Source organism: Hyperolius riggenbachi, chromosome 4 (assembly GCF_040937935.1).
Source record: "Hyperolius riggenbachi isolate aHypRig1 chromosome 4, aHypRig1.pri, whole genome shotgun sequence".
Lineage (NCBI taxonomy): Eukaryota > Metazoa > Chordata > Amphibia > Anura > Hyperoliidae > Hyperolius > Hyperolius riggenbachi.
This window is the reverse complement of record NC_090649.1, coordinates 85,023,164-85,167,342: the sequence shown is the minus strand read 5'-3', so window position 1 is coordinate 85,167,342 and position 144,179 is coordinate 85,023,164. Positions and strand designations below refer to the sequence as shown.

Here is a 144,179-nt window from a genome sequence, read left to right as displayed (position 1 = left end):
CCTGAACATGAAGGAGGAGTAGTTACCTGCGAAAGAGGAGGCGGAATGGGGAACAACACATGATAAAGGGAAACTGATTCCCAAGAGAGAGGCTACAGTACATGGAGGAGGGGGCTGCACGTGGAATGGGAGGGGCACTGCTGCATAGGAAAGGGGTGCCACAACATACCGTGGCCTTGCCTGAAATCCGGCCATGGGTGGGAGGCGTGGCCATTTTACCTCCCTCATATTGGGGACTATGGAGAGGGGTGTGTTTCTCCTCTCTAGTGAAGCATTGGTTCTAGGCCAGCAGCACGAAGCAGGAGCGCCGCTATAGCAGAATTGCTATAGTGCGCGTAGCATGTAAGGGTAATTTAGTAATTACTTCTCCCTCCGAGTTGCTACGACTCGGAGGGGAAATAGTATTTAATGTCTCCAGGAATTTGAGAGCCAGGAGGGTGTGTGTTAGCTCATACTAGATGTGCATCTTTTATAGTTGATGTCAGGTTGATGATGTCATCCCCCAGTGACTGGACAGGTAGAGGGCTGACTTCTTCAGCTTCCCCAAAGAGGTCCCCATTCAATCTGCTCCTTGTCTTCCCCATCCTCTCTTTCCTTCTGCCTTCCTAAGTATAATTGGCTGCTCTAGAGAGTTGTGATGCATCCTAAAGTGCCCATAGTGTGAAGGCCTCATACGCATCAGTCACAGTCCATCCTATAGAGTCTGGCTTTGTTTGATAAACAATCCCCTAGTTTGTTTTCATGGCTGCCCCAAGGTGTTTGCAAACGTTTTCTGCAGCACCATAACTCAAAAACATATGCTTTCATTGTTACTTCTTGACTATCCAAATTTCACAGCTGTGGAAGGAACGTCAATAGAAAGAACAAGGCTTCGATGAGTCTAACCTTTGTCTTCTTACAGACGTCGTTAGATTTCCATAGTTACATAGTTACATAGTTATTTTGGTTGAAAAAAGACATACGTCCATCGAGTTCAACCAGTATAAAGTACAACACCAGCCTGCTCCCTCACATATCCCTGTTGATCCAGAGGAAGGCGAAAAAACCCTTACAAGGCATGGTCCAATTAGCCCCTAAAGGGAAAAATTCCTTCCCGACTCCAGATGGCAATCAGATAAAATCCCTGGATCAACATCATTAGGCATTACCTAGTAATTGTAGCCATGGATGTCTTTCAACGCAAGGAAAGCATCTAAGCCCCCTTTAAATGCAGGTATAGAGTTTGCCATAACGACTTCCTGTGGCAATGCATTCCACATCTTAATCACTCTTACTGTAAAGAACCCTTTCCTAAATAAATGGCTAAAACGTTTTTCCTCCATGCGCAGATCATGTCCTCTAGTCCTTTGAGAAGGCCTAGGGACAAAAAGCTCATCCGCCAAGGTATTATATTGCCCTCTGATGTATTTATACATGTTAATTAGATCCCCTCTAAGGCGTCTTTTCTCTAGACTAAATAAACCCAGTTTATCTAACCTTTCTTGATAAGTGAGACCTTCCATCCCACGCATCAATTTTGTTGCTCGTCTCTGCACCTGCTCTAAAACTGCAATATCTTTTTTGTAATGTGGTGCCCAGAACTGAATTCCATATTCCAGATGTGGCCTTACTAGAGAGTTAAACAGGGGCAATATTATGCTAGCATCTCGAGTTTTTATTTCCCTTTTAATGCATCCCAAAATTTTGTTAGCTTTAGCTGCAGCTGCTTGGCATTGAGTACGATTATTTAACTTGTTGTCAATGAGTACTCCTAAGTCCTTCTCCAAGTTTGATGTCCCCAACTGTATCCCATTTATTTTGTATGGTGCTAGACCATTAGTACGTCCAAAATGCATGACCTTACATTTGTCAACATTGAATTTCATCTGCCATGTATGTGCCCATATAGCCATCCTATCCAGATCCTGTTGCAATATGACACTATCTTCCTGAGAGTTAATGATTCTGCACAATTTTGTATCATCTGCAAAAATAGCAACATTGCTCACTACTGCATCTACTAGGTCATTAATAAATAAATTGAAGAGCACTGGACCCAGAGCAGACCCCTGTGGGACCCCACTGCTAACAGTCTCCCATTTTGAGTATGATCCATTGACCACAACTCTTTGTTTTCTGTCCATTAGCCAGTTCCCTATCCATGAACACAGACTCTTCCCCAGTCCTTGCATCCTCAACTTTTGCACCAGACTTTTGTGGGGAACAGTGTCGAAGGCCTTTGCAAAGTCCAAGTATATCACATCTACAGCATTCCCAATATCCATATTAGCATTCACTACCTCATAAAAGCTGAGCATGTTAGTCAAACAGGACCATAACTTATCTGAAGCTTCCATGGCAGATCTGTCAAGGTTTAGCCTCCATCATATTTCTTGACTGCTGCCTCCTCTATTATTAATTATTAATGACTGAACCCAAAAGGCAAAAACTGTCTACCTCTTCAACGTCCTCATCTCCCGTGCTAACAGTGGAAGTTCTCCCCTGTTGTCATGGTCTTGGTTTTCTTTATATTCTGTTTCTTGACTGTGTTCTTTAATTTTTAGTATCCGGGTTTGCAAATCCTTTTTATTTTCTTCAACTAAAGTGCCTTATTGCCTGAGATTATTGATTGTTCTGTTCCTCTGTTGCTAAAAAATACATTTAACTTCTTCCTATCCTCCATCACAGATTACCTGTTTTGTGTATAGAGTAAACAAGTAGGACGGTGGCACACAATGCTGGCTTACACCTTTACCTGAAGCCACCATATCCTGCCCTGACTATAGATTCCTGTCCTGTTTCTCATACAGACAATTAGACATTTCGAGATTTCCATTTGCCTTAAGACATTCCAAAGTTTGGTATGACTTATTCAATCAACGGCATTATTGAAACGCCAATATAAGGGGGAGAGGAAGGCTGCTATATTTAATTATTTTTAAACAATACCAGTTGACCATCAGTTCTGCTGATCTCTTTGACTGCAGTAGTGGCTGAATCACACACCATGCAGCAAATCCAGTTAGACTTCAGTCAGCAGACTAGATCTGCATGTTTGTTCAGGGTCCATGGCTATCGGTATTAGAAGCAGAGGATCGACAGGACAGCCAGGAAATCTGTATTGTTGGAAAGGAAATAAGTATGGCAGCCTCAATATCACTCTCACTTTAGGTGCCCTTTAAACCTGACCTTCAAAGTTTATACTGATGGAGCAGGGTGGTCTGTACACACAGATAGGCACCCAGTATAACAAGTTAGAACTCTTTACTGAAGATAACATGCATAGATAAATCATACACCACCATCAGGTAATGCAGCTTACTTAGAACAGAGAGGAACACAGAAAGAATGCAAGAAATCGCAATAACATAGAGATCATTGCAGCATTTTACAGACAGTGACATCTTGTGGTTGTTTCACTGCACTGCAGTTTGAGTAATAACGTTGCTAAATCCAACATATGCATCAAAACTAGATAAAGGGCTATTATTCAATCTCATGTGTATGTATGAATGTGCAAAACTTGAACAAATTTGCTGTTTAGTGATTAATCTGCATTTCTGCTGCAAGTAAAATTAGATTTGAAAAAGAAAATATCAGGATAAAAGCTCTATTCCGATCAGCTTAAACTCTAAATGCCATTTGTAGACATTATTTTCTTTGGTTAAGTATTGTGCAGCATCTGTGTTTAAAAGTCAAAGGGATTACCCATAAATTCATTTTTTATTTTTCACTTAGATGGCTTTCTAAAAGGCACAAGATTGGCCCTCTACACAAATACATACATAGAAGAAGAGGAGGATGTCACAGATGCCAGGACAAATGACAGCTGTGACATAAAAGACATGTATTCCAAAGCTTCTAGAATTCCTAAAAGAATATTTACAACCTCCAAAGCCCGACCTGTCATCATGACAAATTATACTCTCCGCACAGCTCCAGACAGCGGCGTGAAAAATGATTAGCTGCTGTGACAAAAACTCAGAAACATTCTGAAAGTTACTTTTTTCGAGAAAACAGTTTAAAACGAAATCTATGTCATTTGATTTCTTTCATCTCAGCAAGTTCCAAAGGGGCGACTCCTTCGACAAAAAGTACATATAGCAAATCCCATAACATCATAAGCAATTTTACTGTTTATTGTTTTGTTTTTCAATTTAATGTTACTAAAATGACCTGTACCTTTTAAGCCTGGTACACACCATCAATTTTGATTGGCCAATAAGTGTCCAATTTCACCTCCATGCACTACGTGGGCCAACAGATTTTGAATACTATGGACAGATTGTGTAAGCTCTTATACTACATGGAGCAGCTCAGTGTAGACAGGCTGCCTGTAGGGACACTATAGGCCTTTTATCTTCGTTCCTTGACCTCTAGCTTGGGTGACATCAGCCTGTCTCCCAACCTCTTTCTCATTTGGGTGTCTCCAGCGCAAACTAGTTCAGAAATAGCACAATGATGACGTTGCTAAGAGCAGCGGTGGAGACGCCCAGTATATTGAATCTAGCCAGGGGCGTAGCTAGAAATGACTGGGCCCCATAGCAAAACATTTTTATGGGGAAATTTCCCCACAAAATGCAACCAGATTGTCGGCAGATTTCCCGAATCCCCACAAAATGCAACCAGATTGTTGGCAGATTTCCCTACAAAATGCAACCAGCATGGGTGCCTCGATATGACTTGCCTCTCCTATCAAATTGTATGCTTGTAGCTAGATTCTATATACTAGGTGCCTCCACCCTTGTTGTTTCGTGTAGTCTGAACCTCCGAAGGAAGTTTTAGGTTATAGTTTGGTTACAAAACTGTAGACCCCCCGAGGAGAGCGACCTTCCAGTTTATGTGCAAAGAGACTTGGAGAACAGAGCTGGGGCATTTATATTCCCACAGGCTTATACAGTGGTTGCAAGAATTTGCAACTCACCTTTTGTTAGTATATTTTACATCACCACTACGTAACCAAATTTACAAACAATACTTCACCATTGGACTTCTGGCCTCTCTTTTATCTGGCCTCTCTCTAGGGCTACACAGAGCCACAGGAAAAATCTACACTGACAAGAATGGCAGGCAGAGATGGTTCTAGCCCACGGGCGTCCACACGTCGGGCAAATTGGGGCATCTGCCCTGCCCTGGACGCCCGCTGCTCCTCCCTGGTCGCCGCTACCCCCCCCCCAGCCGCCAATCCCGTCCCCGCTGCCAGCGTCAGACCTCCATCAGCCAGCGACCAATAGTGCGGGCGCTAGGACCTAGCACACCGCACCGATATGTGGAAGTGACATATGGTGTGTCCGTGCGCCCGCTCTAACTGGTCGGGTCGCTGGCTGAAACTGAGGTCTGATGCTGGGCTGCTGGGAGGTGAGTGAGGGGCACCTGTCAGTACCTAAGCTGGGGGTCCCTGTCACTTCTTAACCTGGGGGTCCCTGTCACTTCCTAACCTGGGGGTCCCTGTCACTACCTGACCTGGTGGTCCCTGTCACTTCCTAACCTGGGGGTCCCTGTCACTACCTAACTGGGGGTCCCTGTCACTACCTAACTGGGGGTCCCTGTCACTACCTAACTGGACTTGGGGTCCCTGTCACTACCTAACCTGGGGGGCGCCTTCACTACCTAACTGGGGTCCCTGTCACTTTCTAACCTGGGGGTGCCTGTCACTACCTATCCTGGGGGCTCCTGTCACTAAATACACTGGGGGGCACGTGTCACTACCGGAACTGGGGGGCTCCTGTCACTACCTGAGCTGGGGGCTCCTGTCACTACTTGAGCTGGGGGCTCCTGTAACTACTTGAGCTGGATGTTCCTGTCACTACCTGAGCTGAGGGGCTCCTGTCACTACCTGAGCTGGGGGCTCCTGTCACTACCTGAACTGGGGGGCTCCTGTCACTACCTAAACTGGGGGGCTCCTGGCACTACCTAAACTAGGGGGCACCTGTCACTACCTAAACTATCCAGGCCAGCCAGCCCAGCATCACCACCAGCCAACAAGCCAAGAATCACTGTCAAAAAGGCCACAGCATCACCACCAGCCAGACCAGCATTTACTTCAATCAGCCAAGCACAGCCCAGCATCGCTGCCAGCCAGGTCACAGCATCACCGTCAGCCAACCCAGCCACAGCATCACAGCCAGCCAGCCCGGCTACAGCATCACCGCCAGCTCAGCCACAGCATCACCGCAAGGCCTTTCAGCCCACACATCATCCCCAATCCAGCCAAAAACAGTATTGCCAGGCCAGCCAGGCACAGCAACCAGTAGAGGAGAATTGAGAAGCCAGGTGAGAGGTGTCTACCAGATTAAGGGGGCAATCTGCCTATTTATGTGAAATGCTGTCTATTTATGTGCCTCATGAATTTGTCTTGTTGGGGGCCTCATGATTGCTGAATTTGTCTTGTTGAGGCATGGGCATCCGCACATAGAGCCGGGGGGTGCCGCTGCCTCCCCCTGGCCGCCCGTTGCCCCCCCCGGCCGCCACTCACCCCCCCTGTAGCCGCCGCTCATCCCCTCCTGGCCGCCGCATCAGACCTCGATCAGGCGGCGACCAATAGTGCGGGCGCTAGGACCTAGCACACCACACTGATATGCGGAAGTGACATCACTTCCGCATATAGAGCGGGTGCATCCGGCTCCCGCACTTACTGGTCATGTCGCCGCTGCATCGAGGTCTGAAGTTGCTGCAAGGTGAGGGGGGAAGAGCGGTGGCTAGAGAGAGAGAGGTAGGGGGCACCTGTCACTCACTGCCTAAATGGGGGTCCGTCACTCACTGCCTAAAGGGGTCCCTGTCACTCGCTGCCTAAAGGGGTCCCTGTCACTCACTGCCTAAAGGGGTCCCTGTCACTCGCTGCCTAAAGGGGTCCCTGTCACTCACTGCCTAAAGGGGTCCCTGTCACTCACTGCCTAAAGGGGTCCCTGTCACTCACTGCCTAAAGTGGTCCCTGTCACTCACTACCTAACCTGGGGGGTCCCTGTCACTTCCTAACCTAGGGGTCCCCTGTCACTTCCTAACCTAGGGGTCCCCTGTCACTTCCTAATCTGGGGGTCCCCTGTCACTACCTTACTGGGGGTCCCTGTCACTACTTTACTGGGGGCGGTCCTTGTCACTTCCTAACCTGGGGGTTCCTGGTGCTACCTAAACTAGGGGGCAGCATTTACTTCAACCAGCCAAGCACAGCCCAGCATCACCGCCAGCCAGGTCACAGCATCACCGCCAGCCAACCCAGCCACGGCATCACCACCAGCCAGCCCGGCCACAGCATCACCGCCAGCCAGCCTGGCCACAGCATCACCGCAAGGCCTTTCAGCCCGCACGTCATCCCCAATCCAGCCAAAAACAGTATTGCCAGGCACAGCAGCCAGTAGAGGAGAATTGAGAAGCCAGGTGAGAGGTGTCTACCATATTAAGGGGGCATTCTGCCTATTTATGTGAAATGCTGTCTATTTATGTGTCTCATGACTGCTGAATTTGTCTTGTTGGGGGCCTCATGATTGCTGAATTCGTCTTGTTGAAGGCCTCATGATTTTTCAGGGGGCCTCAAAATTGCTGAATGTCTTGTTGGGAGCCTAATGATTTGTTGGGGGCCTCATGATTGCTGAATTTGTGTTGTTGGGGGCATTATGATTTCTGAATTTGTCTTGTTGGGGGCCTCAAGATTGCTGAATGTGTCTTGTTGGGAGCCTGATGATTTGTTGGGGGCCTCATGATTGCTAAATTTGTCTAGTTGGGGGCCTAATGATTGCTGAATTTGTCTTGTTGGGGGCCTCTGGGAAAAGCTGAATCATCATCCTATGAGACAATAGCATTAAACCTACTTTTTAACTTTTTAAAACGGAAAATAAAACTGGGAGGTTCTAAAAAAAGAATACATTTTTCAGGAGTAGGATGAATGAAATTGTTTATCTTCACAGTTTATTTTCAACTTGGATTTTCCATAATGTTCATGTATGAGTTAAAACGTTTGTAGGAAGTTTAAATTGCTGTTGCCACTTTGCGATAGATAAAGTGACTTTTGGGTTGCAGTGTGGGCACTCGGCCTCCAAAAGGTTCGCCACCACTGTCCTAATCTAATGTCCCACATTGCTAAGTTCATGAAAATTTGTCACCACCCATGACCACACCCACATTCTGGTCCATGGCCGCACCCATTTTTTGGCGCAGCGCGCTACATGCGCCGCACAACATAACCCTCAGGTTTTTTCGGCGCGCACATCTTCTCAAAAATTTGCGTCTTATTGGGGGCCTTCTTCCCCGCCTTTTTTGCCCCCCCCCCCCCCCCGGAAAATTTTCTGCGGACGCCCATGTGTTGAGGGCTTCATGATTGCTGAATGTGTCTTGATGGGGGCCTCATGATTGCTGAATTTGTCTTGTTGGGGGTCACATGATTGCTAACTGCGAGACTATGGGAAAAGCTGAATCATCATCATATGAGACAATAACATTAAACCTACTTTTTTAGCTTTTTAAAACAGAAAATAAAACTGGGAGGTTCTAAAAAAAATAAATACATTTTTCAGGAGTAGGATGGATGAAATTGTTTATCTTCACAGTTTATTTTCAAATTGGATTTTCCATAATGTTCATGTATGAGTTAAAACATTTGTATTTAGGTTAAATTGCTGTTGCCACTTTGCGATAGATAAGTGACTTTTGGGTTGCAGTTTGGGTACTCGGCCGCCAAAAGGTTCGCCACCACTGTCCTAATCTAATGTCCCACATTGCTAAGTTCATGTAAATTTGTCTCCACCCATGAACACACCCACATTGTGGTCCATGGCCACACCCATTTATTGGCACAACTTAACCCTCATATTTTTTGGTGCGCGTAAGCAACACCTCGCCACCGCACCACTTCTTCCCCGCCTTTTTGCCCCCCCCCCCCCTGGAAAATGTTCTGCGGACGCCCATGTTCTAGCCCACTACTGAATTCAACGACCCCTTCAAAAGTCTTAAAGTGAAGACTCTTCCGGGAAGACCATTTTATGAATTTAAAGAGGACTTTAAGCAAGGATTGAACTTTATACTAATCAGTAGCTAACACCCCTGTCCCACAGGGCCGGATTTCTGGCAAGGCCACATAGGCCATGGCCTAGGGCACCAGAAGTTTAGGGGCGGCTCAGTGAGGGTCAGGAAAGCTGTTCTATGCAGTCATCCCTATCTACAAGAACAGCTTTAACATTTGTACTCTCCTCCTGTACTTGTGCCATCCCTGCAAGACCTGTAAGCTCTATCCTGCAGGTATACATCAGCCTAACTCTCATGGTGACACAATGGTTCCATCATTAATGAGATGGCAAGCATAACATAACATTTCAAAACATAACTTCTAATCTATACACGTATTACTAAAATAGCTATTGTCTGTGACACCAATGATGGAAAGTAAGGAGAATTCTCATTGGGGCACACAGAGATAACAACCATACAGATGGTATAGTTGGCCTTGGGCGGTAAAAAGTACAAATCCGGCCCTGCTGTCCCATAATAAATCTTTTCCTTTTCTAGAATAGATCATCAGGGGGGTCTGTATGGCTGATATTGTGCTAAAACCCCTCTCACAGGGTGATGTTATGATTGACCATGGTCCTGATAATTTGCTGTCTATGAACCTCGTTGCATTGTGGGAAATAAGGCTTTTTCCAACAGCCAAACAAGCCATATTTTCCTCTGTGCATAGAACTCTCAGTAACGAAAAAATGCGTACAGATCACCTGGCAGAACTAAACATGTCACCACCAGTGATACATTTCAGAATGTAAATGAGGGAGAGGAAATATTTTACAATGGGCAAACACTGACTAAATAATCTACTGTATAAATGAATATTGTAAAAAAAATAAGCTATTTTATCCAGTAAGTTATTTTAACTGCAGTTCCTCTTTAATAGTTTGGCTTGCAACTTATAAAGCTTAGACTGGCTGAGCAGCAGAAGTTGTAAGGGCTTAATACTATGTAATGTATGCAAAGCAAGAAATTCCCCTTCTTTATGACCTCAAAATCAGCTGTAAGATAAAAGCAATTTATTTTAAACATCACATAAAAAGCACTATGAAATCGTTACGAGCAAGTGTGCTTTATGATGACTCTCGAATAGTTATTGATCAATATTAGATATACCACGTTGGTGCCAGGACCATAATCGTGCTGAATTTAGTTATAGCTAGAATATTCTGGCATGTGCCAGCTCCTTCCTGGCATGAGAATGAAGTTCACTCTGGCCTCCTTAAAACAGAAAGTAATTACATTGCTTTCCATTGTGTGACGTAATGTATTGCGAGCCAAGAAAATGCTTCCAGATAAGTTGGTTTATAGCAAGCCTATATGTTTAAAAGTAATCCTGAAGGTCCGCACACCCAATCTTGCAGAATAAAGCTTTGTTTATTCAAGTATCGTGACAACAGTCCATCCAAAGTAAACCAACGACCGTTTCGGGACCACAGCGGTTTCCCTTTGTCAAGGGGGACCTGCTTTGGCCCCGAAACGGTCATTGGTTTTCCGTGAACGGACTGTTGTCACAATATGTGAATAAATAAAGCTTTATTCTGCAAGATTGAGTCTTCCGACCTTCTGGATTAGTTGGATTACTAATTACAGTGGCTTGCAAAAGTATTCGGCCCCCTTGAAGTTTTCCACCTTTTGTCATATTACTGCCACAAACATGAATCAATTTTATTGAAATTTCACATGAAAGACCAATACAAAGTGGTGTACACGTGAGAAGTGGAATGAAAATCATACATGATTCCAAACATTTTTTTTACAAATAAATAACTGCAAAGTGGGGTATGCGTAATTATTTAGCCCCCTTTGGTCTGAGTGCAGTCAGTTGCCCGTAGACATTGCCTGATGAGTGCTAATGACTAAATATAGTGCACCTGTGTGTAATCTAATGTCAGTACAAATACAGCTGCTCTGTGACGACCTCAGAGGCTGTCTATGAGAATATTGGGAGCAACAACACCATGAAGTTCAAAGAACACACCAGACAGGTCAGGGATAAAGTTATTGAGAAATTTAAAGCAGGCTTAGGCTACAAAAAGATTTCCAAAGCCTTGAATATCCCACGGAGCACTGTTCAAGCGATCATTCAGAAATGGAAGGAGTATGGCACAACTGGAAACCTACCAAGACAAGGCCGTCCACCTAAACTTACAGGCCGAACAAGAAGAGCGCTTATCAGAAATGCAGTCAAGAGGCCCATGGTGGTGACTCTGGACAAGCTGCAGAGATCTACAGCTCAGGTGGGGGAATCTGTCCATAGGACAACTATTAGTCGTGCACTGCACAAAGTTGGCCTTTATGGAAGAGTGACAAGAAGAAAGCCATTGTTAACAGAAAAGCATAAGAAGTCCCGTTTGCAGTTTGCCACAAGCCATGTGGGGGACACAGCAAACAAGGCGCTCTGGTCAGATGAGACCAAAATGTAACTTTTTGGCCAGAATGCAAAACGCTATGTGTGGCGGAAAACTAACACTGCACATCTCTGAATACACCATCCCCACTGTCAAATATGGTGGTGGCAGCATCATGCTCTGGGGGTGCATCTCTTCAGCAGGGACAGGGAAGCTGGTCAGAGTTGATGGGAAGATGGATGGAGCCAAATACAGGGCAAATTTGGAAGAAAACCTCTTGGAGACTGCAAAAGACTTGAGACTGGGGCGGAGGTTCACCTTCCAGCAGGACAATGACCCTAAACATAAAGCCAGGGCAACAATGGAATGGTTTAAAACAAAACATATATATGTGTTAGAATGGCCCAGTCAAAGTCCAGATCTAAATCCAATCGAGAATCTGTGGCAATATCTGAAAACTGCTGTTCACAAACGCTGTCCATCTAATCTGACTGAGCTGGAGCTGTTTTGCAAAGAAGAATGGGCAAGGATTTCAGTCTCTAGATGTGCAAAGCTGGTAGAGACATACCCTAAAAGACTGGCAGCTGTAATTGCAGCAAAAGGTGGTTCTACAAAGTATTGACTCAGGGGGCCGAATAATTACGCACATCCCACTTTGCAGTTATTTATTTGTAAAAAAAATGTTTGGAATCCTGTATGATTTTCGTTCCACTTCTCACGTGTACTCCACTTTGTATTGGTCTTTCATGTGGAATTCCAATAAAATTGATTCATGTTTGTGGCAGTAATGTGACAAAATGTGGAAAACTTCAAGGGGGCCGAATACTTTTGCAAGCCACTGTATATGGTCCAGTACCTCGCAAATGGTATGAGACTCTAACTTTGCTATATGTTTTAAGGGTACCATATGTGAAATATAGGGATGCTCATTCGGATTCCACGGAAATGCAATTTCCGAAATTCCGATCGGAAATTGCATTTCCGCATCGGAATGCGGAAATCGGTAATGCAAGTGTGTTAGGCGGATTTCCGCCGGAAATCGCGGAGATTTCCACCGGAAATCGCGGAAATTCTGCCCGACTTTAACATCGATTTTCTCAAAAACTATAAGGTCTTTTTGAAAACTTTTTTTGCATCTTATTCAGAAGATTCAGTTTAATAAACCCTGAAAATTTGGTGTTTCTAGGACTTAAGGGGGATTTGCTATTAACTGCTAAAGTCGGCGGATTTTTACTGTAATGTAAAATGCAGAAAATCCGCATCTGCCTATTTTCTGCATTTTACATTACAGTAAAAATCCGCCGACTTTAACGGTTAATAGCAAAGCCCCCGTAAGTCCTAGAAACACCAAATTTTCAGCGTTTATTAAGCAGAATCTTCTGAACAAGATGCAAAAAAAAGTTTTCAAAAAGACCTTATAGTTTTTGAGAAAATCGATGTTAAAGTTGGACGGAATTTCCGCGATTTCCGGCGGAAATTCCGCATTGGAATGCGGAAATTGGTAGCGGAAAGCGGAATCGGTATTTGGCAATGGCGGAATGCGGATTTACCGCGGAATCGGAAATTGGCATTTCCGACCATCCCTAGTGAAATATAGCATGATGATTTACATCACATTTGTAATAATGTCTCGCACACAATAAAGGACCAACACCAAATTTTCAGGGTATGTTAAGCAGAAGAGTGGGAACAAGAGGAAAAAAAATCTTTCAAAAATACCTTGTAGTTTTTGACAAAAACTCAATGTTAAATTCGTCAGAAATTTCTGCGATTTCCGCAAAAATCCGCCTACCGCACTTGTATTACCAATTTCCGAATTCCGATGCGGAAATGCAATTTCCGATCGGAAATGAATCCAAACGAGCATCCCTAGTTCCATGTAAAAGAGTAAGGCCAATATTTCAAAGCCACATAGGATCCCTTTATCAAGTGAATGTTTGCTCGGAGGCAAAAATCTGTCTGCCGCTGTACAAAAGTTCCTGTAGAGGAAGTGGGAGTCTAGCTCCTCTAGACACTCGCAGAGAGCGATGTGTATTCATCTGGGATTAGCAGCGCGTGCGTGGCAGGGCAGGGCCGGCACAAGCGCAGTACGACCCACTGGTCGCAGAGAACAGGGCTGCTGCCAGGAGATCTAGCAGGCTTTAGACTGCGATGAGGGAGCGATCTGCGCGGAGGGGGCTGGAGGAAGCCCCAGGTATGTATAAAACTTTTCTATTCGCTCATCTCAGGTTCCCTTTAAGTACTCCATACAGGAGTTGTATCAATGTAAATGGCAAACAACCACATTAAAATGTTTTGAAAAGAAAACACTGTGAATCTTTTTTATAAACATCATCACTGTTTTATCTATTTTCATAAAAAATACAAATCTATTACATATACACAGATTAATGTGTCAGTTTGAATAAGGGAAAAATAGTACAATCAAAGTGGAAAATTATAATACAAATTATATTACAGCATAAAATAAATGGACTCGGTTGGGAGAAACACAAACCATGAGCTGTTTGCTGAAGCATTTTTGTCAGACCAGGACCATCAGTAGAGAAAACTTATACTTTGCTGAGGAGTTGTATTTCGAATGGTTTATGTTGTAGACATTGTAGTTATTACTCTGATGTTATGGAAAATTAAACCATCGAAAATCAATGTTTTCTGGCCTGATTTTCTGCAGAAAAGATGTTACTATATTAGGGCCTGTGTACTTGGCTATTTCAGCTGTGCTTCAGATATAATTTGCATTCCAGTGTGTTTTTTTCAAAACTCTGCCTGTGCTTTTCTGCGGTGATTAGAGATTTAGTTACAATGGACAACACAGGAGTAGTACAAACACAATACAAATGTAATGTGTTCTCATTTCACTTTTGCAATGAACTTATTCCAGTTTCCTTGTGTATTAACCTTGGAGTTAAAAATCCAGGGATAAGCCCACCTTCGCCACGTTTTGCCTAAAACAGTGTTTCTCAACAGTATTATACTATGTACCCCTTATATAAAAGGATACCTCTAACCATCAGGTGGGGAAAACATTAGAGATTTAATAACGTTATTACCTTAAACTGCAATATAGTAAAAACAACCACAAGATGTCACTGTGTGTAAAATGCGATTATGAGCTTTGTGGGATTGTTATTTCCTGTATTCTCTGTGTTCCTCTCTGTTCTAAGTAAGCTGCATTTCCTGATGGTGGTGTATATTATATCTCTGCATGCTTTTCTTCAGTAAAGAGTTCTAATTTGTTATACTGGGTATCTACCTGTGTGTACAGACCACTCTGCTCCATCAAAAGTTACATACTCACCTAAGAACAGGGAAGGCTCTGGATACCTTAGCAGGGGTCCCCGACCCCCGGTCCGCGGCCCACTCATTGGTGGTCCGTGGGCTGTGTTGTGCCAGTCCGTGGGTCTCTTCTCTCTCACTCTTTTTTTTTTCCTTCTAGCAGATCAGCATGCAGCAGAGTGTCAGCAGGTGGCGCTGTTCTCATTACAGCGTTGCGTTCTCTCTGAACGGCTGGATGCTGAAAAACTCTGCCACATGCTGCTCTACTGAAAGAAGATAGAAGATGCCCGACTCCTGGTGGTAAAGTTAACTGGGGGCACATCTAGCTACCTAACCTGGGAGGGGCTACAGATCACTGGGGACACATTTAGCTAACTGGGAAGGGAGGGCTACATAACACTGAGGGTACATCTAGCTATCTAACCTTGGGGAGGGGCTACATAACACTGAGTGCACATCTAGCTATCTAACCCCAGGGAGTGGCCACATAACACTGGGGGTACATCTAGCTATCTAACCTCGGGGAGGGGCCACATAACACTGAGGGTACATCTAGCTATCTAACCTCGGGGAGGGGCTTCATAACACTGGCGGTACATCTAGCTATCTAACCTCGGGGAGGGGCCACATAACACTGAGGGTACATCTAGCTATCTAACCTCGGGGAGGGGCTACATAACACTGGATGCACATCTAGCTATCTAACCTCAGGGAGTGGCCACATAACACTGGGGGTACATCTAGCTATCTAACCTCGGGGAGGGGCCACATAACACTGAGGGTACATCTAGCTATCTAACCTCGGGGAGGGGCTTCATAACACTGGGGGTACATCTAGCTATCTAACCTCGGGGAGGGGCCACATAACACTGAGGGTACATCTAGCTATCTAACCTCGGGGACGGGCTTCATAACACTGAGGGTACATCTAGCTATCTAACCTCGGGGGGGGACTACATCACACTGGAGGCACATCTAGCTATCTAACTTAGGGGAGGGGATACATAACACTGAGGGTACATCTAGCTATCTAACCTCGGGGAGGGGCTTCATAACACTGGGGTTACATCTAGCTATCTAACCTCGGGGAGGGGCCACATAACACTGAGGGTACATCTAGCTATCTAACCTCGGGGAGGGGCTTCATAACACTGGGGGTACATCAAGCTAGCTAACCTCGGGGAGGGACTACATCACACTGGAGGCACATCTAGCTATCTAACTTCGGGGAGGGGCTACATAACACTGGAGGCACATAAGATATCTAACCTCAGGGAGGGGCCACATAACACTGGGGGTACATCTTGCTATCTAAAGTGGGGAAGGGGCTACATAACAGTGGGGGCACATCTAGCTATCTAACTTCGGGGAGGGGCTACATAACACTGGGGGCACATCTAGCTATCTAACCTCCGGAAGGGGCTACATAACACTGGGGGTACATCTTGCTATATAAAGTGGGGAATGGGCTACATAACACTGGGGGTCCATTTCACTATATATACTTGGGAGGGGGCCACATAAAGCTGGTGGTACATCTTGCTATCGAAAGTGGGGAAAGGGCTACCTAATACTGGGAGAACATCTGTGCATGAGTGTGGTTGTTTTGAGGCCCAATGGTTCTCCATACGTCCGCACCAGGCCTGTTCCCTGCCCAATCCAATTTGCTGGAACACCCTGTTGCCGCAGTAGCCAACACCCCCCCCCCGGCCCCCGATGAGGTGATTGGACTGGAAAGCAGTCCCCGGACCAGAAAAGGTTGGCTATCTAAAGAGGGTACATCTCTACATATTTATAGGAGCGCACACCTCACTATCTAAATGGGGGAAGGGGAGGCACATCTGGCAATCTATAGGGGGGCACATCTGGCTATCTATAGGGCGGCACATCTGGCTATTTATAGGGGTGCATACCTGGCTCTCTAAAGGGGGGCACATTTGGCTATTTATAGGGGGACACATCTCACTATCTAAATGGGGGAAAGGGGGCATATCTGGCTATCTATAGGGGGCACACCTGGCTCTCTAAAGGGGGGCACATTTGGCTATTTGAAGAGTGGCACATCTGGCTATTTGAACAGGGGAAGGCGGCACATTTGGCTATCTAAACAGCATTTGTACATTTGACTTCACCCATGACCACATCTATATTCTGATGTGTGGCCATTCACATGTTGTCCAGGTGGTGTGGGCACAAAAACAGTCTTTGTTCCCGGGCGGTAAAAACCCTAGCTACACCTCTGTACGAGTACAGCCACCACGCCTGCACAGTAGCACGGAGCTGCTTATGGAAGCATGTGATTGCAGAGGAGCATGGTAGCAATTAGAAATCCGACAAGCAACAACTGGTGGGGGCCAAAGTCTTCCTTCTTAGGTAAGTATCTGGATTTTAACCTTAGGTTTGCCTCGGGTACATTTCAACTTCCTAACGACCACGTCAAGTCAATGGGCCTTAATGCGGCGACAGCCCCAGGAATGCCTAACGCCAATTGGCATGAAGTCCTTGGGCGGGGCTTTGTAGTAGATTGCGCGTGCCGATGCATGCGCATCTCTGCTTGAATGACGGAGCTCTGTTCCGTCAATAGTGATCTAAGGCATCACTGTACTGGGGACAAGCGTGTGAAACAGCTGTCCTCTCTGGAGGCACAAGAGCTTATGCCTATGACAGCCGATCACTGTGATTGGCTGGCGGGGGAAGGGAGGGAGGGTAATAAAAATAAAAAAAAAATGACAACATTTAATAAAAAAATTAAACATAAATATTAAAAAAATAAATAAACAAACATCCCAGCAGCATCACAGCCCACCAACAGAAGGCTCTGTTGGTGGGCAGAAAGGAGGGGGATTAGCTTCCCGTCCTGATCTGCGGCTAGTCGACCCTGGATGTCACATGCGGCTTCTAGGGCCAGCCGAAACGACACGTTAAAACGGGATAGCGTAATCTACGGTAATCGCTGGTAACCGCAAGATACTAAACGTTCCCATTCACTTGAATGGGAGCGTTTAGCCAACAAGTCCCGAGTGCTTGGTAGTAAACGCTTGCCAAGTCCCGAACGCTTGGCAGTAAACGCCACCAAATGTCCATGTGAACCAGCCCTCTGCCTGATTTGCCCGTCCTTCACTATAGAAAGTGCATTGTCTCAACATAAGAGCTATTGGCCAATCAGAGAGGAACAGAGGCGTGGGAGGAGAAAACAGGAGGGAAAGAGGCTTCAGCCAATCAGGCTGCATTAGTTAAGTCTGAGGGGAACTAGAAAAGCAAAAAAGGTCAACCCAACATGCTCTACAACTTCCATTTTGTGTACCAAATTTTGTGTGTACCAAATAAGAGTCAGGTAAACTGGGGAATGATCATTTATCAACAAGAAAAGTAATAGTGATTTTAACTTTTGGATTGCCTGGTTAGCATCCTTATTACTTGTTTACCAGATAAAATTAAAGAATTGATTTTTGATTTTATGCCCAACAGTTACACTTTAAAGCTGCAGTGGTCTAAATTGTAAAAAAATAATCTGGTCACTAGGAGGGGTGTAAGCCTATGGTCCTCAAGTGGTTAAAGGATATCTGAGGTGAATAATTCATTCTAGCTTTACTCACCAGGGGCTTCTCCCAGCCCCTAGAAGTCATTTGTATCCTGGGTTACGCTAGCAGCCTCTGAAGGATCACAAACCCCTGATGGGTTAGTGTGTTCTCTGCATGCGCAGGCATGCACCTACACACAGCCCACGCATTTTGTTGATGTGGGCGTGTTTGCGCTCATGCGCAGAAGACGCTACCAATTGGGGGTTGGCAATCCTTCAGAGGCTGCCAGGAGAAGACTGGAGCTGCGGTGAGGGACACAAATGACTTCTAGAGGCTGGAAGAAGCCCCAGGTAAATAAAGCTAGATTTAATTCTCCACTTCGGATATCCTTTAAGATTATAATTATAGATTAGAAGATATAGCTTTACAGATAAACTGTGAATCAGGGAGTCCTGTGAAGTACCCTGCATTTCATTTCCTTCACTGTTGTGGAAATAATTTCAGCTAACCTCAATATGCCACAGTAAACAGCTATTTCACATAAAATGGAACAGAAGAGCATTTGATTCTCTTTTCTTTCTTTTTTTTATTATGTAGCGCAGGTAGCGATGACAGTAATTCTTCATGACTGCAAATTGCCTCTTTTTAGTAACATTTTCTAACACAGCAGCCTAGTAGAATTACTGCCAGATATATGCTGCATAATGATATTCATTGCTCAATGGTACAACATGTTCATCTTCCCGTGCAATGAAAGAACATTAACTGCCTCTATAACCTTCCTGTCTTGTAAGAAAACGAAGAAAGAAAAAACCCTGAAGAGGATAAGAAAGGGGGGAAAAAAGTATTTAATAAAATATTTACAGTTACAGAATTTTACTAAGCAGCAGGGATCATCAATGAGATGCAAATAATTTTGAACTGATGCAGTTTGAACATAAACCAATCAAATCCTGCTGGGGTAAAATTCGATTGCTCCATTTTTAAACTGCATAAATTTGCATATAAAATACAAATACCATATTTCTGCATCAACTCAAAATTATTTGCATGTCATTAAAGAGAGCCCGAGGTGGGCTCAAAAAATGAAAAAAAAGTAGGCTGCTTGATCCGTGGGGCTGAGCGGATCAGGTAGCCGCAAAAAATGCCGCTCCCCGCTGCTCTTGTGGGCCGCAATGGCCCACTTTCACTTTCATGACCTTTGGGTCACGACTCATGACGCTGCAAGGAGAGACTATGTGGCTCTCATTCAGCGTGCAGGGAGATGGGGGAGCAGCAGGAGGTGCGGCCAAGGAGAGGAACGCCCCTGGCGGGTGTTTTGAACAGGGAATTCCTCACCCTGTGTTTACCTAATTTCGGGGGGCTATAGTGCGGCGGTGGAGGGCAGATAGCGGTGGTGTGGGGACACAGAGGCATGTTTTCTGCCTCATGACATGCCTCTGTGTCTCCACACGGCCCCCCCATGTGTCCTATCTGCCCCCCATCTCCCCACCTCGGGTTCTCTTTAACTGCTTACCGACCGCTCCACGCCAATCGGCGTGAACGCTGCGGCAGTTCCAATACTGCTCAATGCCAATTGGCGTGAAGCAGGGCCGGAGTTGTACTCTTTACTGCCCAAGGCCACTGTCACCATCCCCCCTTCAGTATCGGTAGCCAGATGACCCCTCCCCCTTTCCCTCTAGTATAGGTAGCCTGATGTCCACACCCCCCCCCCCCTTAAGTATAGGTAGCTAGATGACTCCCTTAATCCCTCCCTTGTCCACTCCCACCTTTTAGTATAGTTAGCCAGCTTGCCTCCACACTGCAGTAGCCATCAGTGTCACCTCTCCACTCCTCTCCAGCGCAGAAGCTTCCTCTTCCCCTCCCCCTCCATAAGCCGCTGCTGTACATCTGTCCCTCCAACCAGCATCTCCCACTTGTGACATTTTACCAGCGTGTCAGACGGGAAGAGGAAGCTTCAACATTGGAGACGAGCGGAGATGTGGGTGACTGGTGGCTGCTATTCCACATCCTCCGCTTGTAACTCTGCAATGCTGCCCAAGGCCATAGCTGCTGGCCACAATGCCAACGTGCAGAGAGAGCAGGGTGGCCGCTGCACGGGCAGCTGGCAGCAGGGTGCTGTCGTCAGGCGCTCGCCTGATCTCCCTGCACTGCAGAATTTGCAAGCTTGCAAATGCTGCACTAGTTTAGCTTGCTAATTTGGTGTCCTTGCTTCTGTGGTGCCCTAGGCCATGGCCTAGGTGGCCTTGCCCTAAATCCAGCCCTGGCGTGAAGTCCTGGGGCAGGATTTTGCAGGAGATTGCGCTCTGATGTGCGTGCATCTCCATTTGAATGCTCCACTCCATCCTCAGTCTCCCAGCGGCGATCGCTGGAGACTGTTAGACGGCAAAACCGCAGTCGATTTACACTGTACAGCGCTGCAATCTATGGCAGCGCTTACTGGGAGGCACGAGAGCGATCGTCTCTCATAGGCTGATGTCTATGACAGCCAATCATGGTAATTGGCTGGTGGGGGGAGGGAGGGCTTGTTATAAAATAAAAAAAAATAGTGACATTTATTTAAAAAAAATATAATAATAAAAATAAAGAAGCAGGGCTGCAGGGATCAGAGCCCACCAACAAAAAACTCTGTTGGTGGGCAGAAAAGGGGGAAGAATCACTTGTGTGCTGAGTTGTACGGCCCTGCAGCGAGCCCTTAAAGCTGCAGTGGCCTAAATTGTAAAAAATAGCGTGGTCACTAGGGGGGTGTAAGCCTACGATCCTCAAGTGGTTAACCATCCCTACTAAGCAGTTGTACCTAAAAAAAATTTATATGATCCTGTTACAGTTTAATAAGTTCAACCCCTGTATCTTGTATACAGGTTAGATTGTTTTCGGCCAAGGTGGGCATTTGGAGCCACCTCTGCCGGGAATCTAGTGTGTGTACAGCTGTCCCAAGCCTCCCTGCTGCATCGGTGAGAGATGCAGACAAATTATCTCATCCAAGTGCTGGCACTATTGTTCCCCCTTCTTACCTCTCCTGCTTTGTCATCCGCAGCTTGCTGTCCCTCCTTCCCATATAAGTGAATACATATGCACATGCCAATTTTCAGCTTATTGTTTATAAAAAATTGAACTTCATCCCAAGCAATAGCCTATACCCCCTTCCCCACAGGAAATTGTTACCTTTTCTCTAAGGCTACTTTCCCACCAAGACGTTGCGTTTTAGGGGACGTTAAGGTCGCATAACGTGCCCCTAACGCAACACGTGGTGGTGTTGAAGTTGGACGTCAGATTGAGCCGCGTCATGCGGCTCTCAAAGCAGCCCCTGCAGGATAGTGATGGGAAGTCCGGATCTTTATAAGGATTCGGATCATTCGAATCAGATCATTGAAAAGATCCGGATCTTTGAACCGAATCATTTGAATCATTTTACTAGGGAAGCAGACTGGGTGAAATGACTAGCAGGGCAGGACTTTCCCTGCACTGTACATTCTGTATGTTCCTGTTTTTTCCAGACAGACATCCACTGTGAACCGAATCTTTCATTGTGATGATCCGGATGATTCGACTCACAAAAAAGATCCGGATCAAATAAACGATTCGTTCATGATCCGGACAACACTACGACTCCCACCACGAGTCACCACAGTGCAGTGAATATAAATTAGCCATGTGGCTAGTCACTGAGCATGTGCAAGCAGTCTAACGCAGCTCTACAGGGGTATAACATACAGCATCCTGCACTTTCATTTAACGTGCAGTGTTATACCCTAACGCAACGTGTGCACTGTGAACAGCACAATTGATTTTACAGTGCTGTGAGTTAGGCTGCGTTACTGGCTGCTGTAACGTGGGACTTTAACGTCCCACTGTGAAACCAGCCTAATAGTTCATCAGAGACATCTGTGTGGCTGATGTTAAGGTGAAACCCCTCCCACAGTGTGATGTCAGGGCCATGGCCATGACAGTTTCCTGTCCATGAACCTTGTTACATTGTGGGAGGTAATGGCTGTTGCCAACTACTGAGCTGTATCTCCCTTTGTGTATATATACCTTTTAGCCTATCACATTGTTAGAGGGTGTTTTTTTTTCATGCCTGTAAACAGTAAAGATGATGACCTACAGGCTCATGGTGGATCAAACAACATGATCAAATTGCTTGGTGAGAATCAATCATTTCTTGAACTATATTCTATTTTTAACTTCTTACTTTGCAATGTCTTGATTTATTTTTTTTTCCCTTCTACTATCTTTCAGTAACATTCCCCTTTAACGGACCACGATTGTGAAAATCATAAAATTTAAAACAAATGTAAACGCATACGAATAAGAAGTCTGTAAAATGAGCCATAAAATACTTTTCTCTTATGGTGCTGTTTGGGCCCGTTTCCACTTGTGCGGTGGGAATCGCCGCGGAAAAAATTTGCGTGCGGATGCGAATTTCGCATGCGGTTGTATTTCGATTTCGCATGGATGACTATGTATGCGAATTTAACCATGGCAGTGCCTGTGTGCTTTCCCGTTGTTTCTATGCAAAATCGTATGAGAATTTGCATGAAAATTCACATACCAAAACCGCATGTGAATTTTCTATTAAATACATTGTATGCGAATCGCATAGCGGTATGCGGTATGCGAATTCTGATGGCTCTGCCTGCACAGAAAAACGCTCAGAAATCCTGACAAGTTTAAACTGTCCCATTCACTTGTTTTGTCTATGCAAATCTGCATGCAGGAAACGCGTGCAGATTCGCTCTAGTGGAAACGGGCCCTTATAGTAGGTAGTAAAAATCAGACAAAACCAACAGGTTCTGGACTAACCCATCTTTTCATGGGGGGGGGTCAGGGTTCTCTTCATCTTCACAAGCATTTAGTGAATTACAGCTGCTTTGTCCAACTGCCAACAAGTGTGCAGCGAGCAAGAAGGCTACCAGCATCATTGTGTAAATACTTTTCAGGGAGCATCTTCAGTCGACCTAAGCCCGTTTAAAAACGGGCTCTAGGTCTGTCACTGTCGCATTTCGACATGCAATGCATGCACGCTCGCCAAGCGCCCGCCGCGTGCGCACACACCCTGAATATGTTCTGCAGCTGAACAGGAAAGGCTAGTTCCCAGGATGCAATGGGAGCAGTAAATAATGTGACAATAAATTCCTAGTTCATGAGAATGGCCCGTGTTGCCTAAAAAAACAAAAACCATGTTAGCTACTTTTAGTCATTTCATCATCTTCCAATTTTAGAATAATATCTTGCTTTTTAATTAGGTGAGTTTTTCTCTCACTGTCTTTCTCTTGAATATGTGCCACAGGCTTTTAAGGAAAGGAAATGGCTTTATTGGCAGCCATACAGTAAGAAAATCCCTTGCAAAAGACTGCCTTCTAAAAAAGAAAAAAAAAGATTGGCCTCAGCATTTTGTCAGTCGTAACTCAGCAGAACGCTTGTGAGCCGTTTTCTTCAATCTCCGCCAAATCTCTTCATCAATCATAAAATGTATCAAATGATAAGCCTTCAAACAGAGGAGAAGTGAAAGTGTTGTCATCCTGAACGGCTTTTATTAATGGCGACGCCGGGATGCAGCGCGGCCTTGAAGGTGTTCTGGACGGTGTAAGTGCGAATTTATAGCGCAAAAAGCCTCCGAATTGTAATTAAAACAAGTAAATTGTCTGTTGCGGAATGACGGAACCTATTCTGTGGCGCTCCTTCTCCTTGCGCTCATGTTGTTGTTGTTATTATTATGATAATTATCACACTCATTCTTCATTACAACCTTCATGACTGAGAGTTTTTCATAACTTGGGGATGAGAACTAATGTTACTGTCATTGTAAATGTAATTTTGAAGCAATTACATCAACTCCTCCTAATTACTTTTGAACTGCTTAGCCTACTAATGCAGAAACCACACAGCTCATTTTGCGCGCGTGCTCACATGCATGCTTCTGGGTCACAGAGAGGATGAAGATAGAAGGACACAGGGAAGCAGGAAATTCTAATAATGGACGATTTGGGCCCCCCATAGGCACTATTGCAAATATCGACTATTAGGTGCCCAAAGCAGAAATTTGGGGACAAGATAATTATAGTTTTCGAAAATAACAACATTATAATTTTTGAGAATTGTTATCATTTGGAAAATTAGAACGTTATAGTTTTTGATATTTTTAATGTTTGTATTTACAAATTATTCCTTTTTCAAAATTATTGTTTTGAAATGTATCATTTTTGAATTATGAGGATAGGAAACGGGGTTTTTAAAAGACAACTGAAGTGAGAAGAATATGGAGGCTGCCATATTTACTGTATTTCTTTTTAAACAATACCAGTTGCCTGGCAGCCCGGGCTGATCTATTTGGCTGCAGTGGTGTCGGGATTACACCAGAAATAAGCATGCAGCTAATTTTGTCAGATCTGACAATAATGTCAGAAACACCTGATCTGCTGCATGCTTGTTCAGGGTCTATGGCAGAAAGTATTAGAGGCAGAGGATCAGCAGGTGAGCCAGACAACTGGTATTGCTTAAAAGGAAATAAATATGGCAGTCTCAATATCCCTCTTGCTAGTTGCTACAGTTGTCCTTTAAGGATAGGCATCAGGAAGGAGGGATTTAGGGTTAAGCATCAAGAAGGGAGGTTTTAGGATTAGGCGTCAAGAAAAGGGGTTTTAGGGTTAGGCATCAGAAAGGGTGGTTTGCAGGGCTGTGGAGTCGGAGTCGTGGAGTCGGAGTCGTGGAGTCGGGCAATTTTGGGTGCCTGGAGTCGGAGTCGGAGTCGGGAAAAAATGCACCGACTCCGACTCCTAATGAATTTGTAACTGTAATTAAAATAGAAAATATGATAAAATGTTCTATTTCTCAGATAATAGTCATTAAAAATAATGTATATATACAGTATATATACAGTAATAGCCGTGCTTAGTCCACAAAAATGAAATAAACCAATCAAAATTAGTTACTTGTGCTGCTTCAATAAAGCAGTCCCCGTATTTTTAAGGTCAGATATACATATCTGATTGTGACTGTATATATGATGTGTACACAGGAATCTCTTATATATACTAAATAACATCTATGCTGTAAGAATAAAGCCTGATGTGTAGCTGTGTCACTAATAGAGATGGTCAACGAGATGGAAATAATTCTGCATTGATGCTGATTTATGCAAATGTATGCACTCCCTTTGCTGATGAAATCAAATAATTTGATATGTTGTTAAAATTTAGTTTGGTGACTACAAATTAAAGGGTACCTGAGACGGATGAAAAGTAAAGTTTTATACATACCTGGGGCTTCCTTCAGCCCCCTTCAGGCTAATCAGTCCCTCGCTGTCCTCCACCACCCGGATCTTCTGCTATGAGTCCTGGTAATTCAGCCAGTCAGCGCAGTCCGGCCGCATGCCGCTCCCACAGCCAGAACATTCTGCACCTGCGCAATAGTGCTGCACAGGTGAACTATGCTCCTGGCGGCGGAGTGTGTGCATGCGCACTACGCCCGACTGGCTCAAGTACCTGGACTCATAGCAGAAGATCGGAGTGGTGGAGGAGGACAACGAGGGACTGATTATCCTGAAGGCGGCTGGAGGAAGCCCCAGGTATGTATAAAACTTTAATTTCATCTGTCTCAGGTTTACTTTGTTACACAGTAGTACTCTACATATGCACTCCCCACAGAGCTGTAGGGAATCCACTGAGAATGATGTGCACATTGAACACAGAGGTGTTGTCTGTTTACAATCTTCTCATTCCCCTGCAGAGTACCTGTACATCACTCTTACATGTACCCACACTTACATTGCCTAGGGCCTGATAGATGTTCTTTGTTCTGGTTTGTACCTTTTACAAGTACTCTTACCAAGGACTAGTTTTAGTCTAAAGGGAATAAATATAGTAGTCTACATATCCTTCTCACTATAGTTGTCTTGTAAAATTCCTAAGCGTTGGCAGTTAAGAGACGAATTTCATGTTACATACTTTTAATCAACAAAATTGTAATATGCAAATTAGAGGAGTCGGAGTCGAGGAGTCAGAGTCGGAGTCGGTGGAATCCTCAACTGAGGAGTCGGAGTCGGTGGATTTTTGGACCGACTCCACAGCCCTGGTGGTTTGTGGGTTACACATAAGGAAGAGGGGTTTTAGGGTTAAGCATCAAGAAGGGTTGTTTTAGGGTTAGGCATCAGGAAGGGGAGTTTTAGGTTTAGGCATTAGGAAGGGTGGTTTTAGGGTTGGGCGTCAGGAAGAGGGGTTGTAGGGTTAGGCATCAGGAAGGGTGGTTTGTGGGTTAGACATAAGGAAGAGGGGTTTTAGGGTTAGGCGTCAGGAAGGGTGGTTTGTGAGTTAGACATAAGGAAGAGGGGTTGCATCAAGAAGGGAGGTTTTAGAGTTAGAGGTCAGGAAGGGGGGTTTAGGGTTAGGCATTAGGAAGGGTGGTTTGTGGGTTAGACATAAGGAAGAGGGGTTTTAGGGTTAAGCATCAAGAAGGGAGGTTTTAGAGTTAAGAGGTCAGGAAGGGGGATTTAGGGTTAGACATTAGGAAGGGTGGTTTGTGGGTTAGACAAAAGGAAGAGGGGTTTTAGGGTTAAGCATCAAGAAGGGAGGTTTTAGAGTTAGAGGTCAGCAAGGGGGGGGGGTTAGGGTTAGGCCTTAGGAAGGGTGGTTTTAGGGTTAGGCGTCAAGAAGGGAGGTTTGTGGGTTAGGTGTCAGAAAGGGAGGTTTTAGGGTTAGGCCTCTGAGGCAGAAGGGTTCTGTGTGAGAGTAGAGTTAGTTTAAGTTGTGGTAAAATAATGTTAATAAATACCAATATTTTATCATGATAATTTACACTATTTACACTTTTTCAAGCATGTGAACACGTACCTGAAAGTTTTTTTTTCTGATTTTCCTCATCATAATAACCTAGGTTTATGCTATACTGTACTCTCATAATTAATAGAGGACAATTAAAATCATATATGTAAATAAAATCACAGGAAATGTTAATACTTACCCCCTCAACACAAATATTGTCTGCAATGTGTTTTCCAGGCACACTGGAAAAAAAGATAATCATACAGAATATTTATAAAAAAAATACTTCTGGGTATATTGATTGGAAAGTTGGAACAAATGCTGAATTCAATTAAAATTCTAAAAACTGCCAGCAGAGAAGTCTCTGGCTGAAGGAGAAGAATAAATCATCAGTGTATACGGGGTTTTGATTTCACAATGTCCTACTTTTAAGCCTTTTACCATTGTCATCAATCGCTTTAATTAATTAGAGGAAAACACGCGCCACTGAACGGAAATGGGGCAAAATCTAGACCTAACCAGGATTTCCTACAGTACAAGACCAACCTGCTGCAGTTTCACACTGCCCTTTCTCATGCGAAGCAGAAATACTTTACCAAGCTCATCGGAGCACAAGCTTCCAACCCCCGGCGTCTTTTTGCCACTTTCAACTCCCTGCTTAAACCCACCCCCCCACCCTCCATTTCCTCCCTCTCTGCCACAGATTTAGCCACCCACCTCACCAACAAAATTGTCTCCATCTGCCAGGAAATATCCAATCTCCAATCTTCACCTCCCACCCCCTCCCAACCAGCTCCTCCTCCACCCTATCCTCCCCTCACATCCTTCACTCCTACTACCACCGAGGAAGTCAACCACCTACTGCAGACTTCCCAAACCACTACTTCCCCCCTTGACCCCATCCCTTCTGATTTACTCCAGCCTCACTTCACGGAATTGGCCCCAGTCCTCACTACCCTGTTCAACGTCTCCCTATCCACAGGCACCTTTCCCTCAGACTTCAAGAAGGCCACTGTAGTACCCCTGCTCAAGAAACCCTCCCTCGACCCCTCGCTACCCTCCAACTACCGTCCTATCTCCCTCCTCCCCTTTGCCTCAAAACTCCTTAAGCGTCTGGTTCACAAACGCCTGAGCCAGTACCTCAATGCCAACTCACTGCTAGACCCACTGCAATCTGGATTTTGGCCTGCCCACTCAACCGAAACTGCTCTCACCAAAGTGGTCAACGACCTTGCCTTAGCTAAAGCTGAAGGTAAATACTCCATTCTCCTCCTCCTTGACCTTTCAGCAGCTTTTGACACAGTAGATCATCCCCTACTCCTCCAGTCCCTCCTGTTCTTGGGCATTCACGATCTCGCCCTGTCCTGGCTTTCATCCTACCTCTCCAGCCGATCCTTCACGGCCGCCTTCAATGAGTCCTCATCCACCCCCAACCATCTCTTGGTCAGAGTCCCCCAAGGTTCGGTCCTTGGCCCCCTACTGTTCACCCTATACACATCCTCCATTGGCAAGGTTATCTCCTCCATGGGTTTTAACTATCATCTGTATGCAAATGACACCCAGATCTACCTCCACACCCCTGACATATCCACCACTACCATGGACAAAGTCTCCTCCTGCCTATCAGCCATCTCCTCCTGGATGTCCGCTAGGTTCCTGAAACTAAATCTAGACAAATGGAATTTATGATCTTCCCACCCCGGCCATCCACGAACCTCCCAGATGTGCATGTCACTGTTAACCACACTACCATTCGCCCTACCTCTCAAACCCGCTGTCTGGGTGTCACCCTGGACTCCCTCTCCTTCACTTCCCACATCCAAAACCTCACAAAGTCCTGCAACTTCCACCTTCGTAACATCTGTAAGATTCGCTCTTTCCTGACCTCTGCCACCACCAAACTCCTCATTCATGCCCTCATAATTTTCCGCCTTGACTACTGCAATGCCCTGCTGTCTGGTCTCCCTATGACCCGAACAGCCACACTGCAGTCCATCATGAATTATCCACTGCTCCCATCGCTCCACCACGGCAGATCCCTTCCTTGAATCCCTCCACTGGCTTCCTAAGTTCCTATCCATGTCCAGAATCAGATTTAAGATACTGTGTCTGACTTACAAATCTGTCCACAAAACCTGTCCAACCTACATTTCCGATCTTACTCAGAGGTACACACCTAGCCGCTCACTCCGCTCTTCCAATGAACTTCACCTAAACGCCCCCCACATCGCCCAGTCCCATGCACGCCTCCAGGACTTCTCAAGAGCTGCTCCAACACTATGGAACTCCCTACCTCCACCCATTAGGGCAGCCCCTCCTTCAACATCTTCAAGAAAGCCCTCAAAACTCACCTTTTCACTCTGGCCTACTACCCCTCACAAGTGCTCTAAACCCACAGCTGAACTCTGGTCCCCTACCGTTCGTGTCCTTACCTCTCCCTCTAGATTGTAAGCCTTTGGGCAGGGTCTTCCTCCTTTTGTGTCCTACCTGATCATGCACCTCCATTACTGTGAACCTATGCTATGCATCTGAGTGAACCTAACTTGCCTAATCTCCATGCTCCCCTCCAGTGACTGACTAAGCATTACCTTGTGCTCATACTGTGCTGTGTGATCTGGTTTTCTTGTATTCCTGTATTGTCATATTGCTGTTTGTCACCCCTAAATATTGTCTGTAACCTAAATTAATGTCCAGCGCTGCGTAATATGTTGGCGCTTTATAAATACAATAAATAAATAAATAATTAATGTCTAAGGTGGCAATTAACCACTTCAGGACCAAATGAATTTTTTACATGTCAGCACTGCTCCCATTCATTCGCCAATAACTTTATTACTACTAATGACACCTAAATGATTTCTATATATAGTTTCTTTTTCAGGACAAATTAGGCTTTTAGTGTGTGATAATTTTGCTTAGTAATTACTAAATTTTCAATGCATTTCAAAGGGAAAAGTAGAGAAAAAAACTGAAAAACACACTATTTCTCCATTTACATCCATTACAGCTTTACAATAAACAGTGCTAACAATAAGTTAAAATGCACTAATTGTATTTGCGTATTAATCCTGTTATAAGAACATTTGTTTCCGTGTGACTCATACCGGCTGCACGCCCTTTGGCTTCTACCGTGTGCCGCAGCACAGGTGTGTTTTGGGGTGAAGATTTTCTGTCTGCATGATGCAAATGCAGGGCTGCATGCCCCTCTTAAAATAAGGTTACTGAGTTCCGAGTTGTTGCAATTTCCTACAGTGTACCCAACATTTAGATTATGTTCTTAGCATAATGTATGGTGACAATATTGTATTTGAAAAAAAAGGTGTCTTTTTTCTGTTTTTCGTTTTTGTGTTCTCATTGTACACTATTGATGATTATAAGACCTTATTTAAAAATATAATAGTAATATACCCTCATGGCATACACTTTTAAAAAGCAAAGTTTCTAAGGTAACAATATACGTTGTTTCTTTGATATTCTGTCACTTTGTTTTCATTTTACAAGTCTTTTATTTTGGTACAGCATATGCAAAAATGTAATTGCCTTTGATTCAGTTTGCGACTAAAATGAATACACAAGACATGGGCCTCAACCCTAAAACTTTCTCTACTCTATTCTACTACTTATCTTGGTTAAATGTTACTATAGTACATACTGTATGTCTCTTGTAGTTTTGCTAAAACTTTCCCAAATTTAGAAAATGACTTTTTTATGTTGGATGGAGTTTGTCAGTGCCTATTTTTTAGGTGATGTGTGTCCAAGCTTTAAGACACACCAAAATGTATTCTACAACTCGTCTCGGTTATAAATGATACCATATGTGCCTCATTTAGCAACAAACTGATGGTGCACTCTCCACAAATACACTGGACGTTTATAAACGTCCAGTTGTCATTAAGTGGTTAACCCTCCTGGCGGTACGCAGTTTCGGTGGCTGCGTCCGCGGGAGGGATTTTTTAAATAAAACTTGTTGCAATACTTGCAGCTAGCACTAGGCTAGCTACCTGTGTCCCCCAAGTCCCCTGCACCTCTCTAATCCCCCCGATCGCCGCCGCTTATATTTACCCAGCCGTGATCCCTCGAGAGCCGCAGCCTCCGCAATCAGCTTTAGTTGTCGCTATGGCGATGATCGAACATGACGTCATCGACATCATGATGTCATGCACAGTCCCGATCCTCCCCATAGTGAAGCCTGGAGCTGATTGGGAGGCTGTGGCATTGCAGGAACCCCTGGGTGGTACGTATTACGGCGGCGATCAACCCAAATAACTATGTAACTATGTAACAACACAACATAGACATATGACTATGGTAGGGATTCGATTGTGAGCCCCCCTAATGCTGGGTACACACGATACGTTTTTCCGCTCGATTTTCCACCCAATCGTTTTTCTGCTCAATTCTGTGCTCGATTCTGCGCTCGATTCTCTTATCTTCCGCTTGTTTTTCTTATCTTTTTCCATTAACTTCTTTGAGAAATCGAGCTCAGAATCGATGGGAAGGAATATGGGACATGTCAGGAATTATCTATCCTACCCATCTGTCAAGCAGAAAAACATCTCGTGTGTACACAACATAAGAGACAGTAAGTGACCAGTCAATATACTCTGTACAGTGCTGCGGAAAATGTCGGTGATATAGAAATACTAATAATACTTCCTCTGAACACCACAACAATCACGTTTTCAGCTTCTCATGGAACCATTCTTTCAACCTTTGTATTTTATGTATAGTTCAATTAAATTATATGCAGTGTTAACACATAATTTACCATGTACCCCCGCTCTTCCTATTACTAGCCTGCTGCATGCAAATGAATAATCCCAAGCATTCCGGTACACAGAACAAGAGTGTTTCAGAATTTTATATCAATACTAATTAATCCCACTGGGTGGTGGTTTACACACAGGGATAGGGCCTCCTTTGCATCTCAGATTATCTGATCTTGCTGCCTCATTAATATTATTGAAAATGATCATCCTTTATTATATTGTTAACTATTTCTACATATTTGTGTGGGGATAATTTAAGAACTACAATTAATTGATTGTACAATCAATTTAGCTGTTCCACCTTAGTCTGCACTTTCTGAAGACCATCGGTTGTGGTTGAGGATGTTCATGCATTTATGAATAGTTATGATCTTTTGGAAATAAATGAATGGAAGTTTTATTGATCAACTTGGATGTGCCCAGTTGGGGCGAATTTCCCAAAAGGAATTTTGTCCCCCCCCCCCCCCCCCAAAAAAAAAAAAAGCACTGCAATGCTGGATTCCTGTTCTCATTTGGTCACATAAAGATTTGATTGTACAGCAATTCAATAAAAACTATCATTTGAAGCAGGAAGTAGTGTAATATTCTAGTGTAATATTTCCCTGCTCCATTGCTACGTCTGCTTACTCTCCCGACCTGGTGGGTATGGGGGCTGAGCCTTTGACTGTCAACGCATGGGGGGAGGGTACTAAAGTCCCAAGGAAATCTTGCTTGTGGGCCCCAAGTCTTCTGGTTATGCATCTGGACCACAAGGACCATAAGGAGGAGAAAATGAAACCACTGTCAACATAGATTTGGTCAAAACACAGACACCAATAGATTTACACATAAAGCAAAAGGTTCATTTAAAGTTATATTTATATGTAATATGAAGATCGTATTATACAGTTAATCTAATGCCTTTAACAGAGTATCAGGACGTGCATGAAAAAGGGGCACCAGGAAAAATAGGGCATGGGTTTTGTTAATAAAAATATTGTTTATATCGATTTCATTATTACAAATATTGTAAATGTCAAACGATATTGCTTGTTTTTAAAGTGTAGATGGTGCATATTATCGCAATAATATTGTGGGATGAAAATTGTTAATAATGATAATGAAACAGAAAATCTTACCCATATTTTACTACAGCTTAACCTAAGCCTACTCTCAAACAGAACCCTCCACTACCGATGCCTAACTCTAACCCCCCGGTGGTGCCTAACCCTAAGACCTTCTCTGGGGTGCCTAACTTTGAGCCCCCCCCCGGTGGTGCCTAACCCTAAGACCCCCAGTGGTGCCTAACCCCCTGGTGGTGCCTAACCCTAAGACCTTCCTTGGTGGTGCCTAACTTTGAGCCCCCCCCCGGTGGTGCCTAACCCTAAGACCCCCAGTGGTGCCTAACCCTAACCCCCTGGTGGTGCTTAACCCTAATACCTTCCCTGGTGGAGCCTAACTTTGAGAGCCCCCCCCCCCCCCCCAGTGGTGCCTAACCCTAAGGCCCTCCATGGCGATGCCTAATCACTCTTCCTGATGCTTAACCCTTCCCCCCTGCACAAACGCTCTTACAAATGTAAAATGTGTACATACAAACCATAAAATATTTGATAATATAAAATGTGTACATATAACTGAAATATTACAAAAACTATAACGCTGAAAGTTTTAAAGTAACATATTTAAAAAACTTTAATTCTAATGTTGAAAACAATATTTATCGGGTGCCCAAATTTCTGCGCCATGTTAAGGTTATTTGCATTAGCGACTATGGGGTACCCAAATCGTTCATTAGTCACAAGCGCTACCGTAGCTGCAGTGGCGTAGCTATGGAGCTTAGGACCCCAGTGCGAGTTTTACATTGCCCCCCCCCCCAAGCACTCTATACGTAACAATTGATATGGCACAACAAAACCTGCCAAGGTCATCTACTGTATTAGAGGTGCAAGAAGGGGATAGGGAACAGTTTGTTAATGATTACTACTATTCAAAGCATTTATAGAAGTGATTATTACCACCACAGGACCAATAAACAGCTTATACTTTGGTTTAAGAAGGGCCCCATGGGGCGCCTCTAGCCCAAGGGCCCCGATGTGATGCCTACCTCTGCAACCCCTATTGCTATGCCACTGCGTAGCTGGGGTACAAATAGTTAAATAAATAAAATAAAGCATTTTTGTCCTTGACATCACATAACACCATGCAATCCAGTGACTTGGGTTTCAGTGCTTTGCTCATTGTTTCTTGTCTTCATTTCCTGTTTTACAACCAGGCATGCAATTTGCTACAGAGCGGCAGAGGGTGGGTAACAAGGGATTTAGGAGGGCTAGAAACAGGTAGACGGAACAATGGAAAGCAGAAATCCAGCACTTCAGTTGCTGTAGGGAAAAGAAGGATAATTACTTGTTCCTGAATAGTAATTAGTACTGCACTGAATCACCCGGAATTGCCTTTATTGAAACAGACAGGGAGTGAAAATGGAACCCAGCAGTTTAAAGAGAACCTGTCAAGGAGATGATGATTGGTTAATTGGATGGGAAATGGTTTGGTATAGTGCGGAGATGTTAAAAATAAATGGAAATGTAGCTGTTCCAATGAATTCCATCACAATGCTGCAGGCTCTGATACTTATAAATTTAGAGTGAAATTGTGCAGGGCAGAGCCATCGCTTACACTATCCACTGAAGATCAGCCAATATCATTTATGCAATGATGTAGCTACCAGAGCGTCTATCATATTGTTTCATGTGGCAAATGTGTGGTTGGAACACCTGTTTTTATTATTATTGTGTATTTATATAGCACTAAGTTCTTCTACAATGCTTTACATACTACATAGTCATGTCACTGACTGTCTTCAAAGGAGCTCACAACCTAATCCCTATCCCAGTCATAGTCTAGAACCCCTCACATTTTTGGTTGTGGTGTGTGTGTGTGGGGGGAGGTGTCTCAATTAACCATTAACTTACCAATAGGTTTTTGGAAAACCAGCAAACCTGCACATGCATTGCACATGCACGACAGAGCACGACTAAACAAGTTTACCGGGATGACCAGCAGAGGATTAGGGCAGCCCAGGGAGATGAAGAGGGAGCCCAAGGCCTGAAGGTGGCTGGAGGAAGATCCAGGTAAGTATAAATACTTTGCTTTTATTTGTCTCAAGTACACTTTAAGCATATTTTTGACACTGACCCAGGCTTGCTGTAAACACAAAGTTTGATTGGCTGCTCTCAGCAACTGTTGTACTTTGGCTATATAGCTTCTTTGCATTGACCTTTAATAAATCTGATTCTTGTTCCTAAATTATTCAATTATTCACGTGTGAAATCTAGTTGGACCAACAAACAGCCTATTAACAACATCATTCTTTATGGAGTTATTTGCTTTTCCGAGATTACCTTGGTGCTAGATTATGTGATCTGAATTAATTTAAATGCAAACAGTGTTTAGCACTTTTCAAAAGACACATCATAAAACAAGCGTGCTTTCCATTGGCATGTTTATACTATTCTAATGTGTGCAACCTGCAGGGGATTCTCTCATCTCTAGCAGTATGCTCTTCATGTCTAGCCATGGTAAACATGCGTGTGCATTATGTGAGGCAGGGGTCTCAAACTCAATTTACCCGGGGGCCGCAGGAGGCAAAGTCAGGATGAGGCTGGGCCGCATAAGGGAGTTCACATGTCCCCGCCGCAAAACGAGGGCTGCAGAGCCCCCAAATCGCCCCGGGGGGCAATCCGCCGGCATTTCCTGGAAGGGGCAGAGCTTTCAGCTTCAGCTCTGCCCCTCCTGAAGTCAATTGCGGCGGATCGCCGCCTCTGCCCGCCCACTCTAAACATAAAAAAAAAAATTGGGAAAATAGGAAAAAATGCCAGGAATCTTCATACAGCCATATTACGGCTGTATAGCGATCCCTGGCCAAAGCGCTGCGGCTGCGTATGGACCCCCTGGAAACCCCGTCAGGAAATGTATTGCTCTTTCTTTTGATACATGTAAAATTACACTACCGTTAGGCTTGCTACTAAAAGTGACATTTACCGCATTTAAAAGTATACTATTTTCCTTTGAAACTTTAAAATCGATTTTCTCAAAAACTATAAGGTCTTTTTGAAAAATTGTTTTTTCCTCTTATTCCTAATGATCTCCTTAACATATCCTGCAAATTTAGGGTTTCTAGCATTTAAGGTGGATTTGCTATTAACCATTAAAGTCGGCGGGTTTTTAAATGTGTATTTTTTTCCTTTGCAACTTTAAAATCAATTTTCTCAAAAACTATAAGGCCGATTTGAAAAAATTTTTTTTCCTCTTGTAGCCACTGGGGGCCCCTACAAGCTCTGGGGCCCTGGGGCCACAAAATATTGTATCGCGGGCCGCAAATGGCCCGCGGGCCGCGAGTTTGAGACCCCTGATGTGAGGAGTATGGGCAAGCGCTGCAGGTCTGACAGACGCAAAGTCAACAGGAAGACCATTGACCTCTGACCTCTGTGTATGGCCAATATGCGGAAGAAGCAGGGAACCTACTGATGTGCAGCGATATTGCCGGTCCCCCGCTGTTCTCTACTAAGTGCACAATGAGAGGCCTGGTGGGAAAAGGCCATTCTGACAATTCATTATGGCGGAGATTAGCCACACTCTAGAGAAAAACCCTGTGGTGATAACATGATATCAGACATGAAAAATGCATGATATCTCTTTATAGGATGCAAAATTCATAATGGGAACTGTATCCATTACAATGTGCTAGAATTATAAAAAAAAAAAAAAAAAGAAAGAAAGAAATAAAAAAGATATGTCATACAATGATTCTGTGGAATAAAATATCTTGGCTGTTTTGGCTGTTCCTATTCAGTAAGGCAGTTCTTCTCTGGTCATCTCTTCTCACTCCTGCTTACAAGACTTTTCCCGATCCTCTCCCCTCCTCTGGTACACCCTCCCTCAACACATCAGCCACTCACCCACACTTACCCTTTTTAGGTGCAATCTGAAAGCTCACCTCTTCAGGCAAGCATTCTCTCCTACCTAGGATACTCCGGCCACTGAGCACAATTTCTACCATCTCATACACAGCTTCCCTTTGCTTACTGTCCTATCCCTTAAACCTTTAGATTGTTATGCCAGGTACACACTATACAATTTTCTGACAGATTTACTGTCAGATTGATTAATTCCAACATGTCCGATCTGACTTCCGATTGATTTTTCGGACTTTTTTTAATAGAAGTGAATAGAAAGTTGATCAAAAATCAGATCAGACATGTTCGAAATAATTGATCTGACAGTAAATCTGTCAGAAAATGGCATCTCATGTTCCTAGCATAAGGCCTTTTGGTCAGGGCTCTCTTCCCCTCTTGTCTCACAATGCTGTGCAATGTGTGTGCATTCCTCCCACCCCTGTGTAAAAATCTGTAGTTGATTTGTTCACTGCATCAGTGGAAATCCACCATTGTCTTGTATTAACAGTTGAATTGTTTATTTTGTATCGTTATACCCTGTATGCTGCTGTACAGAGCCATGGAACATGCTGCCTGGCACTATAAAAATTAATAAAACTAATATTAATAAAAAATAAGGAATCATTGCGCAAGCAAGACTCTCTAACACGGCAGGATGGCCTTTTGAGCACATCCTATTGGCTGCAGCTCTCAAGTGCTTTGACTCAGACAAGAGAAAAACACTATATAAAAATTGCTGTAAAGCCCTGTAGAATGTACAACAACTTCTAAATAATGATGATCATGAGGAACCAATTTTTAGTAAAATGTTGTTATTACGAATATACTGTACGTAATTACAATCTTGAAATTGAAAATTAATTAATTTAGTGTAATCCATTCATAATTTCACATTACGAACATGACCTTAACTATTTTTTTTTTTTTTGCGTTAATTGCAAACCAGAGAAAAGTGGAAATAAGTCAAAAGAAAAATCTCAAAAAGACCTTGGAGTTTTTGAGAACTCAATTTTAAAAGAAAAGGAATTTAGAAAAAGTATTTTTTTTTAAATTGTTCCCACAGAATAAGTGCATAAACATAATTATGATTATGCACAAATGTAATTATGAATTTGCCTGAAATTTCGCTTTACAATTTCACATTGTAAGTGCGAATTTCAATGTAAAATAACGATTATGCGAAATTTGAGCTCAACACTACTTCTGACTGAGTCCCAAGGAATGAAGTCCAGGGGCAGACTGACAACTCATGGGACCCCCGGGCAATAGATTATGGGGCCCCGTACACCCGCAAGCCACACCCGGTTGTGTGGCAGAGGCGTAGGTGCCTCCAATATAGGTAGCCAGTACAGTTGCCCCCAGTATAGGTTAGATAGGTAGGTGCCCCCAGTATAGGTTAGATAGGTAGGTGCCTGCAGTAAAGGTTACATAGGTAGGTGCCCGCAGTAAAGGTTAGATAGGTAGGTGCCCCTAGTATAGGTTAAATAGGTAGGTGCCCCCAGTATAGGTTAGATAGGTAGGTGCTCCCAGTATAGGCTAGATAGGTAGGTGTCTCCAGTATAAGTTAGATAGGTAGGTATTAACAGTATTGGTTAGATAGGAAGGTTCCTCCAGTATAGGTTAGATAGGTAGGTGCCCGCAGTATAGGTTAGATAGGTAGGTGCCCGCAGCGGCGAGGGGAGCAGGCATAGTAATTACAACTCACCTTCCACTGTCGATCCGCTGCAACCACTATCTTCTTCCTCTCCCAGCGTCTGTCGCATTGGTAACAGCGCCCCCTGTGATGACATGCGGTCACGTCATCACAGGGAGGTGCTGTTACCAATGAGAATGCAATGGACGCCTGGGAGAGAGGAAGGAGATAGAGGCTGCGGGGGATTTGCGGGGGAAGGTGAGTTGTAACTACTAAGCTCGCTCCCCCCACCTCTGCGCCCCCCCCCCCCCCGCCTCTCAATTGCACCATGGGCCCGCTACTGACCACGGGCCCTCGGCCCATCCCCAAGTGTCCTAATGGTCAGTCCACCCTGCCTTCACCCCTATTGAATTATTACCATAATATTTCATAACCAAGGTTGGCTTGGAGATGCCGAGACAAGAATTGATCAGATGTAAAAGAAAGGAAAAACACAATCGAGAGCCCCCAGTAGTGTATTATTGATGATAAAGGAATGCCAAGGTAGCAGTAAATAGAAATACAGTATACTCACAAGTATGGGTTACCGGGTTCAGGCAACCACTTAAAGCACTTATGGGGATATTAGGTCTGTCTCCACTCAGGCTAAAAAGTCATTCATTGTAGAAGGAAAGAAGGGGTGTTCACCCATCCACCAGTTGGATAACAATAATTGCAATGGAAACAGAGGCGCCAGCAGAGTAAAAATTGATCATAGGTAAAAACAGATAAAAGTTGGGGGGCAAGGGTGGACTTACCTCCTCAAAACCAAACACAACCACTATGTATGGTTTAAACGAGATTTAATTCGTACTCCAGAACTAATGCAACGCATTTCGCGGGTCTCTAGCCCACTTCCTCAGACATTAATACAGATAGGAGTAACTCAGAAGTTGTGTAGCCAAGTACAGCAGAGGCGCTGTACTTGGCTACATAACTTCTGAGTTACTCCTATCTGTATTATTGCCTGAGGAAGCGGGCGAGAGACCCGCAAAACATGTTGATTTTGTTCTGGAGTATGAATTACGGTAAATCTTATTTAAACCATACATAGTGGTTGTGTTTGGTTTTGGGGAGGTAAGTCCACCCTTGCCCCCCAACTTTTATCTGTTTTTACCTATGATCAATTTTTACTCTGCTGGCACCTCTGTTACCATTGCAAAAATTGATCAGATGTATGGCTGGTTTAAAACGGGACAAATATGAAATGTACCTTGACAAGTTCCAAGTCCAGGCCCCTTCTGCATTGGCTCCGCCCTGTCTGCCAGAGCTGCTCACTCCCCCCACACTCCTGCTGAGTTAAGGTGCATACACACGTTCAACTTGTTGGATGACTAGTTGGGTGGAAAGTCAGGATGTTTACAATCCTTTAGCTTGCTTACTCTGCATTGATCTAACTTCTTTTCTTACTGGCACCTAGGTTGGAAGGTGCAAACTCTTTTAAAGGGACTCCGAGCTCAGAAAAAAAAGGAAAGGTGTACTCACCAGGGGCTTTTTCCAGCCCAGTGCTGGTCGGGAGGTCCCACGCCGGCGTCCTGGCTCCTCTTCTTCACCCCGCTCCGGAATGGCTGACAGGCCGCAGCCCGGGCGACACTCTCCCGAGTGTCGGGCTGCTCCTTCCGCATATGACGCGGATTACGTCACACGCCGGCCGCCTCGCGTCATCACGGCGGCTGGCGTGAAAGTACTGCGCATGCGCGAACAAAGCGCGCATGCGCAGTACTTTCACGCCAGCCGCCGTGATGACTCGAGGCGTCCGGCGTGTGACGTAATCCGCGTCATATGCGGAAGGAGCAGCCCGACACTCGGGAGAGTGTCGCCCGGGCTGCGGCCTGTCAGCCATTCCGGAGCGGGGTGAAGAAGAGGAGCCAGGACGCCGGCGTGGGACCTCCCGACCAGCACTGGGCTGGAAAAAGCCCCTGGTGAGTACAACTTTCCTTTTTTTTCTGAGCTCGGAGTCCCTTTAAGAAGACTGTTAGGAATCAGATGGCTTCTGAAGTGAAGATAACTATGATGATAAAAATGAATGCCCTTTAAATATTGACTAGATGACGTCAAAAGTCAATAAGAGACATGGTTCAGCCCTGTCAGCTGGTGTCTCCCCAGCCTCTGTCTCAGGGGGGCAAACACATGTTACTGGCCACAGGGAGGAGAGGGGTCAGAGATGCTTTATGCCTGTCCATACAGGGTGGGAAGGTTGGGTTAGGGGGCCCCATGGAAATTGGTAGACAACCTGCAAAAAGGAAATCCTATACAATCAGGCATAAAGCTGGACGTGTGTATGCACTTTCACTATGCTGGTTGCCGTGCCTGCTCCAGTCACTGTGTTAGATTGCCGTCACGCAAATACTCACGTGTCCTCCAGTTCCACTGCTGCTGAATCCTCCGCTCGATCCCCGGAAACAGATCAGTGCCGGGTAGAAGCATGGGGAAGCCTCTGCAACAGGAAGGATTCTCATTGGTTCATGGTGGACCAATGAAGATTCTCCCTATGGGTAGCCCTATGCTCCTGTTGGCCTTTGATCTGTGAGCCTCATGACCAAGTGGGGGAGCAGCTTAATGGCCACTGTGGGTTTTCTCATAGGCTTTAATCACATGCGTGCATCTGTCCGTTTAAAAATAAATGCTGTAAATTTGGATTCTGCATTCTGTTTGCTTCAGCACGGAAAATGAATATGTTTTGTTTTGTTTTTTTAGCCAGTGAAAGTGGATCCTATGTTTAACACTAGGATCCGCTTTCTGTGCTGAGTGGAACTTTCAAAAACTTTCCCAACGGGTACATTTTTGCAACCAGAGGGAACCGAGCCTAACAGGTAAGCTCTGATGATTATACAGATGGCTACAGACAATATTGTTTAGTTTATGCCCCATTTGAGTGTTGCCTTTTCTCTCACTAACAGAATCCACCAAGGAAAGCAAAGTATTTTGTTTAGATAAATGTTTAAACGGGCCTAACGCAAGTGTCCATAATGAAGGCTTTCTCTCTGAATGTCCTCCGAGGGGAAGCCAGCAGCTTGGCTCTGTTATATAAGATGTTTCCTTCTCCATATTCTCTTTATACTTTTAAAAACTGTAACACGCACTACTTGGCAGGAGAACAAGAAACCCTTATACAATATTGAAGGGTTTAATCAAATTCTCTTGCAAGCCGCTTAACATTCCTCTTTGACAAGCGATGTACCTGTTTCTCGCAACATGCAGCATTTGCATTTCGCAGATTCCTATATTGTCTTCATTGCGCCCAAGTTAAGAGAAAGGGCTAATCCTTTTTTCATGAAGATGATTTCATTAATCTTCAAATAATTTCACCTTTCATGTAAGGCAGAGAAAGGGAGCCTTCGGTTGTAGCTTTTATCTTTTATTCAGGGCCTGGCGGCGGCATTAAGTAGGTGAGCCCCTTTACACCGTTTCTAGCATGGTTCTGAGAGCTTTTATGAAATTAAATGGAGATAACTGTAATTTCCCTGTAGAAAAATCTCTGACAAATTACACAGCGAGTGGCTTTCCTTCTGAAATAATTCCAGTTGCAATTTTACATTGTTCTATGGCTTAAAGTGAACCCGAGGTGAAAATAAACCGATGAAATAAACTATTTTATTTATTCTCCTACACCTAAAAATGACTTTTTTTAGATAACCCATGTTTTTTTTTTTTACTGTGGCTGAATAGTGTACTGGTTAAGGGCTCTGCCTCTTACACTGGAGACCTTAGTCCAAATCTCAGCTCTTCCTGTTCAGTAAACCAGGCACCTATTTAGTAGGAGTTTTTGGGCAAGATTTTCTAAAACTGCTACTGCCCTACTGCCTACAAAGTGCCTCCTAGTGGCTGCAGCTCTGGTGCTTTGAGTCTGCCAGAAGAAAAAGCATGATATAAATGTTCCTTGTCTTGTGTGTGTATATATATATATATATATATATACATATATATATATATATATATATATATATATATATATATACACGCAAGACAAGGGGGTAATATTCGACTCATCTCTCTCTTATATTCCTCATGTTCACTCGTTAACCATCTCCTGCCATCTCCAAATTAAAAAACATATCTCGCATCCGACCTTTTCTCACTCAAGACACAACTAAGATGTTAATACATGCTCTTATAATATCTCGTCTGCACTACTGCAACATACTACTTTGTGGACTACCTTCTAACAGACTGGCCCCGCTCCAGTCGGTACTGAACTCAGCTGCTCCTCTCATTCATCTTTCTTCTCGATCTTCCTCTGCTGACCCTCTCTGTCAAGCTCTTCACTGGCTGCCAATTAACCAGAGGATCCAGTTCAAACTCCTAACCCTAACTTACAAAGCTCTCCACAATCTCTCCCCCGGTACATATCTTCACTAATTTCCAGATACAAACCCAATCACAATCTCAAATCTTCACATGATCTTGTGTTGTCCTCCTCTAGAATTACCTCCTCACATTCATGTTTACAAGATTTTGCACGGGCTTCACCCCTCCTCTGGAATGCCCTCCCACAGCACATCCGTCACTCGCCAACCTTTGTTACCTTTAAACGCTCTCTAAAAACTAATTTGTTCCGACAAGCATAAGCGCTACCTTAGGCCCTTTGTCCTAAGACCAAATTGCACTCCTACTAGGTATCCTAAAACACACTGCCTCTGTATATTTGTTGTATACTACCCCTCCTCTTGCCCTCCCCCCCCCCCCCATTCCCTTTAGGAAGCTTGCAAGAGCAGGGCTCTCTCCCCCTTTTGTGTCTTGGAAATCATTATACATTTTATTTATCATGTTACTTTTATCACCGTCATTACCAATTCTGTATTTTGTATTCTGTATTTTGTATCATTTTGTATTTTGTCACTAATTATGTATACTGAATATTGGTGTAAACTATTGTCTGTATTATTATGTACCCCATGTTTGTTTCTTACTTTGTACAGTGCCACGGAATATGTTGGCACTTTGTAAATCAATAATAATAAACAATAATAAGAACTGACTGCACGTGTGTAAGGAAAGTGTTTGATCAGACCTGCGATGCTGCAGTCCGCGCTGATTGTTCCCCTTCCGTGTCTGCACGCACCGCTCCTGCGCATAGCTCCAGCAACAAAGACACGCATGCGCAAGCGTCCACACATACTTTTGTCCACAGTAACAGCGCGCATCAGTCATATGCGCTCAGGCGCAGAAAGCGTTAATGGTCAGCTGACACTGTTTACCTGGTGTGATGTCAGCTGATCTCTTAGTCAGCTAACATCTAGGTAGGCTTGCTGTGTGACTGGCTGAGTGATGTGTGTGGCGGGCCACTGATTGGTTGACTGGTGCATTTAAGACTGCTCAGGTTACTTGCTCCTTGCCCTTGATATCTCTAGCTTGCTGGTTGCTGGGTGCTCTGTAAACCTGCTGTTTATTGTATTGGATTATCTGGATTATGACCTCTGCTTGTTACTGGGCCTCCCTTGTCTGCTGCCTGAACCGACCTCTTGCCTGGATTATCGTTACGACTATTTGCTGCCTGGTTTGACCTCGGATACGTTCTTGACCTCTCTTCTGCCTAGCCCTCCTGTACTGTGATATCTCTGATTATCTGTGTATGACCCTGGACTTTTGCTGGACTTTGCTTACTCTGAATCCCTGTTTGGCCTGGAAGTTTATTTGCTCACCTGCATTCAGCTTCAATACCTTGCACACTAAAGGCCTGGGTGTAACCAAAGTCGGGTAGGTGTTGTCTCTTCACCTCCCGTTCAAACGGGGATGCACCACATAGGGTGAAGCGTGTGGAGTTAGATTGGGGCATTGGAGCTGATTCGTCAGTGGATATTCCTACAGGCCTGACAACAACGCGTCTGAAGATGTCTTCAGTTCAACGCATAGCCTTTGACTTTGGTAGAAGTTGGCAGCATGTTCCTCTAGTTACTTCATAACATACAGACGTCTTTATATTCCCGCTTTGGGCAAATGTTTTGCTAGACCTATAAAAGCATTCAGTGCAGTGCTTGTTTTTAATCTGTTTAGAGAGGCGTCTGGAGTAGTCCGAAGGCCCTTCGAGAGAAATACAAAAACACAGCGACCACTGGAGCCCTTATAGAGTAGTAATTCACTGCACAAGGTATGTGTTTTGGTCAAAGAAAAGTACTCACAAGTGTGGGATTCAAGACCAGCAACCACAGTGTCAGGCACTTGAGAAATGGATGGGAATCACTCTGTTGAGGTTTCCAAGGGACTCAAGCAAAATATCCCCCCAAAAAGGAACTTGGGTAGTGGGAGATATAAACTGGTAAGGAGAAGGCACTACAAGAAGAAAATTAATGGTTTTAGCCTTTAAAAGATAAGATAAAAGGGCTTACCTGAATACGTAAGCCACTACTATAAGGTAAATAGGTTCTTCCACCTAAAACAACACGTTTCGTGGGTCTGAGCCAGCTTCCTTAGGTTAAATACAGTGTCTCAGAAGGAAAAGGTCTGTCACTAGAAACATTTGACAGGTGCTCCTAGCGATGTTCCTTTTCCTTCTGAGACACTGTAGTTAACCAGATGAAGCGGACTCAGACCTATGAAACACATTTTTTTAGGCATTTCATAAAATAACATATTTACCTTACATTGGTGGTTTATTTATTCAGGTAAGTGCTTTTTTCTTATCTTTTAACAACTAAAAACATTTAATTTTCTTCTTCTGGCACCTCTTCCATCCAAGTTTATTTTTTTAAGCGGTGCATAAGCTACCTGATTAGCTGAAAGTCTGGTCAGGATGTCCATTTGTTTTATACAAAAAAGGGAAAACCAGGGAGCCAGACCGGGTACACTCTCTGTATATATTTGAGAAAAGAGTTCTAAATATAGATTAGTATGCATTAAAGATCTGTGCTTGGTTACACTCTAGAATTCTGTCCACTTTTATGGTCCTGAGTTGAGGCGAGGTGAGGATGGGACAGGAGGGAAAATCAATGTCTCCAGAGATGGTACAAGCAGCGTTGTAACTATAAAGTAGCAGATTGCTTCTCTGATTGGCCCAATACTTCCTAGTCTCATGACTGGCCTAAAAATGTGCAGTCTTGGTAATGCGGTATTCTGCGTAATTCCGATTTCCACCATCGAAAGCCGATTTCCAATCTGAAACTCGGAAATTGAAATTCAGAAGCTCATAGCTAATGACCACAAAATATGTATGTTTACTCAATGCACCTTCTACTCGACTCCTACTTCCTGGCTGAGCGACAAGGGACAGGAGGTAGAAACATGCAAGATTTTCTTCATGGCAGCAGCAGACATAATTATAGTCAGGGGTGCTCGGATACCCCTTTTCAAAATCCGAATTGATCCAGGTCCGGATCCCCAGATATCCAGATCCAGATCGGATATCCGGATCCGAACTTTTGAATATCCGAATAGAATCGGATATCCGACCCCAGTATCCGGGATATCCGGGCAAATTCGGATATCCGGATAGAAAAACGAAAGTGGCCTTTAAATTGCTTCAAAATGTTTTTTAGGGTAAATGAGGCATGTAGCATCATTATTTTTTAAAGGGAAACACTAATTGATGATGTGGGGACTTAAAATCCCCCCCCCCCCAAAAAAAAATGGCTGTCAATTAACATCAGGCCTAGGTTCCAGACAGCGGTCGTGCAGCCCACATTGTGTCCAAAGTCCAACTGCACAAATGGGACATGGCAGTTTTCAGCCCAGACACCTCCAAAAAATTACGAAGCAATTGTGTTTTGGGTTAAATATAGGTGGTATCAGCACAGCAGCAGTGGCCTGTGGCACCCTGGTGGTGGGAGCAGCAAAGACAGCAGGAGCAGGGCAATGCAGCAGCAGCAGGTGTAACGTCTGCCAGGAGCATGCCGGACATGGCACTTGGCAGTGGCACATGGCATGTGGCATGTGGCACTTTGCACGTGGCACTTTACATGTGGCACTTTGCACGTTGCATTTTGCACGTCCCACGTGACACGTGCCAAGTGCAACGTGCCACCTGCCACGTGCAAAGTGCCAGGTGCAAAGTGCCAAGTGCAAAGTGCCACGTGCCAAGTGCCACGTTACAAGGGCCACATGCCAAGTGCCGAGTGACAGTCAGACAGCAGAGGAGAAGACACTATCTGTCACACTGGCACTGCTCAGCAGCACAGCAGTTCTGTAGTAAGCAAACACAGTAGTACTACTACTCTAACAACTACTAGCACTGACTGCAGTACTACAGTACTAACTACACAATAACACAGTAATCCTATTCCCAAATCCCTAACCTAACCTATACTGCAGCTAGCTAAGGCTAATAGCTGGCCAACAGGCAGCAGCTGGCCTGGTCTGTGCGCAGCACACACACAGACACATAGCAGCTGCAGCAGCCCTGCAGCACACACTCTGACTGTCACTCACTGAATGAAATCAAGCTAGCTGCTACCTAATTAACAATATAACAATAGTGTAGTGATAGTGAAGGGGTTAATCACTGAACAGCTTTAGGTTTATCATTGTATACCTGAGTTTCAGAAACCAAATTTCATCTGTAGTTAAATCTTCCTTCTTTCATCTGAAGAACATTGCAAAGATTAAACATCTGATTCCCCCAGAGGATCTTCAAACCCTAGTCCACGCCTTCATCACATCACGGCTGGACTACTGCAATGCCCTTTATGCTGGCCTCCCCAAAAAAGACTTGCGTCGCCTGCAATTAGTGCAGAATGCTGCTGCCAGATTGCTAACAAACCAGCCTCGCCACTGTCACATTACACCGATCCTTCGCTCACTGCACTGGCTACCAGTAGAATGGAGAATACTCTTCAAGATTGGACTGCTGACATTCAAATCCCTGCACAATCTGGGCCCTGGATACATGAAGGACTTGCTGAAGCTGCACCACACCTCTCACAACCTCAGATCAGCAAGTTCTATAAACTTGGTCACTTCCAGAGTGCACCTCAAAAAATCTGGAGACAAAGCCTTCTGTCATGCTGCCCCTACTCTTTGGAACTCCCTACCACACCCAGTAAAGACAGCACCATCCCTGGAGCTATTCAAATCCAGACTGAAAAGCCACCTGTTTAGCCTGGCATTTCCAGATTTATAAAATTCTTCCCCTGTACCACGATGGTCGGAGCCATGCTTATGCGCTTTGAGTCCCACGGGAGAAAAGCGCTTTACAAATGTTATTTGTTGTTGTTGTTGTTGTTGTATACCTCACTTGCTAGGCCAGCAGCACTGGAGCATGTCTCTCAGTGAGCATTCATAAGCAAGGACGATATTTCTCTTCATGGCAGCCCTCCGTATTATACAGGGGGGCCTGGCCAGGTTTCCTTTCTGTGATTGGGTGCCAGGGTTTAGGCTGGGAGCCCTCTGATTGGCTCAATGAGGTCAGGTGGGGCTGGCCAGGGTTCCCTTCTGTGATTGGTTGCTAGGGCGTCTACTAGGAGCCCTCTGATTGGCTCAATGATGTCATCTGCTTAGTTACAGTATTCGGATCCGGATATCCGCGGATATCCGGGTATGCGACCAAATATGCGCGGATTGCTATCTGGATTTGCACAGAAATCTGAAATCCGAATCGGATAGCTGAATAAAGGTCGGATATCCGGGTTACCCGGATATCCGGAATCCGGATGAGCACCACTGATTATAGTGAGATAGTAAAGAGGAGGGTGTTATTAACCAGTCCTTTGTGCCTGGTAATTAGCACAAGCACTCGGTGCCACGTTGAAACCTTATTACTGTTGTTGGGAGGTCCAATGCCGTATCTACTTCTAATCATTGTTGACTAATAGGAAGGATAATCGGAGCCTCAGATGTCCAGTGAATAACACACCAGAAACACCTTCTGTTCCTAACCTCTGGTGAAGCATTAAGAATCATTACTCGGAGTCGGAGCAAATCATTTCCCTCTTTCTTTGAACATCATGCCTAATATGAATTCGGCACGGTGTGGGAAATCATAAATATGCTCCATGGGGGTTCTGGCAATGAGCAACATTAAAGACATCCATCTCTGACTTCATTTCTTACAATTTGCTGGTGAAACAAATAAACTGTATCCAACCAACCAAATTCAAAATATCTGTGCAGTCACATCAGAGCAGGACATCCACCAGGCAACCTAGGCAGGTGTGTGTGGCCTAGTGGGTGTCAAGGGGCCCACCTGCCACCTTCTCTGACCTCTCTCCATTTCAGCTTACCAAAAGGACCACAAAGGGGGGCCCTAAATCTACTACCTTGCCCAGGGCCCCATCACATCTTAATCCATCTCTTAAAGAGACACTGAAGCAACAAAAAAAAATTATGATATAATGAATTGGTTGTGTAGTACGGATGATTACTAGAACATTGGTAGCTTTTTTTTTTTTTTTTTTTTTTTTTATAACATTGCATCATTCTCTAATATTTGCAGTTTACACACTACTCAGCATTCTAAATGTTTTTACAGAACAGGCAGTGAACTTTTGACCTGTCCTGAACTGTTCTCTGCAGAAGAAAAACACAATACAGCTGAGATAACCAATCAGAAGAAGGCGCTCTCTGTGACTTTCAAAGTCGTGGAGCTATTTGCATAGATAAGAACTGGAGTCCCTTAACTCTTCCTGTACTGGAAACAAATAATATTAGACTTATGCCTCTGCTCCTAATGCTTTATTTCTTAGCTGTACTACACAACCAATTCATTATATCATAATTTTTTTTTCATCGCTTTAGTGTCTCTTTAATCACATCCTTCACACCACAGCTTGCTTACACTACTGTCTATGAGCGAATGCCATTACAGTTATCGTGATTTTTAAAAGTGGAACTAAACACTTTAAGTATTGATATAGCAAAGACAATCTCCTATTGTTATATAGAGTGCATTAAACAATTCATGTCACTAACTGTCCCTCAGAGTGGCTTGGGTGTAGTAGTGGATATAGCACCCTTGCCTTACAGTACTAGGGCACCCCTGTTCAAACCTGGGTTTCTACACTACATCTCCTTGTGTGAGTTTTCTCTGGGCATTCTGGTTTCCTCCCAATCACATAAGTTTATAGGGTTCCACAAAATTGACTTTAGTCTACAATAGGGAATAAAACTGGGCTATAGAAATAGATTGTGAGCTCCTCTGAGGAACAGTTAGTGACATGACCATGTACTCTGTAATGGTAGGACAATAGACTATGACTATGGTAAGAATTAAGGTGCGTACACACGCCGGACTGCAGGCAATGACGAGTCCGTCGTCACCTCCCGCTGGGTGGGTGTTCCAGCGACAGCGTCTGGCGTGTGTACAGTCTGTCTGCAGACTGATACAGCGGATCGCTAAGAAACAGCCGTATCAGTCTGCCGACAGACTGTACACACGCCGGACGGTCTGCTGAAAACACGCCCAGCAGGAGGTGATGACGGACGCGTCGTTTCCTGCAGTCCAGCGTGTGTACGGACCTTTAGAGTGTGAGCTCCTCTGAGGACAGTCAGTGACATGACTATGTATTCTGTAAAGTGCTGGAGAAGATGTCAGTGCTTAATAATAATAATATGGTAGGACATTACACTATGACTATGGTAGGATTAGATAGTGAGCACCTCTGAGGACAGTCAGTGACATGACTATGTATTCTGTAAAGTGCTGCAGAAGATGTCAGTGCTTAATAATAATGATAATAATAATAATAATAATAATAATATGGTAGGACATTAGACTATGACAGGATTAGATTGTGAGCTCCTCTGAGGACAGTCAGTAACATGACTACCGGTATGTACTCTGTAATGTGCTGCAGAAGATGTCAGTGCTTAATAATAATAATATGGTAGGACATTAGACTATGACTATGGTAGGATTAGATAGTGAGCACCTCTGAGGACAGTCAGTGACATGACTATGTATTCTGTAAAGTGCTACAGAAGATGTCAGTGCTTAATAATAATGATAATAATAATAATAATATGGTAGGACATTAGACTATGACTATGGTAGGATTAGATAGTGAGCACCTCTGAGGACAGTCAGTGACATGACTATGTATTCTGTAAAGTGCTGGAGAAGATGTCAGTGCTTAATAATAATAATATGGTAGGACATTACACTATGACTATGGTAGGATTAGATAGTGAGCACCTCTGAGGACAGTCAGTGACATGACTATGTATTCTGTAAAGTGCTGCAGAAGATGTCAGTGCTTAATAATAATGATAATAATAATAATAATAATATGGTAGGACATTAGACTATGACAGGATTAGATTGTGAGCTCCTCTGAGGACAGTCAGTAACATGACTATGTACTCTGTAATGTGCTGCAGAAGATGTCAGTGCTTAATAATAATAATATGGTAGGACATTAGACTATGACTATGGTAGGATTAGATAGTGAGCACCTCTGAGGACAGTCAGTGACATGACTATGTATTCTGTAAAGTGCTACAGAAGATGTCAGTGCTTAATAATAATGATAATAATAATAATAATATGGTAGGACATTAGACTATGACTATGGTAGGATTAGATAGTGAGCACCTCTGTGGACAGTCAGTGACATGACTATGTATTCTGTAAAGTGCTGCAGAAGATGTCAGTGCTTAATAATAATAATAATAATAATATGGTAGGACATTAGACTATGACTATGGTAGGATTAGATATTGAGCACCTCTGAGGACAGTCAGTGACATGACTATGTATGTGTATAAAGTGCTGCAGAAGATGTCAGTGCTGTATAAATACATAATATTAATAATATGGTAGTACATTAGCCTATGGCTAGGTAGGATTAGATTGTAAGCTCGTCTGAGGAACAGTTAGTGACATGACTATGTACACTGTAAAGTGCTTAGGAAGAAGTTTGTGCTACATAAATACACAATATAAATAATACTATCCCTACCGTAGTCAGTTTTGGGCTGTAGAAAATGGACTAACCAATGTTTTAGCAGTTGTGGATGAAAACCAGAGAGCGCAGAGGCAATTCACAGTGACACTGGGAAGGCCATGCAGCCTTGCAGATAGTGTTGGTGTTTCCAAATTTGGCATATCGAATTCAGAACACCCTGAATACTGCCAAATACCACTCTGCAGCACCATTTCAGTAGCTAACAAGCCAACAGGGTCAGGAGAAGTTCACTTACTTGCTCTTCACAGCATGTTCCATGTGACTGACTATTTCCTTCTTCAGGCTTTGTGCTGTGAAGTGCAAGTAAGCAGGGCCAGATTTAAGCAAAGGCACCACAGGAGCAAGGGCACCAAAGCAGCAGGCTAAACTGGTGCAGCATTTGCAAGCTTGCAAATGCTGCATTGCAGGGAGTGAGTGAGCGCCTGACCACGGTACTCTGCTGCTAGCCGCCTGTGCAGCAGCCACCTTGCTCTCTGTGCACGCTTTCATTGTGGCCGGTGGCTATGGACTTGGCCAGCATTGGAGTCAGAAAGGAAAAGGAAGCTTCTGCACTGGGGACGAGTGGAGAAATGAGTGACACTGATGGCTGCTGCGGTGTGAAGGCGAGCTGGCTACCTATACTGAAAGGGGGGTGGGAAAAGGAGGGATTAAGGGAGTCATCTGGCTACCTATACTAGAGGGAAGGCAGAGGGGTCATCTGGCTACCTGTACTGGAGGGGGGGGGGGGGTATCAGGCTAACTATACTAGAGGGAAAGGGGGAGGGGTCATCTGGCTACCTATACTAAAGAGGGGAGGGGGCATCAGGCTACCTATACTAGAGGGAAGGGGGAGGGGTCATCTGGCTACCTATACTGGAGGGGGGAGGGTCATCAGGCTATCTATATTAGAGGGAAGGGGGAAAGGGTTATTTGGCTACTTATACTGGAGGGAAGGGGGGAGTGGTTATCTCGCTGCCTACACTGAAGGGGGGCAGCTAGTGACAGTGGCCTTGGGCGGTAAAGAGTACAAATCTGGCCCTGCAAGTAAGTGATCTCCCCCTGACCCTGTCCGCTTGTCCGGTAGTGAAATGGTGCTGCGGAGTGGTGTTCTGAAGTATTTGGATATTCCAAATTCAATATGCTGAATTTGAAAACCAACATTACTTGCAAATAGTGGCCTGTGGCCAGGAACTGAACCTGGGCCTCTAAGAGGGTTACTATCTAATGTCATATATAGGCATAAGGCCTGAAGAGCAAACAGTTGCTCTCTAAATTATTTATGAGATCAGAACAGAGCAATGAACATGCTATTTTAACAAATAATCAGAAATATATATCTGCATAAGTGCATAAGTGTATGATTATCTCAGAAGCAGACACAGGCCGATATACATTTTTTCAACTTTATTGATGATCAATTGTTGTGAACAGACGACTTACATTCTTGTGAACACACCCTCATAATAAGGAACTGGGACACTCAGTTTTAAAGTAAATCAATCACTTCACAAACAGGAACAAGAAATGGAAGAGGCAAATGACCTGGTATGTTACAGCGCTTGGCAGTAGCTTTGCTTGTACGTTATGGTGCTTGGAAGGTACCTTCAATGTTCTTAATATGAATGTAGCTGCACTTGGGACTTCCCTAAATCATGCAATGCTCTTTGCATAAAAAGGCTTTAACACATTACAAAGTTACAGCTAGGCCTGACTTTCTATAGAAGCTGTGACTCTGCACTAATAAGCTGGACCTGTGCGGAAAAAAAAAAACCTTATGGAAGGCACTAATTCTATAAAACACCAGTTGACTAGATGCCATTGTAACTTTCGGTCTTTAGCAATTTCTGAGTCACTCTTCTGCAGCAAGTATGACGTATGTTTAGGCAGAGATAAGTATAGTGGAGTCAGAACACCTGATCTGCATACTTATTCTGTGTCACTGACTCCGAAAGTAGTAAAACAGACCTTAAAGGGACACTGTAGGGGGGGTCGGGGGAAAATGAGCTAAACTTACCCGGGGCTTCTAACGGTCCCCCGCAGACATCCTGTGTTGGTGCAGCCACTCGCCGATGCTCCGGCCCCGCCTCCAGTTCACTTCTGGAATTTCTGACTTTAAAGTCAGAAAACCACTGCGTCTGCACGCCAGTGTCCTCGCTCCCGCTGATGTCACCAGGAGTGTACTGCACAGACACAGACCATACTGGGCCTGCGCTGTGCGCTCTTGATGACATCAGCGGGATCGAGGACACGGCAACGCAGGCGCAGTGGTTTTCAGACTATAAAGTCTGAAATTCCAGAAGTGAACCGGAGGCGGGGCCAGAGCATTGGGGAGTGGCTGCGCCAACACAGGATGTCTGCGGGGGACCGTTAGAAGCCCCGGGTAAGTTCAACTCATTTTCCCCTGACCCCCCTACAGTATCCCTTTAACTAATAAGCTAAATAGGAGACAGAGTTATGAGCAGCCTCACTTACTACCTGTCTTTGCCAGTATCCTGAATGGGTCCCCAGTTATACTTGGCACACCTGCAATGGGAGCACTTCAGCATTCTAGCACTTCAAAGCTCCACCCCCTCGGTAGAGAGGCTGGTGGTCAATGTGACGGAGGTGCGGCCTGGAAGAGCAGGAACATTTGAGAACCCGCTGAGCACAATGTGTCATATTGTTTTAAAGTTCCACTTGCTTTCTCCACCTGGTAAAGTGACTACTGGGTCACATTGTTCTCTTTAGAGCTTGGACTCAAGCTTGGAAAGATAATCAGCATATAAAGAAAAACCCTCAATTTTGTTGGTGGTCTGACACAGGAGCGAGTGGATGCCAACGGGGAAGTGCTGGATCCTGTGGTGAGGCTGTCTGAATATCCAGATGTCAGGAAACCCAGATGCTGGAGACTAGGGGCGAGTGTCTGTAAAGCTGAGGGCTCTAAAGCACAGGAGAGGTGAGCAGTGGGCTCCAGAGATGAAGAGGTTAAAAAGATGGGAGAGGAACATCGGACTGCATCAGAGGGAGAGAGGGCAGAGCAACACACGGGGACATCTGCGGGTGGGGGGGGGGTTGTGCCTCTCCCTCATAAGGCACCTGTAGGCATGAGCCTACAGTGCCTTATGGGGAATCCAGTCCTGCAAGGGCTGAATTTATATACAGTACATAAGTATATGTGCATAGATCCTGCCCGGGGTATGAGATATAATGATAACATGCTACATGCAATTCCTGTATGACAAAGGGCCCAGAAGTAACATTTTTTGTGAACTGGTGGCTGGTCTGAAGGCAGGCCTAGCACTGTACAGCAGTGATGGGTGGTGGAGCAGCTAAATTATACAGTGTTGTATGCATACCTTAGGGTGAGGGTGGCTGATGTCTAGTGATTATTCCCCTGAGGTTCCAAAAATACTTTATATTGTACCTGAAGTGAGGAATCTCACTTCAGGTTAGATACTTACCTATGTAGAGGGAAGGCTGTGAATACCATAGAGCCTTCCCGGTCCTTGGGTCCTCCACTCATTTCACCAATGTCTCCCACTAAAGTTATTCAATATGATAGGTCGAATACCTCTTCAGCAGTCCTCCTGCAGCTTTCAGAAGTATTCACATCTCCGAGTACTTCCAAAGATGAGTGCATCTCTACTGCCCAGTACAGATGCGCTCATCTTCGGAAGCACTCAGGGACACGAATACTTCCAAAAGCTGCCGAAGAGTATTGAAGACACAGCCAGTCGCGTAACTTCAACAGTGGATGGCTCAGCCTTCCCTCTACATAGTTAAGTATCTTACCCAAAGTGGGTTTCCTCATTTCAGGTTTGCTTGAAGACAGAGTAGATATTCAGATCAGAAGGAATTCCCATTTCAGTTCGATTTACTTTAAATCCTGTGATCCAGAGCGATAACTAAGACAGGGTTATCCATAGTGCATATTAACAGAGTTGTTACTACAGGTCCCATATGAAGAAGTGCAGAGAAGAGCATATGGTCAAATATCCATTTCCATATATCAAATTCTCCACAAGCACTGTTTGTTCAGTGATGTCACCTCCTAACAGAAGTTCTTCTTGCAGGTTAGTTTGCGTGGCAACAAATGAAGCCATTACATGGCGGTGCTGCTAGAAACCCACTATCTCCAAAGCTTAGACTGCAACACAGGAACTTGTCTGGTACGGGTCACAGGTCAGCTATAATCACAGTCACAACAGATCTGCAACAATTTTTAAGTGTACCTGTGATGACTGGGTGAAAATGGTTTTACTTAGCTGGGGCTTCCTCCAGCCCCCTGAAGTCCATCAGCTCCCTCAATGTTCTGCTGGTCACATCCACTATGCCTCTTTCAGCCCCGTAAAATCAGCTCAGTCATGGACTATTGTGCATGCGTGGTCCTTGCTGCGCATACCCATATACCCGAGAGCACTCTGCTCATTAAGACTGTAACTGCACATTCTCAGAACCCTCCTGGACACAGGAGTGGGATAGAGGAGGGGCGAGTCTCATAACATCGCATAGGCAGTGCAGCACAACCCAGCTAGATTGCGGACTTCACAGGAGCACAGCAGATCGGACCGGAAGGACATCAAAGGTGCAGAGGGACTACAGGGGGTTGGAGGAAGCTCCAGGTAAGTAAGTATGAATCCTTTTCTCTCATTCATCTCAGGTTTACTTTAAATTCTTGTATAACACATATTTAAATATTAACTAAAATGAACTTTGCAAATACATTTCCGTACAGTTATTCTGTCTGCATTACTCAAACCTGTAGGATGCCTGCAAGAACTCTGATTGTATTAATAAATTAATTCAATCTATTTATGCCATCTTTGGAATATGAATTTTACTAGTGCAGATAAGGATGGAGCTGTTTAATCTTAGCTTTCCTTGACAGGCCAATCCTGAGAGGGCCAGAGCGTGTCTTGAGTGGTGTCACTCTTCCGATCCCGTGAGAAAATGTCACTCCTGGGGGAAGATAAGACGTCTTATCATGAGGTGTGCAGGGAAGATAGGAAGTGCTTGCTTCAGTAATGACATTCTCATTTTCCTAAATAATAAGCATGATACAATGCTGTCCATTGTTTAAGGTGGCTTGCTCCATATGACAGACAGGTGACCAGCTGGGACTGTACACTAGTGATTATTATGTAGAGAGAATTCAGGAGGAGGACTGTGTCTAGAGATTTATATTTGCCAGTGTCGAGGTTATTGCAGGAGGTGGCTGCTGAATTCAGCCAAACGTAATGTTAATTAAAAGGTATATAACAAAATGATGTTATGATGATATAACAGCATTCTGTTATATACCTTGACAAAGCCTCCCCCCAATCCCCTCCCCACTCCCCGTGGCCCCAAAAATGTTGTTGGTGACTGGAATGAACATATATGACCTCAATTCACTAAGCAGTTTAGACTAGTCTACTGATGGTTTTTAGTCTACTGATGGTTTGGTCAGTTGCATCAAAGGGGAATTCACTATTATCAAATGTTTTAGACCTGTTTTTAGACCTGGTCTGAACCCTATGGTAATTAGGTGGGTAAAGCAGGGGAAATTATCAAAAGATGCAATTCACAAACAAGTAGCTATGACTGATATCCTTCTCCTCTGATGAGCTCTCCTCTGGATATAATTAAACTCCTGTATAAATTGATTCAAAAGGTTCCATCCTCACATCTAAAATACCTCACATAATTACTTTACCTACAGAAATCAGCTGGTCTAATCTATGTCAGAAAAAGTGGGCGTGGTTATTCCTTGTTTGCCTTTGTGAATTGTGTAATTACTGAATGGTAGACTAGGTCTAAAAACAGGTCTAAAACATTACACCAAACCATCAGTAGACTAAAAACCATGCTTAGTGAATTGAGGCCTCTATGTAAATAAACCACGCTGAATTTTCTCAGAGTGTGCGGACCCTTTGGATTTTTCTATAGAGGTTCGGTAAGTCGCTTCTGCTGCGCAAAGCTCTGCAAGGGGTAGGTTAGTGTTATTTTTGGGCAAGTTGTTTGACTTACACATATCCGGCATCAGGTAATCCCCGAATGTGCCAGATAGTTGGTGGTCTTACTGTAGAAATGCAGTGACAAAATCTGTTCACTGGGCAGGCATGTCACTGCATGGCAACATTACATTTTTAAATAAACAATGTAGGAAGCCTACTGAAGATACAGTGTGCTGCCCAGCAATCAGTAGAGAAATATGCACACACATGCACAATTCCAGTGAAGCCAAGCATGGCTCCTAGGGCTGGATTTACCATAAGGCCTACAGGCGCCTGATGGTGGAAAGGCGGCTCACTCCCCTCCCTGGGTGCCTCCCTCTTTCCCTATGCAGAGTTCTGAGCAGAGCGTAATATGAGGTTACTCTCCCAGCTCTCGGCATTCCACTGATGGGATCTCCCTTCAGTCAGGGGCACCCCTAGCAACTTAATATTGAGGGTACTTCTGGTTACTTAACCTCCCCGGCGTTCTATTGAGATCGCCAGGGAGGCTGCGGGAGGGGTTTTTTTTAATTAAAAAAAAACTATTTCATGCAGCCAACTGAAAGTTGGCTGCATGAAAGCCCACTAGAGGGCTCTCTGGAGGCGTTCTTCCGATCGCCTCCGGCGCCCAGAATAAACAAGGAAGGCCGCAATGAGCGGCCTTCCTTGTTTTGCTTAGATCATCGCCATGTCGACGAGCGGAGTGACGTCATGGACGTCAGCCGACGTCCTGACGTCAGCCGCCTCCGATCCAGCCCTTAGCGCTGGCCGGAACTTTTTGTTCCGGCTACGCTGGGCTCAGGCGGCTGGGGGGACCCTCTTTCGCCGCTGCTCGCGGCGGATCGCCGCAGAGCGGCGGCGATCAGGCAGCACACGCGGCTGGCAAAGTGCCGGCTGCGTGTGCTGCACTTTATTTGAAGAAAATCGGCCCAGCAGGGCCTGAGCGGCAGCCTCCGGCGGTGATGGACGAGCTGAGCTCGTCCATACCGCTCAGGAGGTTAATGCTAAGAGACACTGGTAGCTAGCTATGCTGGCAAGGGAGGTAAGGGAGAAGTCACAGCTGGGACAGCCAGTTTTTGTAGGTTCATGGAGGGTGTAGTGTAGTGTGCCAGGACATCTGTGCCTATAGGCTCCTGTGATGTAAATCCGAGCCTGATGGCTCCTGATATACAGAGAGCTGTGATAGTCCATGGTTCTTAATATATAATGGGCTGGGCAGAAAGCATCCAGCAGAGCGAGTGTGTTCACTAGCCCATTCGATAAGATATGTGTAAAACACTGAGCAGCAACCTAAATCAAATCTCAAACAAATCATAAGCAAAAGCTAACAGAGGTGCCAGGCGGTTTACTTTAAACACTCAGTCCAACTGACAATGTAAAGTCCGCTCAGAACCTGCCATCCAAAATAATTTGAATTTGGAGGACAGTTATTCCAACTGAGCTGACTGTCATCATATACAATGTCAGTTGGACTGAGTGTTTAACCACCCTGGCGTTCTGATAAGATCGCCAGGGAGGCTGCGGGAGGGTTTTTTTTTAATAAAAAAAAAACTATTTCATGCAGCCAACTGAAAGTTGGCTGCATGAAAGCCCACTAGAGGGCGCTCCGGAGGCGTTCTTCCGATTGCCTCCGGCGCCCAGAATAAACAAGGAAGGCCGCAATGAGCGGCCTTCCTTGTTTTGCTTAGATCGTCGCCATAGCGACGAGCGGAGTGACGTCATGGACGTCAGCCGACATCCTGACGTCAGCCGCCTCCGATCCAGCCCTTAGCGCTGGCCGGAACTTTTTGTTCCGGCTACGCTGGGCTCAGGCGGCTGGGGGGACCCTCTTTCGCCGCTGCTCGCGGCGGATCGCCGCAGAGCGGCGGCGATCAGGCAGCACACGCGGCTGGCAAAGTGCCGGCTGCGTGTGCTGCTCTTTATTTGAAGAAAATCGGCCCAGCAGGGCCTGAGCGGCAGCCTCCGGCGGTGATGGACGAGCTGAGCTCGTCCATACCGCCAGGCTGGTTAAAGAGAAACTCCGACCAAGAATTGAACTTTATCCCAATCAGTAGCCGATACCCGCTTTTACATGAGAAATCTATTCCTTTTCACAAACAGACCATCAGGGGGCGCTGTATGACTGATACTGTGGTGAAACCCCTCCCACAAGAAACTCTTTAGTTCGTACTCCTGGCAGTTTCCTGTCTGGGAACCTTGCTGCATTGTGGGAAATAGCTGTTTACAGCTGTTTCCAACTGCCAAAAAAACATGCAGCAGCTACATCACCTGCCAACAGTAAAAATGTCACCATGTAATAAATGTTAGAATGTAAATCAGGGATTTAAAAGATTTTACAATGGGCAAACACTGACTAAATCATGTATACATAATGATTGTAAAAATGATGCATTTTTTATTACATTATTTTCACTGGAGTTCCTCTTTAAAGAACAACTATCAAAGAAACTTTTTTTCTGTAAACCCCACCTCATTTTCTTCACAGAAAACATGAAAAGATGAAAAAAGCCTTTGGGCTTGATTCACAAAGCGGTGCTAACTGTTAGCACGCCTGTGAAAACCCCCTTAGCACGTCTAAACCAGCTTTTCGCGCGCAAAACTTTACGCGCACACTGCACAGAGCGCAGGGCGCTCCGCGCGAAGTGCCCATTAAAGCCTATGGGACTTAGCGCATGCATAGGACTTTGCGCGCGTAAAACTTTGCGCGCAGTACTTTGCGCGCGATCTGATTGAGAAAACCGGTGCTAACCTACTTAGCATCCTGGTTAGCACAGCTAAAGACTTTACACGTGCTAAGTAGGTTAGCACCGCATAGTGAATCAAGCCCTTTGTATTGCTATTTGCTAGTAATTACTGGAAATATATGTGGCATTTAGAAGTTTAGTTAATTTTAGTTGTCCTTTAACCACTTCACAGCTCCAGTACAGTATATCTACTCCCCTGCAGACTTCATCTAACCGCCCAGGGGAGTAAATATACGTACTCCCGCTGCTACCACTGCTGTAAGCGCTCCCGCTTATTTGTGCGCTCGCTCATGTTGCCATCTGCCCGCCAGGAGATCAATGAATGGGAAAGCAATTCCTAATCATTGATCTAAGTCCCCGTAGCAATTATCGGCGCCTTTTATGAGAAGCTGCACGATCATTCTAATAAATAAAAGTTTACCATCTTCAGTACACTTCCTGTAAGCATACATATTTCGCTTACAGGACATATAACAAAAAAAAGACTGAGGCCATCTTGTGGCCAAATAGTAAAACTACATCTAAAAGTACTTTTTTTAAATGCAAAGACCTGTTTTTACATTTTAAATTAATCCCTTACCTCCCACTCCCCAATAGTTACCAACATTTATTTTTTTTGTAAAAAAATACAATGAAATAAATTTACAATTATAAAAAATGCATTAATAGTTTTCTTAGGGACTGAACTTTTTTAATATGTATGTCAAGACGGTATAATACTGTTACTTTATAAATTATGGGCTTTTTATTAGTGATGGATGCAAAACTGAAAAAAATGCATCTTTATTTCCTAATAAAATATTGGCGCCAGACATTGTGATAGGGACATCATTTAAATGGTGTAATAACCGGTACAAATGGGCACATTAATTACGTGGATTTTAATTACGGTAGCATGCATTATTTAAAAATTATAATGGCCGAAAACTGAAAAATAAGGATTTTTTTCCAATTTTTTTTCTTATTTTTCCATTAAAAAACATTTATAATAAAAAAATTCTTGGCATAATGTACCACCCAAAGTAAGCCTAATAAGTGATAAAAAAAAACACATTGAACACATTTCATTCTGATAAGTAGAGATAAAGTTATTGGCAAATGAATGGAAGGAGCTGAAAGGTGAAAATTGCTTGGATGCTGAAGGGGTAAAACCCCTCAGTTGTGAAGTGGTTAAATATTTATATCAAGAGGGTATAACACTGTTACTTTATAAATTATGGGCTTGTAATTAGGGATAGATGCAAAACTGAAAAAAATGCACCTTTATTTGCAAATAAAATATTGGCGCCAAACATTGTGATACGGACATAATTTAAATGGTGTAATAACTGGGACAAATGGGCATATAAGTTATATGGATTTTAATTATAGTAGCATGCATTATTTAAAAACTATAATGGCGGAAAACTGAAAAATAATGTTTTTTCTTCCAAATGTTTTCCTATTTTCCCATTAAAACACATTTAGAATAAAATAATTATTGGCATAATGTCCCACCTAAAGAAAGCCTAATTGGTGGTGAAAAAAACAAGATATAGTTCATTTCATTGTGATAAGTAATGATAAAGTTATAGGCGAATGAATGGATGGAGCGCTGAAAGGAGAAAATTGCTCTGGTGGTCAGGTGGTAAAACCCCTCAGTTGTGAAGTGGTTAAAGTAGCCCACTTGGCAGCACTGTTGACTTTTGCTTACACTAAAACTGATTTTAAACTGATGGATAGCAGTTTGTAATCCCATGGTTTAGTAAATTGGCCTCATGTGGGTCTTCGATTATTATCATATTTGTCAAATTCTCAATGAACTGGCCAAAAAAGCCTACATTTCCACTTACCACATTCAGTGTCTGACATAGTGCTTTTCTGTCCATAACTGGAAAATGAAAATGATGGCGTCCATGAAAATGTCTTTCCAGTATCTCCTAAAAAACATAAAATGTTACCTAGATTTGGATGTATTCCAGAAGCCATTATTTTTGTCCTCTACAGTCACAGAGTAAAAAGACAAATGTCTTCTATTTACTTTTTGGTCCTTTACAAAACTCTAGTGGCTCTGGTTTTCCATGACTTATCTGGGAATTCTCTAACACCTTTAGAACTTTATATTAGTTGTGATTATTTTGATAACATCCTATACAGACTGACATTTGGTTCCTAGTGGTGGACATTACCTGCTAAAACACTGCTGTCAATGCTAAACTGCAATGGCTGACAAGGCTGAATTTATACTTTATAGTAGCACTTTTAATGTTTATAAACTGAAAAGTAACAGTAAAGCCTCTGTCCAACCTTAGTTTTTATTAACTCTATCACCTCCTCTCCCTCCCACCAAAGTAGTAATAGTGAAATTTGTTTAAAGTAGAAACATAAATGCCTTGATTCACCAGTGCTCCTACTTAAAGGATACCCGAACTGACATGTGACATGATGAGATAGACATGGGTATGTACAGTGCCTAGCACACAATAACTATGCTGGGTTCCTTTTTTTTCTTTCTCTGCCTAAAAGAGTTAAATATCAGGTATGTAATTGGCTGACTCAGTCCTGACTCAGACAGGAAGTGACTACAGTGTGACCCTCACTGATAAGAAATTCCAACTATAAAACACTTTCCTAGCAGAAAATGGCTTCTGAGAGCAGGAAAGAGATAAAGAGGGTCAACAGTTCATAGATTTTAGCTTTGGCATACTTCAATGAATGTATCATCGAGCAAAAATAATAAACAGTTAAAACTTAAAAAATAGATTTAAACATAAAATAAAACCGTGAAATATCTTTAAGAAAGTCATTTTTAGGAGAAGGAGGATAGATACAATTGTTTATTTCATTCGTTTATTTTTGCCTCAGGTGTCCTTTAAACTCTGCAACTCTGAACGCCTTTATCTTCCTGGCCACTATACCTTGTGAGTGGGAAGGTGTGGCCTAGCTGCCACTTCCCCCCCTTCCCAATTATAATTTAATAGGAGGCATGGCTGGCCTGCCACTCAACCCCCCACATGTGGATGTCAGTAGGTAATTTGTATGGGACAGCTCTGTAAGCTGTGTAAGCTCTGTAAGTTACTTGTCTGCAAGGCTTTTCCTCCATCCACGCCAGTGGAGCTGAACTTCCGACATGTCTTTTGGGTAGTGTTGGGCGAACAGTGTTCGCCACTGTTCGGGTTCTGCAGAACATCACCCTGTTCGGGTGATGTTCGAGTTCGGCCGAACACCTGACGGTGCTCGGCCAAACCGTTCGGCCACATGGCCGAACTAAGAGCGCATGGCCGAACGTTCCCCGAACGTTCGGCTAGCGCTGTGATTGGCCGAACGGGTCACGTGGTTCGGGCCCGAACGCGCTCTGATTGGCCGAACGGTCACGTGGTTCGGGTAAATAAATACCCGAACCACGTCATATCTCCGCCATTTGTCTGTGGGTTTAGCTTTGGGTAGGCAGGCAGGGTAGTTCGCTCTCCAGCCACGCTAGCCAGGGTCCCCCCCAGTCATTGTGTGTCGCTGCTGAGAACAGTAGTACACCGCTCGCTCAGCCACACTATATATAGCATTGTGTACTGCCACTGTGCACCTCGCTCAGCCACGCTATATATATAGCATTGTGTTTTCTGACACTCTGTGTACACGGCTTAGCCTGACTAATATAGCATTGTGTGTACTGCCACTGTGCACCTCGCTCAGCCACGCTATATATAGCATTGTGTGTACTGCCACTGTGCACCTCGCTCAGCCACGCTATATATAGCATTGTGTGTACTGCCACTGTGCACCTCGCTCAGCCACGCTATATATATAGCATTGTGTTTTCTGACACTCTGTGTACACGGCTTAGCCTGACTAATATAGCATTGTGTGTACTGCCACTGTGCACCTCGCTCAGCCACGCTATATATAGCATTGTGTGTACTGCCACTGTGCACCTCGCTCAGCCACGCTATATATAGCATTGTGTGTACTGCCACTGTGCACCTCGCTCAGCCACGCTATATATATAGCATTGTGTTTTCTGACACTCTGTGTACACGGCTTAGCCTGACTAATATAGCATTGTGTGTACTGCCACTGTGCACCTCGCTCAGCCACGCTATATATAGCATTGTGTGTACTGCCACTGTGCACCTCGCTCAGCCACGCTATATATAGCATTGTGTGTACTGCCACTGTGCACCTCGCTCAGCCACGCTATATATATAGCATTGTGTTTTCTGACACTCTGTGTACACGGCTTAGCCTGACTAATATAGCATTGTGTGTACTGCCACTGTGCACCTCGCTCAGCCACGCTATATATAGCATTGTGTGTACTGCCACTGTGCACCTCGCTCAGCCACGCTATATATAGCATTGTGTGTACTGCCACTGTGCACCTTGCTCAGCCACGCTATATATAGCATTGTGTGTACTGCCACTGTGCACCTCGCTCAGCCACGCTATATATATAGCATTGTGTTTTCTGACACTCTGTGTACACGGCTTAGCCTGACTAATATAGCATTGTGTGTACTGCCACTGTGCACCTCACTCAGCCACGCTATATATATAGCATTGTGTTTTCTGACACTCTGTGTACACGGCTTAGCCTGACTAATATAGCATTGTGTGTACTGCCACTGTGCACCTCGCTCAGCCACGCTATATATAGCATTGTGTGTACTGCCACTGTGCACCTCGCTCAGCCACGCTATATATAGCATTGTGTGTACTGCCACTGTGCACCTCGCTCAGCCACGCTATATATATAGCATTGTGTTTTCTGACACTCTGTGTACACGGCTTAGCCTGACTAATATAGCATTGTGTGTACTGCCACTGTGCACCTCGCTCAGCCACGCTATATATAGCATTGTGTGTACTGCCACTGTGCACCTCGCTCAGCCACGCTATATATAGCATTGTGTGTACTGCCACTGTGCACCTCGCTCAGCCACGCTATATATAGCATTGTGTGTACTGCCACTGTGCACCTCGCTCAGCCACGCTATATATAGCATTGTGTTTTCTGACACTCTGTGTACACGGCTTAGCCTGACTAATATAGCATTGTGTGTACTGCCACTGTGCACCTCGCTCAGCCACGCTATATATAGCATTGTGTTTTCTGACACTCTGTGTACACGGCTTAGCCTGGCTCTATAGCATTGTGTGTACTGCCACTGTGCACCTCGCTCAGCCACGCTATATATAGCATTGTGTTTACTGCCACTCTGTGTACACCGCTCAGCCAGACTATATACCGTTGTTTACTGACACTCTGTGTACACCGCTCAGCCAGACTATATACCATTGTTTACTGACACTCTGTGTACACGGCTCAGCCTGACTATAAAGCATTGTGTGTACTGCCACTGTGCACCTCGCTCAGCCACGCTATATATAGCATTGTATTTCTGACACTCTGTGTACACGGCTTAGCCTGACTATATAGCATTGTGTGTACTGCCACTGTGCACCTCGCTCAGCCACGCTATATATAGCATTGTGCTTTCTGACACTCTGTGTACACGGCTTAGCCTGACTAATATAGCATTGTGTGTACTGCCACTGTGCACCTCGCTCAGCCACGCTATATATAGCATTGTGTTTTCTGACACTCTGTGTACACGGCTTAGCCAGACTATATAGCATTGTGTGTACTGCCACTCTGTGTACACCGCTCAGCCAGACTATATAGCATTGTGTTTACTTCCACTCTGTGTCTGCTGGGCCTGGGAACAGTAGTACACCGCTCACCCGCCACTGTATAGCATTGTGCTCTGTGTCGCTGCTGGGAATAGTGGTACTGTATAGCATTTCTGTACTGCCACTGTACTGCTGCCAGTCAGCGTGTACTGTAAGGATAAGTGAAATGAGGAAGAAATCCGGTGAAAGAGGAAGGGGCAAGGGAAGAGGTGTTTCCCCTGACGGTTCACGTACAGGCCACAGGGGAGCACCCAAGAAAACCCACTCAATACCGCCCATGTTGTCCAGGACAACAACCCTCACAAATCCAAAAGAACAGGACCAGATAATTACTTGGATGACCTCTCAAGCGTCCAGCAGTGGGTTAAGCAGCACCAGCACATCACGCACGAGGTCCGAGTCCTCAGCCAGTTACAAGGAGCCAGTGGGCACAAAGCTGACACAACCGGCAGCGACACCACGCACACAACTGCCAGATAACCAGTCCTATGAATTACCTCAGGACACAATGGGGTATTCGCAGGAGCTATTCCCAGCCCAACAAACTTCCACCTATGAAAGGTCAATGGAGGAACAGCCAGAAATGTTGTGCCCGGATTCACAACCATTAACTGTGGGAAATGCACCGCGCACTGAAATACAAGGCGAGTCCGAGGAGGACTCGGAAACCCAAATCCCAGAGCAAGTTGGGCAGGAGGGGTTGCAATTGCAGGAGGTCGGCCGACAAGATCTGGAAGACAACGTTGGAGTGAGCTGCGCAGAGGTTGTTCTGGGGAGCTCTACTCCACGGCGGCGGCCCCCCACAATGACATATGACGAGTTTGAGGAGATGGAAGAGGAGGGTATGGACAATGTGGACAGAGACCCAGATTTTATTTGTGAACGAGAACATCGCCGTCGTAGCAGCAGCACAGATGAGTCTGTTGAAGAACCCACTGCTGCACGAGTTCGCCTTGTGCCACAAGGTAGGCGGCGCGCAATTTCAGGCACCACAAGCGTGGAAGTTAGAGTGAGAGGCAAAAGAGGAGGAAACAGAAATCGCCAGCAAGGAGGCAGGTGCTCCAAAGTCTGGGCTTTCTTTGAAGACTGCACTGAGGATGTTACCATGGCGATTTGCAAGGTGTGCAAGACTCGCCTGAGCAGGGGGAAAAGTATTAACAACCTCTCCACCACCAGCATGAGCCGCCACATACTATCCAAACATCCCACTCTGTGGGCAAACGCGGCAGGACAGGGTACCAGCAACACTGCCTCCCTTGGGTTCACCAGACTCACCACCAGACCCGCCTCAGCAGCAGCAGTAGCCCAGCCATTGCGTGGTTCACAACATTCACAAACATCAGACGACGCTGACACTGTCACTTTCCGGAGTAGTGCTCTTGAGGTCTCCCAGTGTTCATCAAACACAACAACCAACAGCCCTTCCGTGTGCAGCGCTACGGTTCAGTTGTCTGTGTCGGAGATGTTTGAGCGCAAGAGGAAATTGCCAGCAAATGACCCCCGGGCCGTGGCAGTAACAGCCAGCATAGCCAAGCTTCTGGCCTGCGAAATGCTGCCATATCGAGTGGTGGAGACAAACAGCTTCAAGGGCATGATGTCAGTGGCCATCCCACGTTACGTGGTTCCCAGCCGCTACCACTTTGCGCGCTCTGCAGTGCCTGAGTTGCATGAGCACGTGGTCAGCAAAATAACCCGAAGCTTGAAGAATGCCGTTGCCTGCAAGGTTCACCTCACCACTGACACTTGGACAAGTGCGTTCGGCCAGGGTCGATACATCTCCCTTACCGCGCACTGGGTGAACCTTGTGGAGCCTGGCAGCGATTCCTCACCTGCTACGGCGCGGGTGTTGCCCACGCCGCAAACAGCTGCACCGCCGTCCCTCCCACTGGATAACAACAGCAGCACCTACCTCTCTGACTCCTTCTCCTCCAACGCATCTCAAAGCTGTACCTCATCCGGAAACGCTAACCCAGCAGCAGTAGGATCGTGGAAGCAGTGCAGCACAGCTGTTGGCATGCGTCAGCAAGCGTTGCTGAAGCTGATCTGCCTTGGGGATAAGCAGCACACAGGGGAGGAAATTTGGAAGGGAATAAAGGAACAGACGGATTTGTGGCTGGCACCGCTGGACTTGAAACCGGGCATGGTTGTGTGTGATAATGGGAGTAATCTCATTCGCGCTTTAAGGTTGGCTAAGCTGACACACATCCCTTGCCTGGCACACGTGATGAACCTAGTAGTTCAGCGGTTCCTGAGGACATACCCAGGCGTGGCCGATCTTCTGTTGAAGGTGCGTCGAGTGGCCAAACATTGTAGAAATTCCAGTACTGCTTCGGGGGCACTCGCCAAGATGCAGGAGCGCTTCAATCTCCCCCACCATCGCTTGCTGTGTGATGTCCCTACGCGCTGGAATTCTACGCTGCACATGCTAGCACGCTTTTGTGAGCAGAAGAGTGCAGTGGTCCAGTACATGACGGCGCAGTACCGAGGCGCATCCGGACAGCTGCCAAGCTTCTGTGGATCCGATTGGGCCAACATGTTGGACCTCTGCCAAGTCCTCCAAAATTTTGAGCAATCCACGTTGCTTGTGAGCAGTGACAACTCTTCAGTCAGCATTACCATACCACTGCTGTGTTTACTGAAGAGGTCAATGTTGAAAATCAAGGAAACAGCTATCATGATGCAACTGGGGGAATCTGAAGGAGAAAACGATCAGCGTGATGGTACCAACATCAGGCCATCCGCCTCAGGGAACGCTGGCCCCAGCAGCTATGACGAAGAAGAGGAGGAGGAACAGCTGGAGTTGGAGCAGGAATTTCATGCCACCACTGACGAGGGCCAGAGCGGTGCACGTTGGACTTCCACAATTCAGCGCGAATGGTCAGCAGAAGCAGACCAGGAGGAAGGTGACGACTATGATGCATCACAACAACTATCACAACGCTCACAAGAGGATGATGAGGATTCTGGTAGGACTCTTGCACACATGGCTCAATTCATGCTAGACTGCATTGAACGCGACCCACGCATTGTGCGCATTCTGGACAACACCAATTACTGGGTTTATACCCTTCTGGATCCACGGTACAAACACAATGTTCCAAAACTGCTTGAAGAAAGAGTCAGACAGGTCAAAATGGAAGAATACCAGCAGGCCCTTGTGGAGACTTTAGAGAGGAGATTGACATCCTCCCCCTCCTCTAGCCAGTTGTACGCCGACAGACTGACTTCCGCAAACCCAGGACGACCAGGAGGGCAGCAAACAACGCAAGCCGCAGCTAGTGCCCAAAAGGGAACGGTATCGGCAGTGTCCTTGGAGTGGGAAAATTTTCTGACACCCATGCAGCAGCAGCCCACTGAACAGGAAGCGTGCAGATCCACCTCCAACACCGATCGCCTGGAGAAGATGGTCAAGGACTACATGTCAGATGACGTAGCTGTGTCGAACAATCCATCTGCACCCTTCAACTATTGGGTATCGAAGCTAGACACCTGGCACGAACTGGCAATGTACGCAATAGAGGTGCTGGCTTGCCCGGCAGCCAGCGTTATGTCGGAACGCTGTTTCAGTGCTGCCGGAGGCATCGTCACAGATCGGCGTATCCGCCTCTCCACAGAAAATGCAGACCGTCTGACTCAAATTAAAATGAATCAATCCTGGATTGGAAACGACTACGCAACACTCCAGGACCTCAACCAAGTAACATGACCAATGAACATCTGGGATGGTGTAGCGTTACCGGTCCCTGTTTATTGAACCTCTCATCTGTATTACATTTATGACTGCATGGCGGCAAAAAGCATTGCTGCTATATCCGCACGCTTTTTGTCCTCATGCAAGGCCTGGGTTGTTGTGTCTCAAAAAGCATGGCCTTCTCCTCCTGCGCCTGCTCCTGTTCCATCACGTGTGCTGCTGCTGCTGCTGGGTTAGCGTTGCCGGTCCCTGTTTATTGAACCACTTATCTTTATTACATTTATGACTGCATGGCGGTACAAAGCATGCTATCCGCACGCTTCTTGTCCTCATGCAAGGCCTGGGTTGTTGTGTCTCACAAAGCGTGGCCTTCTCCTCCTGCGCCTCCTCCTGTTCCATCACGTCTGCTGCTGCTGGGTTAGCGTTGCCGCGTGGTCCCTGTTTATTGAACCACTTATCTTTATTACATTTATGACTGCATGGCGGTACAAAGCATGCTATCCGCACGCTTCTTGTCCTCATGCAAGGCCTGGGTTGTTGTGTCTCACAAAGCGTGGCCTTCTCCTCCTGCACCTCCTCCTGTTCCATCACGTCTGCTGCTGCTGGGTTAGCGTTGCCGCGTGGTCCCTGTTTATTGAACCACTTATCTTTATTACATTTATGACTGCATGGCGGTACAAAGCATGCTATCCGCACCCTTCTTGTCCTCATGCAAGGCCTGGGTTGTTGTGTCTCACAAAGCGTGGCCTTCTCCTCCTGCGCCTCCTCCTGTTCCATCACGTCTGCTGCTGCTGGGTTAGCGTTGCCGCGTGGTCCCTGTTTATTGAACCACTTATCTTTATTACATTTATGACTGCATGGCGGTACCTCATGCAAGGCCTGGGTTGTTGTGTCTCACAAAGCGTGGCCTTCTCCTCCTGCGCCTCCTCCTGTTCCATCACGTCTGCTGCTGCTGGGTTAGCGTTGCCGCGTGGTCCCTGTTTATTGAACCACTTATCTTTATTACATTTATGACTGCATGGCGGTACCTCATGCAAGGCCTGGGTTGTTGTGTCTCACAAAGCGTGGCCTTCTCCTCCTGCGCCTCCTCCTGTTCCATCACGTCTGCTGCTGCTGGGTTAGTGTTGCCGCGTGGTCCCTGTTTATTGAACCACTTATCTTTATTACATTTATGACTGCATGGCGGTACCTCATGCAAGGCCTGGGTTGTTGTGTCTCACAAAGCGTGGCCTTCTCCTCCTGCGCCTGCTCCTGTTCCATCACGTGTGCTGCTGCTGCTGCTGGGTTAGCGTTGCCGGTCCCTGTTTATGGAACCTCTTATCTTTATTACATTTATGACTGCATGGCGGTACAAAGCATGCTATCCGCACGCTTCTTGTCCTCATGCAAGGCCTGGGTTGTTGTGTCTCACAAAGCGTGGCCTTCTCCTCCTGCGCCACCCTCCTCCTGTTCCATCACGTGTGCTGCTGCTGGGTTAGCGTTACCGGTCCTTTTTCCTGGAACCTCTTATATGTATTACATTTATGACTGCATGCCGACAAAAAGCATGTTACCTGTGCAAAGAAAACAGACATTTCCCGCATTTAAAAGACAGTTTTCCCTTTGAAACTTTAAAATCGATTTTCTCAAAAACTATAACCTCTTTTTGCTAAAAAAAAATTTTCCTCTTGTACCCACTCCCAAGGTGCACATACCCTGTAAATTTGGGGTATGTAGCATGTAAGGAGGCTTTACAAAGCACAAAAGTTCGGGTCCCCATTGACTTCCATTATGTTCGGAGTTCGGGTCGAACACCCGAACATCGCGGCCATGTTCGGCCTGTTCGGCCCGAACCCGAACATCTAGATGTTCGCCCAACACTACTTCTGGGTCCTAATCACATCCAGTCACATGATATGACATGTGATCGTGATCCAGTAGATGGTGTCAGCATTAGAGACTCTTCCTTTACCCTTCTGCCACCACGGAGTGACGCTGTAACGCTGACAACATCCCCTGAATCACAATCACATGTCTTATCATGTGATTAGATGGGATCTGGACCTAGAAGACAATGTCAGTGTTACGTTGCTGCCACTGTGAAGGAGAGAAGAAGTCGATCCAGCCAACCACACAGGTAACTATAACAGCTCCCTGCTGCCCACTCTGCATAGCCTGCCAGGCTGGGAAGGCACACTTCCCCAGTGGCAGGAAAAAAATTGGCCCTGCAGCCAAAAAAAGGTTAACTTTATTTGGCTACTAAAAGGTTAAAGTAAAGCAAAATACCTGAGATTCACGTACCAATGTTTTTACCTATGTTGTGTTCAATAGTCACAGGTCCAGAGTAATAGAAACTAGATTTATTTATAGAGATGGCCCAAACTGTTCGCTGGCGAGCAGTATTCTGCGAACATCCGCTGTTCGCATTCACGGCAAACAGCAAAGATTTGACATGTTCGATTAGCCCCTATACATTATCATTGAGCTAAACTTTGAGCCCTTACCTCATAGTCAGCAGACACATGTCAGCCAATCAGCTAGCACCCCTTCCTGGACCTCCCGCTCCCTATCAAAAAGCAGTTGCGGTGGCCATATTGGGTTAATTCTCTGCTGGCTGCTGACTGTTAGTGGGACAGACTTGCTGCAGATAGGTAGGGGAAGTATTAGCTAGGCCTGTGTTCCTGTTCCTCAATTGCTGTGAAAGCGTCCCAAACAGCCCTTTTGAGGGCTAGTACATCGGTCTCCTGTATTTTTTGTGTGTGTGACACTTCACAGCCCACTGACACCCAGAGCTGTGTGCACAATACTGTTATTGTTGTTGCTTCATTAAGTTGCACACACAGAACCACTCCAGTGCATTATTATTTCACTGTATTCTGATAGTACTATTGCATTTCTGTGTGTGACACTCCACAGCCCACTGACACCCAGAGCTGTGCATAATGTGATTTCTGCCCTTTAGGGATTAAAACCCGACTTTGCGGCAACTCCGCAATTTTTGGTGGGATTTTTGGCATGGATCCCTCTCCGGCATGCCACAGTTCAGGTGTTAAACCCCTTGAAACAACTTTTTTCATCACTTTTGTGGCCAGAAACAGTTTTTGTAGGTTTTAAATTAGTTTGCCCATTGAAGACGATGGCGGTTCGCCAGATTCGCCTGTTCACGAACATTTGCGCAAGTTCGAGTTCGCCGTTCGCAAACGGTAAATTCTATGTTCGTGACATCTCTATTTATTTACAAGATTCACCAGCTCTCTACATAAACAGTGCCTTTCCTCTGTGTCTCCAGCCAGGCAGCACAGGAACCAACAACCCACAACAGTATAGATAATCTTATGCATTAAACAAATAAAACAGTGCCATCTACAGGCCAGATGCATGAACACCACAACCTAAAACAAAATTAATTTCACTGTAGGCAAAATGTGATCTTACTCACAGGCGGCAAACACTATCTAAGAGGTGGGGAAATTATGCTAACGATTTCTCGCTTTCCCTGTTGAGGCTCACAGTCAGCAATTCACAATATAAAGTGGTATCTGTAATCTTTAATAAAATATTGCTACAAGTGTTTTTTTTTATTTTGTAAGCTGCAAATTGCCATCACAGCAGTGACAGTCATGTTTTGATTCCAGCTGTCAGTTACAGAGCTTATAACATTGTCATTTTTTGTATCTGTGCATCTAGATATCTTTGGTATACTTCACCATAATAACCTGATTTATTCATAAGTCACAGCAGCATTCAAAACTGAATCATGCGTTGATTACATACCTGTTCATGCACTACCTGTGCAGCCTCCTGCAGGGTAAATCAGATACAAATGCAAAGTTTACATTAGATTTACACAATAAGGCCAGATGAGAGGGGGTAAAGCTACTTATAGGTAGGGATGCTCAATCGGATTTCATGGAATTAAAATTTCCGCATTTCCAATTGAATATCCGCGGAAATACTGCATTACCGGACTCTGTAATTTAAGCCCAGTCACAGAACTCGGAAGCATTGGACCAATTAAAAGACTCCTTGGAAAACAGGATTCTGATTTCTGCAGAAATACCCAGGGCTGGGTTTACCATAAGGCACTGTAGGCTTATCACGCTGATACACGAAGAGATCTGACGTAACAAGTGCAAATCACAGTACTAGTGAGAAAAGCGTAGTCTGAGACAAGCCGAGGTCGTCATGGGCGGCGCCAGGGGGTGCAAGGGGGTGCTCAAGCACCCCCTAGAATTGTCCAAGCACCCCCAAAGCACCCCCTGGTGTGAACTGACTTCAGGCGTCTAAGAGATGCCGAGTCAGTTTACAGCGGCAGCCCGAAGCAGCAGAGCAGGGCTACGGTAAGATGGCCGCCGGAAGCCCTGCGCTGCAGACTTGGAGTCTGCAGTGCAGGGCTTCGGGCGGCCATTTTCCCGTAGCCCTGCTCACTGGGTAATGCAGGCTGCAGGCAGGAAGTCACGTGAAGGAAGAGGATCGTGGGAGCTGCGCGCCACAAGGAGGTCGGGACAGGAGGAGGTCGGGACAGGAGGTTTTCTGGCTGTAGGTGAGTAAATGGGTTTTTCTTTTCTTTTTCAGGTGGTGTTGCTGATTGTGGTCATAACTGCTGAGCATTGTGCATATTGTGGTCAGAACTGCTGAGCATTGTGCATATTGTGGTCAGATCTGCTGAGGATTGTGCATATTGGGGTCATATCTGATAACGATTGTGCATATTAGGGTCATATCTGATAACGATTGTGCGTATTGGGGTCATATCTGATAACGATTGTGCGTACTGGAGTCATATCTGATAACGATTGTGCGTATTGGGGTCATAGCTGATAATGATTGTGCGTGTTGGGGTCATATCTGATAACGATTGTGCGTATTGGGGTCATATTTGATAACGATTGTGCATATTGGGGTCATATCTGATAGCGATTGTGCATATTGGGGTCATATCTGATAACGATTGTGCATATTGGGGTCATATCTGATAAGGATTGTGCATATTGGGGTCATATCTGATAACGATTGTGCATATTGGGGTCATATCTGATAACGATTGTGCATATTGGGGTCATATCTGATAACGATTGTGCATATTGGGGTTATTGAACTTGTTTTTTGTTCAAATCTGCTCACATTACGTGTATTTTCTTGAGAAAACCTGCACGATTATGTGAATTTTCTCGGGAAAGGGTCACCAAAACTTAGGCCCTCTGTCTTTGCGTTGCACTTTTAAAGGGAACCCGAGGTGAGAATAATATTGAGGCTGCCATATTTATCTCATTTTAAGCAATACCAGCTGCCTGGCTGCCGTGTTGGTCCTCTGCCTCTAATTCTTTCAACCATAGACCCTGAACAAGCATGCAGCAGGTCAGGGGTTTCTGACAATATTGTCAGAACTGACAAGATTAGCTGCATGCTTGTTTCTGGTGTAATTCAGTTCACTACTGCAGCCAAATAGATCAGCAGGGCTGCCAGGAAACTAGTATTGTTTAAAAGGAAATAAATATGGCAGTCTCCATATCACTCTCACCCTGGGTTCACTTTAAATTACAGTAAGCCCCACCCTCATCCGGTCATGACCACACCCATTTTTCGCCGCGGCGCGCTTTGCGTGCCGCAAGTCGTCAGCTACCCCAGAAATTGGTCCAGCACCTGCATAGCACCCCCTACGAAAAATCCCTGGAGCCGCCACTGGAGGTTGTACACGTGAGCAGATGACTGAAGTACAGAACAGCTAGGCAAAATCGTAGTCAAATAACAAGCAGAGTCATACACATAAGTCAGATGTCAGTCGTATTGGAAGGATCAAACAGTAGCAAAGTCAGGGACAGGCCGAGTCATACACACAAATCAGATGGCAGTAGTATAAAGGGCTAGGCAGATACGAGGTTAATAGGCAGGCAAAGGTCGGTACACAGATCAATATACAATATTACAATTAATACAATACTGACTGACTAGAGTACATATATATTGTGCTGATGCGCAATATATGAAATGTAGCTCTCAAACTCTCACTAGCTAAGGGCCAAGAACCAGTGAACTGATTAGTATCAAGGCCAAAGAGCAAGGGAACTCTCTTGCCTTAAAGCGGAATATACCCAGAATTTCTTCTTTGCTCTAAAAGATTATTTACAGCATATAATATACTAACACAATGTTTTTTTTTTAGTAAAACAGCATTCAAAGGGTTACATCACAGGGCTGACTCTTTCTTCTGCAGGCAGAACCCACATCCAAACTGCTTTTAAGCGTATCTTGTGTACACATTCTTTACTTAATACATTTATGTAAACATTCTCTGGCTGTGCAGGACTTCAGCTGATGAATGCTGAAGTGAAAAACAGATCAGAAATAACTGCTGGCAGCATTTACAACAGAATGACAACAGTTATAAATAAAATGCACCAGCAGCTTTAAAAATAAATTAACTGAACTTTGGGAAGTTATAATGTCTAAATGAATAATAATACTTGTGCACAAAAGCAAATATGATAATTCCATGGGTTATAAAAAGTAAAAATAAAAAGAAAACACATTTTTGTAGAAGATTTTGTCAGAGTTTTAAACCGCTTTAAGTATCCAAAATGCAGAGTGTAAGCCCGCCCCTGGAATTGACAGCACCTCCTACCAGAAAGTGTCAGCTGATGACCTCACAGCTGACATCACCTCAAAAACACCTCCTCAGCCTGTAAAGGCTGCTCTGCCCCGCACGCGTCCGTCTAAGTGCACTGCGCACGCGCGCACGCTGATTCACCACCGCAGGGGTGCTGTGGCTGCAACTGGAGGCCGACAGACCACACGAGCAAGTACAGCTGGAGACGCCACGGGAGACGCCGCAGGAAGGTAAGCTCGTTACAAGGCTCTTGCCTACAGGCGCTCGATAATGGAAAGGCGGCTCACTCCCCTCCCTGGATGCCTCCCTGCCTCCTTCCTTAGAGTCCTGAGCAGAATTTAAATGAGAGGTTACTCACACTGCTCTCAGCATTCCACTGACAAGATCTCCCTTCAGTTGGAGGTACCTCTAGCTACCTAATACTGAGGATACCTCTGCTACCTAATACTAAGGGGCACCGTAGGAACCTGTGATGGGCAAGGGAAGTAAAGGACAAATGACAGCTGGGACAGCCAGCACACCTGCGGTGCGGTTCGATGGGGTTAGTCGGGTCACGGAGGGCAAAGTCTAGGGTGCCAGAACATCTGTGCCGATAGGCTCTAGTAATGTAAATCTGTGCCTGGAAATACAACATTACCACAACTTAATAAATTTAGCCCAATCAAAGAACTTCGGAAGCATTGAACCAATCAGAGGATGCAAAGTCCCCTCGGAAACACAGCATTTAGTTGCATGTACTGTATTGTAGTTTCTCTCTGGAAAACAATTCAGCATCCAGGCCTGTAGCTAAAAGGAAATCTGGGACACTTGGCAAGCAAGTCAGATACAGAAAATGTGACAATCCCTCTAATCTGCAAGACACTTGGCTTTACGCTGGCAGAAATGTCTGCAGCTGGTGCTGATGATGCAAAAATAGCTGCATGGCTGCCAGTGAGTCACCAGAAAGAACAATAATTGTGTTATTCTTCTCGGCAGTATTTGATTATTAGCAAGAGGAAGGCATCAAAGCGTATCATCATCAAGGCATGTTCTGTACAGTGAATGCTGAGAACGGGTCCAGTACAGGCGCAGATGTCACTAAACTGCTGTGCTTCAGTGCTGACCCTCAGTAATGGGTAGCAATGTGCAATGTCAAGAGGCACCACAGGGACAACCTTATCACACAGCACCGCCAACACTTATTACATCACCTGCCAGAGGAGCTGTGCAGATGGAAGTTATCTGGCACTGCAGTTCCAGTATAAACCAACAGTGTGACATGGAGGTGGAGAAGAAGCACAGCACTGAGGAGGCAATCTGTAACATTTGCATTTACATCACCGTGTGGGAATGATTTACTGAAACTGGAGAACATCAGAGTAACCAAGCAGCTCGTGGTGACCCAAACCACTAGGAAAGCAGAAAGAGATAATTTGCATATTCAGTAGTGGTGCATTGTGGGTAACCACAAGTGTTCACTTATAGCTAAATTAATGCAAGTTTCCTTCTGTTTTAACAAAGCAAATCACACCAAGCATGGAGAACAGCACAGAACATAAATGACTGGGCTATCCTGGGCACTATTTGTTTTTCTTTTTAAAGGAAAGTAGTTCTGCGCCTGTGGTACCATCCTGATGACATCGGAGAGACCACGTGACCCGCGCATTGGACCGCAGAAGAAGCCGACCCGGGACCTGGCGAGCTGCGCCCACCGGAGCTGCGGCGAGGGCACAGGACGCCTGCCAGGGGCTGGAGGAAGCCCCAGGTGAGTGGATCTTTTTTTTGTTATTATTATTATTAGCTTGGATCACTCCTTTAAGAAAAACTGTGAGGTTTGCGGTGCAGTGTTTTTGATAATGAGATCCAAAAATGAATTGAAGGGTTCCTCCAGGCAGGGCCGGTTCTCTCATAAAGCAAGGTAGAGTAGGAGGAGAAGTGAGAGGAGAGCGAGGTCATCATTAAGGAAAAGCAGCTTGTTGTGCTGTGTGAGGAGTCTGACACTAAGTGAGGAGGGGGGAGGCAGGAGAGCAGCAGTGTTTCCTTTGACTTGCACAGCAGAAGGGAGAAGGTGGCACTGCTGTCCTGACTGAGGAGGAATGGAGTGGTTGAGGGTGAGCAGTTTGTTTGTCACAGACTCACAGCCAGCCAGTGTGCTACTGTGTTGAGCTGCAGCATGTCATGTAAGAACATAAAATGAAGTTGAGTAAATTGTCGGTGCTGTGCGATCATTCCAAATCTGATGGGGGGGGAGGGAGGCGCATCCTCCCAGGTTTGCCTCAGGCAGCAAAAAGTCTAGAACCGGCCCTGCCTCCAGGGTCAAAAGGTTGAGAAGCTGATACAAATCTTGCAATAAATCTGCAGTGTGTCTACCACCTACTTTCTTGGAAGAAAACTTAGGGTTAACATCCTGTGTTTACAAATTAGCTGCCCTGCCGACGCAGACAGCTGGGACAGCTGAGAGATCAAATTACAGTTGGGATTAGTCACAGATGAGGGGGAAATAGACATGCTAAACTCTTTAAATACACACAGGGTGCATTCTCTATGTTTTGCTTCTTTCCTGTGCAAGAGTTCAGGTCCAGTTTAACTAGACCCATACCAATGATTGGGACATTAAACTGAAATACATGAGAATGCAGCGAAGAACATTTGACTTGAACTGGTAAGTGTGAGCAGCTTGAACAGTAAAAAGGCAGCTGAGATGTGACACAGCGACGTGTGATGAAATCTTATTGGGAGGATCAGTGAAGCACAGCTGCTCCAGAATCATGTGCTTGCCTGGTGCAAACAAAGCTGATAACTATTCTTGTTTGCAGTGGCTTTTCTCTGCCTTTGCAACACCTGGACAGGTGATCCACTGCGACTGTTCTGCAAACATGAGTGGCTAGTCTGCCAGAACATGTGAGAGGGAGATAGAGGCACCTGTGTAAGAAGCAGTCTGAGACAGTGTGCATTTTAGAGTGATGGTTTTTAAATGCAGCAAGTACAGTTTTGACTTCTTGAAGCAAAGAATATTTAGAAATGTCAGCTTCCCGTGAGCTAGAAGGAACCCCAGAGATGAATTGCATCAAGATGGTGGGCTCAAATCATTCCTTTATGTACCTATACGCCAGACATACACAGATGGTGCAAATCATTTAACCCAAAAGTGAACTTAATATCAATCAGTAGCTGATACCCCTTTTCCCATGAGAAATCTTTCCCTTTTCTCAAATAGATCATCAGGGGGGTCTGTATGGCTGATATTGTGGTGAAACCCCTCCCACAGTGTGATGTCATGACCATGGTCCTGACAGTTTGCTGTCTGTGAACCTCGTTACATTGTGGAAAAGAAGGGCTTTTTCCAACTGCCAGGCAAGCAGAATCTCCCTCTGTGCATAGAACTCTCAGTAAGCGAACATTCTGTACAAATGACCTGGCCTGAACCAAAGAAGTCACCATGAGTGATACATTTAGGGTTAGGTTCCACCAGGGGAGATGTTAGGGATAGGCACCCCTAGGGGGGGTTTTGGGGTTAGTCACAACCAGGGGGGGGTTAGTGTTGGGCATCAGTACTAGAGGGTTCTGTGTGAGAGTAGGGTTAGGTGAAGCTATAGTAAAATATTGATAAGATTTTTATACTATTTTATTATTGTTATTAACAATTTTTGTTTTGCAATATTATTACAGTATATTTCGTTTTCATTTGATCGTCTATTTTAAATCAGTACTTATCATTCGCATGTTTTCGGCTTCATCCCGCGCACAGTTGAACACAATATTTATTGTTTATTAGATTTCGGCTTCCCCCTGTGCCCATTTTTCCTTGCTCCTCTATTTCATGAACGCAGTTTTCTCTACTGAGCCTTAACTTGCTCTGTAGGCTCCAGGACTTCGCCTTTCTCTGGATCAGTGGAATAGATATAATACAGGTGGAACATTATGATATTTTTCCCTGACCGAGACTTGAAGAGGAGCTGTCAGCCATACTATCTCAGAAAAAAAAATACATATATAAGTAGATAAGTACTTGCTCTACTCACATAACATATGTATTGCACTGTCCCTGTTTTGATTTTAGTGATTTTTCTACAGTAAAAAAAGAGAAAATCCTTCTTAGCATTTCTTATTTTATCTGTGGCTATTTTGAAGCCAATCCTGATGTCATTTCCTCTCTTACATTCCTCTGCCTGATTTCCCTGCCCTTCACTATAGAAAGTGCATTGTCTCAGCATGAGAAATATTGGCCAATTAGAGAGGAACGGAGGTGAAGGAGGGGAAAACATGAGGGAAAGAGGCTTCAGCCAACCAGGCTGCATTAGTTAAGTCTGATGGCTCATACACACGGGGTACGGCTGTCGCCGCAACCATGTGGCACGCGCGTGTTGCGGCGACAGGTCGCTGTGTGTATGACACGCGCGCCCCGAACCGTCGCTACTCAGAGCTGTCGCCAGGCGATTGACTTGTTCAATCGCCGGCAACAGCTGTCACCGCAACTTCACCGCAACTGTCGCTAGTCCGCCGTGTGTATGCGGACTAGCGACAGCAACTCCATACACAATGTATGGAGCTTCCGGCGGGGGGAGGAACCTTCGGCGACAGCTTCCGCCGCGTCTCTGCCTTTGGGCAGAGATGTGTAGACGCCTGTCCCACGGGCGGAGCTGTCACCGGGCTGTCGCGCACGCTTCCCCTATGCGCTAGCGACTAGCCACAAAGGTCCCCCATGTGTATGTAGCTTAAGGTGAAGTAGAGAAGCAAAAAAGGACAACCCAGCATGCCCTGCAACTTCCTTTGTGTGTACCAAATTTTGTGTGTACCAAATAAGAGTCAGGTAAACTGGGGAATGATCATTTATCAACAAGAAAAGTAATAGTGATTTTAACTTTTGGGTTGCTGCCTGGTTAGCATCCTCATTAGGGATGGCTGGAAGGTGTAATGGTTAAGGGCTCTGCCTCTGACACAGGAGACCGGGGTTCGAATCTCAGCTCTGCCTGTTCAGTAAGCCAGCACCTATCCAGTAGGAGACCTTAGGCAAGTCTCCCTAACACTGCTGCTGCCTATAGAGCGCGTCCTTGTGGCTGCAGCTCTGGTGCTTTGAGTCCGCCAGGAGAAAAGCGCGATATAAATGTTATTTGTCTTGTCTATTACTTGTTTACCAGATAAAAATAAAAAAAACATTTTTGATTTTATGCCCGACAGTTACACTGTAATTTTCTATATAACGTACAAAGTTTTTGCTATCCTAAAGGCCCATACACACGTCGGATTTGCGCGAACGACGGGTCGTTTGAACGTTCCGTCGTTCGCACGTTTCCGCATGAAATCCGGCGTGTGTACAGACTATCGTTCGGGAGATAAGACTGGTTACCAGCGATCCGCCCGGCGGATCGTTGGTAACCAGTCTTATCTCCCGAACGATAGTCTGTACACACGCCGGATTTCATGCGGAAACGTGCGAACGACGGAACGTTCAAACGACCCGTCGTTCGCGCAAATCCGACGTGTGTATGGGCCTTTAGGGTTGCGAAGTCAGCAATCCCTAAACAGATCTCAGAGATTGACACTCATTGATGAATAGTTAGTAGTGGTTGCACCTCCATTTATGTACAGAAGCTTCCTGACACTTGAGATAAGAATCACAGATTTTGTTACTGTATAAAACAAAGTTATTTAATTGGCACACCTGTTACTAAATTGATATACTGTATACTGTATGTACTGACATCAAGAACACTGTATCTGCCATTGTGTTTGATGGTTATATCTTTGTAAAAAAAAAAAAAAGGCGATTTATAACATTTGATGAAATGACCCTTCAGAACAAAGTTAATAAAGAGAAAAATGGGTTTTAGACAGGATGTTGGCAAATGGATAAAATATTTATCGCCTGCACATCAAATAGCTGCTTTTAATGAAGCAGAATTCTGGCTCAACCATGTCAGAAAGTTAAGTTGTAAAAATTGACGGCTGGCTCTTTGTTTAATAATTAATCTGCTCATGTCATTCCACGGAATTTGGAACTTACATAAACTGATACACTTTCAGTAGTATTTGTGGTACATGAAAGGTCTGATCAAATGCAATGACAAATATTATTTCCAGTGCTTTTTTGTAAAGGGCTTTAGGTTCCTTTAAAGAAGTCATCAGGCTATTTATCCTACCCCCCGATCTACTTACCTGGGGTTTCCTCCAGCCCCTTGCAGCTGACATGTCCCTTGCCGCAGCTCACCTCTCAGCCACCAGCTCAGGGCCCCAGCCGATGCAGAGGCCGACCTCACAGTCGCGCTCTACTGTGCCTGCACGAGCGCCGCTGTCAATCAAGTCCATGTTGTCCGGACTGTACTGCGAAGAACTTCTGCACCTGCGCAGTACAGTCCGGACAACGTGGACTTGATTGACAGTGGCACTCGCGCAGGCGCAGTAGAGGATGGCCTGGCAAGCCACCGTGCGGGGACCCCGGGCCAGCAGCTGAGAGCGGAGCTATGGCGTGGGCCATGTCAGCTGCAATGGGCTGGAGGAAGCCCCGAGTAAGTAGATCGGGGGGTAGGATAAATAGCCTGATGACTCTTTTAAGTACACTAAAACTATACTGGAAGTTCTAGCTCGCCACAACGTAACTGTGTATATTGTAACAGCCCTGGTAAATAATAAGGCCAGCCATTCTTCTCAAAACTTCTGCAGATCAAACATACAGATTGGCTTTCAGGGCTGGATTTCTGGGAAGGCCATAAAGGTCTTGGCCTTGGGCAGCTGCAGCCCAAGGGGGCACCTGGATATGAAAGAGGGATTGCTACATATGAAAGAGGAGGCTGCAAATGGTGGAGCAAACATGAGAAGGGAAGATGATGTACACGAGAGTTGTAAATGAAAGATAGGGGCTGTGGTATATGGATGTTGCACATGGAAGAAGGGCACTGCTCCACTTGGAAGGAGAGTCTAGGGGCGGAAAAATTAAGTCCGGCCTCGTGCACTTGTTTCAATTTCTGCTAAATCATTTTTTAAAGCTTTAATGTAACAACATTGTAATGCCTGGCAGATCTCCTGCTTTCTTTTCAGCCGCTATGCCACAATCTATCACCACCTTCTTCACCCTATGTGGCGCGTCCCTCCTTGGTGAAGAGCAACACCTGCCCGACTTCGGTTACACCCAGGCCTTAGAGGTGCAAGCTGAGGGCAAGAAAGCCAGAGTACCACCAGACAAACAAGACCATGTAGCTGGGTGATGCAAGAAGCTACACAGGTTGTCACAGGAGTAATGAACAAGGGAGCAAGATTGCCCAGAGCAACCGCAGCTCTAGGTTTCCGATACCGCCAAAAATAAACAAGACACAATGTTTGCTCAGTGCGGCGCCACACTGAGCCTCTGATCTGAGTAACAAGACAGACAACAGACAGACAGACAGACTGACTATTAGCGAACAAGATACAATGGTTGCTCAGGGCGACCGCCGTCGGAGCCTCTGATCTGAGTAACAAGACAGACAACAAACAGACAGACAGAATGCTTGCCAATCTAGTCGCTGCCTCAGCGACGGCAAACATCCACACTGACATAGACAAGACAAACAGGTAGGAGCGTAACTAATAGCAACCGCTGCTATAGTCACGTCCTTAGGAACAGAGCAGGCCGGATAACTACCAGTCACCAACGTGGTGAAGGCAGTCTCCAGCTAGCAGGGTGGTAAGACTCCTCTGTACCCCCGCGGGTACAGTGACCGTCCAAACAGGCAAGGTAATGCAAAGCAAGGCAATATAAAATACACCTTTCACAGCATGGACTCAGCGACAACTCAGGTAAGCTCAACGCTATGTTGGGCGAGGTCTGGAATGAGAGGCAGGCTTTTATGTGGACATCAGCCAATGGAAACAGACATGCAAATTCCCACACAGCTAAATGGTAATCATGCAATCCTGTACTACACTGATTGAAAGCTGTAAGCTTTCTGGGAATGGAAGGAACTCTCATTACAAATGCATGCCAGATTATGCAACCACATGCATGTAAGAAATCCACAACAGTCTGACTGCAGTACAACTGCAGCCAGCCATAGGTGGATTTGTGACAACATCCTGAACTACTCTGAACTGCAGTGTGCTTGCAAAACACTCTCACAGTGGCGTACCTAGGGCATTTGACACCCGGTGCTGGGTATTATAAGACACCCCCCCCCCCCCAAAAAAAAAGAAGAAGAAAGGAGCGAATATGGCATACTAAGCGCGCTACATCAGGTAATGTCAGATATAGGTGCCACCAGTACAGGTAATATAGTTGTCCCAGTAAAGGTAGCATAGTTGCCCCAGTAGTATAGGTAGTATAGTTTCCCCCCGTATAGGTAGTATAGTTGCCCCCAGTGAAGCTAGTGTAGTTGTCCCAGTGTATGTAGTTTAGTTGCACCCAGTATAGCTAGTATAGTTGCCTCCAGTATAGCTAGTATAGTTGTTCCCAGTGAAGGTAGTATAGTTGCCCCCAGTGAAGATAGTATAGTTGTCCCAGTATAGTTAGTATAGTTGCCCCCAGTGAAGCTAGTTGCCCCAGTGAAGTTAGTATAGTTGCCCCAGTATAGCTAGTATAGTTGCCCCCAGTAAACTTAGTTTAAATGCCCACAGTATAGCTAGTTTAGTTGCCCCCAGTATAGCTAGTACAGTTGCCCCCAGTGTAGCTAGTACAGTTGCCCCTATTATAGCTGGTATAGTTTCCCCCAGTGTAGCTAGTACAGTTGCCCCAGTATAGCTAGTATAGTTGCCCCCAGTATAGCTAGTATAGATGAGGAGAAGGGGCAGTGGGGACACTGGCGGGGAAGGGGGCCATAACCCCCCCTCCCTCACCTGGGACCCCTCCTTCTGCCTCTCTCCCTCTCCATAGATTACCAGCAAGTGTAGGCTGGAGGCGGGAGGCGTGCGGAGAAATAATCACCTCACTTCTGCGTTCCAAGCGCTGGCAGCGTCATGTCGTCACAGATCTCCGCCTTCAATGCCGCTCATTGTGCTTACGCTAATCAGGAAGCAGAGTGGGCGGCATTGAAGGCGGAGACCTGTAACGACATGACGCTGCGCTCCAGCGCTTGGAACGCAGAAGTGAGGTGGGTAATTCTCCGCACGCCTCCCGCCGAGCCTGCACTTTCCGGTAATCTATGGAGGGGAGAGAGGCAGAAGGAGGGGTCCCAGGTGAGGGAGGGGGGGTTCTTGCCCCCCTGCCCGCCGCTGTCCCCACTGCTCCTCCTTCTAGCGCTGCTTCCCCCTCCTGCTATGCTGCTGTGGGGGGTCGTGGCAACACCCCCCTAGCTGTCAGTCACCCGGTGCGCCGTGCCACCCTGCGCTCTATGGTAGGAACGCCACTGGACTCTCATGACAAATGCAAACTAAACCAAGCAACCAAATGCAGGCAGAAATATCAAAACTGCTTGGCTGCAGCTCTGCTGCAACCGGCAGGAGGGATCCTTAGAAACATATAGATAAATGTACTAAATTATTCAGCATACTCAATTTTATGCTAATTTATTAACCTGGTTTTACCATCAGAAACATTTTCTATTATTTGTATATTTCTGTATACTGGTATGTAACCCAATGATGTTTAGCCTGGGCTATGATGTCACAAAGCCTTTTAGTAGTGCACTTTGGGGTCATACTATACAGTAGTCCAACCAGGTCCTGAATGGAGAGGGACTGCATACCTGAAAGTTAACTCTTTCAGGCATAAAAAAGAAGAATATGAACACAGCCTAGTTATTTGTGTGCTTGGCACTGTACATACACGTGTCTATCTCATCATGTCACATGTCACCTTGGGTACACTTTAATCCCTAAAGTAAAAATCATAGATTTTAATACTTAGACATGCACTTCTAGGGCTTATTAGAAAAACCCTTGGAAACTCCATACTTATAATGAAGCTCCTTTTACAAGAATAACAATGGCAAAATGTGTGATTTCAGCTTGTTATGGAACCTTTTATGATACCATAACCAAGGACAGAACTTCATCCCAATCAGTAGCTGATACTCCTTTCCCATGAGAAATCTATTCCTTTTCTCTAACGGATCATCAGGGGGCTCTGTATGGCTGATATTGTGGTGAAACCCCTCCCACAGTGTGATGTCAGGACCATGGTACTGACATCACACTGTGGGAGCCTTGTTGCATTGTGGGAAATAACAGCTGTTTCCAACTGCCCCCCAAAAAAGCAGCATCTACTTCCACTGACATTGCTTGCCAACAGTATAAATGTCACCATGTGATAAATGTCAGACTGTAAATCAGGGAGAGGAAATATTTTACAATGGGCAAGCACTGACTAAATCATTTATACAGAATTATTGTAAAAATGAAGCACTTTTTAATACATTATTTTCACTGGAGTTCCTCTTTAAAGAGGAACTGTAACCAAGGATAGAACTTAATCCCAATCAGTAGCTGATACCTCATTTCCCATGATAAACCTTTACCTTTTCTTGAATAGATCATCGGGGGGGGAGGTCTGTGTGGCTGATATTGTGATGAAACCCCTCCCACAGTGTGATGTCAGGATCTAGATCCTGACAGTTTCCTGTCTGTGCACATTGTTGTGTTGTGGGAAATAACAGCTGTGTTCAACTGCCAAGCAACCAGTATCTCCTTCTGTGCATATGTATATCTATAAAAAACAGCCTTTTAGCCTATATCACATTGTTAGGGTGTGTGGTTATAAATAATAACCGCTGGTGCATCTCACTTTGCAATGTATTGATTTATTTTTTCCCCTTTTCGCTTAAAGAGAATCTGTACTGTAAAATTCTTACAATAAAAAGCATACCATTCTATTCATTATGTTCTCCTGGACCCCTCTGTGCTGTTTCTGCCACTCCCTGCTGCAATCCTGGCTTGTAATTGCCAGTTTTAACCTGCTGGGCGGTCTGGACGAGCTCAGCTCGTCCAGTACCGCCGGAGCCTGCCGCTCAGGCCCTGCTGGGCCGATTTGGCTGAAATAAAAAGCAGCACACGCAGCCGGCACTTTGCCAGCCGCGTGTGCTGCCTGATCGCCGCCGCTCTGCGGCGATCCGCCGCGAGCAGCGGCGAAAGAGGGTCCCCCCAGCCGCCTGGGCCCAGCGTAGCCGGAACAAAAAGTTCCGGCCAGCGCTAAGGGCTGGATCGGAGGCGGCTGACGTCAGGACGTCGGCTGACGTCGATGACGTCACTCCGCTCGTCGCTATGGCGACGATGTAAGCAAAACAAGGAAGGCCGCTCATTGCGGCCTTCCTTGTTTATTCTGGGCGCCGGAGGCGATCGGAAGAACGCCTCCGGAGCGCCCTCTAGTGGGCTTTCATGCAGCCAACTTTCAGTTGGCTGCATGAAATAGTTTTTTTTTTTATTAAAAAAAAACCCTCCCGCAGCCTGCCTGGCGATCTTAATAGAACGCCAGGCAGGTTAAGCAGTGTTTACAAACAAAAGACATGGCTGCTAACCAGAGTGTGATAGGCTGAGAGGAGCTAAGTCTGTGACTCACACAGAGCCTGCAGGGGGCATGGAGAGGGTGTGTATAGCTTCTATCCTATCACAAGCAGACCAGCACATCCCTGCCTGAGTGCCTGAGCCCGACAAAGCCGTCAGAGGAAAGAAGATTAGATTATATAACAGAGATAATACAGCCACTGTGCAACTAGAAAAGGCTGCAGTAAGACAGACCACATTAGAACAGGTATAGGAATTTATAGGATAGAAGAAATAAGGCTGAACATTTTGTTACAGAGTCTTTTTGTTCCTCCTTAAGATCGTAAGTAAAGGCATTAATAGTGCACTGAAAGGTTCTTCATGCAGCCCCAGGGGACTAGCAGAGTGCCTGTGTGCCAGTGCTTCTAGTGCAAATGATAACATGTGTCCTCAGGAGATATTATAGGGTTCTTTGAAGGACATAGATGTCACTACTCATTGACACCTCTCTCAGCAGCAGCTGCATGACTGCACTGCACACTTTACATCCAGCCCTAGAACATGCGTTCAGCCAGTATTGACTTGTGTACACCAGAATGATCCAATAAAGAGTAACTGACACAGAACATACAATAAGTAGGCTGATTCCTGCAGCCTTACCATGGAAAACATGTGCTGCATTGGGCCAGCATCAACCCATAGAAAGCTGAGCTGGCTAATTCTCTGATACAGCCTATAAAGTCCCCCAGGGGGTCTTCTCTCTCCTTATTGCTCATGCAGCTCCTTGAAACACATCACAGTGTTTGCCCCCCAGACAAGCTTAGCTATTAGAATGAGACGCAGGCTTCAGAAATTACAGAACACATGGAAACCTCTACTCTGCAGTCTGCTGGCCTGTGTGGAATTATTTGCTGATCTCATGTCACATGCATTATGTACGGTCTCCACAGTTCCTACTGTCTTTCTGTATATGTGGTGCTCCACATACATACCTGATGCGTTAATGCGTACAAGTAGCCTCCCCCCCCCACCAGTAAAAAAAGGTTTTAAGTAGGCAAATTACACTATTTGCTGTGTGTGGCTAAACTCGCTTTGAGCACAAATGGTTGCTCAAGTATAACTTTAATTGGGTGGCACGGTGGTATAGTGCATATTCTTGCCTTGCTTGCAGTGTTAGGGTCACTATGTACATGAATTTAGTATGCTCTCCTCATGTTTATGGGGGTTTTCTCTAAACACTAAGGTTTCCTTCCACATTCCAAAAACATGCTGGTAATTTATTCAGTTCCACCTAACCTTCAAGTCTCCCATCCTCATTAAATGAGTGACCTATACTATGATCACAACATTAGACTATGACTAAGGTAGTGATTAGGTTGTAAGCTCCTCTGAGGAGCTGTCAGTGACATGACTATGTACTCCATAAGATCCTGCAAATATGGAAATGCCATACAGACTGCCCCTACCTACCAAGAACTCCAGTTACAAACAATGTTTCAGAGAGATACAAAGTTGTCTTTCTGTACAAAATTATACAATACAGTTTGTTTATTACATATATTTGTTCTTAAATTTTCCAGTATTGTATAAAATGTTATAAGTACAGTAACTGAAATCAAAGTAAAATCACATAGAAAGTAACCAAAAAAACATAGTTTATACTATATGTCCAAAGACAGAGTTGTCCAAAAGTAAATCATGTATCTACATGTCCTTATGTATAATACATATATGGAAATCCTAAAAAACCCTGAAGTTTTACTGGGTTTCACTTTTGCAGGGAGCACTGAAAGGGTTAAGCCTCAGTGTTTACGGTAAATTCACACTTGCTGATAAGACCTTATTAGATACGATCTAATCTTTGAAACATAGAACAAAGAGGTGTGAATTCAGCAACTATATGTGGTAATCAGGGGAGTAACTACAGGGGAGCAGCTCCTGCATCCACAGGGGGCCCAGAGTTGTAAAAGGGCCCCAACTACTACTTCAATCCCTCTCATAAAGGGGGGGGCATCCTTCAGATCTGTTGTTTTTGTGGCTATACTTGTCATGGGTGTGAAGATCATGCTGGCCACACTTGTCATATGACCTTTGCAAGATGAACATTGAGTGTGAACATTGCGGGGGGAGGGATCCAAGTTTTCATGGGGGGGGGGGGGGGGGGGCATGATTTGTAGTTTCGCCCCTGGTGGGAATAAAGGCTTTTCATTGTGTGCTGTGCAAGAGTTCCGGTCCACTTTAACAGGAAAAAAATTATAGTTTTGTCTAGAGTTTCCATTTTTTTCATGTAAAATCATAACCATACTTCATTGTGTAAAATAAATGTTATATGGAGTGAGTGGCAGCAAAATAAAAAGTTCAAGCATGACTGCAGAGACAGATGTATGACCAGACCGGCTGGGAGAAAACAGCTTGCTTCTTCCCTACAAAGCTAAAGACAGCTGAAGGGCAAGGCAGCAATGCTTTCATGGACCACACGAACCGCAGTAAAGCTGCATATCCTCTATACGCTCCACAGTTGAGAAATTACCCCAATCTGCATTGAACGCATGATTCATTCTGTAGGAAAATAATTCATATAACATAATCTTCCCACAATAATGTATCAATGTAGGCCAGATTGGCTTGAGCTTTGCATTGAAGACAAGCATCAAGCTGGATCTTAAAGAGGAACTCCAGTGAAAATAATGTAGTAAAAAAAGTGCTTCATTTTTTACCATAATTATGTATAAATGATTTAGTCAGTGTTTGCTCATTGTAAAATCTTTCCTCTCCCAGATTTACATTCTGACATTTATTACATGATGACATTTTTACTGTGGGCAGGTTATGTAGCTGCTGCTAGCTGTTTTGGTTGTTAGAGATAGCTGTAAACAGCTAATTCCTGTCTGTGAGCCTTGTTACATTGTGGCAGTTTGCCCAGAGTACCTCGGTACTCAGAGCTTCTTGTGGGAGGGGTTTCAGCACAAAATCAGTCATACAGCGCCCCCTGATGGTCTGTTTGTGAAAAGCATTATATTTCTCATGTAAAAGGGGGTATCAGCTACTGATTGGGATAAAGTTCAATTCTAGGTTGGAGTTTCTCTTTAAAGCTCAGGCATGCACAGCTCAAATTAAAGAGAAACTTTAACCAAGGTTTTAACCTAATCCCAATCAGTAGCCGATATCCCCTTTCCCATGAGCAATCTTTACCTTTACTCAGATCATCAGGGTGATATTGTAGTGAAACCCCTCCTACAGTGTGATGTCATGACCATGGTCCTGACAGTTTGCTGTCTGTGGACCTTGTTGCATTGTGGGAAAAAACAGCTTTTTCCAACTGCTAAGCAAGCAATATCTCCCTCTGCGGATAGAACTCCCAGTATTGAACATTTTGTACAGATCACCTGGCAGGACTAAATATATCACCACCAGTGATACATTTCAGAATGTAAATCAGGGAGAGGAAAGATTTTACAATGGCCAAATGGCGACTAAATAATCTATAGCTGAATATTGAAAAATATAAGCAATTTTATTCATTTTCACTACAGGTCCTCTTTAATTGATGGGACTGAATCGGGAAAGGTGTGGTTCATCAACTAGAACACATTCCTCCATTTCTCAGTCAATCCTAAGCACTGACATGGATCTGGGCCTGGAGGACTGGAGTTTAACACCTGAGGTATAGTTGATGGAAAACCAATGGAGGGACTGGCAGTGAGAAGCCACACTAGTAAAGGCAGGTGGCTAAGACAGTCATTTCATTAGTAGACCACAGAGAAGGATGTAAAACAAACAATCTAATAGGTATATGGTATAGCATGTGTGTGCACAAGCATAAAATAAGAGGTTGATCAGATTTTTTTAAATTGGAGATCTAAGGAAAAGGTTAAAAATGGACTGTAGTGAAAATGGCATAATTAATAAAATTGCTTATTTTTCCAATAATTCTTTATAAATGATTTAGTCAGTGTTTGCTCATTGTAAAATCTCTCCTCTCCTTGATTTACATTCTGACATTTATCACAGGTTTAGACATCTCTAGTCATGTCAGCTGGTCTCTGCAGTGAGAAATGTTTCGGTAAAGGACATGTTTCTGATGCTGGTACCAGTTAAATTAGGGCATCCTGAATAATTTACTTCATTTTACGTGTGTCAGTACAGTGCCTCTTCAACTTTGTAATGCGAGGTAGGAATGAGAATGTTGAATTCAATGATACCACAAAGCAGAGCCGGGACAAGGTCCTCCAGCACCCAAGGCTGAGACACCAAAGTGCGCCCCTCCATCCCTGCCTCCCCAGCCGTCACACACTGATTGCTATTAGACTAAGAGGCGCCACAGGGCCCACAACCTCCCCAACACCTTAATATCTAGTTATCTGGCTTGCAGTCACTGCCATATATCCCCTTTTCTTATTTCTTTCTCCTTCAAACACAATTAGGAATGACAGCTGAATGAATTTTGCGCCCCCCCCTACACTGCGCCCTGAGGCTGGAGCCTCTCCAGCCTATGCCTCGGCCCGGCCCTGCCACAAAGCAACAAGCTTATTGCTTTATCAGAGTGTCCACCTGTATTTAAGCCAGCTGTTTTTTTAGTCATTTTGCCATAGTGAGGTTGCTTTTGGACTGATTTTGTTGCAGAGCAAACTGAGAGTTATGCAACCTAATTTTGTCCATACAGGATGATGAAATTGATGTTGCGGTCTGTTCTTACCCTTCATCTGTAAGTCTGCATCACTGATTTTGCAGAACTTGGATATGGCATATGTTAGTACATTCCGACCTTTACAAGCATGGCTGCACAGAAGCTCTATTTCTGTACACTAGCCACTTGCCTGCTCTGTCACTACTTTACTGCTCTGTCACTGCTTTAAAGTGAACCTGTGCTGAAGAAAAAAAAATAGATACTTACCTCAGAAGAGGGAAGCCTTTGAATAATCCAATAAAAATATTGTTATAGATGATATTTTAAAATGTTGTCTAAATGTCTATACCCCGCGGGCCCTTATTTGATGAATGCGACATGAGAAGCCTCTGGAACAGTCATAGGCTTTCCACTACATAGCTAAGTATCTGTTTTTCTTACAGGTTTGCTTTAAAGGAATACTGTAGGGGGGTCGGGGGAAAATGAGTTGAACTTATCCGGGGCTTCTAATGGTCCCCCGCAGACATCCTGTGTCCACGCAGCCAGTCACCAATGCTCCGGCCCCGCCTCCAGTTCACTTCTGGAATTTCTGACTTTAAAGTCAGAAAACCACTGCGCCTGCACGCCAGTGTCCTCGCTCCCGCTGATGTCACCAGGAGTGTACTGCGCAGACACAGACCATACTGGGCCTGCGCTGTGCGCTCTTGATGACATCAGCGGGATCGAGGACACGGCAAGGCAGGCGCAGTGGCTTTCAGACTTTAAAGTCAGAAAACCACTGCGCCTGCACGCCTGTGTCCTCGCTCCCGCTGATGTCACCAGGAGCGTACTGCACAGGCACAGACCATACTGGGCCTGCGCAGTACGCTCCTGGTGACATCAGCGGGATCGAGGACACGGCAACGCAGGCGCAGTGGTTTTCAGACTTTAAAGTCTGAAATTCCAGAAGTGAACCGGAGGCGGGGCCGGAGCATCGGTGAGTGGCTGCGCCAACACAGGATGTCTGCGGGGGACCATTAGAAGCCCCGGGTAAGTTCAGCTCATTTTCCCCTGACCCCCCTACAGTATCCCTTTAAGATGGAAAAGTCCACAAATTTTTTTTTTTTAAATACTCATTGGACACTCAGCAACTAGCATAATATTGCTCCTGTTCAACTTTCTAGTAAGGCCACATATATGGAATATGGAATTCAGTTCTGGGCACCACATTACAGGAAAGATATTGCAGTTTTTGAGCAGGTGCAGAGACGAGCAACAAAATTGATACGTGGGATGGAAGGTCTCACTTACCAAGAAAGGTTAGATAAACTGGTTTTATTTAGTATGGAGAAAAGGTGCCTTAGAGGAGATCTAATTAACATGTATAAATATATCAGAGGGCAATATAAAAGCTTTAACTTTTTGCCCCCAGACTTTTACAAAGGACTAGGAGACACGACATGAGCATCATGGATGCTCAAATCCGGCCCAGGAGACATCCGGATAGTTGCTATCCAGATATCTCCCAGTACAGCTGCGCGGGGGGGGGGGGGGGGGGGGTCAATCTTACCTGTATGACGTCTTCTTAGGGATGTCCCTGGCGCCTCCCATGGTGCGCTCCAAGCGCCGCATGCGCCGGTCACGTGACTACAAACACTTCCTCCTTCAACCCGGAAGGAGGAAGTGTTTGTAGTTACGTGATCGGCGCATGCAGCGCTTGGAGTGCATCGTGGGAGGCGCCAGGGACGGACCGAAGAAGACGTCATACAGGTAGGATTGACCCCCCCCCGCACAGCTATATTGGGAGATATCCGAATAGCAACTATGTCTACCGGACCAGATTTGAGCATCCCTGATAAACATGATCTTCGCATGGAGGAAAAACATTTTAGAAATGTTTAGAAAAAGGTTCTTTACAGTAAGAGTAATCAAAATGTGGAATGCATTGCTACAGAAAGTAGTTATTGCAAATTCTATACCTGTGATTAAAGGGGGCTTGGATGCTTTCCTTGCGTTGAAAGACAACCATGGCTATAATTACTAGGTAATGCCCGGTGGTGTTCATCCAGGGATTTTATCTGATTGGCATCTGGAGTCGGGAGGGGCTAATTGGACCATGCCTTGTAAGGGTTTTTCACCTTCTTCTGGATCAACAGGGATATGTGAGGATGCAGGCTGGTCTTGTACAACATTTTCTGGTTGAACTCGATGGACGCATGTCTTTTTTCAACCCAAATACCTATTTACCGGTAACTAGGTAACCAGGCATCCATCAGCTCAGTGCTCTCCTAATACAGTCTGGTATTCCACGCTTAAGTCAAACAAAAAAAATGAGTTTTACTCACCTGGGGCCTCCAATAGCCCCCTGCAGCTGTCCGGTACCCTCGCCGTTTCCCTCCGATCCTCCTGGCCCCACCGGCAGCCACTTCCTGTTTCGGTGACAGGAGCTGACAGGCTGGGGACGCGAGTGATTCTTCGCGTTCCTGGCCACAATAGCGCCATCTATGCTGCTATAGCATATATCATATACCATATAGCAGCATAGAGGGTGCTAATGTGTCTGGGAACGCGAAGAATCACTCGCGTCCCCAGCCTGTCAGCTCCTGTCACCGAAACAGGAAGTGGCTGCCGGAGGGGCCAGGAGGATCGGAGGGAGACGGCGAGGGTACCGGACAGCTGCAGGGGGCTATTGGAAGCCCTAGGTGAGTAAAACTCATTTTTTTTGTTTGACTTAAGTGTTTCTTTAACATAGAGAGGAAGAAGATGCTAGAAGAATATTGGAATGCAGGCATACCTAGCAGATGGAAGCAGGTCACCTCATGTTGATTTGTAAACATAGCGGACAAGAGCTAGTGCAGCAGTGACAGGACAGTCTAGTTGTTGATTTACAATAATGGGTCTTCTGTGCGGCTTGCTGCATGTAAACAATTGAGGATGCTCCAGTGGCACATCTAGTAGTATGACAAGCAAAGCCAGGAATATGTGATTGATGGAGAGAGGAGGACACATCTGTGAAACGTCTTTTATCGTTACGGTTAAACGCTGTGACTGTAAGGAGTGAGAGTTACTGTCCTTGAACAAGGTTTAGCTCAGGGCTGTGACTGCATTTTGTTTCGGGTCAGTGAAGACCTAAGATGAGAATGACACAAGAATGACACCCAGGAAATTAAAAGTCAGCAAAGGTGATCGCCCCCTTTACATTTTACACTGAATCATAAAGAATCTTTTTTTTTTTTTCTAAGAGATAATCAAACATATTTACTGAGGTTTTCAAAGCAAAGTGCTCAAATCAACCCTTCGCAGCCCTCACGATGCTAAATAAACATTGTAAGGAAATATGGTGTGTGGTTCGTACAATAGGGACTCATCAATATGAACAACAAATAATTGTGCAGTGAAGTAGTTTTGGTGAGAGACAGCCTGATAATTAGTGGTGAAGACTTCCTGTTGTTACTGATTTAGAAACAAGGCAAGTTCTGTTGGAGCTGCCTGTCTACCGAGGCACCTTACAGAAGAACAGAAAAAGGGGAAAAAAATCAATCAATACATTGCAAAGTGAGAATTTGAAAAATAGAAGAGAGATCAAGAAATGATGGATATTCGCCATGTCATTTGTTCATATTGTTTGATTCACAATCAGCCTGTACATCATCATCTTTACTACTGGCAGACATGAAAAAAACTACACAGCATCACCTGCCATTATTTATAACCACACCCCTAACAATGTAATAAGTTAAAAGGTTGTTTTTTATAGATATTGTATACTTAAGTGTGCATATGCACAGAGGGAAGTACTTGTTCCTTGGCAGTTGGAAAAACCCGTTATTTTCCATTATGCAACAAGGCACACAGACAGGAAACTGTCAGGACATTGGTCTTGACATCACACTGTGGGAGGGGGTTCACCAAAATATCAGCCATACAGAGCCCCCTGATGATCTATTCGAGAAAAGGTCAAGATTTCTCATGGGAAAGGGGGTATCAGCTACTGATTGGGATGAAGATCAATCCTTGGTTATAGTTCCTCTTTAAATTGGTCATATATAATCTTGTAATCGTTTTCATATTTCAATGCCACATTAGGTTTAATCCAGTGGACTCCACTACCCCTGGACGGCACCGTAGCTTTTCAAATTACCTTCTCCAGATTGTTCTCCATCTACTATCAAATAAATGTCACAGGTGTGTTATAAGCCAACATTTCTGAATGCATGCTCAGTCACATTTAGGGGTCAAAAGGAGTCGTCTGCATTGCTACAGCAGATGCACTTAACCCTTTCAAATCCTTTTTCAGGATCACCCAAATCCTGAGCACGTGAGTGTTCCTGAAAAAAGGATTGGCTCTGGAGTCTCTGTGCCTTGCACCAGTGTGTGTGTGTGTGGGGGGGGGGAAGGGGGGATGGGGGAGGGGCTTGGCCTGGTATCAATTGCGAGGATGTTACCAGTGCCAACTTGGGCACTGTAGCTTCATCTCCTTGCATGAGCACCAATGTAATATTGTTGTTATGTGGCGCTCGTTGCTTCTGGAGGGGATCAAAGTGGTGGACTTTGTTCATCACTTTTATCTAAACAGGAGGACACCACGCCGGACCCAATTCGACAGCAGCTCTCCTACAAAAGAGCGAGATGCGGTGCATATGCCCGGGATACAGCGAGTGAGGGCTGATGGGGCCAGTGCTGACATAGTCCGATGCTCTGACCCAGAGCCGGGACAAGGTCCTCCAGCACCCAAGGCTGAGACACCGAAGTGCGCCCCTCCATCCCTGCCACCCGAGCCATCAAACACTGATTGCTATTAGACTAAGAGGCGCCACAGGGCCCACAACCTCCCCAACACCTTAATATCTCGTTATCTGGCTTGCAGTCACTGCCATGTATCCCCTTTTCTTATTTCTTTCTGCTTCAAACACAATTAGGAATGACAGCTGAATGAATTCTGCGCCCCCTCCTACACTGCGCCCTGAGGCTGGAGCCTCTCCAGCCTATGCCTCGGCCCGGCCCTGCTCTGACCAGCAGAAGATAGTGCTGTACCATATTTTATTGTGAACCACGCCATTTAGCGGCAGGCTTTACTATGATGGACTATATCTGACATTGGGCCTATAGGATAGGAAAGGGTTAAAGCATACCTGATGTGACATGCTGAGATAAGGTAGATATAGAGCTAGCCTTACTAAGAAAATGCCTGATGTCCCTTTCTGTTTTCCAGTACAGCAAGAGTTAAAAAAATTTGAGCTGTCATATCTGTAAAAGAGCTTTTCAAACAGCTTGTCACATTCAGTCTAGATTACTGAAAAGTAAATGGAAACCAAAAGCTTGTTATCTGTCAGGGAACGTAGAACTAACAAGGTTTTACTGCAATACAGTATTGTTCAAGGGGTCATTACTTTTGCTTATCTTTCAGCATAACAAGGCAATGTTTGGCTTCAAAACAGTAGCCATGGCAGTTGGATGCAATCTTAAAAATGAAATCAATACACTGAAAAAAAGAAAAATATTAAACTAATTTCCAATGTTTTATTTTTCATTGGTAGTACTTATATAATTAATATATAATAATCTCATGTGTTTATTTTCCCTTTAGGTTCAAATGTAGCACTTTTAAGAAAACCTGAGGTGAACCTAATGCAAAAAAAAAGCAACACGATATTTACCTACTCACTGCCTGAGATCCTCTTAAAGTTTGCGCTCCCTGCTGTGCATGATTACAGCTTTGTTGCACCTGTGTGAGTGAGTATGACCATGTCTGGGCAGTAGCATGGAGTGGCTTGTAGACAAGTGGCTCCAACTTACCGCGAAGGCGTGGATGAATTAGCGCAGGTGAAGTACAGCCGCGCTTACTCACAATGGGAAGCACTGTCACAATAACGCATCTGCAAACTTTTGTAGGATATATTCCGGCGCTCTGTGTGTGGCAACGTTGGTCTCCAGGAAAACATGAGAAGCCTCTGGATGACCCATGGGTTTTAGGACATGTGCTAAAGGTGATAACCTTCCGTTTCATTCTGTTTTAGGAAGTTAACATCGTACGTCAAAAAGATTTTCAGAACAGTAGGCTCTGCTGAGGATTGTGCTAAGAAATTCTCCTCCTGATTGCTTTGATTTCAGCGTGCTAGAAGTTTTCTGTGATTAATGCAGCCAATTTTCCTTGCTTCACTAAGATCATTATCACTCCTTTGTGAAGGAGCTACAAATCCTTTCATTAGAAAGCATGTATGTTTGATCGACGGAGCTAAGGAAGCACTACTTATAGGAACTTGTCCTTGGTAATGGCTGACTCCTCCGTTCTCTGATCAGAACCTTAATGATAAAGAGTTAGAGCTGCTGTAACCCATCTAATGAGATAGCGCAAAATGTAAATAATTACCTCCAGTTCCGACATCGAGAGAAGGAAGCTTAGCCTGCGAGCTCTGTCCATGTCTTTCCCACAACTGCCTCCCCGAGTCTTCTAAGTGGGCAGTTCTAAGCTGCACACATGTTGGAACCAGCCAACTTAACCACAATGGACTGGAAAGAGCAAAATGTGTGCCGGGGAATCCAAGATGGCGTTGCACGTATCAGATCACTAGGCCTCCGACACGGACGTTGAGAGCCTCTCCGGTAAAAAAAACAGATCTGGACCATCATGAGCTAGTCAGAGAAGTGGTGAATCTCTTAGGGCTAGAGCTTTCTGCCATGATCTCAAAAGCTATGTACTCACCTCGCCATGCAGGATGATGGATCCAACAAAGTCTACCTGATGACAAGCGTTCCACCGATCCATCTTCCTCCATCTTCCGGCTGGGGGGTGTGTGCGATGTTACACGATGGGTGCAACAAGACTTTAAGCCGCGGGGGGGGGGGGGGGGGGGGCAACATTGTTTAACATGAATACAATGTTGCCCAATGTTGGTTAACATTGCCGCAAGTGGGTAAGAAGCTCCTGGAACAGCAGATGCACACCATGAAGGAGGACCAAACACTGCGGGTGAAAGACACAAAAGACAAGAGTGAAAATGCTTACGATTTTGGCACAGACAGCCTGCAATAACAATCTGAGGGTTACCGGGTTTCCTGAGGTGGTTAAACCAGCAGATCTAGCTGTGGTTTGTTCTACAGACATTACAAAAGCACTGGGCCTTAACAACACACTTAAAGAAAACCTGTACTGAAAATAAAAGTCAAAATAGGCATACACAAGTCATACTTACCTTCCATGTAGTCTACTCCTCAGTGTCTTTCTCCTGTCCTGTGTCCTATTTGTTCACTATGATCAAGGGAATTTTCCGTCCTCCATTTTGAAAATAGCCATTACCCATAACAGCTTTCTGGTCACCACACAGTTAAACTGTAACATTGCCCACTTGAGCCATAGGGAAACATGGACACATCAGTTGTCCTCTGAGCTGTATTTGACAGCAACTGATATATAACTGATAGCAACTGATATATTTCAGTTCTGACAAAATGTTGTCAGAACTGGAAGGGATTATTGTCAGAAGAAAATGTTGAGCTTCTGAGAGGAACTGATGGCAAGGTAACTATGTAATGTTCATTTGAAGTGAGTGTGTTTATTTTAAATATTTTTACTCAGTACAGGTTCTCTTTAAGGTTGAAAAGGAGAACGCAGTGCTGATCGTAATGGAAAAAGCTACGCTTACGGATCATTACGCGTAATTTTACGCTATTACGCATTACGAAATTACGCTTACGGCATAGACATTCAATTTCGGTACATGTCTGTAATTACGCATTGCCCTTACGCAATTACGCGTAAGAATACCGTAATTCAAGTTGTTACGTTATAGGCTTACGCGTAAATTCCTACTAGCAATTAATGCGTAAGGTCATGCTGCCAAGCGGAAAAGTTGACGCATGGATCAATGTTAGGTAGCCGCCGACTTTAAGGGTTAATAGCAAAGCCCCCTTAAGTGCTAAGAGCCTCAAATTTGGAGAATATATTAAGGAGATCAGAAGGAATAAGAGGGAAAAATTTTTTTTCAAAAAGACCTTATAGTTTTTGAGAAAATCGATGTTAAAGTTTCAAAGGAAAAATAGATACATTTAAAAACCCGCCGACTTTAACGGTTAATAGCAAAGCCTGCTTAAAATTTAGAAACACCAAATTTACAGGGTATATTAAGGGGATCAGTGGGAATAAGAGGAAAAAATTTTTTTTCAAAAAGACCTTATAGTTTTTGAGAAAATCGATTTTTAAGTTTCAAGGGCAAAAATGTCTTTTAAATGCGGAAAATGTCAGTTTTTTTTGCACAGGTAACAATAGTGTTTTATTTTCATAGATTCCCCCAAGTGGGAAGAGTTTTACTTACTTCGTTCTGAGTGTGGGAAATATTTAAAAAAAAAACGACGTGGGGTCCCCCCTCCCAGACCTCTTTAACCCCTTGTCCCCCATGCAGACTGGGATAGCCAGAATGCGGAGCACCGGCCGCGTGGGGCTCCGCACCCTGACTATACCAGCCCGCATGGTCCATGGATTGGGGGGTCTCGGAAGGGGAGGGGCAGCCAAGCTTTCCCCTCCCCCTCCGAGCCCTTGTCCAATCCAAGGACAAGGGGCTCTTCTCCACCTCCGATGGGCGGTGGAGGTGGAGGCCGCGATTTCCTGGGGGGGAGGTTCATGGTGGCATCTGGGAGTCCCCTTTAAAAAGGGGTCCCCCAGATGCCCACCCCCCCCTCCCAGGAGAAATGAGTATAGAGGTACTTGTACCCCTTACCCATTTCCTTTAAGAGTTAAAAGTAAATAAACACACAGACACTTTGAAAAAGTATTTTAATTGAACAAAAAACATAACCACGAAAAAAGTCCTTTAATATTCTTAATTAACCATTAATACTTACCTGTCCCTTTAAAAGCCAGTTCCCACGCAATATCCTCGGAAATATACTAATCAGTTACAATGTAACAAAGCTATTACAATGTAACAACTTTGTTACTTTGTAACACCACCGCACCCGACGTCACTCGCCGCCACCGCCGCGTCTGCGCTGACCCGACAGAGCTCTGAGCTATATAGCTCAGAGCTCCCTAAGCATCTTTGTATTTGGGCTCCAAGGAGCCCCATTGGTCCTTAGCAGACCAATGGGGTTCCTTTAAATCAGAAGGAACCCCATTGGTCTGCTAAGGACCAATGGGGCTCCTTGGAGCCCAAATACAAAGATGCTAAGAGAGCTCTGAGCTATATAGCTCAGAGCTCTGTCGGGTCCGTGCGGGACGCTAAGTCCCCGCCGCCTCCCGCTGTCCTCCCCGCCTCTTCCACATGTCACCCACATGTCACCCACATGTGGGTGACATGTGGGTGACAGATGTGGGCGGGGCTGACAGCGGGAGGCGGCGGGGACTTAGCGTCCTGCACGGACCCTCCCGCTGTCCTCCCCGCCTCTTCTACATGTCACCCACATGTCACCCACATGTGGGTGACATGTGGGTGACAGATGTGGGCGGGGCTGACAGCGGGAGGCGGCGGGGACTTAGCGTCCTGCACGGACCCGACAGAGCTCTGAGCTATATAGCTCAGAGCTCTCTTAGCATCTTTGTATTTGGGCTCCAAGGAGCCCCATTGGTCCTTAGCAGACCAATGGGGTTCCTTCTGATTTAAAGGAACCCCATTGGTCTGCTAAGGACCAATGGGGCTCCTTGGAGCCCAAATACAAAGATGCTTAGGGAGCTTTGAGCTATATAGCTCAGAGCTCTGTCGGGTCAGCGCAGACGCGGCGGGTGGCGGCGAGTGACGTCGGGTGCGGTGGTGTTACAAAGTAACAAAGTTGTTACATTGTAATAGCTTTGTTACATTGTAACGGATTAGTATCTTTCCGAGGATATTGCGTGGGAACTGGCTTTTAAAGGGACAGGTAAGTATTAATGGTTAATTAAGAATATTAAAGGACTTTTTTCGTGGTTATGTTTTTTGTTCAATTAAAATACTTTTTCAAAGTGTCTGTGTGTTTATTTACTTTTAACTCTTAAAGGAAATGGGTAAGGGGTACAATTACCTCTATACTCATTTCTCCTGGGAGGGGGGGTGGGCATCTGGGGGACCCCTTTTTAAAGGGGACTCCCAGATGCCACCATGAACCTCCCCCCCAGGAAATCGCGGCCTCCACCTCCACCGCCCATCGGAGGTGGAGAAGAGCCCCTTGTCCTTGGATTGGACAAGGGCTCGGAGGGGGAGGGGAAAGCTTGGCTGCCCCTCCCCTTCCGAGACCCCCCAATCCATGGACCATGCGGGCTGGTATAGTCAGGGTGCGGAGCCCCACGCGGCCGGTGCTCCGCATTCTGGCTATCCCAGTCTGCATGGGGGACAAGGGGTTAAAGAGGTCTGGGAGGGGGGACCCCACGTCGTTTTTTTTTTAATATTTCCCACACTCAGAACGAAGTAAGTAAAACTCTTCCCACTTGGGGGAATCTATGAAAATAAAACACTATTGTTACCTGTGCAAAAAAAACTGACATTTTCCGCATTTAAAAGACATTTTTGCCCTTGAAACTTAAAAATCGATTTTCTCAAAAACTATAAGGTCTTTTTTAAAAAAAATTTTTTCCTCTTATTCCCACTGATCCCCTTAATATACCCTGTAAATTTGGTGTTTCTAAATTTTAAGCAGGCTTTGCTATTAACCGTTAAAGTCGGCGGGTTTTTAAATGTATCTATTTTTCCTTTGAAACTTTAACATCGATTTTCTCAAAAACTATAAAGTCTTTTTGAAAAATTTTTTTTTCCTCTTATTCCTTCTGATCTCCTTAATATATTCTCCAAATTTGAGGCTCTTAGCACTTAAGGGGGCTTTGCTATTAACCCTTAAAGTCGGCGGCTTTTTTATATTATACGGGAGCGTAATATTACGCGATTACGGCAGACTGTGTAATTTCAATGGGAGTTTACTGTCTTACGCGTAATTTTTTACGCGTAAAACGTAACCCACGGTCTACGCGTAATTAATTACGCGTAATACCGTAACCTTACACGTAACGCTTACGGTGCATTTGTAGTGAATTACGATGCGTAATTACGCTAATGCGTAATTTCGGCCCAGCACTGGGAGAACGGCATTGCACAACCTAATTCTGATAGAGAGGCTTGCAGACCAGTGATTGCTCGCTAGTTTACTCTGAGAAAGTATCTCTCTTAACCCTCCTGGCGGTATGAAAAATTCCGCCAGGAGGTAGCGCGGCAGTTTTTTTTTTTTTTAAATGATGTAGCGAGCCCAGGGCTCGCTACATGATAGCCGCTGCTCAGCGGCATCCCCCCGCCCTCTTCGATCAGGAAATCCTGTTCAAAGAACGGGATTTCCTGGAGGGCTTCCCCCGTCGCCATGGCGACGGGGACGGATGACGTCACCGACGTCGTGACGTCATTGGGAGTCCCGATCCACCCCTCGGCGCTGCCTGGCACTGATTGGCCAGGAAGCGTACGGGGTCTGCGGGGGGGGCCCGCGCGTCGCAACGTATAGCGGCGATCGGGCGCGGGGCTGCGGCGATCAGTGTGCTGGCGCAGCTAGCAAAGTGCTAGCTGCGCCCAGCAAAAAAAAATTAAGAAAATCGGCCCAGCAGGGCCGGAGAAAACCTCCTGCGTGGCTTACCCCGAACTACGTTCGGGGTTACCGCCAGGAAGGTTAAAGGACTTACGAGGAGAAAATCCTAAAAAAAGTTAAATATCTATTGTTTTTTATCATCCTTAGGGGACGCCATCCGCGCCCCCAGTTCATTCCGCAGTGTCTTTATTGTAATTCCCAGGCTCCAGTGGGGTCACGACCTGATCCCTCGGGTCGTATTCAGCTGCCCCAATTAAGATGGCCACCAGGTCCTGTCATGGCTGCACAGTTCTCATAGCCGCAAGTGCGGCTGTGCAGCTCTAAGTCCTCCTCCAGCTCTGACCTCGTTCCGGGTGTGTTTTGTTCAAAAACAGTGTTTATTCTTAAATAGAGCAGCCGCACTTCTTTCCACCACTGATTTCCGCCGCTGATCACCGCCATTCATTAATCTTCCCGCAGGCCACCCACGATCGCAGGCTTTGTCTTTCCTAGTTACAATGTAGCAACACATTGTTTCCTATGTAGCATATATTATTATCATGTTATAAATTTATGGGCTAAAAATTAGCAATGGATGTAAAACTGAAAAAATGTACCTTTATTTCCAAATAAAATATTGTCAACATACATTATTCTAGGGATATAATTTTAACGTTGCAATAACCAAGACAAATGGGCAAATAAAATGTGTGGATTTTAATTACGGTAGCATGTGATATTTTAAAACTATAATGGCCGAAAACTGAGAAATAATTTTTTCATTTTTTTTTTTCGTAAATATTCTCGTTAAAATGTATTTAGAATAAAATAATTCTTAACATAATGCCCAATTGGTGGCGGAAAAAACAAGGTATAGATCATTTCTTTGCGATAAGTAGTGATAAAGTTATTGGGAAATGAATGGGAGGAGCGCTGAAATAGGAAAATTCCTCTCGTCCATATGGTGAAACATACCCGTTGGCTGAAATGGTTAATGGAAAACTGTAAACGGGGTCCCTACTAGAACTCAAATACAAATAAGACACTGATGTAAAAAGTTGCATGGCGTAAAGGATGCAATGTGGATGTCTGACATGCATCTCAATAATCTCGCCTATACATTAGATGAAGAATTCTGAGCAAACACTTCCCTCTCTCCTCTCATTGCTGGAATTTACAATAACTGTAATGCACATCTCTTTCATAATGAATGCATATGGATCCCAATAGCCTCAGAATGTAAGATTTATTGAGCAACATTACAAACAACAGCTGTGTTGGTATAATTGTGTATAATTATGAATGATTAATCTGGGGTATTATGAATGATTATGCATATATATCTACTTTTAGAATATTTATGGAAGTTCTGTTGAAGAAAGCAGTCCATGTTATTTTTGTTGCCTAGTTTTGATATTTAAAAGAAGAGCAAACATAAATGGGAATACAAAGGCGTTTTCAGCCGAATGTCAGTATTCCTTTACCTAACTACATACACGGCTGGGTCTCTGCAGACTAGGTGTAGGCCTTGACCCAAAAAGGATGCTGGCCAGTGGCCACGGGGAAGGTTGGGCATGGAAGAGGAGGTCTGCTGAACATGGAAGAGCAGCCTGCAGATAGGAAAAGAAGGCTATATATGAAGGCTGCACCTTAAAGGGGGTAACTGCTGCTCAATGAGGACACTTGGAAGAGGAGGTACATGGAAGAGGTGACCCCTCCCCTCACTTGACGTCCTCCAAAGCACAAGACTGCCGTCCAGAGCGTTGAGGATTGCTTCACACCGCGGCCATCGCTTTTTCAGTCGGCTACCATCAGACTGCAGGTTTCGGGTTATCTCCATCAAGAACGTCAAGCAAAAAGAGGCTGCTCTATTGGGTGCTGGATGTGGAGGGAGCAGTCAAGACAAGGAAGTTGGCATGAGGTAGTTGGGAGGTAAAAAGTAAAGAGAACCACTTGATTAGATACAGGGCCAGACTTTGCCCTAAGAAACCTGAGCTGACACAATATTATTTTTGGAAGGGGCGCAGGGAAAGTCAGCTCTACAGACAGACAGCTCTACCCTGACTGATGCTGAGCTCCTCCCCAGCCGCCGTCAAGCTCTGCCCACACAAGCATATGCCTGGGTGCAGCAACTGGATCCTGGAGAGGTGAGTTACTTCACCCCAATGCTGCACACTCTCATGGAGTGGGGGGAGGGGGGGATCTTTCTCCTCTCATATGCTGGGGGGGGGGGGGGCTCTCTGACTACTACTAATTCACTTCATGTTTGATACACACTTTAATAGAGGGAAGGCTCTGGATACAAAAAAGCCTTCCAGGGCTCTTCCGTCATTCCTGCGCCATTACTCAGTTGTAGGTTTAATGACCCAATGTGTCAAAATCCTGTGGGAGGGCACCAAAGTCTTGTCAAGTTTCTTTCAGGATGTGAAACCTAAGGCCGGCCCTAATTACATACCAATACCATATTTGTCTAAAGTTTGAATTGATCACTCCATGTGAAATTGATGTTTGGCCAGAACTAAAAACACTTTGGCTAGAGCTAAAAAGACATTTTTCCCCGAGTGCAGTCTTGGTGTGATGATAAAGTGTCCACTGAGTACTCATAACTAGATACCATGGAAAACTCTACCACCACTCTCATCAGACTTAGAGCAAATCTTAAGCGACAAGAAATCTATGAGATAATGAATTGTATGTGTAGTATGGATAATAAATAGAACATTAGTAGCAAAGAAAAGAGTCTCATATTGTTTTCCAGTGCAGGAAGAGTTAAAAAAAAACTTTGTTGGATGATCAGGCAGTGGGTGCAGGGCACTGGCTTATGTCTGACAGCCGTTTCACTCTGTAGGAACCTATTCCAAGGTGTTTTTGCCTTGGAAGAATCTCCTTTAGAGAAAAACGTCTGTCAGGCCTTAAAGAGACACTGTAACATCAAAAAGATCCCCTGGGGGGTACTCACCTCGGGTGAGGGAAGCCTCCGGATCCTAATGAGGCTTCCCACTCCGTCCTCCGTCCCTCGGGGGTCTCGCTGCAGCCCTCCGAACAGCCGCCGACAGACCCGACTGTTGATTCAATATTTACCTTTGCAGGCTCCAGCGGGGGCGCTGTGGCTGCTTTCGGCTCAGTCGGGTCTGCTCTACTGCGCAGGCGCCGGAGACTTGCGCCTGCGCAGTAGAGCAGACCCGACGGCGATCGGGTATTTCCGCCTACTTCAGAGCCGACAGCCGCCAGAGCGCCTGCACAGGAGCCGGGAAGGTAAATATTTATGTTGCCGCTGTACTGAGGGCTGCAGCGAGACCCCTGAGGGACTGAGGACGGCGTGGGAAGCCTCATTAGGATCCTGAGGCTTCCCCCACCCGAGGTGAGTACCCCCCAGGGGACGTTTTGATGTTACAGATTCTCTTTAAGCCAGTGCCCTGCACCCACTGCTTGCTCATCCAGCAGACACCTCTCTGCATCTGCACAAAGTGTATTTCAGGTGTCCATCAACTTATGTCCAAAAGCATTTTCAGATTCCAAAGGCCACTGTAGGCACGTGTCTTCAGGCGCCTGATGATGGAAAGGTGGCTCACTTCCCTCCCATAGTGCCTCCCTCCCTCCTTCCCTATCCAGAGTCCTGAGCAAAGCATAAATGAGTGGATACTCAACAAGCACTTGGCATACCACTGACGAGATCTCCCTTCAACTAACTATTAACTACTTAATATCAGGACTGTGGAGTCGGTACACAAATCATCCGACTCCTCAGTTTATGAAACCACCGATGCCAGCTCCAGGTGCCCAAAATTGCTCTTACTCCTCAACTTCGACTTTTTAGTAATACTTACCAGGACTGTGGAGTTGGTACAAAAATCATCCAACCCCAACTCCTACTCCTCAGTTTATGAAACCACCGATTCCAGGTACCCAAAAATTGCTCCGACTCTTGACTCCTCGACTCCAGCACCACAGCCCTGCTTGATACTGAGGGTACCTATGGCTACCTACTGCAAAGGGACAACTATTGTTACCTATGACATGCAAGGAAAGTAAGGGAGAAGTGACAGCTGACTTACAATACGGTTCAGTGGGGGTTTGTGGAGGGCGAAGTCTAGGGTGCCAGGACATATGTGTCTATAGGCTCCTATGATGTAAATCCGGGCCTGCAAATGCCTCTTTCTCCTTTGAATTAAAATCTGGTCAGCCCACACACACTCTATACACCACCTCACAGACAGCAGAGCTCATAGAGGGATATTCTTCAGCACGTCACCACAATAGCACTGCGCACCTTGTGATAGACGTCAAGCTGATGTTCCATTAAAGCTTTACACTCGAGCTGTAATGCCGTAGGTAGAAAAGCACTTATGTTTGCTCTTGTGAGTGACGTCCTTAACCAAACAGGAACTGAAGGCTAATGAATGCCGTACAGGGTGGGTGGCATCACCCACACATAGAATGACCTTTCGAAATACCTCACAGTACTGTCATCATTGTTTTTTTAAAAAAAAAAAATCTTTATTGGTTTTCCAAACAAAGAAAACAGAACAAGAAACCCCGGCACTGACAGTGGGTACTTAACATTGTTATATACATCATACAGCGGCAAATACAGATTGCAAGATACATTATATAGACACAACCAATCAAAATCAGAACTAATACGAATCCATGTAGTAAGAAGAAATGTCCTAGGCATTCAGACTCATACAAAGGTTGAAAAATATCATTACTCAAGACCAGCGCTAACCCAATACCTGGATAGGAGGTTTATATAGTGTCCAGAACATGCGGATTGATATCTAAGTTATCAACTGTTGACTCCGAAGTATCCAGCCATACCTTCCATACTTCTATCAAATTTGGCTAAAGACCCCCTAGCCATCCATGCTAATTTATATAAAGGAAGGGTGTGATTTGTTTTTTCCACAAACTAATGGGAGGTTCCAAAGTTTGTTTCCATTTAAAGCGGAATATAACCCTGCATTTCAACTTTGCTCTTAAACATTATTTACAGCATATTATATGCAACCAGCATTTTTTTTTACTAGACCAGCATTGGAAGGGTTAAACACAGAGCTTTAAAGTTCCATGGATAGAAATCCGAAGCTTAAAGTGGTCTAACACCCAGCATTTCAACTTTGCTTTAAAAGATTGCTTACAGCTTATAAACTATTATGCCAGTTTTTTTTTTTAGCAGAAATTCACTGAATGGATTAAACATGACATTTTAGTGCTGCATTTAGCTAGAAATGCTCCTGGTGCTTGCTTGTTTAGTTACAAATGTATCTATCTACAATGTAACAAACAAACACTGCTCTGAGAGAACAAAGAGGGCTTCCCCCGCAGGCTTTTCAAAGGTCTATTTGTATTCCAAATAAAGATACATTTGTAACTACAGATAAGAACGGATGCGGATTCCTAGTTAAATCCAACACTAAAATGTCATGTTTAACCCATTCAGTGAATTTCTGCTTAAAAAAAAATCTGGCATAATAGTTTGTAAGCTGTAAGCAATCTTTTAAACCAAAGTTGTAATGCTGGGTGTTAAACCGCTTTAAATAGATACATTTCAGTAAACAAAATGTAACAAGTGAGGAATGTTACACACTCTTTGGCTGTCCTCCAACTCCTGCACAGTCAGAGAGAGTGAGTCACATTCCACAATTGTTACATTTAAGTAAACAGAATGTATCTATCTAAACTTCAGCTGCAGGGAGCAGTTCACTCCAGGAACTTTAAAGCTGTGTGTAACCCTTCCAATGCTGGTCTAGTAAAAAAAATGCTGGTTGCATATAATATGCTGTAAATAATGTTTTAGAGCAAAGTTGAAATGCAGGGTTATATTCCGCTTTAATGGCAATAGTTATCTTGGCATAAAATAACAGTAGTCTAACAAGTATTGTCTTATGCTTGCTCAGGGGCCATCTTATGCTGAAAACGGGATCATTAATGTAAAATTGGGCATCCTGGATAATGTATCCTTTAGATTGTAAGCTCGCAAGGGCAGGGCTCTCTCCCGCTTTTGTGTCTTGGAAATCATTATACATTTTATTCATCATGTTACTGTCATTACCAATTCTATATTTTGTATTCTGTATTTTGTATAATTTTTTTGTATTTGGTCACTAATTACAGTATGTATCTTGTATATTGGTGTATAGTATTGTCTGTATTATGTACCGAATGTTTGTTTCTTACTTTGTACAGCGCCACGGAATATGTTGGCGCTTTATAAATCAATAATAATAATAATAATGTATTGCATTCTTATATTTGTTGTTGTGGTGCCTCTTTAAGCTTCCCCTACTGTTGAAGTAAAATAATGGTATTAGTAACAAAATGAACACTTGTGGTCCACGTATCACACTTCCTGAAATACATGTCCTCTCTATTCACATGTAAAAGCTTTCCATCAGAATGGAATGTGCATCTGGGATTCTTCTTACCACCCTGCAGATAAGGGATGGCACAGTCTGTGTCTGTCCAACTAACCCTGCATTTCAAAAGACTCTTATGTAAAAAAATAACTTAAGAAGAATGAACTACCTACAATAGAAGTATTCATGCATTCTGGATTGTATCACTGTTATTCAATAGTCAGTTAATGTACATGTTAGGATCTAATCGGTTGTCAAGGTAGGCATCATTTTAATGTACTTCACAGAGTCTTAACTACACCTTTTAGGGCCCCCGGCAGAAATGATAGCATGGGGCCCCTTTTGTCCCCAAACCCCATGTAATTAGAAGCCGGCGAATGACAGCAGAGAGTGTTCTGTTGTGAGGCAGCCTCCAAAAGCTTGAAATAATTATACACAATCCTGCACTTGGTTTTTGTGAGTTAGTGGGGAGGTTTCTTTGCTAACTGGCTGCACTTGCAGTTGGGGAGAGGGAGGTGGAGAGCCCCCAAAGCCCCTGGGCCCCCCTGCAATGGCAAGGGTGATTGAACTAAACTCTGGAAGCTCAATCCACTGCGGGAGAGCCAGTGCCGGTGCAACTCCTCCAAGCAGGCACACCACCCCTGCTCCACACAGTGATACAGAGTATAGTGTAGTAGAAGGAGGCACTCCATAGGTAAGAACTTGCGTTCAGTTTTATTGCATGTCGATACACACTACATGTTTCGGGCTCTCGCAGGGGTGATTGCTATGCCCATGATACTTTACCCTGCTCAGGGGCATAACTACAATGAGCTGCCCCCACCCCAGCGCACAGAGATCTATCTACTGAGAAACCCCTCCACCCCAGTATTAACCTCCATCACTGGGGCCAAAGGCCTGCGGGGGCCCACTCCTGTACCCTAATGCAGAGCATCTGCGGAAGGGGAGTTATTACGTATTCAGTAATGAGTCCTTGGGCAAGACTGCTTACTGAGTGCGTCCTAGTGGGTGCAGCTCTGGAGCTTTGAGTCTGACAGGAGGAAAGCGTTGGAATTATTATTATTATAATATGCGCCATACAGCACCGTGCAACTTTCCCCTGCATCACATCACATGACATACAGGGACAAGAGCTGCATGGCGCTGTATGGTGTTTGTACCATGATTGTACCATGAAGGAGACGAGAATGGAGGAGCTGTCCCATGGCCAGAAGCTAGTAATGTATGGCTCCATTGTTGCTCTGCATTAGGTACAGGTGTGCTCCTTCCCATCCCTCCAGCCCCACCTGCAACAGCGAAATTAGTAAACCACAAATTATGCAGTCGAGTTTCCTGCATTTGGGGAAATCGCAGGAGTCAACCCACCCGGAGTGCAATGGATGGGCCTCATCCTGGGTGAACCACCTTCGTGATCATGGTATCTCCCCTGCCAGGTAAGTAGTGGGGTCCATTGTTCCACCCCTGCCTGTACAATTAATAAAATTCATACCAAGCTGCTAAGGAGCTAACTGGTAATATTTCACAACTCTGTAGCAAAGCACAAAAAAGGAAATGTAAAAAAAAAATATGAGTGCCAGGAATTCCACAGTAATCTGTAAATAGTATTAGTTGTTATGTAGTTATACAGTTTAGTTGAAAAAAGACACCTATCCATCAAGCAAGTGTCCAGGAGCACCCACCAGGCTCAAAAATAGCTCAGCTGGCTGGCGGTAGCTGGGCAAGAGGGATTAGCTGGTTGGTGAGCTGTTATATTGATTTCTATTGGAGATTTTTGCTTGGTGCTCAGTCTCCCATTAGGTCTGACTGGCTTCCAATCACACCTGAGTATTAACCGCCCAGTGGGGCGTGGTTAGAGGTATATAAGTAGCAAAGATGTGTGGTTTTGTGTATTTGACACTTCTGGCAACTTGAGAAAAGCCATTTTAGGCCGAAACAACGGGCTGTCGCTGCCTGTCGTTTTTAATGCAATAAAGGTTTAAGAGCTTATTATACAATTTTTGGTGTGGTGCAGATCCTTCCAGGAACTGTTACCTATCCATCAAGTTCAACCAAGAAAAAAAGTGTTTCTTAATTCTGAGAAAATACATTTGCAGTAACAGGAAATATGTTACAGTTTTAGTCTCTTACCTTCACTGACAGCAGAATAAAGGGATGCCTCATCTCCATCACTGGCTGACCAGCATGCTTGTGGCACTTCCTGTTCACTAGCTTGAGTCAAATTCTTGCCGTTAAGTAAGCTGTCACCATCCTTTTTGATAACCTGACAGCTATAATCTTCCATTTCTGAGTCACGAGGTAAATGCACGGTTGCATCTGGAAGGCCTTCAGGAGGGTTACCTATATGTTCTTCCTGTTTCTTGTCTTTTTCTGTATGAGAGTCTGTATTATTTATTTCAATTGCATGGAACAACTTCAACTCTTCCAGAACCAAGTCAAACTGAGTCTTCATTTCAAACACAGGAGGAGTGATTCCACCAGGTTCTTCAGTGTTCATTCCAACCACATCACCAACCGCATTGCAATCTGGAGAATTATTAGCACTTGTGGCCATATAGTTTCGCTGCTCACACTTTTCTGAGGGACGGGCCTCAGACCTGTCTACTGGCAGTTCACTTACTTTGTCACACTCTTGTTTAGTAACCATATTCAAGGCGGCATCAGGGAGAAGGCCATCAATGACGTCATAAGACAAAGGCAACACATCTGGACCTATTGTTTTATTTGAAGAGTCATTTAATTTCAGATTTCTACCAACTTCAAGGCCAGAGATGTTTTCTGGATTTTCCTGATTCGTACTATTTGGTTTTACTTGCTCACAAAATAAAGTGTGGCTCACTGAGTTATCATGAAACATTTCTTTACCTGGAGTCAGACTTTGAAGTTCTTCCTCATCTACCTTGTGGATTGGGTTGGACACATTGGGTTGATCATTGTACCGTGTTTCCATGCTAAGACTTTCTCTAAATCCATTTTCTATTCTATCTGAGTTGTCATAGATGTTCGTCTTTTGGCAAAAGAGATATTCTTTGTGAAAGGAAGTGCTTGTTTCCGTTGGATTAACACCTTCTAACTCCATCATATAGGTCTCCAAACAGATTGTCTCAAACCTTTCAGCAAAGGACACCTGATTTGGACACAAACGCATCCTATGGGCATCCATAATCTTTCCCCGCATGGCTTGTTCCAAGTGTTCTGTGTCAACAGCACTTGAAACCTGTGAGGAAGAACAGAAGCCCTGATTTTTAAGTGCAGTTTGATAGTCCAAATGAGCACTTCCAGTCCTTTTAGTTATCATTTCTCTGCCAAGCACAGCCTCTGCTTCTCCTTGCTCAGCTTTCACGCTTTCATGTTGTAGAAAGACGCTGCGAGATTTGTTAGACTTTCTGTGGAAAGGTTCTGTTTTGACGGTAATTTCTGAACTGCTGCTAAGAAGACATGAAACGTTATTTCTAGGTGTTCCAAGTGATGAAGCTGGGAATACTGAAGAGCTGATGTCAGGGAGGAAGTAATTCTGTGCAAGCTCACCCTGGGAATTGAGCTGTGCTGGAAATGTTGCTTCTTTTGACAGAAAAGGCTTGTTATTACCAAAACAGCCATCATTGGTATATGGTTTTGACAAATCAAACTTCTGCAAAGTGTCGAGCATTGGAGCGTTTATTAACCATTTTTCACATTCTACCTGCTTAAAAAATAGTTTGTTGGTGGGCTCATTGATGTTTTTCACTGTAACATTTGAAGTCACACATGGCAGACTGTCATGTACATTAATACCAATGTCTCCCTTGATTTTTACACAGTGGCTTTCTTCTTCAGGATCATCCTGACTCTTATGAAGTCCTCTGAGTTCAGAACAAGAACGTGGTGGAAAATAATCAACTGTGTTATCAGTCTGAGAATAGAAAGCGCTTGTAAAAGAGTCTGAGGGTTCATCAAATGAAGAGTCCATTAGTGTCTTCTCATGCCTTACGTTCTGGGTTTTCTTGCCGAAAAGGGTTTTGTTGTCTTTTGGTTGAATGTCAATGTACCTTGTGGAAGAACGAATAATGGTTTCTCCCGAATACAAGTCTTCCTTGCAATAACTGTTAGTCCCACTGCACAAACCAACAGAACCTGGGATCGCGGTTTGTTGAAACTCAATAGAGCTTGGAATATTTTTTAAATAGGACAGGAGCAAGTTTGATCTATCTGAGTTTCTCCTATCATCCACTTCTTTGGAAATCTCTGGAGGGACATAACTGGTGTTGGTATAAATGGTGTGTTTCGCTCTCAGCTCTTCAGTGCCTAGCAATGTGAATGAAAGCTTTCTTTTGAATGGCCTAGAATTCTTGGTTTTAAGGGCTAACTCTTCTTCTGTATCTTCTTCACCTCGGCCTGTAATCTGCTTCACTGCACAACTGCTCTGCATAAAGTCAGGACCCGATAAAGCCAGAGCAGCAGCTGATTTATTCCCGCCTGCACAGAAATGTCTTTTGCTTTGACATAAGAGGAGAGGAGGTGATTTTCTGGCGCCAATTGTATCAGAACAGGGAAATCTGCCATCTGAAGAAAGTGCACCATAGGCTGCAGCAATACAATTTTCCCACATTAAGTCAGTTTGAGATAGAATCATTTGTTCTGTTGATAATCCAACCAGCTTAAGCAGGAAAGCAGGTTGTTTATTTCTATTGTGTAGTAGGTAAGGCCTTTGCTGTTTTTCTGTTTCCTCTGCAGCACGAGATGTTGTTCCATAGTTGAAGGTTATTACAAAGGGAGGGTTTTGTGTGGGTGAAGTCCGGTGGATTGCTTCTTCCGGGGCTAGAGCAGTCGTTGCTCCCGCACTACTTTTGTTTGTGCCCAGCTGTAGCTGCTGATATGGCAGCATCCCTCTGCACTGGCTTGGCCCAGACCATATGTGGTTCACTTCTGTGTCTGAGCGCTCCTCTGTGTACAGGTCGCACATGTTCCTAATCCTTTCTCGCTAAGTTTTAATCCGCACAATGCAAGGCAAAATCTGTAGGAAGAAAAAAACACATTCTATTATTTTACATTTATGGATCAGCAGCTATCATCGATACACTCCACATTTTGCAAATTAAGGTTGCATGTTTGTGAGGACAGTTGCAAAACTAACAGGTTTAAGGCCTCTTGCACACTGCAAGCGATTCCGATTCTGCTTTTTAATCAGTTTTTACATCCGATTCAGATTTGCAGTTTGCTCCCTGCACACTGCAAATCGGAATCAGAGCAAACTGCAAATCGGAATCTGAATCGGATGTAAAAACAGATTAAAAAGCGGAATCTGAATCGGAATTGCTTGCAGTGTGCAAGAGGCCTAAAGGACACTTGAGGTGAGAAGGATAAGGAGGCTGCCATATTTAATTCCTTTGAAACAACGCACGTTGCCTGGCTGTCCTGAGGGCCGGATTGAAGCCAAGGCCACATAGGCCATGGCCTAAGGCACCACAGGATCAAGGGAGGGTGGGCAGCAGTCTAAACTAGGGGGATGGGTCACTTAGCTACCTATACTGGAGGGAGAGCCGTCATTAGGCTATCTATGCGGAAGGGGAGGTGGTCATCTGGCTTCTTATACTAGAGGGAGGGGGGAGGGATTGTCCCGATTATGTATATTGGAGGTAAGGGGGGGGGGGGGGGTCATCAGGCTACCTATACTGGAGAGGGTCATCTAGCTATCTATACTGAAGGTGGGGGAATCTCTCAGTGGCCTTGGGCAGTAAAGAGTACAAGTCCAGCCGTAGCTGTCCTTCTGATCATCTGCCTCAAATACCTTTAGCCAAAGGCCCTGAACAAGCATGAAGATCAGACTTCTACGACTGAGGTCTGACTGGATTAGCTACATGCTTGTTTCAGGCGTATGATGCAGACACTACTTCAGCCATATAGATCAGCAGGACAGCCAGGCAACTGGTATTGTTTAAAAGGAAAGAAATATGGCAACCTCCATATCCCTCTCAGTTCAGGTGTACTTTAAAGTAGATACCTGCATTCAGTCAGGCCCTGTATGGGTTTCGGGTCAGATTGCGGGTCAGGTTGTGGGTAGTGTGCTGGGGGTGCAGGTCTGGTTGCAGGCAGAGCGGATGCAGGAAGCTGTTATAGTTACTGGATCGGCTTTCTGCTCTCCTCCCACACAGTGGCGATGCAATACCGACATCCTCTTCTGGTTTCCTATCACATGAGACGACATGTGATTGTAACCCAGAATATAGTGTCAGCCTAATTGTCTTGGGGTGTTTTGGGGGTGTCTGCTTTCCTTGGTGAAGGGTCTATCTATCCTGCTTCATTTTATTGACAACTGATTTTATTTTTTATCACATATACCGTAATTGCCTGTAGACTTTTTTGCTGCCTGAGGCAAACTTTTGAGGTTGTCCCCCCCCCCCCCCCCCCCAATTTTCAATGATTGCACAGCACCCAACAATTTACCTGCTTCATTTAATGTTCTCACATGACATGCTGCAGCTCAACACAATAGCACACTGGCTGGCTGTGAGTCTGTAACAAACAGACTGCTCATCCTCAGCCACTCTATTCCTCCTCACTCAGGACAGCATTGCCACCTCCTCCATTCTGCTGTACAAGTCAAATGACACACTGCTGCTCTCCTGTCTCCCTCCTCCTCACTCACTGTCAGACTCTTCACACAGCACAACAAGCTGCTTTTCCCTAATGATGACCTCTTCACCTCACTCTCCTCTCACTTCTCCTCCTACTCTGACTGCATGTTGTTAGTGTAAAGACGGTACAAACATGCTACCCCTGCAATCTCTGCACCTGATGCAAATGTTCCGGAATCAGAATCAGAAATCAGAAAACTTTATTTTGCCAAGCATGACTGGGTCATGCCCGGAATTGTTTTTGGCACAATACATCTGGCTCAGAGAGAAGACATAGATAGAGACATAGATAGATAGCAGCGAGCCGTAGAGGAATCGGTTGGCGTGAGTTAGCATTACATTTCATTGCATTCCACTACACATTGCATTGCTCTATACAATTGTATAAATGTTTCACCTTGCTTCATGAGAGAACAGGCCTTGATTGCCTGGACACTATTTGCAAAAAATAGATTCCTACAATTCTGCCTGACCATTCCTTTACTGGATATATTGTAACTCCCTCCTCCTTACCCACAGAACTATCTCCAATCCATACCTTGCACTCCCAAAACCAGTAGGTCAGATGAATGCCCACCTTTTAGAGAAATGAAAAGATTTGCATATTCCACCCACTGGTTTATAATGATGCATTATAAATAGTTCCCGAAACCCCCAACCTTTCTCCTTTCTCTCTCGTGAAATCTGCAAATATCTTCTGTTTTAGGAAGGCAAAATTGTGCACACAATGTTCTAGATTGTAAGCTCACAAGGGCAGGGCCCTCTGCCTAATGTTTGTTGTCTCTTTACTTCTTATTCCACCAAAGGATTATGTACCAATATTACTGGATGCTATTTGTTCATGCATGAACTATGCATGTATCTTGTGTTGCTGGATGTTCCAGTTGTACTGTTTATAAACAATGTACTGTATGGTTCCCAGTGCTGTCTGTATGGTGCTCTGCACAGCACCGCAGAAGACAATGGTACTATATAAAGAGAAATGAATGGTAATAATAACAGATCCTAATCGCAGTGAATGGTAGCAGAGCCACTGGGCATGGAGCTATTTCCTCCCAGCTTGCAGACATTCTGACAACCAGCAGCTTGTGCTGCCGCCTGCTCTGCATAATGATTATTTAAAGCCCTAGTGAACTGTAAAGGTAGATACACACGTCAGATGTTCGCAAACGACCCGTCGTTTGGACGTTTGACTGACCGGTCGTTTGGACGTGAAATCGGGCGTGTGTACAGTCTGTCGTTCAGCTGATAAGACTGGACTTGATTGATCTGCTTGGCGGATCGTTCAAATCCAGTCTTATCAGCTGAACGACAGACCGTACACATGCCCGATTTGACGTCCAAATGACCGGTCGTTCAAACGTCAAAAACGACGGGTCATTTGCGAACATCTGACGTGTGTATGAGCCTTTAGCAGGTAAGATCAACTTTACTGGATACAGTTCTGGGGTGCAAAACTTGGCAACGTCTTTTTCATAGATTAAATAAGATTTAATATAAAGAATTCAATGATTATAAATAATATTATTTAAAGGACATATCCATTCACAACTTATTTATCACTTTTATAGCTTTATGGGGTTAATTCACTATAACAAGTAGCGTGCCTTATCAGAGTTAATGTGCCTTATCAGGGTCAACGTTCCCTATCAGAGTAACATAGCGAGCGCTACGAACTTATCCCTGCTAATTGACAATTTCGGGAGCCAGGGGCGTAACTAGGAATCGCCGGGCCCTGCCGCTGAAATTCTGAGCGGGCCCCCCTCCCCCTGGGGCCTTGCGTTCCACGGATGTTCCTCTCTCTAGCTTCTGACGCGTCTTCCTGTATAAACAGTAAGTTGCGTCAGACACTAGAGGGAGAAACATCTTCGCTGGAACACACGGAAGATATGTAACTGCCACTGCCCGCCGCCTGCATATGCTCTATTCAATGATGAAGGGGAGCGCAGAGGGGAGAGCCCGAGGTGAGGGAGGGGGGGACCGTCCCCCCACCCCACCGACATGCTACCAAGCTCTCCCCTCATGCTGTGACCCCTCAAGCCCCCAAAAACGGCCCTGAGCGGGCCCCAAAGGGGGCCCGGGCCCCTCCGCGAGAGCAGGGGCTGCATCCCCTATTGTTACGCCCATGACGAGAGCTCCACTCATTCTGCCCTGAGTCCCTGCGGGTCCAATCACTTTAAAGGACATTATCCCCACACTTTAATTGGCCCAATGGGCTGCCTGTCAAGTTTCCTGTCAAGTGACAGGCAGCCTATTGGGCCAATCAAAGTGCAGGGATAATCAGGGCCAGCCATCAGAAATTTTGGGGCCCCTCACACATCATCAGGCCCAATGGTTGCTGTGCCCGCCCACTAGCCTCCCCACCCCGTGCGCGAAGTGCGCTGCGGCGAAAAATGTGCATGGCTCAGACACAGTGTGATGCTGAAAAAGGCGGCGTGACCATGGCATGTTGTGGATGGAGCCAAATACTAGCAAAATACAGGTAGTCCCCGATTAACAAATGAGACTTGTAGGTCTGTTCTGATCCATTATCCGTTCTCTTTTGTCCCCCTCTTTTCTTCCTGTGCCTCTTTTGTCTGCCTCTGTTTCCCCAGTGCCTCTTTTATCCCCTGTGTTACCTGTTGTCCCCTTCTTTCTCAGCTCGTCCCCCTGCCCTAGTCAGGTATAGGTGCCGCAGTATAGGTATCCAGGCATAGGTGCCCCCAGTATAGGTAGCCGGGTATAGGTTCCCCCAGTTTAAGTAGCCAGCTATAGGTGGTGCCCCAGTATAGGTAGCCTGGTGTAGATGCCCCAGTATAGGTAGCCTGGTATAGCTGGTACCCCAGTATAGGCCAGCAAGATACAGGTGCCCCAATATAGGTATTCAACTATAGGTGGTGCCCTGGTATAGGTAGCCTGGTATAGTTGCCCCCAGTATAGGTAGCCTGGTATGGGTGGTGTACCAGTATAGGTTAGCCAGGTACAGGTGCCCCCAGTATAGGTAGCAAGCTATAGGTGCCCCAGTATAAGTAGCCAAGTATAGGTGGTGCCACAGTATAGGTAGCCAGGTACAAGTGGTGCCCTCAGTATAGGTAGCCAAGTATAGGTGGTACCACAGTATAGGTAGCTAGGTATAGGTGGTTCCAGCCCCAGTATAGGTAGCCAGGTATAGGTGGTTCCAGCCCCAGTATAGGTAGCCAGGTATAGGTGGTGCCCCAGTATAGGTAGCCAGGTATAGGTGGTTCCAGCCCCAGTATAAGTAGCCAGGTATAGGTGGTGCCCCAGTATAGGTAGCCAGGTATAGGTGGTTCCAGCCCCAGTATAGGTAGCCAGGTATAGGTGGTGCCCCAGTATAGGTAGCTAGGTATAGGTGGTTCCAGCCCCAGTATAGGTAGCCAGGTATAGGTGGTGGCCCAATATAGGTAGCGTGTAGCCAGATATAGGTGGTGCCCCAGTATAGAAAGTCCACTGTAGCGGGCTCACTTGTCTGCTCCCCACGTTCAAGTGCTGATGTCACTCTTCTCCCAGTGCTGGAACGTGGTATGCTGGTTAGTAAGCCACAGGCCCACGGCCAGCACATGCGGCCCTTCTAGCGCTTTGGGGGGCCCAGGGCCCCCAGAAGCCCTGGGCCCCTCACTGCAGTGTCAGTTGTCCCCGAGATGGCTGTTAATGTCTTCACTGGCCAAGGTATAATCTACAGTAGATTGTAAGCCTTTTGGTAGGGCCATCTCCCCTTATGTATCATACTTGATTGTGCACTCTACCCAGAGTAAGGTGAACTTGCATTATTGAGACAACCACTCCAGTGTATGGTCTGGCATTTTATTTCTACCTGTATTGTGCTGTGTATCTTATTGCTTATTACCTGTATTGTTGTATCTATTGTCTGTGACCTGTATTGTGCTGTCACCCCTGTTATCATTGTCTGTAATCCTATATATTGTACAGCGCTGCTTAATATGTTGTCGCTATATAAATCCAATAAATAATAATAATGGTAGAAAAAGTACATTTTAGTGTCAGTAGAAATGACCAGTGAGAAGATCATTTTCTTGGTGAAATGCTTTAATAGCTTAGGTTTGTGCTATTACGCAGCCATAGAGATGAGAAGAAAATGGAAATCACACAATGCAGCAGCATATCTGTTATTTTTATCAGCGCTGGAAGCTGAGGATCTTTATACATCGATTGGCTTCATATCCTGAGCACAAGTGGAGCCGGCCGGCCAGGCACAGTGACGGATCTCACTTGACCTCTCTGGAACGTCAGAGATAGGCTCAGAGCCGCCTCTTCAGATTCTACCGAACAAACATACGTGGAGCTTTGTGAGCGATTATTCCTTCTGCACTAATTCCTTGTTGGCTGATTTTATTAAGGAGAATGCTAGGAGCCAATTTAGACTTTTTTGCTGGCAATTAAAACTGTAACGTCAGGCTCCCATTTGAAGTAATTAGAACCACAAACATGTCTAAATGAAAACATTTCATCGATCCCCCTATAACAAAATGCCAGGGAAATCTTGTTCTGCTGCTAATGGGAATACATGTTATAGTTTGCATTTCTTAGCTACTGACCTTGGTTGCTTAACTCATTTCTGGTAAAAACATCTAAAATATCTATGAAAATCGTGTACAGCTGTACTACTTATGATTTAATCATGGGAAGTAATAAAAACAGGGAGGATTTGTGAGCCTCAGTGGGTCTCTATATTAACAAAACAAGCCCACTGTTATGATGCAACGTGCATGTTTTCACACATGGGGCTTGATTCACAAAAGAGTGCCAACTGTTAGCACGGCCGTTTTCGTGCGAATTTTCGCATTGCACGCGATAGCGAATTTTCGCGCGAAACGATAAAGTTTTCGCGCGCAAACGCGAATTTTCCCGCAAAATCGCTATCGTTTTCACGCGAAAACTTTATCGATTCGCGCGAAAATTCGCGAGCGCGCGCAATGCGAAAATTCGCGCAAAAACGGCCGTGCTAACAGTTAGCACTCTTTTGTGAATCAAGCCCATGGTGGTTGACTCACAAAGCCATGCTAATTCATAGCACGGCCAATGCTATGCTACACATAAAATGTTTGTGCACGTTGCGCTGCGTGAATGTGCGCAAGCGTTTGGTACAGTGCGCGTAAAGTTTTAAGCGAAGCATAGCGCGGCCATGCTATGAATTACCACGGCTTTGTGAATCAACCTCCAGGTGTGCAGAAAATGCATTCACAAAACTGACAGACAAGTGTGCTCTCAGTCTCAGCTTATTACACTTACTCTGTACACCTCAGATGGAGCAGATCTGGCCCTTCTCCAGCATTACCCTGGTACAGAGCATTTGGGGAGGGGTAGAGAAGTTGGGGGCTGGGTGTTGTACACAAGAGCCTGCTGCACAATGAATAGGGACTGTCTGCAAATCTTTGTCTACAAAACTTTGTATGATTTGTTATCAGTTGCTGAGCAAATGCAGTTATTAGAACAATTGTGCAGAAAATAAACTTTATCTTTCCGTGTCCTGACTCCTCAAGCATCCATCACTACAGTACACAGCACTTGGGGAGGGGTAGAAAGGCTGGGGGTAGAATGGCGTTTTACACAAGACCCTGCTGAACACTGAATAGGGACTGTCTACAAATATTTGTCTGCAAAACTTTGTATAGTTCCTTATCAGTGGCTGAGCAGATGCAGTCATTAGGACAATTGTGCAGAGAGCAGAAAGTTTTTTTCTCTCCTTGCCCTAGTTGTCAGTCTCTCAGGACAGGGCCCCCTGTGGATTCTGCCCCCCCCCCCTTCCCCCATGGTTGTGTCCCTTGCAGGGTCTATGCCCCTGCTCCATATCCCATAAGGAAATTATTTTTATATTATTATTTACAATTGTTCACAATATTTCACTTTCAGGTATGTGCCCACTGTGTACAACACAATTTAGAGAGTGGGAAAGGCAGCTAGTGGGGATAAAGGCAGGGAGCATAGGTGGAGCAGAGCGCCGGGATAGGTGAGTGGCTATTCTGACAACACAGTGCAGAGGCCCTGTGGGGCACAGTGAAGTTTAAGGGGGAGTTTTGGGGGTGCGACAGCTGGCTCAGGTGCCCGGGTGGGGGGGGGGGGGGGGGTGGAGGGTGAATATCCTGGGAAGGGGGAAGGGGGGCCCCAGGTAAATTTAGTCCCAGGGCCCCATTGTAGCTAAAACCAGCATTGGGTTGAGGGCGAGGCAGGCAGAGACTGAGGATGGGAAGACAGAGGCGTAGCTAAGGGTGGGCAAGAGGGAACATATGTCCCTGGGTGCAGCACTGTGAGGGCGCTCAGCACAGCTACTGCACACCCACGCACATGAGAGGCAGCTTGCTGGTTGCCAGAAGAGCCCCTGCTTCTCTCCCTACCTCTGCAGAGGAGTGCAGAAATGTTACAGCAGCAGAAAAAGTGGGCAAATCTGGCTATATAAACAGGAGCAAGGGGGGCACATTTGGCTATCTAAAGGGGGAAGGGGGGCACACCTGGCTATCTAAACAACATTTATCCATCTGTCTACACCCATGGCCACGCCCACATTCTGATGTGTGTCCAAGCCCACATTTTGATGTTTGTCCATGCCCATTTTATCCAAGTGGGGTGTGCAAAAATTGTCCTTGTAACCGGGCACTGAAAGCCATAGCTGCGTCTCTGTGGAAAGATAGGGGGACTAGGGAAGAAATTACTGAAATGTTGAATCTGGAAAGGTATAGAAATCGCACCACTGTAAATTGCTAGCATAGCATTCCAGAATTTCAGAATAACAATCACAACTGCTATGGAAAATCTTACTGCATGTGATGCCTCTTGCTCCTATTGGTCAGATCTATGTAGGAAAAAAACAAAAAATAAGTCATTAGTACTCAGCATTAGTGCTCAGCATGACACAGCTGTCAGTGATAAGGAAGGCACACAACATAATTAAATAGGTAGAAAATATCTGCTACATTAATACAGTCCCTTCAGAATGCAACCTAGGTTCACACACTTTCATGTTATTGATGATTTTTGGATCCGCCCATAATCTTCTATGACCACGCCCACTCACATTGAGCCCCTTCATTTATTCAGCACAGTGGCCCACTGTTGGCTTTGTCTGCCACTGAGATTGATTTATACCTTATATATTACTAGTAAAAAGGCCTGCCCATTAAAAAACGGGCGCTAGGTCACAGCCGCTGCCCCCCGCAATGCGTGCACCACACATACGCATCCTGCTTGCTCGTTCCCCACCACTGTCTGAAGTATATGCACACAGGGAGCTGCTTGCTTGGTTGGAAAAAGCTGTTATTTCCCACAATGCAATGAGAACCTCTGTGAACCACACACAGCAAATTGTCAGGTCCGGCCCTGTGTCCTAATTGCCCTGGCTGCGTAAATGCTCAGTACAAAAAAGCCAGGGACACACAACCATTCAGCTGATGACGCAGGGACACTTGCATTTTATTGTATAGGATAGATTGCACTCTTTTTTCATTGGCAGCCCATATAAAATGTATTTCTTCTCAAGTAGATGGTGATTATATATGTACTGCTGAGATCTATGTTTCGCAATGGCTCTGAGTTATATCAATAGCTATATTTATACCAATAGAAATATTATGATTACCGAACTGTTTGTGTATATTATTGGGGAGTTGTCAGATCTACTAGAAAATGTATGAGTTGCTTTTTACATTTTAATATATGGCTTCAGTGAAACTTGTTCATAGTAACCATACATCCTCTAGACTGTAACATTGCGAGGTAATGGCTCTCCCCCTAGTGTTTCCTGTTTCTGCCGTACTTTAGCAAATGAACATGCTGATGTTTGAAATACCACATTAACTATGTATGTATTTGTACTTATGTTGCTGGATGTTCCCATTGTACTGTGTGTGGAACTACTTATGTATCTATGCTCTCCACGATTGTTTGTTTTGTGCTATGTACAGCACTAGGATAAATTATATAATAGATACTAAATTATATAATAGATAATACATGCCTATATTATCAAACTTTTCTTTGTTGCTGGGTGCCCGGTTTGAATCCCAGCCAGGGCAACATCTGAAAGGAGTTATTATGTTCTTCTATGTCTGCGTGGGTTTCCCCCATGGACTCTGGTTTCCTCCCACATCCCAAAAACTAACAGATAAATGAATTGGCTTCCCCCTAAATTGGCCGGAGACTACAATACATACACTACACGATATAGACACATGACTATGGTAGGGATTAGATTGTGAGCTCCCCTGCGGAACAGTTAAGTGACAAGACAATATACTCTGTACAGCGATGTGGAAGATGTCAGCGCTATATATAAATATTAAATAATAATACAGGTTTAGTCCCCAGTTAACGAACGAGATCGGGACTGTAGGTTCGTTCTTAACCTGAATCTGTTCTTAAGTTGGAACACTGTGCCATCTTTGTCCCCGTTCCTCCTCTATGCCCCCCTGTGCCTCCAGTGTCCCCCTCTGTGTCACCTCTGCCCTCTGTACCTGCTTATACAAGTTTAAAAGCCATTTTTTCTTTGATTTTTTAAAATCGATTTTCTCAAAAACTACAAGTCCAATTTGAAATATTTTTTGCCTTGTTCCCATGGAAACAAAGAATCTATGCTGTTCGTATCGGCGGGTCTACCTGTACTGTATAAAATGTGGAGTCACTGTGTGTGAGTGTGTGTGCAAAGTGCAGTGTCGGTGTTTGTATATAGCATTGTGTCAGTGTGTATATGCAAAGCAGGATCATCCACAAGGCAACCTAGGCAGGTGCCTGGGGTCTATAGGGTGTAAAAAGCCAACTGCCACCTTCTGTGATCCACTTCAGATTATCAAAAGGACAATAAGGAGGGCCCAAAGCGACTACTTTGCCCATTTAATCGTAATCCATCTGTGTCTATATGGTGGGGTGTCACTGTGTATATGGTGTAGTGATTGTCCATAAAGGAATGCTTTACATATTCCACTCTCATTTATGAAGAGATAGATGATGGATGTTGTTGATGAAAATGAAGTAACAATACTACAGATTATTATTATTATTTTTTATTTTTATAGCGCCAACATATTCCGCAGCGCTTTACAAAGTACAATAAGACGACAAGGGGAACATAGATATACTAACAAATTGTAAAACAGAGTTCCAAGCAGCACAAATATTGTGACAAAAACAGTAAACATTAGGAGGAGGACCCTGCCCTTGCGAGCTTACAATCTAGTGGATACATACCTCCCAACTTTTTAAGATGAGAAAGAGGGACATTTAAGCCACGCCCCTTCCACACCCCTGTTCATGCCCCGTCACACCCCTAGTCACGCGTACCATAAAGATTTCATAAGAAAAATACGAAGTTTTATATTTCAAACCACACTGTTTTTTTCTATCCTGGATAAGTTTCCTTCATTTTAACATTTTAAAATTAGATATATATTAATTTAAAGGATGGGAATACAGTTTAGAGTCAAACACATTTTTTAGTAGAGAAATATATATATTTACATAGAAAGAGGGACAAAGTCCTGAAAGAGGGACAAATGAGGGGGAAAGAGGGACAGAGGAACAGGGTTCCCAAACAGGGATTGTCCTTCCAAAAGAGGGACAGTTGGGAGCTATGCAGATACTGTACACAGTGACGTGGCAATAGGGAGTGCAGAGGTTCTGACTGCATCTGGGACCCTCCCTCACCCTCAACTACAGTATTCGCTCTTTATTGGTCCTGTGCTGTTAATAATCACTTCTATAGATGCTATGATTAGTACTAATCATTAACAAGCTGCCCCCCTCCTCTGCTTACACCTCTCATACTGTGATTGTCTTTAGCAGGTTTTGGTGCGCCGTATCAACTGTTATGTATGGAGCGCGTGGGGGGGGGGGGAGGGGGGCTCCCATGTAAATCTTGCACTGGGGCCCATAGCTCCTTAGCTACACCACTGACTACTCTGTACACCTATTATAAGGTCAGTTAGTTACTTAGTATGTGCAGGTAATGTGATGAGGTCACAGTGCATACAGAGTACAGCTCAGTTTCTCCTCACTGTTTCAGGCATTCCTGTGGAATTCTCCTCACAGACTAGACTTTGTACAAACTTTATTAACAACAATCATGCAGCGCACAAAGTGCAGCAGATTTATCAAGGCTGGTGCAATGAATACTAGAGCAAATGTTGAGCAGTTGCCCTGAGTAGCCAATAGAAGCCTTGTTATGCTAAACAGCTGAACCCTGATTGGTTGCTATGGGGAAGCACATGGCTCTGGTTTTTTTTGCATCTACCTTGATCTATATGCTTCAGTCGCTACATAATCTCAGCTGTGTGACTGGCTTGAAGTGTTTATGTTCAGGTTTTTTATTGTAACCAAATAGTAGCGCACAAAGCGCAGGGGATTTCTCCTCAGTATTGATGACTGGAATTCCCATTGCCAGAGCTGACTTCATTTCCACAAAAATGATTGTTCATGCAGAAACTCAGTAAGGCAGGAGACACACTCGATCCATGCGGGTTTTGCAGCCTTCGTCGTTCAGGTTAATAGCCCCCATGGGAATTTTGAAATGTTTTGCATGCATTCGTGTTTCATTTATGCGTTTTTTTCCGTGGTAAAAAAAATTCAAAGCTTCTGTATTTTTCTGCATATTGCCCGCATTCCTAATTCTAATGTATTTCACTACCTGCAAAAAAGAAAAAAAAATTGCAAACAAGCAGAACAAATTACGAAAATGACATCACAGAGCACCGGCAAACCGCCCACAATATCGCAAGGACTAGTGTCTTCTGCGCAGATATGGATTGAAGGAAAGCCAAGATCATACAAAAAAAATTATACATATCTGGGGCTTCCTCCAGGGAACAGTTTCCCTCAGGGAACTGCGCATGCACAGCTCAGCCGCACGCGTGCTCCTCTGTAGCGCTCCCATCGCCAGGAGCGTTCTGCATCTGTGCCCCACGCAGCCGAGCCACGCATGTGCAGGTTCCCCTGACGGCAGGCCCGGATTTACCTCACAGGAGCCTATAGCCACATATGTCCTGGCACCTTTGACTTCACCCTCAAGAACCCACAAACCCCCACCTAACTGCACCGCAAGTGTATTGCCTGTCGCAGCTGTCACGTCTCCCTTACTTCCCTTGCCCATCATAGGTTGCTACAGGTGCCCCTTAGCATTAGGTAGCTAGAGGTACCCTCAGTATAACGCAGCTAGTGGTGCCCCCGACTGAAGGGAGATCTTTGTCAGTGGAATGCCGAAAGCCAAGTTAGTAACCTCTCATTTGTGCTCTTCTCGGTACTCTGCATAGGAAAGGAGGCACTATTCCATCATCAGGCGCTTGTAGGCACGTGCCTACAGTGCCTTATGGTAAATCTGGCCCTGCCTGATGGGATGAAGTAACCCGCCACCTAGCGGAGGATCCATGCAACGGAGGAGTATGGCAAGGGATTGATGAGCCTGAAGGGGGCTGGAGGAAGCCAAACTTCGCCTGCGTCGACTGGACCTGACTGAATGAATTACCAGTACACTTTAACCACTTCAGGACCACAGTCTTTTCGCCCCTTAAGGACCAGAGCCTTTTTCTCCATTCAGACCACTGCAGCTTTCACGGTTTAATGCTCGGTCATACAACCTACCACCTAAATGAATTTTACCTCCTTTTCTTGTCACTAATACAGCTTTCTTTTGATGCTATTTGATTGCTGCTGCGAGTTTTACTTTTTATTATATTCATCAAAAAAGACATGAATTTTGTCAAAAAAATGACTTTTTTAACTTTCTGTGCTGACATTTTTCAAATAAAGTAAAATTTCCTATACATTTGAGCGCGAAAGTTATTCTGCTACATGTCTTTGATAAAAAAAAAACCATTCAGTGTATATTTATTGGATTGGGTAAAAGTTATAGCGTTTACAAACTATGGTGCCAAAAGTGAATTTTCCCATTTTCAAGCATCTCTGACTTTTCTGCGCACCTGTCAGGTTTCATGAGGGGCTAAAATTCCAGGATAGTCCAAATACCCCCCAAATGACCCCATTTTGGAAAGAAGACATCCCAAAGTATTCAGTGAGAGGCATGGTGAGTTCATAGAAGATTTTATTTTTTGTCACAAGTTAGCGGAAAATGACACTTTGTGACAACAACAACAAAAAAAAAAGTTTCCATTTCTTCTAACTTGCGACAAAAAAAAAATGAAATCTGCCACGGACTCACTATGCTCCTCTCTGAATACCTTGAAGTGTCTACTTTCCAAAATGGGGTCATTTGTGGGGTGTGTTCACTGTCCTGGCATTTTGGGGGGTGCCTAATTGTAAGCACCCCTGTAAAGCCTAAAGATGCTCATTGGACTTTGGGCCCCTTAGCGCAGTTAGGCTGCAAAAAAGTGCCACACATGTGGTATTGCCGTACTCAGGAAAAGTAGTATAATGTGTTTTGGGGTGTATTTTTACACATACCCATGCTGGGTGGGAGAAATATCTCCGTAAATGACAATTTTTTTATTTTTTTTACACACAATTGTCTATTTATAGAGATATTTCTCCCACTCAGCATGGGTATGTGGAAAAATACACCCCAAAACACATTATACTACTTCTCCTGAGTACGGCAATACCACATGTGTGGCACTTTTTTGCACCCTAACTGCGCTAAGGGGCCCAAAGTCCAATGAGTACCTTTAGGATTTCACAGGTCATTTTGAGAAATTTCGTTTCAAGACTACTCCTCACGGTTTAGGGCCCCTAAAATGCCAGGACAGTATAGGAACCCCACAAATTACCCCATTTTAGAAAGAAGACACCCCAAGGTATTCCATTAGGAGTATGGTGAGTTCATAGAAGATTTTTTTTTTTTGTCACAAGTTAGCGGAAATTGATGTTAATTGTTTTTTTTCACAAAGTGTCATTTTCCGCTAACTTGTGACAAAAAATAAAATCTTCTATGAACTCACCATACTCCTAACGGAATACCTTGGGGTGTCTTCTTTCTAAAATGGGGTCATTTGTGGGGTTCCTATACTGCCCTGGCATTTTAGGGGCCCTAAACCGTGAGGAGTAGTCTTGAAACCAAATGTCGCAAAATGACCTGTGAAATCCTAAAGGTACTCATTGGACTTTGGGCCCCTTAGCGCACTTAGGGTGCAAAAAAGTGCCACACATGTGGTACCGCCGTACTCAGGAGAAGTAGTATAATGTGTTTTGGGGTGTATTTTTACACATACAGATGCTGGGTGGGAGAAATATCTCTGTAAATGACAATTATTTGATTTTTTTTACACACAATTGTCCATTTACAGAGAGATTTCTCCCACCCAGCATGGGTATGTATAAAAATACACCGCAAAACACATTATACTACTTCTTCTGAGTACGGCGATACCACATGTGTGACACTTTTTTGCAACCTAGGTGCGCTAAGGGGCCTAACGTCCTATTCACAGGTCATTTTGAGGCATTTGGATTCTAGACTACTCCTCACGGTTTAGGGCCCCTAAAATGCCAGGGCAGTATAGGAACCCCACAAGTGACCCCATTTTAGAAAGAAGACACCCCAAGGTATTCCGTTAGGGGTATGGTGAGTTCATAGAAGATTTTATTTTTTGTCACAAGTTAGTGAAAAATGACACTTTGTGAAAAAAACAATAAAAATCCAATTTCCTCTAACTTTTGACAAAAAATAAAATATTCTATGAACTCATCATACACCTAACAGAATACCTTGGGGTGTCTTCTTTCTAAAATGGGGTCACTTGTGGGGTTCCTATACTGCCCTGGCATTTTACGGGCCCAAAACTGTGAGTAGTCTGGAAACCAAATTTCTCAAAATGACTGTTCAGGGGTATAAGCATCTGCAAATTTTGATGACAGGTGGTCTATGAGGGGGCAAATTTTGTGGAAGCGGTCATAAGCAGGGTGGCCTCTTAGATGACAGGATGTATTGGGCCTGATCTGATGGATAGGAGTGCTAGGGGGGTGACAGGAGGTGATTGATGGGTGTCTCAGGGGGCGGTTAGAGGGGAAAATAGATGCAATAAATGCACTGGGGACGTGATCGGAAGGGGGTCTGAGGGGGATCTGAGGGTTTGGCCGAGTGATCAGGAGCCCACACGGGGCAAATTAGGGCCTGATCTGATGGGTAGGTGTGCTAGGGGGTGACAGGAGGTGATTGATGGGTGTCTCAAGGTGTGATTAGAGGGGGGAAATAGATGCAAGCAATGCACTGGCGAGGTGATCAGGGCTGGGGTCTGAGGGCGTTCTGAGGTGTGGGCGGGTGATTGGGTGCCCACAAGGGGCAGATTAGGGTCTAATCTGATGGGTAACAGTGACAGGTGGTGATAGGGGGTGATTGATGGGTAATTAGTGGGTGTTTAGAGGAGAGAAGATCTGCGGGCGATCTATTGGTGTGGGTGGGTGATCAGATTGCCCGCAAGGGGCAGGTTAGGGGCTGTTTGATGGGTGGCAGTGACAGGGGGTGATTGATGGGTGGCAGTGACAGGGGGTGATTGATGGGTGATTGACAGGTGATCAGTGGGTTATTACAGGGAATAACAGATGTAAATATTGCACGGGCGAATTGATAAGGGGGGGTCTGAGGGCAATCTGAGCGTGTGGGCGGGTGATTGGGTGCCCGCAAGGGGCAGATTAGGGTCTAATCTGATGGGTAACAGTGACAGGTGGTGATAGGGGGTGATTGATGGGTAATTAGTGGGTGTTTAGAGGAGATAAGAGATGTAAACAATGGATTTGGGAGGTGATCTGATGTCGGATCTGCGGGCGATCTATTGGTGTGGGTGGGTGATCAGATTGCCCGCAAGGGGCAGGTTAGGGGCTGATTGATGGGTGGCAGTGACAGGGGGTGATTGATGGGTGGCAGTGACAGGGGGTGATTGATGGGTGATTGACAGGTGATCAGTGGGTTATTACAGGGAATAACAGATGTAAATATTGCACGGGCGAATTGATAAGGGGGGGTCTGAGGGCAATCTGAGCGTGTGGGCGGGTGATTGGGTGCCCGCAAGGGGCAGATTAGGGTCTAATCTGATGGGTAACAGTGACAGGTGGTGATAGGGGGTGATTGATGGGTAATTAGTGGGTGTTTAGAGGAGATAAGAGATGTAAACAATGGATTTGGGAGGTGATCTGATGTCGGATCTGCGGGCGATCTATTGGTGTGGGTGGGTGATCAGATTGCCCGCAAGGGGCAGGTTAGGGGCTGATTGATGGGTGGCAGTGACAGGGGGTGATTGACGGGTGATTGACGGGTGATTGACAGGTGATTGACAGGTGATTGACAGGTGATCAGGGGGGATAGATGCATACAGTACACGGGGGGGGGGGGTCTGGGGGGGGGGTCTGGGGAGAATCTGAGGGGTGGGGGGGTGATCAGGAGGGAGTAGGGGGCAGATTAGGGACTTAAAAATAAAATAGCGTTGACAGATAGTGACAGGGAGTGATTGATGGGTGATTAGGGGGGTGACTGGGTGCAAACAGTGGTCTGGGGGGTGGGCAGGGGGGGGTCTGAGGGGTGCTGTGGGCGATCAGGGGGCAGGGGAGGGGGAAATCAGTGTGCTTGGGTGCAGACTAGGGTGGCTGCAGCCTGCCCTGGTGGTCCCTCGGACACTGGGACCACCAGGGCAGGAGGCAGCCAGTATAATAGGCTTTGTATACATTACAAAGCCTATTATACTTGTTACATGCGGCGATCCGGGTGCTAGTAACCCGCCGGCGCTTCCGAACGGCCGGCGGGTTACAACGAACGGTGGGCGGAGCCAGTCCCCGGCGGCTGATCGCGTCACGAATGACGCGATCGCCGCACAGACACTCCCGCAGCCGCCCCCGCCGATGGGCGTATTGCGGTCGTTTGGGCCCGGTCTTTGCCGCCGCCCATCGGCTGGGGGCGGTCCTCAAGTGGTTAAGATAAAATGGAGCCCTTGGCAAGATAGCAGTTTTTGCCCACCTGATGATCGTCTGCATCCACCAGGCCCCTAGACTCTCTCCACGCCCTAAACAGCTGCCTAGGATTGCCTTGTGGATGATCTGGCTCTGCTTCCCTACCTGGGCATTGGGATCAGGAATACTACCTATTAACCGCCCTGTCAGTAGGATTATTTCTGGATTTTAGGGTCTTTTCAGTACATTCCAGACCAGGGCCGGATTACTGACCAGGCAACAAAAGCAGTCGCTTGGGGCCCCCATTCAGAGTCAAAGGGGCCCCATCAGCAAATAAACCAGCCCTTGACATCCTGTCAGCGGTGACTGGATGGTATAATGGTTAAAGGGACTTTGAGCAGTGCAGTAACTATGGAAAGATGCATATCATTTTAAAGCTCTCTTTCTCCTCTTTCCAGTGATATATAAACCGCCGCCCTATACCATTTAGTTTTCGCTATTTTCGCGATCGAAATCAGGGCAATTTCGATTGCGAAAATAGCAAAAACTAAAAGGCGTAGGGTGGCAGTTTATCTATCATTGGAAAGAGGAGAAAGAGCTTCAAAATGATATGCATCTTTCCATAGTTACATTGTATTACACAGGACGACTTTTCTCCAAATTCGGCAGCTCGATTCAGCACAATGCAATGACATATAAGGAACCCAGGGGATAAAATTACAAACATCATGCTAGTTAGTAGGTGTGAGGATGTAATTAATTAGTTGTGGGTATGCTTAACCACTTAAGGACTGCAGTCATAAAACCCCTTAAGGACCAGAGCCTTTTTTTCCATTCGGACCACTGCAGCTTTCACGGTTTATTGCTCAGTCATACAACCTACCACCTAAATGAATTCTACCTCCTTTTCTTGTCACTAATACAGCTTTCTTTCGGTGCTATTTGATTGCTGCTGCGAGTTTTAGTTTTTATTATATTCATCAAAAAAGACATGAATTTTGTCAAAAAAATGACTTTTTTAACTTTCTGTGCTGACAGTTTTCAAATAAAGTAAAATTTCCTATACATTTGAGCGCGAAAGTTATTCTGCTACATGTCTTTGATAAAAAAAAAACCCATTCAGTGTATATTTATTGGATTGGGTAAAAGTTATAGCGTTTACAAACTATGGTGCAAAAAGTGAATTTTCCCATTTTCAAGCATCTCTGACTTTTCTGCGCACCTGTCAGGTTTCATGAGGGGCTAAAATTCCAGGATAGTACAAATACCCCCCAAATGACCCCATTTTGGAAAGAAGACATCCCAAAGTATTCAGTGAGAGGCATGGTGAGTTCATAGAAGATTTTATTTTTTGTCACAAGTTAGCGGAAAATGACACTTTGTAACAAAAAAAAAAAAAAAAAAAAGTTTCCATTTCTTCTAACTTGCGACAAAAAAAAATGAAATCTGCCACGGACTCACTATGTTCCTCTCTAAATACCTTGAAGTGTCTACTTTCCAAAATGGGGTCATTTGTGGGGTGTGTTCACTGTCCTGGCATTTTGGGGGGTGCCTAATTGTAAGCACCCCTGTAAAGCCTAAAGATGCTCATTGGACTTTGGGCCCCTTAGCGCAGTTAGGCTGCAAAAAAGTGCCACACATGTGGTATTGCCGTACTCAGGAGAAGTAGTATAATGTGTTTTGGGGTGTATTTTTACACATACCCATGCTGGGTGGGAGAAATATCTCCGTAAATGACAATTGTTTTCTTTTTTTAACACACAATTGTCAATTTATAGAGATATTTCTCCCACTCAGCATGGGTATGTGGAAAAATACACCCCAAAACACATTATACTACTTCTCCTGAGTACGGCGATACCACATGTGTGGCACTTTTTTGCACCCTAACTGCGCTAAGGGGCCCAAAGTCCAATGAGTACCTTTAGGATTTCACAGGTCATTTTGAGAAATTTTGTTTCAAGACTGCTCCTCACGGTTTAGGGCCCCTAAAATGCCAGGACAGTATAGGAATCCCACAAATTACCCCATTTTAGAAGGAAGACACCCCAAGGTATTCCATTAGGAGGATGGTGAGTTCATAGAAGATTTTTTTTTTTGGTCACAAGTTAGCGGAAATTGATTTTAATTGTTTTTTTTCACAAAGTGTCATTTTCTGCTAACTTGTGACAAAAATAAAATCTTCTATGAACTCACCATACTCCTAACGGAATACCTTGGGGTGTCTTCTTTCTAAAATGGGGTCATTTGTGGGGTTCCTATACTGCCCTGGCATTTTAGGGGCCCTAAACCGTGAGGAGTAGTCTTGAAACCAAATGTCGCAAAATGACCTGTGAAATCCTAAAGGTACTCATTGGACTTTGGGCCCCTTAGCGCACTTAGGGTGCAAGAAAGTGCCACACATGTGGTACCGCCGTACTCAGGAGAAGTAGTATAATGTGTTTTGGGGTGTATTTTTACACATACAGATGCTAGGTGGGAGAAATATCTCTGTAAATGACAATTATTTGATTTTTTTTACACACAATTGTCCATTTACAGAGAGATTTCTCCCACCCAGCATGGGTATGTATAAAAATACACCTCAAAACACATTATACTACTTCTTCTGAGTACGGCGATACCACATGTGTGACACTTTTTTGCAACCTAGGTGCGCTAAGGGGCCTAACGTCCTATTCACAGGTCATTTTGAGGCATTTGGATTCTAGACTACTCCTCACGGTTTAGGGCCCCTAAAATGCCAGGGCAGTATAGGAACCCCACAAGTGACCCCATTTTAGAATGAAGACACCCCAAGGTATTCCGTTAGGGGTATGGTGAGTTCATAGAAGATTTTTTTTTTGTCACAAGTTAGCGGAAAATGACACTTTGTGAAAAAAAAAACAATACATATCAATTTCCGCTAACTTGTGACAAAAAATAAAATCTTCTATGAACTCACCATACTCCTAACGGAATACCTTGGGGTGTCTTCTTTCTAGAATGGGGTCATTTGTGGGGTTCCAATACTGCCCTGGCATTTTAGGGGCCCTAAACCGTGAGTAGTCGTCTTGAACCCAAATGTCTCAAAATGACCTGTGAAATCCTAAAGGTACTCATTGGACTTTGGGCCCCTTAGCACAGTTAGGCTGCAAAAAAGTGTCACACATGTGGTATCGCCGTACTCAGAAGAAGTAGTATAATGTGTTTTGTGGTGTATTTTTACATATAACCATGCTGGGTGGGAGAAATATCTCTGTAAATGACACATTTTTGATTTTTTTTACACACAATTGTCCATTTACAGAGAGATTTCTCCCACCCAGCATGGGTATGTGTAAAAATACACCACAAAACACATTATACTACTTCTCCTGAGTATGGCGATACTACATGTGTGACACTTTTTTGCAGCCTAGGTGCGCTAAGGGGCCCAACGTCCTATTCACAGGTCATTTTGAGGCATTTGTTTTCTAGACTACTCCCCACGGTTTAGGGCCCCTAAAATGCCAGGGCAGTATAGGAACCCCACAAGTGACCCCATTTTAGAAAGACGACACCCCAAGGTATTCCGTTAGGGGTATGGTGAGTTCATAGAAGATTTTATTTTTTGTCACAAGTTAGTGAAAAATGACACTTTGTGAAAAAAAACAATAAAAATCCAATTTCCGCTAACTTTTGACAAAAAATAAAATCTTCTATGAACTCATCATACACCTAACAGAATACCTTGGGGTGTCTTCTTTCTAAAATGGGGTCACTTGTGGGGTTCCTATACTGCCCTGGCATTTTACGGGCCCAAAACTGTGAGTAGTCTGGAAACCAAATTTCTCAAAATGACTGTTCAGGGGTATAAGCATCTGCAAATTTTGATGACAGGTGGTCTATGAGAGGGCAAATTTTGTGGAAACGGTCATAAGCAGGGTGGCCTCTTAGATGACAGGATGTATTGGGCCTGATCTGATGGATAGGAGTGCTAGGGGGGTGACAGGAGGTGATTGATGGGTGTCTCAGGGGGCGGTTAGAGGGGAAAATAGATGCAATCAATGCACTGGGGAGGTGATCGGAAGGGGGTCTGAGGGGGATCTGAGGGTTTGGCCGAGTGATCAGGAGCCCACACGGGGCAAATTAGGGCCTGATCTGATGGGTAGGTGTGCTAGGGGGTGACAGGAGGTGATTTATGGGTGTCTCAAGGTGTGATTAGAGGGGGGAAATAGATGCAAGCAATGCACTAGCGAGGTGATCAGGGCTGGGGTCTGAGGGCGTTCTGAGGTGTGGGCGGGTGATTGGGTGCCCGCAAGGGGCAGATTAGGGTCTAATCTGATGGGTAACAGTGACAGGTGGTGATAGGGGGTGATTGATGGGTAATTAGTGGGTGTTTAGAGGAGAGAAGAGATGTAAACACTGCACTTGGGAGGTGATCTGATGTCGGATCTGCGGGCGATCTATTGGTGTGGGTGGGTGATCAGATTGCCCGCAAGGGGCAGGTTAGGGGCTGATTGATGGGTGGCAGTAACAGGGGGTGATTGATGGGTGGCAGTGACAGGGGGTGATTGATGGGTGATTGACAGGTGATCAGTGGGTTATTACAGGGAATAACAGATGTAAATATTGCACTGGCGAATTGATAAGGGGGGGGTCTGAGGGCAATCTGAGCGTGTGGGCGGGTGATTGGGTGCCCGCAAGGGGCAGATTAGGGTCTAATCTGATGGGTAACAGTGACAGGTGGTGATAGGGGGTGATTGATGGGTAATTAGTGGGTGTTTAGAGGAGAGAATAGATGTAAACGATGGATTTGGGAGGTGATCTGATGTCGGATCTGCGGGCGATCTATTGGTGTGGGTGGGTGATCAGATTGCCCGCAAGGGGCAGGTTAGGGGCTGATTGATGGGTGGCAGTGACAGGGGGTGATTGATGGGTGGCAGTGACAGGGGGTGATTGACAGGTGATCAGTGGGTTATTACAGGGAAGAACGGATGTAAATAATGCACTGGCGAATCGATAAGGGGGGGGGTTGAGGGCAATCTGAGTGTGTGGGCGGGCGATTGGGTGCCCGCAAGGGTCTAATCTGATGGGTAACAGTGACAGGTGGTGATAGGGGGTGATTGATGGGTGATTGATGGGTAATTAGTGGGTGTTTAGAGGAGAGAATAGATGTAAACGATGGATTTGGGAGGTGATCTGATGTCGGATCTGCGGGCGATCTATTGGTGTGGGTGGGTGATCAGATTGCCCGCAAGGGGCAGGTTAGGGGCTGATTGATGGGTGGCAGTGACAGGGGGTGATTGATGAGTGGCAGTAACAGGGGGTGATTGACAGGTGATCAGTGGGTTATTACAGGGAAGAACGGATGTAAATAATGCACTGGCGAATCGATAAGGGGGGGGGTTGAGGGCAATCTGAGTGTGTGGGCGGGCGATTGGGTGCCCGCAAGGGTCTAATCTGATGGGTAACAGTGACAGGTGGTGATAGGGGGTGATTGATGGGTGATTGATGGGTAATTAGTGGGTGTTTAGAGGAGAGAATAGATGTAAACGATGGATTTGGGAGGTGATCTGATGTCGGATCTGCGGGCGATCTATTGGTGTGGGTGGGTGATCAGATTGCCCGCAAGGGGCAGGTTAGGGGCTGATTGATGGGTGGCAGTGACAGGGGGTGATTGACGGGTGATTGACAGGTGATTGACAGGTGATTGACAGGTGATTGACAGTTGATCAGGGGGGATAGATGCATACAGTACGCAGGGGGGGGAGGGTCTGGGGGGGTCTGGGGAGAATCTGAGGGGTGGGGGGGTGATCAGGAGGGAGCAGGGGGCAGTTTAGGGACTAAAAAAAAAAATAGCGTTGACAGATAGTGACAGGGAGTGATTGATGGGTGATTAGGGGGGTGATTGTGTGCAAATGGTGGTCTGGGGGGTGGGCAGGGGGGGGGTCTGAGGGGTACTGTGGGCGATCAGGGGGCAGGGGGGGGCAGATCAGTGTGTTTGGGTGCAGACTAGGGTGGCTGCAGCCTGCCCTGGTGGTCCCTCGGACACTGGGACCACCAGGGCAGGAGGCAGCCTGTATAATACACTTTGTATACATTACAAAATGTATTATACACTTTGTAGCGGCGATCGCGGGGTTAACAACCCGCCGGCGCTTCCGATTGGCCGGCGGGTTGACGTCGCGGGTGGGCGGAGCCTATTGCCGGTGGATGCGCGCGATCCCCGGCCAGAGAGTGCCCCAGGACCTGACGCCAATCTGCGTTACGTGGTCCTGGGGCTGCCACTTTGCCGCCGCCAATATGAAGTAGGCGGTCGGCAAGTGGTTAAAGGCATACCCACTGGCACTGCTCGGAGTCCCTTTAAGGGCTCTGCTTCTGACACAGGAGACCAGGGTTCGAATCTCGGCTCTGCCTGTTCAGTAAGCCAGCACCTATTCAGTAGGAGACCTTAGGCAAGGCTCTCTAACACTGTTACTGCCTATAGGGCGCGTCCTAGTGGCTGCAGCTCTGGTGCTTTGAGTCCGCCAGGAGAAAAGCGCGATATATATGTTATTTGTCTTGTCAAATGATGCCGTGCGCTGCTGATTGTCTTCAGAGCCAGGCTCTCCTCCTAGGTCCTCCTACTGCTACTGTGCGCTCTGCCGCTGCCCACTCCTCCCTCCCTTCCCACAGAGAACCACAGCTGCAGCAAGAATGATAGCAGCAGATGGCAAATGCTCACTCACCTATCCATGATCCAAGCGATAGAGATCCCGTCATCTGAAACCCATCTGTCTCTTCAACAGTGCAGCCGCTCGCTCTGAACTTCCTGATTCTCAGATCAGAACGGAAGTAGGAAGTAGTAATAGTAGTAGTAGTAACAGAGTGGCAGCACTCTAGAGGAGACAGATGGGCTCCGGATGACGGGACCTCTATTGCTTGGATCGCAATAGGTGAATGTGAGTCATCTGGTGCTGTCATTCTCCCCCGCTGTGGCTGCCTTCTCTGCTGGACTATCGTATTCACTGGGATGGAGGCTGCATGGTGGCTGTCTAGTTTGGGAGGAAATCGGTTGTTTGGTGGTGGGGGTGGTTATGTAATTCTGTCTGGGGAACGGCTTCTGGTTTGGCGGTGTCCAGAGCTTTCTTCTATTGCCAGGCTGGAGATGCAGGGGGAAAGTGCTGCTGCTGTGATATCTGGCACCCTCTTCACAGGGGTGCCCCAGCCCCTGAGTGCAAATGTCCCAGCCATTCATCTCTCACTCTGCATTTTGCTGCTGCTATTCCCTGCATTGTGCACCCACAGAGGAAAGTGGGCTGTTGCCCATAGCAACCAGTAGCTCGGCTGCCCCAGTGTGTGCAGCATGTTGCTGTGCAGCTGCATCTTCTGATTCTATTACGACATGATGGGGGGGGGGGGAGGGCCCAAATCAGTTACTTTGCTTAGGGCCCCATTTAGCCTTAATCCGGCTCTGTTCCAGACCCTAAAATCAGGGGAAAAAATCATGCCGACTGAATGCCTGCAGCAGCCCCAGCACTTGCTCACCTCCCTACAATCCAGCGCTGCAATTTTCCCTCCATCATCTGGGTGGCTCTGTAACCAAGGGCGATCTCACCAGAGTGATTCAGAGCCTGAAGACAGAAAGGAGAATGGCTGCGGGTCCTCTGGGAGGTGAGCAAACACGTGCCACTGCTATGCATTGAGCTCCCGGCAGCATAGCTTGGGGCTATTGTCAGGAAGGTTAATGAAAGAATGCATGCTATCTGCAAGAATTAAAGAAAAAATGAACAAAACACTGATGACTTTCAGCTTACCAGGTGATCTGTTGGAGAAGCTGCTGGCTGCATGATCACTTTTTAATTTTTACATGTGGCATCTAAAATAGCTTTTATTTAAAGGACATCTGTAATCAGATTATTTAAACGTTAGATACTCACCTCAGTAGGGGGCTGTCTCTGGATGGCCCAGATGCTCCCCCGATCTTTGTGCTCCTCTCCTGCTCTGTGCTGGGAGCCTCTAAACAATTTTTGACTTATGTCGAAGATTGCTGGTGGCTGCACTCTCCTCTGTGTACTGATGCGGCCGAACTGCACAAACGCTAGGTCCTGCCCCCACCTGCGCCCTAGTGTGGATTTTTTCTACCTGTGCGAACCTACTGGTGCCTGCGCAGAGCGGCCACGAACGTATAGAAAGGGGAGGGCTGTGCAAAGATGAAAGGGGTCCCGGCCAGGAGCAGAGGGATCATGAAGGAATGAGGAAGCGTCCAGAGTATGTCTGTCTAGCCAAAAATTGTATTAATTACAGTAGATGGCCTTCTCCCTCTCTCAGGAGACTAGCAATCTTAGTGTATCGCAGGGGCATTTTTAGCCCTGTCCCCAGATTAAGCCCGACCCTGAACTGCACTAAACAACCCCCCCCCCCCCCCGAACGAAGCCAGCCCCATTAGCTGTTCTTACCTCCTTCTGTCTCCTTGTGCCTCATTCTGTCTCCTTGTGCCACCTTCAGTCCCCCTATGCCACCTCTGCCCCCTGTGTGTCCCTCTGTCCCACTGTGCCTCCTTCTATCTCCCTTTGTGCCTCCTTCTGTCTCTTGGGCCATCTTCCATCCCCCTGTGCGACATCTGCCCTACTGTGTGTCCACTGTCCAGAGATGGATTAAAGTAAAATGGTGGCCTAGGCAAGCAACGACTTTGAGCCCACCCTTGATGGCCACTTAGCTTTCTTGGACAAGATTTGTTGGGAGTTAGTATAAACTGGAGCCCCTAGACCAGGGCTGCCCAATAGGTCGATCGCAATCTACCGGTAGATCGCGACCGCCTTCTTGGTAGATCGCGGCCTCTCGGCCGCGTCTCGTAAAAGTTTGTTGCGGCCAGCATCTCATCGTGTTTAGCTGCTGGCCAATAAGGATGCAGGCGAGGAGAGAGGCGGCGCGGCCGCTACGTCATGGCTGGGGGCGGCGACGGGCAACCTGCAACGTGCGTGCTTGTAACGTGCCCGGCGCCGCCTCCAGCCATGACATAGCGGCCGTGCCGCCTCTCTCTTCGCCACCGCTTCTCTCCTGCATCCCATTGGCCTGCCAGAGTCTCTCCTCACCGCCTCTTTTCCTCTGCCTGCCTGCTAACCTACGCTGCAGGTACAAATACCTGGAGGGCCCATATACCTGGCTAACCTACACCTGGAGGGCCCATATACCTGGCTAACCTACACTGGGGGCCCATATACCTGGCTAACCTACACTGGGGGCCCATATACCTGGCTAACTACACTGAGGGCCCATATACCTGGCTAACCTACACTGAGGGCCCATATACCTGGCTAACTACACTGAGGGCCCATATACCTGGCTAACTACACTGAGGGACCATATGCCTGGCTAACCTACAATAGGGGCCCATATACCTGGCTAACCTACACTGGGGGCCCATATATCTGGCTAACCTACAATAGGGGCCCATATACCTGGCTAACCTACACTGGGGGCCCATATATCTGGCTAACCTACACTGGGGGCCCATATACCTGGCTAACCTACACTGGGGCCCATATACCTGGCTAACCTACACTGAGGGCCCATATACCTGGCTAATCTACACTAAGGGCCCATATACCTGGCTAACCTATACTGAGGGCCCATATACCTGGCCAATCTACACTAAGGGCCCATATACCTGGCTAACCTATACTGAGGGCACGTAACCCATGCTGCAGGCACATATACCTGGCTAACCTACGCGGGGGGGGGGGGGGGGGGGGCGTGCTTAGCATTTGAGACGTTGGTAGATCTCCAGGCCTCGGCAAATTTTAAAGTAGCTCGCGAGCCGAAAAAGTGTGGGCACCCCTGCCCTAGACTCTCTCCAGGCCCTAGGAACCTGCTGATAGCTGCCTTGCCTTACTTTTGTTTCTTTAACCACATAAGGACCGCCCCCAGCCGATGGGCGGCGGCAAAGTCCGGGCCCAAACGACAGCAATACGCCCATCGGCGGGGGCGGCTGCGGGCGTTGCTATGCGGCGATCGCGTCATTCGTGACGCGATCAGCCACCGGGGACTGGCTCCGCACCCCGTTCGCTGTAACCCGCCGGCCGTTCGGAAGCGCCGGCGGGTTACTAGCACCCGGATCGCCGCATGTACTTTGTATAATAGGCTTTGTAATGTATACAAAGCCTATTATACTGGCTGCCTCCTGCCCTGGTGGTCCCAGTGTCCGAGGGACCACCAGGGCAGGCTGCAGCCACCCTAGTCTGCACCCAAGCACACTGATTCCCCCCCCCCCGCCCCCTGATCGCCCACAGCACCCCTCAGACCCCCCCCCCCTGCCCACCCCCCAGACCACTGTTTGCACCCAGTCACCCCCCTAATCACCCATCAATCACTCCCTGTCACTATCTGTCATCGCAATTTTTTTTTTAGTCCCTAATCTGCCCCCTACTCCCTCCTGATCACCCCCCCACCCCTCAGATTCTCCCCAGACCTCCCCCCAGACCCCCCTCCCCCGTGTACTGTATGCATCTATCCCCCCTGATCACCTGTCAATCACCTGTCAATCACCCGTCAATCACCCCCTGTCACTGCCACCCATCAATCAGCCCCTAACCTGCCCCTTGCGGGCAATCTGATCACCCACCCACACCAATAGATCGCCCGCAGATCCGACATCAGATCACCTCCCAAGTGCAGTGTTTACATCTCTTCTCTCCTCTAAACACCCACTAATTACCCATCAATCACCCCCTATCACCACCTGTCACTGTTACCCATCAGATTAGACCCTAATCTGCCCCTTGCGGGCACCCAATCACCCGCCTTCACGCTCAGATTGCCCTCAGACCCCCCCCCCCTTATCAATTCGCCAGTGCAATATTTACATCTGTTTTTCCCTGTAATAACCCACTGATCACCTGTCAATCACCTATCAATCACCCATCAATCACCCCCTGTCACTGCCACCCATCAATCACCCCCTGCCACTGCCACCCATCAATCAGCCCCTAACCTGCCCCTTGCGGGCAATCTGATCACCCACCCACACCAATAGATCGCCCGCAGATCCGACATCAGATCTCCTCCCAAGTGCAGTGTTTACATCTCTTGTCTCCTCTAAACACCCACTAATTACCCATCAATCACCCCCTATCACCACCTGTCACTGTTACCCATCAAATTAGACCCTAATCTGCCCCTTGCGGGCACCCAATCACCCGCCCACACGCTCAGATTGCCCTCAGACCCACCCTTATCAATTCGCCAGTGCAATATTTACATCTGTTATTCCCTGTAATAACCCACTGATCACCTGTCAATCACCTATCAATCACCCATCAATCACCCCCTGTCACTGCCACCCATCAATCACCCCCTGTCACTGCCACCCATCAATCAGCCCCTAACCTGCCCCTTGCGGGCAATCTGATCACCCACCCACACCAATAGATCGCCCGCAGATCCGACATCAGATCACCTCCCAAGTGCAGTGTTTACATCTCTTCTCTCCTCTAAACACCCACTAATTACCCATCAATCACCCCCTATCACCACCTGTCACTGTTACTCATCAGATTAGACCCTAATCTGCCCCTTGCGGGCACCCAATCACCCGCCCACACGCTCAGATTGCCCTCAGACCCTCCCTTATCAATTCGCCAGTGCAATATTTACATCTGTTATTCCCTGTAATAACCCACTGATCACCTGTCAATCACCCATCAATCACCCCCTGTCACTGCCACCCATCAATCAGCCCCTAACCTGCCCCTTGCGGGCAATCTGATCACCCACCCACACCAATAGATCGCCCGCAGATCCGACATCAGATCACCTCCCAAGTGCAGTGTTTACATCTCTTCTCTCCTCTAAACACCCACTAATTACCCATCAATCACCCATCAATCACCCCCTATCACCACCTGTCACTGTTACCCATCAGATTAGACCTTAATCTGCCCCTTGCGGGCACCCAATCACCCGCCCACACCTCAGAACGCCCTCAGACCCCAGCCCTGATCACCTCGCTAGTGCATTGCTTGCATCTATTTCCCCCCTCTAATCACACCTTGAGACACCCATCAATCACCTCCTGTCACCCCCTAGCACACCTACCCATCAGATCAGGCCCTAATTTGCCCCGTGTGGGCTCCTGATCACTCGGCCAAACCCTCAGATCCCCCTCAGACCCCCTTCCGATCACCTCCCCAGTGCATTGATTGCATCTATTTTCCCTTCTAACCGCCCCCTGAGACACCCATCAATCACCTCCT

The 144,179-nt window shown here is 45.5% G+C and overlaps 1 protein-coding gene, 1 long non-coding RNA gene and 1 other non-coding gene across 4 annotated transcripts in view; 1 reads left to right on the top strand and 2 right to left on the bottom strand.

Annotated features, from left to right (window-relative positions):
* The window catches only part of LOC137570402 (uncharacterized), a 223,646-nt gene extending 219,600 nt beyond the window's left edge, over positions 1 to 4,046 (top strand). Inside the window, exon 3 of the long non-coding RNA XR_011031021.1 lies at positions 3,718 to 4,046. This is a non-coding gene — a long non-coding RNA (uncharacterized lncRNA). The remainder of the gene's footprint in view (positions 1 to 3,717) is intronic.
* Positions 4,047 to 53,478: 49,432 nt separating this feature from the next.
* Positions 53,479 to 126,180, bottom strand: RAD51AP2 (RAD51 associated protein 2). 2 transcript variants are annotated; one of them, XM_068280274.1, is made up of 5 exons: positions 126,128 to 126,180; positions 122,926 to 122,959; positions 111,671 to 114,533; positions 61,595 to 61,681; positions 53,479 to 56,002 (listed from the first exon to the last, which is right to left on the bottom strand). In XM_068280274.1, exons 3-5 carry the CDS (start codon positions 114,480 to 114,482, stop codon positions 55,884 to 55,886), a joined length of 3,018 nt encoding a protein of 1,005 aa, XP_068136375.1. In that variant the 5' UTR covers positions 114,483 to 114,533; positions 122,926 to 122,959; positions 126,128 to 126,180; the 3' UTR covers positions 53,479 to 55,883. The 2 variants fall into 2 exon arrangements, with proteins under 2 accessions (XP_068136375.1, XP_068136374.1); XM_068280273.1 differs by having other exon boundaries at positions 126,088 to 126,174.
* LOC137505536 (U1 spliceosomal RNA) lies at positions 110,819 to 110,984 on the bottom strand. Its single transcript, XR_011020146.1, has one exon. It is a non-coding gene; the product is annotated as a U1 spliceosomal RNA (small nuclear RNA).
* Positions 126,181 to 144,179: the final 17,999 nt, after the last annotated feature.

Excerpts from the sequence above, each read along its gene's own strand:
- RAD51AP2 (XM_068280274.1), bottom strand. The coding sequence starts at position 114,482 with ATGTGCGACCTGTACACAGAGGAGCGCTCAGACACAGAAGTGAACCAC. Across the intron at positions 61,682-111,670 it reads TTATTCTGCTGTCAGTGAAG|GAGATACTGGAAAGACATTT; the intron begins GTAAGAGACTAA and ends TATGTTTTTTAG. Across the intron at positions 56,003-61,594 it reads TATGTCAGACACTGAATGTG|GAGTGACATTTTCTCACGGG; the intron begins GTAAGTGGAAAT and ends ATCTTCCCCCAG.